At 42.0% G+C, this 144,179-nt stretch overlaps 2 protein-coding genes across 2 annotated transcripts; both read right to left on the bottom strand.

The window, feature by feature from the left end:
* Positions 1–33,780: 33,780 nt before the first annotated feature.
* On the bottom strand, positions 33,781–34,248 carry LOC137835583 (filament-like plant protein 1). Its single transcript, XM_068644161.1, has one exon. It carries the CDS (start codon positions 34,246–34,248, stop codon positions 33,781–33,783), a length of 468 nt encoding a protein of 155 aa, XP_068500262.1.
* Positions 34,249–34,258: 10 nt separating this feature from the next.
* On the bottom strand, positions 34,259–107,409 carry LOC137835577 (uncharacterized). The gene is made up of 2 exons (XM_068644148.1): positions 106,532–107,409; positions 34,259–34,742 (listed from the first exon to the last, which is right to left on the bottom strand). Exons 1-2 carry the CDS (start codon positions 107,407–107,409, stop codon positions 34,259–34,261), a joined length of 1,362 nt encoding a protein of 453 aa, XP_068500249.1.
* Between the last annotated feature and the right edge of the window lie 36,770 nt (positions 107,410–144,179).

Below are 144,179 nucleotides of genomic sequence, written 5' to 3'. Positions count from 1 at the left end.
CCCTGACCTCATCCAGCAGATCCAGGTTCAGCCTTCTCTCTTCATTCGATCTTCCTCTACGAAGTTCTGGAATCTCGGCGAGCTCTCCTGGATCTCCACTGGAATCATGGCGTCACACCCATAGACCAAGCTAAACGGGGTCTCACGGGTTCCTGACTGCTCGGTGGTGTGGTACGCCCAGACTATACGGGGCACCTCCTCAGCCCAACTTCCCTTGGCTTTCTCAAGCCTTCTCTTCAACCTCTCAACAACACCCGATTAGCTGATTCCACCTGGCCATTCGTCTGAGGGTGCTCGACGGATGCAAACACTTGTTGAATTCCAACCCCTTCACAAAGCTTCTTCAACAGGTGGCTTGCAAACTGAGTCCCATTATCCGACACAGGCGCTTAGGCACTCCAAACCGGCACACGATGTTCTTCCATACAAAACCTTCGATCTTGTGTGCGGTGATCTGGGCCACTGGTTCTGCTTCGATCCACTTGGTGAAATACTCAATCGCCCACCAAGTATTTCATCTGCCTGATCGCCAGCGGGAAAGGTCCCAGGATGTCGATTCAACTCCTCGGGAGGTGCCTTGTGCCATCGGCGTGCTGCTGGCATTGTTTGCAGCATTGGCATACTTCTTGCAATCTTCTCTCAGGGATGGCCATAGTAGCCTGCACGGAGAGTCCTCGCGGCCAGAGCTCGACCCCCGACGTGGCTTCCACATATTCCTTCGTGGAGCTCTGCCATAATTCTCGTGCACTTCTCGCCGTGTATACATTCCAGGAGTGGGTGAGTGAACCCAAATCTGTACAGATCGCCATTCAATCAATGTGTACTTGCTGGAATTTTTCCTTTACCTTCCTAGCTTCTGTTGGATCCAGCGGGAGGAGGCCATCTGCCAAGCACCGCTTGTACTGTGTTATCCAAGTGTCTGGCTCATGGGTGGCGCAGACCTGCATCACGTCCACCTTCTCTCCTCGACATGCTCTAATTCTCGGCCGATCTCAGAGTTTCTTGCGTCAAAGACTTATGGCTTCTCGCTGCTCTCTCCGTCGACTTGCTTATCTGAAGGACCAGGTGATCTGCTACAAATGCCCTCGGCGTCTTCAGAGTTTCTTGAATCACCGTCCTCTGCCTACCCCCTTGCCTGAACTGGCGAGCTTAGCAAGCAAGTCAGCTCGGGCATTCTGTTCTCGGGGCACATGTACTACTTCAAAAGAGGCAAAGGAACTCTTCAATTCCTGCACATACGCCAAGTAAGCCGCCATTTGTGGATCTTTAGCCTGGAACTCGCCTGTTAGCTGCTGGACTTCTTTCACCGTAGCCGGGCTTCTCATCGCCAAGATGGCGGCACACTTGTCCGGGTTAGCTTCTATTCCTCTTTCAGTCAAGAGAAAACCCAAAAATTTTCCCGCCTCCACGCCGAAAATGCATTTCTCCGGGTTGAGCTTTAACTTGAACTTGGCGATCGTCGTGAACAATTCTTCCAAGTCTGCAACATGCTTGCTTTTCTCCTGCGAGGTCACGACCATGTCATCGATGTAAGCTTGCACGTTCCTTCCCAGCATCGGCGCAAGTACTCGATCCATCAACCTCTGGTACGTGGCCCCCGCGTTCTTCAGCCCAAACGGCATCACCTTATAGCAGTAGCACGACCTCTCCGTCATGAAGGCTGTCTTTTCTTCATCCATGGGATGCATCTTGATCTGATTATAGCCCGAGAAGGCATCCAGGAAACTCAGCAGCTTGCACCCTGCAGCACTATCAACCAGGGCATCAATGCTTGGTAAAGGATACGAATCCTTTGGGCAAGCTTTATTCAAATCGGTGAAATCGACGCACATGCGCCATTTCCCGTTGCTCTTCTTCACCAGTACGACATTCGCCAACCATTCAGGGTACTGGACTTCCCTGATGTGGCCTGCAACGAGGAGTTTCTGGGTTTCGTCCCTGATCGCCTGCCTCCTCTCCTCGTTGAATTTTCTTCTCCTTTGTCGCACTGGTCTCACCATGTTGTCCATCGCCAGATGATGGCACAAGAAGTCGGATCGATCCCGGGCATGTCCGAAGCGGACCAAGCAAACGCGTCCAGATGCCGCTCAATCACCTTGGCGATCTGGTCCTGGAGATCGACCTCCAGGGATCTTCCGAGCTTGAAGATTTTCCCTCCGATCTCCTTCTCGAGCCACTGCTCAACAGGTTTGGGCCTGGATTCTCTGGCGATCACCGCCCTGGCGATTCCCTGTTCCCTTGCTTCCTCAGGGCGATTCCGTGCCTCTTCCTCCTCCAGGCCAGCATTCCTCTCCCCCAGCTCAGCATCCACCATTTGCACGTCTCTTCCAGCGGCCTCCTCTGTTACCGGCGGTCTGGGCTTCACACCGGGAGGTGGGGTGGTTGTTACATAACTCACTGATCTTTTGTTTTTCAGGCTATTCTCATAGCACCTTTTCGCTTCTTTCTGATCAGACTTAATCGTGATCACCACCCCTTCCATGGACGGCAACTTCACCTTCATGTGCCGAGTCGACAGAATGGCACCTATCCTGTTAAGAGTGGGCCTTCCCAACAGGATGTTATACGCTGAGGGGGCGTTTACGATGAGGTACTTGATTTTCTCCGTCCTCGACCCAGCCTCATCTGTAAACGTGGTTCTCAGCTCGATGTACCCCCTGACCTCCACCTGGTCGCCAGCGAACCCATATAAGCACCCTCCATAGGGCCTTAGCTGGTCAAGGGGCAATTCCAGCTGTGTGAAAGTCGGCCAGAACATCACGTCTGCCGAGCTTCCTTGGTCCACCAGAACTCTGTGGACCTTCCTTCCCGCCGTGATCAATGAAATAACTATGGGATCGTTGTCATGAGGCACAACGTCCCGAAGATCCTGCTTTGTGAACGTGATGTCCACTTCTGGCGAGTGATCTTCAAACATGTCACTGCCATCACCGATCGCGCGTACTTTTTCCTCTGCGATGCGGTGCATCCACCACCTGAGAAACCCCCCGCAATGGTGTGGATCTCCCCATGGATAGGCATCTCGTGTTGCTGGGCTTCCCCACCTGCTGGCTGGGAACTCGACGCTCCCCCTGATGGCATTTTCATGTGTTCTTCTTGAATCAAAGTAGAAAATAAGGTGCGGAAGCAATGGGTGAGATGATCAAGACCCTCCTAGGAGTTGTGTTGGTCTTGTAGGTGCATGATGAGTATGGTGTTTGAGTGGTTCGGCCAGCTCAAGGGAGAAGGTGAAAGGATTGAAGTTTAGAGCCTAGATTTCTAGGAGAAGTAAAGCTTGTGCACAAAAAATGGCAGCATAACTTTACTCAATTAAACTTGAAAATACAAGGTGTAGGCTCCTCCTTTTATAGGCTAAGGAGGACTATAATGCAACCCTAATGCTAGCCAAATGAAATGTAAATGTGAAGCACATGGGTGCACATGGCACATGGGTGCACAAATGAGCACATGGGAGGGGTGTGTCTAGTTTTTATGCTCACCCCCTCCATGGGCTTTCTAGACCGGCCTTGGTAAATTTAGAGGTTTTTTTAGAAACTCTAAGTTTACCTAGGTTGGTGTTTTAGGTGCCAAAATTAATTCTAAGAAATTACAAATAAAGTTCCTATGCTAATTTTGACAAGAAATTAAAGTCTACTCTACACTAGAGTTTATGGCATTTGAACATGTAAAAGAACGTCTTCTTGGATCCTCTTGGCCATAACTCTATGGTTGGCCCAAATCTACCCTTTGGTGGGCTTGCATGTGGGCTTGTGCTTGGGCCTCTTCCATCATCCCCTCCCTCTTGAAAATGATTTGTCCTCAAATCCATTGCTTCTTCTTCTTCATGGCTAGGGGAATGGATGTGGCTGGATGGTGTCCATCATCTCCTCCTTCTTGAGAAGATCTATCCTCAGATCCTCAGATCTCGGATAGCAACCTTTTGCTTCGCCAAAGCTTGTCCTCCTGGATCAAACGTCCACCTATAGAAATAATCAAATAAGGCATAGGTGTTAGTTTGCAAATTAATTTTATTAGGTTGCCATTTTTGTTTTTCTTTTGGTTTTGGCAACCTTGGACAAATTTTCTCTTTTAATGGTTGTGTGTGGTCTCTAATCATCTTATGTATTTTAAAATGTTCATTTGTGGTTACTTTCTCTTTAGGCATAAATCCTATAGAAGATGGTAACAACTTAAAAGGAGAAAGATGATTGAACCCACACATAACTTTAAAAGTAGAAATATAAGTAGTTTTGTGAACTACTTTATGGTATGTTTGCTCACCTCTAGAGTTGTGTGTGCACTTCATGATTATTCTAGGCATAGTAGAAAGAGCTAGATTTTCAAATATATTTTGACCATGCGTTTGAGGATGATAAGAATTTAAAGTGTGCATTTAGTTGCAAGTTTTCCAAAGGAAATCCTCAAATCATGGTTTGCGTAATTTGGAACTCTATTCAACACTATGCTTGAAGATAAACCATGAAGATGTATCACTTCTCTAGAGAAGAGTTTATCCATAACCATGAAGATTGAATCACAACCTTTTGTTGTCCTAGGGAGTTTTAATATGAAATTTATATCTTCCCAAGGATCATTTGCAAAAGGTGAAGGAGTATAGAGTTTATGAGACATTGCCTTGGGCGTAGTTTGAAAACAAGAATTGTACCTAAGGTAATGTCTTTGAACTTCTTTTCTCATGGGGGACAAAAGTTTTCCTTTTAAAAGCTCTAGAGTTTTATCAACTCTAATTTGTCCCATGAGTTCTCCTTCATGAAGACTTTTTCTCTTATGTGTAAGGATAGTCTCGTTGTGACAACCATTGTTTATAAGGATTTGTACACTTTGCAATGGTTGTCTCAATAAGACATGACAAGTTTCTTTAGGCACTACTTCACATAAAAAATTGTTTTTGTAGATGCTTATAAAAAACTTGACATTCACTTGGTGATATCCTAGCACATATGAGAAATAATCTATTTCATTTTTATCTATGCAAGCTTCTTTTAAAGACTCTTCTTTTTCACTTAGGCTTGCAAGTGTTCCTTTACAAAAGGTAAGGCTTTGAGGTTGTTCAACAAGACACATATTTTCAAAGGTATTTTTAAATCTTTGGTCTTGTTGAATGACCTTGTGGGAAGGAACACTCTTCTCCCACGCCTTTTGTTCTTCAAGGGTCTTCTCATGCTTTTCTTTTTCTTCTTTTTCTTTAGCTTCCCTTTCGACTTCCCCTCTCTTCTTTTGTATTTTTCTTTCCTTTCTTTCTTTATGGGAAGCAAACAATTTTTCTACCCTCATTTCCCAATCTAGGCAAGCTTCTATATTTTCTTTTCCATGGAAATGGGGTTGGTCTACCCTAACCTCTCTTGGGTTTTCTTGTTCTTTTCTATCTCCTCTATGTCTTCTAGGGGGTGCTTGATAATAATCATTTACTCTAATGCTTCCCTCCCCAAAAGAATCATGATCTTTAGAGATATATGCATGAGAAGGTAATTTTTTTAGAATGTGAGACTTCTCATCCTTTGCTTTAGTCAAAACATTAAGTTTAGTCTCACTCTCCAATTGTCTATATGCAATTGATTGCACAGTTTGTGAAACTTCTTTCAAAAGAGTTTTTAAAGATTTTAATTCACTTCCAATAGACTTTGTAGAATGAGAAGAAGAAGACATGGCTAGAGCTTTGTGTATATAGGTGTTTTACTTTGAGAAAGTTTAGGAAAGTTAAACAAGGTAGTTTTCCAGGTAAGGGAGGTGAGTCACAAAGGACTACTTAAATACCAAGCCTTTTCCTTGCCAAAAACTATCCCCCAATATCTTCACACAAGACTTTCTCTTAGTGAAACACTTAGAACACAAATAAGTTGAGAAATAAATGCAAGAAAACAATGCAAGCTAACTATGCAATCAAAGCTAGTCGGTTTAGCACACAAATTAAACAAAAATAAACATGCAAAACGTAGCTATGAAAGCAAAAGAAAAGCAATTACAAACAAGTAACAATTACTAATCAAGAATGCTATACTATTCGGCCCTAGGTGAGGCTTCTTGGACACTTTGAGCCCTTGAAGACACACTCACCGTCTAAACGTAATTAACAAGGTAATTAACAATAAACCAAGTTGCAAAGGAAATAAGAGAAAACTCCCTTTGTTGTTCCTCCTTTTGGTTAGTGCACTTCTTTGTTGTCTTGATTGTTGATCTCCTAAGTGTTTGTAGTGTTTGTTTCAAGAAAGCTTGTTTCGGCTTTGGCTTTGTCTCCTCCTTAGAATGTTGGCTTTAATTCTCCAATTTCCAGCACCTATTCACAAGGGCTAAACCTTAAACCAAGTCAAATTCCATGCACATAAGCACCAAGGGAGAAATTAAATTCCAGCACCCAAAAAGAGAGGTCAAGGAACAAAAGCAAGAAACAAATTTAATTGAATAAAACAGTACCACCAAAAGGATTTAGATTGTGACAACTAGAAAGAGAGTCAAGTAATTAAAGCAAACAAATAAAGGTACTCAATTAAAGGTTGGCACACAAAAGAATTCCTAAAGAAAAGCACTAGATTAGATGACCAAATAAAAAAAAAAAACAGCACCACTGGAAAATGTTGTGGGCCAGAAAACGTGTTTGTTCCCCGATTTATGCTGATCTGTATTTTTGGAATTTGGCTCTGAAATTTGTTATGCAAGATATTCAGGATCTTATCTAAAATCTGGCTTTGGATTCACTCAAAACGGATGCACCATTTTTTTTTAATAAATTTTGCAAAATTGGTGTTCGGTTATGCCAGCTGGAGCGCTTCAGATTTGCACTCTGATCTTAAAAGATTTATCATTTTTTTTCTGTTGCTTCTTTTGACCTAATTCTTTTTTTGTCTTTTCTATAACACTTTAAAGTTGCATTTTCCAGAAAATCAGAATTTTCCTATGGCTGGAAATATTTTTCTGGGTTAAAACAGCCAAAACAGAGAAGGTGTAAACAGGGGAAATCTGGAAAACTGGAAAAACAGCAAGATAACCAAAATTTAACACAATGGAATTGTAAGAACGGAAATTGTGTAAGAACTAAGACACAATTATGAACTCAAACTAAAAATAAAAAGGCACCAAAGGATCAAAGAACAGCAGATTCAAACAATTTAAAGAGACCCAAAATCAAGAAACAATTAAGCCAAATAAAAGGACTACTATGAATTGTTGACAATATGGATGAACATGACTTGACAAAACATGTATAGATTCAGAAAATTAAAGACTCAAAGCATAATATGAACCAAATAAGGAAAGCAATAAAGACTCAAAGCCTAAAAGAAAATAGCAACACAAAGGTGTATGGAATCCTATCACAAATTGCACAAGAACTTGTTCAAGATCAAATGAACAAGAGTGCTTCGGTTGGATCTTCCACAAAGCACACCAAGAACAAATTAAAATGTAAAAAACAGCAAGACAAGTAAGGAAAGTAAATGACAATATGAAATAAAGAAGAACTAAAATTTAAAAGACAAGGAGCTGCTCATCTTGAAGAACCAAAGCTCATGATACCAAATGATGGCATTTCATGTGTTCTTCTTGAATCAAAGTAGTAAAAGTGATGCGGAAGCAATGGGTGAGTGAAACAAAGCCCTCCTAGGAGTTGTGATGGCTTTGAAGGTGCATGATGAGTATGGGTTAGAGAGGTTCGGCCAGCTCTATGGAGAAAGGTGAAAGGAGTGAAGTTTATAGCCTAGATTTCTAGGAGAAGTAAAGCTAGTGCACAAAATGGGCAGCATAACAATACTCAATTAAACTTGTCAAATACAATGAGATAGCCTCCCTATTTATAGGCTATGTGGACGTAAATGTTAAGCCACATTTCTAAAGAAAATAAAACCAAAATTAAATCTAAATTCTAAGGTGCAATGACCGGCCATACACAACCCTAGATTCTAGAAGGTTTCCATCAAAAATGCTTCCTACACTATCCTATCTACTAAGTACCCCAATTGGCCTTTATGCAAACATATACAAAGCCTTCTCTCTTCCATCCGTGGCCTCATTTGCTTGTGTTTGAATATGTTTGGCCATTGATCTTGTAAGGGGTCCTAGACGGTCTAGCTCCATGGATAGCCTCCCTCCTTCACGGCCTAGACGCTCACCTTCACGTCCTAGACGCTTACTTTCACGTCCTAGACGCTCACCTTGGTCTTGGTCTTGGTCTAGACGCTCTCCTTGGCTTGTGCCTTGGCTTCCTTGGGTAGGTGTGCTTGGCCCTCCTCCATCATCCCCCGTCCTTCTATCCAGCAGATAGTCATTTAGGAACCCGCTCTTAACCAGATCGTCGAGCTGGTATCCTAAAGACAGACACGAGTCCAGGTTGTGGCCAAAACACTGGTGGAACTCGCACCAAGCATCCGGCTTTGACCCCAGCACCTTGCCGCCCACCTTCTCGAGCGCCTTCAACCTAGCAGATATGTTAGGGATAGCGATCAGGTCCACTAGTCCCATGACGAATTTGTGCTTAGGCGGGCGATTGTACTCCCGGCGTGCTGGTTGTTGGCGTGCTGGTTGTTGGCGCGCTTGGCTTCTTCCCTTATTTCTCCTATCGTAAGGATAGCGAGTCCTTTGGTCTTTTCTGGCCGCCGCCGCCGTTTCCAGCACCCTCTGTGGCTGGATCCTGGTCTGGGCGCGTGGCCTGGCGGGAGCCACGCTGCCTCTCTTCTCGGCGACTTCACTCTCGTCGGTGATGTGGGCCACCGCAAGTCGCCTGACTTCAGCAAACGTCGCTGGATGAGCCCTGATCAAGGCCTCGCAGAATGGCCCTGGCTGCACGCCCTTCTTGAAGGCATAGACCAGCATTTCTTCATCCTTGGCCGGCGATCTGACCATCTGCGCTCCGAAGCGATTGAGGTAGTCTCTGAGGGACTCCCCATGGTACTGCCTTATATCAAACAGATCATAGGACACCCTGGGCGGTGCCTTATTCACAATGTACTGCTCGACAAAGATTTTCGAGAATTGTTGAAAATTGGTTATGTGGCCATTAGGCAGGCTCACAAACCACTCCATCGCCGTTCCCTGGAGCGTGCTCACGAACATCTTGCAGTAGACGGCGTCTGACCCTCCCGACAGCATCATCTGCGTGTGGAACGTGGTCCGATGAGCCTCTGGATCCTCCACGCCGGTAAAAACAGCCTTAACCGGAACCACGCTCGTGGGAATTGGCGTGTCGGTAATCGCCTGAACGAAAGGCATTGGGAACACACGAGGTGGCGTCGACCGTGCCACCTCTTCAGCAGAAGAACGTCCCTGCTGCTCCTGAAGAGCTCGACGCAGCTCCTCAGCTACCTTGCTGAGCTCCTCGTTCCTGGCGCGAGAGGTGACCAGGTCCTCATGTATCCTTGCCTGCTCTACGCGCGAGGCTTCCACGGTTGCCTGCAACGAGCGCATCATCTCTGCCATCTGCGCCATGGTCATGGCGGCGTCGCCTTCAGCAGCGACAGGAGCCACGGGACTGGAACGATTGCTTCTCATCTTTCTCATTAACTTCAGCGAACCACAGGAATACAGCAAACAACACTTCAACCACGATCGAATCAGCGATCAATCGGAGAAAACTCAAGAAACTGCACAAGAACTCAAGAACACCGCAAACCTTCGCAGAACCACAATAGAACTCGAACTTCCACCAAACAGATTGCGCGCAAGCAACAAAAGACCTCACTCCACCGATTGAAAACCAAAGAGACGGTACAAAACGCAAACTCACCGAACGAAACTCAAAGAAACTGCGAACGACGGTTGCACCAGCACACAACCACGCCGAAAACCTCGAAAACTTCCACGAACTCACGCTGTGGATGGGAGCGAGTTTTACACAGCCCCACGGTGGGCGCCTGATGATCCTGCCTGTTGACCGGAGCGCTGGAGAATGCCTTGTCAAAGGATCGACGTGCGCACCGCTTATCACCTTCGTTCCTCCCCTGGATCTACTTCAAGAACCTGCAAAGAAACGACACGGCGCCGCTGCGGCCGATCGCACTCCGACGCTCAAGTCAGTGACGGTATCACCAAATACTAAGAACTAGAACCGTGCAAATCCTCTCTCACAATCAGCTCTATCACTCGCAAGCGTAAAGTGTATGAACTGAACGTGCGTACCTCAGAAAGTCTGTTAAGAACTCTTATATACCTGGTGGCTTTCTCTCTCCTGGCAGTTACAGACTTGGACACGTGGCTCGCATCCAACTGTACACGTGCCATCATCTGGAGGCTCTCTGACTTGGCGCTGCTTCTGCTCTCATTTTGGCTAAGTTACTTATGCATGGTACTGCCCAGTGCATAGCTAACTTTGGAGTGCGATCTCTACTGGAACTGGCGAGTTAGGGCCTTCATACACCTTCCCTGTGGTCTCGCCGGCCGCCTTCATAATCTGCTTCTCCTCCACCTTCGGCGATTTGCTTGTTCTGGCGATCTCCGACCGCTTGGTCGCCTGGGTCTGCATCTGGCGACTTGATCTTTAACCTGGCGATCGCCTATTCTGGTAAACTGGAAGTCGGAACACGCCAGCTTAACAACTGGCGACTACGCGTGCCCCCCGACTTCCTTCCCTTCTTGCCAACCTGGCGCCTTGTCAACACGCCTACACTGTAGCAGGACGCCACGTCATCATACCCGACTACCAGGGCGGTACAAATACAATCTTAGTCTATTAATTGATTGAAACACTTGTGAATATCTTTGAAAAACAATTTCATGTGTTAAAAGTGTGTTTTCATATGTTTAATACTTCTTTTACAATCTCAGGTCTATTAATTGATTCAAACTCTTATCATACCTTTGAAAAACCATTTCATGTGTTCAAATTGTATTTTGATATTTTCAATACTTCTTTTACAATCTAAGGTCTATTAATTGATTGAAACACTTATGATATATCTTTGAAAAACAATTTCATGTGTTAAAATTGTGTTTTGATATGTTGTTTAATACTTCTTTCATTTACAATCTAAGGTTTTATAGTTAACCTAGGAAACTATAAGAAAGTGAATGTTCTGTGTAATAATAGTTCAAAAGTATCTTAACTATTGAAAACAAGCGTATTACTTAACTAAATGTTTGCAACTTGTTCTTTTCGCTATTAATTGATTGAAAACACATATGATATCTTCGAAAACCAATTTCATGTGTTAAAATAGTGTTGTGATATGTTTAATACAATCTTAGTCTATTAATTGATTTAAACACTTGTGAATATCTTTGAAAAACAATTTCATGTGTTAAAATTGTGTTTTCATATGTTTAATACTTCTTTTACATTCTCAGGTCTATTAATTGATTCAAACACTTATGATACCTTTGAAAAACCATTTCATGTGTTCAAATTGTATTTTGATATGTTCAATACTTCTTTTACAATCTAAGGTCTATTAATTGATTGAAACACTTATGATATATCTTTGAAAAACAATTTCATGTGTTAAAATTGTGTTTTCATATGTTGTTTAATACTTCTTTCATTTACAATCTAAGGTTTTATAGTTAACCTAGGAAACTATAATAAAGTGAATGTTCTGTATAATAATTGTTTAAAAGTATCTTAACTATTGAAAACAAGCGTATTACTTAACTAAATGTTTGCAACTTGTTCTTTTCGCTATTAATTGATTGAAAACACTTATGATATCTTCGAAAACCAATTTCATGTGTTAAAATTGTGTTTTGATATGTTTAATACAGTCTTAGTCTATTAATTGATTGAAACACTTGTGAATATCTTTGAAAACCAATTTCATGTGTTAAAATTCTGTTTTCATATGTTTAATACTTCTTTTACAATCTAAGGTCTATTAATTGATTCAAACACTTATGATACCTTTGAAAAACCATTTCATAAGTGTTTGAAAAACCATTTGAAAACCAATTTCACGTGTTAAAATTCTGTTTTCATATGTTTAATATTTCTTTTACAATGTAAGGTCTATTAATTGATTCAAACACTTATGATACCTTTGAAAAGCCATTTCATGTGTTCAAATTGTATTTAGATATGTTCATTACTTCTTTTACAATCTAAGGTCTGTTAATTGATTGAAACACTTATTATATATCTTTGAAAAACAATTTCATGTGTTAAAATTGTGTTTTGATATGTTGTTTAATACTTCTTTCATTTACAATCTAAGGTTTTATAGTTAACCTAGGAAACTATAAGAAAGTGAATGGTCTGTATAATAATAGTTTAAAAGTATCTTAACTATTGAAAACAAGCGTATTACTTAACTAAATGTTTGCAACTTGTTCTTTTCGCTATTAATTGATTGAAAACACTTATGATATATTCGAAAACCAATTTCATGTATTAAAATTGTGTTTTGATATGTTTAATACATTCTTAGTCTAATAATTGATTGAAACACTTGTGAATATCTTTGAAAAACAATTTCATGTGTTAAAATTGGGTTTTGATATGTTGTTTAATACTTCTTTCATTTACAATCTAAGGTTTTATAGTTAACCTAGGAAACTATAAAAAAGTGAATGTTCTGTATAATAATAGTTTAAAAGTATCTTAACTATTGAAAACAAGCGTATTACTTAACTAAATGTTTGCAACTTGTTCTTTTCGCTATTAATTGATTGAAAACACTTATGATATCTTCGAAAACCAATTTCATGTGTTAAAATTGTCTTTTCATATGTTTAATACAATCTTAGTCTATTAATTCATTGAAACACTTGTGAATATCTTTGAAAAACAATTTCATGTGTTAAAATTGTGTTTTCATATGTTTAATACTTCTTTTACAAGCTAAGGTCTATTAATTGATTCAAACACTTATGATAACTTTTGTACCGCCCTGGTAGTCGGGAGAGATGACGTGGCATCCCGCTACAGTATTGGCGTGTTGGCAAGGCGCCAGGTTGGCAGAAGGGAAGGAAGTCGGGGGGCTCGTGAAGTCGCCAGTTATTAAGTTGGCGTGTTCCGATCTCCAGCATACCAGAAGCGGCGATCACCGGGTTAAAGATGAAGTCGCCAGGTGTAAACTCAGGCGACCAAGCGATTGGAGATCGCCAGAGAAAGCACATCGCCGAAGATGAAGGAGAAGCAGATTATGAAGGCGGCCGGCGAGACCACAGGGAAGGTGTATGAAGGCACCCTAACTCGCCAGTTCCAGTAGAGATCGCACTCCCAAGTTGGCTATGTACTAGGCAGTACCATGTATAGGTAACTTAGTAAAACAAGAGTAGAAGCAGCGCCCAAGTCAAGGAGGCTCCAGATGATGGCACGTGTACAGTTGGATACGAGCCACGTGTCCAAGTCTGTAACTGCCAGGAGAGAGAAAGTAACCAGGTATATAAGAGTTCTCAACGAACTTTCTAAGGTACGCACGTTCAGATTACACTCTTTACGCTTGCGAGTTATAGAGCTTACTGTGAGAGAGGATTTGCACGGTTCTTGTTCTCTTAGTATTTGGTGATTCGGTCACTGACTTGGGCGTTGGAGTGCGATCGGCCGCAGCGGCGCCGCTCTGTTTCTTTGCAGGTTCTTGAGGTGGATCTCGAAGAGGAACGGAGGTGTGAAGCGGTGCACACGTCGATCCTTTGACGAGGCAGTTTCCAGCGTTCTAGTCAACAGGCAGGATCATCAGGCGCCCACCGTGGGGCCGTGTAAAACTTGCTCCCATCCACAGCGTGAGTTCTTGGAGGTTTTCGAAGTTTTCTGCGTGGTTGTGTGCTGGTGCAACCATCGTTCGCTGTTTGCTTGAAATTTGTTCGGTGAATTCGCGTTTTACACCGTTCGCTCGGGTTTTCGATCGGTGAAGTGAGGTTTTCCTGCTGTTTTCGCGCGATTTGTTCGGTGGAGTTGAGTTCTTTCATCCGTTCGGTTGTCCGCGGGAAGAGCAGTGGTTGCTGGTGAAGTTACAAGTTTCTTTGAAGGTTTACGGTGTTCTTGAGTTTTCTCCCGGAGTTTCGCACAGTTTTTCCGATTGATCGCTGACTCAATCGTCGCTGAAGTAAGTGTTGTCCGCTGCATTCTGTGATTCGCTGAGTTTCATGAGAAAAATGAGAAGCAATCGCTCAAGTCCAGTTGCGCCCGTCGTTGCCGAAGGCGCCGCTGCCATGACCATGGCGCAGATGGCAGAGATGATGCGTTCGTTGCAGGCAACTGTGGAAGCCTCACGCATAGAGCAGGCGAGAATGCATGAGGACCTGGTCGCCTCTCGCGCCAGGAATGAGGAGCTCAGCAAGGTGACTGAGGAGCTGCGTCAAGCTCTTCAGGAGCAGCAAGGGCGTTCTTCAGGCGATTACTGACACGCCCATTCCTACGAGCGTGGTCCCTGTCAAGGCTGTCTTTACCGGCGTGGAGGATCCAGAGGCCCATCTGACCACGTTCCATACGCAGATGATGCTGTCGGGAGGGTCAGACGCCGTGTATTGCAAGATGTTCGTAAGCACGCTCCAGGGAACGACGTTGGAGTGGTTTGTGAGCCTACCTAACGGCCACATAACAAGTTTCCAGCAGTTCTCGAAGGTTTTTGTCGAACAATACATCGTGAACAAGGCACCGCCCAGGGTGTCTTATGATCTGTTTGATATAAGGCAGTACCAGGGAGAGTCCCTCAGAGACTACCTGAATCGCTTTGGAGCGCAGATGGTCAGATCGCCGGCCAAAGATGAAGAAATGCTGGTCTACGCATTCAAGAAGGGCGTGCTGCCGGGACCATTCTGCGAGGCCTTGATCAGGGCTCACCCTGCAACGTTTGCTGAAGTCAGGCGACTTGCGGTGGCTCACATCGCCGACGAAAGTGAGGTCGCTGAGAAGAGAGGGAGCGTGGCTCCCGCTAGGCCACGCGCCCAGACCAGAATCCAGCCGCAAAGGGTGCTGGAAACAGCGGCGACGGCCAGGAAGGACCAGAGGACTCGCCATCCTTACGATAGGAGGAACAAGGGGAGGAGCCAGGGGCGCCAGCAACCAGCACGCCGGGAATACAATCGCCCGCCTAAGCACAAGTTTGTTATGGGATTAGTGGATCTGATCGCCATTCCCAACATATCTGCCAGGTTGAAAGCGCCTGAGAAGGTGGGCGACAAGGTGCTGGGACCAAAGCCAGACGCCTGGTGTGAGTTTCACCAGGGCTTTGGCCACACTTTGGACTCGTGTTTGTCCTTAGGGTATCAGCTCGATGATCTGGTTAAGAGCGGATTCCTAAATGACTATCTGCTGGATAGGAGGACGGGGGGAGCGTCGAGTTCCCAGCCAACAGGTGGAGAAGCCCAGCAACACGAAATGCCTATCCACGGGGAAATCCACACCATCGCAGGAGGCTTCTCAGGTGGTGGATGCACCGCATCGCAGAGGAAGAAGTACGCGCGGTCGGTGATGACAGTGGATATGTTTGAAGATCACTCGCCGGAAGTGGACATTACGTTCACCAAGCAGGATCTTCGGGACGTTGTACCTCATGACAACGATCCCATAGTCATTTCGTTGGTTACGGCGGAAGGAAGGTCCACAGAGTTCTGGTGGACCAAGGAAGTTCGGCAGATGTGGTGTTCTGGCCGACTTTCACGCAGTTGGAGTTGCCCCTTGACCAGCTAAGGCCCTATGGAGGGTGCCTATATGGGTTCGCTGGTGACCAGGTGGAGGTCAGGGGGTATATTGAGTTGAGAACCACGTTTACAGATGAGGCTGGTTCGAGGACGGAGAAAATCAAGTACCTCATCGTAAACGCTCCTTCAGCATATAACATCCTGTTGGGAAGGCCCACGCTTAACAGGATAGGCGCCATTCCGTCGACTCGGCACATGAAGGTAAAGTTGCCGTCTATGGAGGGGGTGGTGATCACGATCAAGTCTGATCAGAAAGAAGCAAAAAAGTGCTATGAGAATAGCCTGAAAAACAAGAGATCAGTGAGTTATGTAACAACCACCCCACCTCCCGGTGTGAAGCCTAGATCGACGGTAGCGGACGAGACCGCCGGAAGGGACGTGGAGATGGTGGACGCTGAGCTAATGGAGGGAGACGCTGGTCTGGAGGAGGAAGAGGCGCGGAATCGCCCTGAGGAAGCGAGAGAACAGGGAATCGCCAGGGCGGTGATCGCCCGAGAATCTAGGCCAAAACCTGTCGAGCAGTGGCTCGAAAAAGAGATCGGGGGAAAAATCTTCAAGTTGGGAAGATCTCTGGAGGTCGAGCTCCAGGACCAGATCGCCAAGGTGATTGAGCGGCATCTGGACGCGTTTGCATGGTCTGCTTCGGACATGCCCGGGATTGATCCCGACTTCCTGTGCCATCATCTGGCGATGGACAGCTTGGTGAGACCAGTGCGACAAAGAAGAAGAAAATTCAACGAAGAAAGGAGGCAGGCGATTAGAGATGAAACTCAGAAGCTCCTCGCTGCAGGCCACATCAGGGAAGTCCAGTACCCTGAATGGCTGGCAAATGTCGTGCTGGTGAAGAAGAGTAACGGGAAACGGCGCATGTGCGTCGATTTCACCGACCTGAACAAAGCTTGCCCAAAGGATTCGTATCCTTTACCAAGCATAGACGCCCTGGTGGATATTGCTGCGGGGTGTAAGCTGTTGAGCTTCCTGGATGCCTTCTCGGGGTACAATCAGATTAAGATGCATCCCATGGACGAAGAGAAAACAGCCTTCATGACGGAGAGGTCGTGCTACTGCTACAAGGTGATGCCGTTTGGGCTGAAGAACGCGGGGGCCACGTACCAGAGGCTGATGGATCGAGTACTTGCACCGATGCTGGGAAGGAACGTGCAAGCGTACGTCGATGACATGGTCGTGACCTCGCCGGAAAAGAGCAAGCACGTTGCCGACTTGGAGGAATTGTTCACGATGATCGCCAAGTTCAGATTGAAGCTGAATCCAGAGAAATGTATTTTCGGCGTGGAGGCTGGGAAGTTTTTGGGTTTCCTCTTGACGGAAAGAGGCATAGAGGCCAACCCTGATAAGTGTGCTGCCATCTTGGCGATGAGGAGCCCAGCTACGGTGAAGGAGGTTCAGCAGCTAACAGGTCGGATGGCAGCCCTGTCCCGCTTCGTGTCCGCTAGCGGGGAGAAGGGCCATCCCTATTTTCAGTGCCTGAGGCGCAACAATAAGTTTGTTTGGACGAAAGAGTGCGAGGAAGCTTTCGTCAAGCTGAAGGAGTATTTGGCGAGCCCGCCGGTTCTGTGCAAACCGCTGGTGGGAACCCCTCTCAGGTTGTATTTTGCTGTAACCGAGAGAGCGGTGAGTGCGGTGCTCGCCCAGGATCAAGATCAGGCTCAGAAGCCTATCTATTTTGTGAGCAAGGTGTTGCAGGGCCCCGAAACGAGATATCAGGCCCTGGAGAAGGCTGCGCTGGCTGTGGTATTTTCGGCGAGGAGGTTGCGCCACTACTTCCATAGCTTCACAATACTGGTGATGACTGACCTGCCCATCCAGAAGGTCTTGAAGAAGCCTGACGTTGCAGGAAGGATGGTGAAGTGGGCAGTAGAATTGTCAGAGTTTGATATCAAATATGAGCCCCGAGGCCCGATTAAGGGGCAAATCTTTGCAGATTTCGTGGTCGAGCTCTCATCTGAGGCAACGCGAGTTGAAGGGGACGATTTCCGTTGGGTACTTTCGGTGGATGGATCGTCGAACCAGCAGGGCAGCGTTGCTGGAGTCATATTGGAAGGACCCAACGGCGTGCTGATCGAACAATCTCTGAGGTTTGCCTTCAAAGCCAGTAACAATCAAGCGGAGTATGAGGCGCTGATCGCCGGAATTTTGCTGGCCAAAGAGATGGGAGCTAGGGTGTTGATGGCTAAGAGTGACTCGCTGCTAGTCACAGGGCAAGTAACAGGCGAGTTCCAGGCTAAAGATCCACAAATGGCGGCCTATCTGGAATACGTGCAGGAGTTGAAGAGTTATTTTGCCTCCTTTGAAGTAGTGCATGTGCCCAGAGAGCAGAATGCCCGAGCTGACTTGCTAGCTAAGCTCGCCAGCTCAGGCAAGGGGGGTAGGCAGAGGACGGTGATTCAAGAAACTCTGAAGACGCCGAGAGCATTTGTGGCAGATCACCTGGTCCTTCAGATCAGCAAGTCGACGGAGAAAGCCGCGAGAAGCCATAAGTCCCTGACGCAAGAAACTCTGAGATCGCCGAGAATTAGAGCTTGCCGGGGAGAGAAGGTGAACGTGATGCAGGTCTGCGCTACCCATGAGCCAGACACTTGGATAACCCAGTACAAGCGGTGCCTGGCGGATGGCCTTCTCCCGCTGGATCCGACTGAGGCTAGGAAGGTAAAGAAGAATTCTAGCAAGTACACCCTGATTGATGGCGATCTGTACAGGTTTGGGTTCACTCACCCGCTCCTGGAGTGTATACATGGCGAGAAGTGCACGAGAATCATGGCGGAGCTCCACGAAGGTATATGCGGAAGCCACGTCGGGGGTCGAGCTCTGGCCGCGAGGACTCTCCGTGCAAGATACTACTGGCCATCCATGAGAGAAGATTGCAAGAAGTATGCCCAATGTTGCAAACAATGCCAGCAGCACGGCGATTGGCATAAGGCGCCTCCCGAGGAGTTGAAGTCGATTTATAGCCCTTGGCCGTTCCATACCTGGGGAATCGACATCCTGGGACCTTTCCCGCTGGCGATCAGGCAGATGAAGTACTTGGTGGTGGCGATTGAATATTTCACCAAGTGGATCGAAGCAGAACCAGTGGCCCAGATCACCGCACACAAGATCGAAGGTTTCGTGTGGAAGAACATCGTGTGCCGGTTTGGAGTGCCTAAATGCCTGGTGTCGGATAATGGGACTCAGTTTGCAAGCCACCTGTTGAAGAAGCTCTGCGAAGGGGTGGGAATTCAACAATTGTTTGCATCCGTCGAGCACCCTCAGACAAATGGCCAGGTGGAGTCAGCTAATCGGGTGTTGTTGAGAGGTTTGAAGAGAAGGCTAGAAAAAGCCAAGGGAAGCTGGGCTGAGGAGGTGCCCCGCATAGTCTGGGCATACCACACCACCGAGCAGTCAGGAACCCATGAGACCCCGTTCAGCCTAGTCTATGGGTGTGATGCGATGATTCCAGTAGAGATCCAGGAGAGCTCGCCGAGATTCCAGAACTTTGTAGAGGAAGACTCGAATGAAGAGAGAAGGCTGAACCTGGATCTATTGGACGAGGTCAGGGAAGGGGCGAGACTGAAAGCTGAGGCGGTGAAGAGAAGGATTGAACGAAGGTATAACTCGAAGGTGATGCCAAGGCAATTTAGAGAAGGCGACCTGGTGATGAGAAAAGCCCACCAGTACGAGATGGAGAATAAGTTGTCGCCTAAGTGGACGGGACCGTTCAGAATAACCGAGGCGCTCGGGAACGGCGCCTACCGCTTAGAGACACTGGAAGGGGGGGCGATCCCTCGCACTTGGAACACCACGCACTTGAAGTTGTATTACAGTTGAGAACTTTTGTAAGTAAAGACGAACACAAAAGTTATTTACGATGTTTCTGATAAAACAGTTTGAAGGGGGCACTCTTTTTTCCCTAAGGAGGGTTTTTAACGAGGCCACCCAATAAAAGAAGAGTTTACGAAGTATAAGGCGTTTTCAGATTGCATGCTTGCTGTTTTCCAGAAAAGTTTTGAAGAAGACCTTGTCACTTATACGTGATTTAAGGCGTGTTAAAGATATTTTGCATGCTTTCTAAGAAGTTTTTAAGTCCTCATCGTTCTTCGGCGATTGGAGGCATCAGTTAAAGTTTTTAAGTCCTCATCGTTTTTCGGCGATTGGAGGCATCAGTTAAAGTTTTTAAGTCCTCATCGTTTTTCGGCAATTGGAGGCATCAGTTAAAGTTTTTAAGTCCTCATCGTTTTTCGGCGATTGGAGGCATCAGTTAAAGTTTTTTAAGTCCTCATCGTCTTTCGGCGATCGGAGGCACCAGTTAAAAGACCTCAACGCCCGCACGCGTCCCGAGGCATGTAAAAGACCTCCTCGCCGTCGAGGGAGTGCAGGCGAGAAAGAGAAAAAGTCCTCAGTGTTTCTGGGGGCGAGAAGATGTAACCCCTGGGGCAATGTAGAGGCAAGAAAAAGTGCTCAGTGTTTCTGGGGGCGAGAAGATGTAACCCCTGGGGCAATGTAGAGGCAAGAAAAAGTCCTCAGTGTTTCTGGGGGCGAGAAGATGTAACCCCTGGGGCAATGTAGAGGCAAGTAAAAGTCCTCAGTGTTTCTGGGGGCGAGAAGATGTAACCCCTGGGGCAATGTAGAGGCAAGTAAAAGTCCTCAGTGTTTCTGGGGGCGAGAAGATGTAACCCCTGGGGCAATGTAGAGGCACGATTTAAAGACCTTCTCGCCTGTGAGCGAGTTCAGGCGAGTAAAAGACCTTCTCGTCTTTGAGCGAGTTCAAGCGAGTTAAAGACCTTCTCGCCTATGAGCGAGTTCAGGCAAGATAAAATCCTTCTCGTCTCGAACGAGTTCAGGTACGGTGTAGAGGGTGGAAGAAGTTCTGGAGGTGGCTAAGGTAGGTTCGAAGAGAACGCCTAGCCACCCGGTCTCTCGCTCTGAAGCACAAGGAGGCAGAGAAGGATCCGAAAGGCATCTCTACCCCCAGATCAAAGAGCAAGGGCCAAGGCGTGAAGCCAGAGAGAAGCTGATCGCCAAGAGTTTCTGGTGACCAGGAAAAGTTCAAACGATGGCGAGAATGTTAAAGGACCCGTTTTGGTGGAGCAGATCGGGTGAAGCAGTGTTTAAACCAGCAGCTGAGTCAAAGTTTGTTGCTTAAGGAATGTTTTTACGATAAGGTTAATTGCCTTAAGTTTACGAATCGATAAAGTGATTGTTGCTTAAAGGTTGAAGTGGTTCGAAGCAGTTAAGTCAAAGATCGTGCCTACGGTTCTGCTAAGACATTTTCTTTGAGATTAAACATGCAAGGAAAGTTGAAGCGATTGAAAGAGTCAAAGGAGGAAAAAAACGTAGACTTTGTCATTAACAGTGAATAGCAGTTCAAAACATATATACAAAAGGACATAAAGTCTATTACAAGTTATAATGCAAGGGAGAGTATGAAAGCGATGGATGAATTGAATTGATCAGTCTTCGGCGGGCACCACTTTTCCATCCACCACTTCATTATCCAGCGACACCATGCTGAGATCCAGGTCGGGGAACAAGCAGGCAAATTGTTCCCGTGCAGCTTCGAATCCAGCAACCAGAATTTGAGCAGAGTTTAGCTTGAGATCTTCAGTTTGCTTATGAAGTTCCTCAATCCGCTTCTTGAGATCTTCAGTCTGCTCTTTCAGCTCCTTATTCTGTTGCTCCAGCTCTTCAACCTGCTTCTTGAGTTGTTCGTTGGTCTCTTGAGCCTGGAGAAGGTCTTCAGCAACCTTCTTGGATTCCGCTTGCACTTGGGACAATTCAGCAGCTGCCTTTCCCTTCTCTTCGTTGGCTTTAGCGAGATCAGCTATGGCGTCGTCCCTTGCCTTTTCCACCTGCCCAAGGAGGGTCTCTCGGTCGGCTGACCTTTTCTCTAGTTTTTGCACCTTGACGGCGTCGGCCTTCATGAGAGCCTCCAGGTCAGCCACCTTGACGCGGTAAGGCACAATCTTGCTCTCTAGTTCAATCTTTTCTTGAGCAAGCTGTTGCACTTTGTGGCGGAGATCAGTGGCCTCTTTGCGCGCCAACCTGAGCTCGGTGTTCATTGCGTCCTCCACTCGGGAGTGTTCAATCTCCGCCAGCGTCAAGCTGAAAGACAACTTCTCCACCTCGACCCTCATGGTGCTGTTCTCGGTCTTGAGGTTGAAGAGGTCGTCTTGGAGCCTCCTGGTAGAGCTTTCCACAGCTCTGGTGATGATGGCTGGGATATCTTCTGCTATCGTCTTTAGCTTAGCAGATAGAGGCTCCCACATCCTCGTGACCTCAAGGGGGAGGTTTGCTGCTTGTAGAGGCACCAGAGGCGTTGTGGGGGCCTGTTGTGGGTTCTCGTCGCCACCTTCCTTAGCAGGTTCTTCAGTGGGCGCTTGTTGGCGTGGCGACGGAATCGGGGATTCAGTGATCAGAATCGGAGAGGTATGAGCAACCTCATCCCCGATTGGAGCAACCTCTGCGGCTGAGGCATTTGAAGGGGGACCCCCTCCCGCTGATATGTGTGGCGTGGAGGCACTCGGGGGGTCCTCCATGAAGTTTGGCTCTTGGGCCTCAATCGCAGGCAGCACAGTGGCTAGCGGGATTGCTTGGACTGGTGAAACAGGAGCTTGTGGGGGTGGCGAAGATGGAGGAGGAGCAGGTGTGGATGGTGGCGTTGATGAGGGAAGAGGGGGTGGTGCAGGTGGTGAAGAAGGTGCCACCATCTTCCTCTTTGTAACGAGGCCATCCTCAGTGACCTCGTCATCTTCTTCCTCATCCTCTTGGACTACCTGGGGAGCCTTCCTCTTGGGCCTCTTGAGGACCAGTTTCTTGCGTTGGGCAGGTTCCTTAGGTGGCGATCGCCCGTGGACGATGGCTGTCTCCACCACCGAGTTGGGCACCGTTTGAGAACCCGTCGCCAACCCGTGGGTTCGGGCGAGCGCCCTCAGTTCAGCAAGCATGCCTTTGCCCAACATGTTATCTGCATGAAACGAAAATGCATGGGTTAACTCAAGGAGAAAATAAGTGCACAAGGCAGTATGCAGCATAGCAGATAATCGGTGCAGGAAAAATAAAACCAAAGTCTTGCGCATAACGCACAAGACGCCCAGAAACAGTCAAATAGAAGCAGTATTAAAACAACAGTTTAAATGTTCTAACCTATTCGAATTTCGAGTTGGTCCTCGTAGAATTCGAAGCAGATCAGGGTGGTGGTAAGGAAGGTGATGTTGGCATCCGCGACCCTTTTCCAGAAAAGGTAGAGATCTCGGTCCAACGCTCCCATGCTGTCAGGACTCCTGGGTCTCCTGAAGCAGCTTTTGGACTCTTTCTTCCCCTTGTCCACCCAGTACAAGGGGAAGCCGTCGAGTAGGGAGTCGTCCTTGTCGTTGGGGCGCACTTGGACGAACTTCCCCTTCCAGTCCTTGTAGGATTGCTGGAAGATAGCAAAGATGGACCTCCCAGCAATCGCGTTCAAGCTAACCCACAGACGATCTCCTGGGTGCTTGGCTTCGAAGAGAAATAAAAAAACGTCCACGGATGCGGGCAACCCCAGATGGTCGCACATCACTTGGAAAGCTCGAACAAACGCCCAGCTGTTGGGGTGAAGCTGGGCGGCAGCAATGTTGAGCTCGGTAAGGAGTTCCCTCTCGAATCGGGTGAAAGGGAACTTGAGCTTCACCTTCTTGAATAAGGTCGTGTAGACGAAGCAGAATGGCCCGTCGGCGCTCACTTTGTCATCAGCACAAACAGGCAGGATCACCTTTGAAAAACCATTTCATGTGTTCAAATTGTATTTTGATATGTCAATACTTCTTTTACAATCTAAGGTCTGTTAATTGATTAAAACACTTATGATATATCTTTGAAAAACAATTTCATGTGTTAAAATTGTGTTTTGATATGTTGTTTAATACTTCTTTCATTTACAATCTAAGGTTTTATAGTTAACCTAGGAAACTATAAGAAAGTGAATGTTCTGTGTAATAATAGTTCAAAAGTATCTTAACTATTGAAAACAAGTGTATTACTTAACTAAATGTTTGCAACTTGTTCTTTTCGCAATTAATTGATTGAAAACACTTATGATATATTCGAAAACCAATTTCATGTGTTAAAATTGTGTTTTGATATGTTTAATACAATCTTAGTCTATTAATTGATTGAAACACTTGTGAATATCTTTGAAAAACAATTTCAAGTGTTAAAATTGTGTTTTCATATGTTTAATACTTCTTTTACAATCAAAGGTCTATTAATTGAATCAAACACTTATGATACCTTCGAAAAACCATTTCATGTGTTCAAATTGTATTTTGATATGTTCAATACTTCTTTTACAATCTAAGGTCTATTAATTGATTGAAACACTTATGATATATCTTTGAAAAACAATTTCATGTGTTAAAATTGTGTTTTGATATGTTGTTTAATACTTCTTTCATTTACAATCTAAGGTTTTATAGTTAACCTAGGAAACTATAAGAAAGTGAATGTTCTGTATAATAATAGTTTAAAAGTATCTTAACTATTGAAAACAAGCGTATTACTTGACTAAATGTTTGCAACTTGTTCTTTTCGCTATTAATTGATTGAAAACACTTATGATATCTTCGAAAACCAATTTCATGTGTTAAAATTGTGTTTTGATATGTTTAATACAATCTTAGTCTACTAATTGATTGAAACACTTGTGAATATCTTTGAAAAACAATTTCATGTGTTAAACTTGTGTTTTCATATGTTTAATACTTCTTTTACAATCTAAGGTCTATTAATTGATTCAAATACTTATGATACCTTCGAAAAACCATTTCATGTGTTCAAATTGTATTTTGATATGTTCAATACTTCTTTTACAATCTAAGGTCTATTAATTGATTGAAACACTTATGATATATCTTTGAAAAACAATTTCATGTGTTAAAATTGTGTTTTGATATGTTGTTTAATACGTCTTTAATTTACAATCTAAGGTTTTATAGTTAACCTAGGAAACTATAAGAAAGTGAATGGTCTGTATAATAATAGTTTAAAAGTATCTTAACTATTGAAAACAAGCGTATTACTTAACTAAATGTTTGCAACTTGTTCTTTTCGCTATTAATTGATTGAAAACACTTATGATATATTCGAAAACATATTTCATGTATTAAAATTGTGTTTTGATATGTTTAATACAATCTTAGTCTAATAATTGATTGAAACACTTGTGAATATCTTTGAAAAACAATTTCATGTGTTAAAATTGGGTTTTGATATGTTGTTTAATACTTCTTTCATTTACAATCTAAGGTTTTATAGTTAACCTAGGAAACTATAAGAAAGTGAATGTTCTGTATAATAATAGTTTAAAAGTATCTTAACTATTGAAAACAAGCGTATTACTTAACTAAATGTTTGCAACTTGTTCTTTTCGCTATTAATTGATTGAAAACACTTATGATATCTTCGAAAACCAATTTCATGTGTTAAAATTGTGTTTTGATATGTTTAATACAATCTTAGTCTATTAATTGATTGAAACACTTGTGAATATCTTTGAAAAACAATTTCATGTGTTAAACTTTTGTTTTCATATGTTTAATACTTCTTTTACAATCTAAGGTCTATTAATTGATTCAAACACTTATGATACCTTTGAAAAACCATTTCATGTGTTCAAATTGTATTTTGATATGTTCAATACTTCTTTTACAATCTAAGGTCTATTAATTGATTGAAACACTTATGATATATCTTTGAAAAACAATTTCATGTGTTAAAATTGTGTTTTGATATGTTGTTTAATACTTCTTTCATTTACAATCTAAGGTTTTATAGTTAACCTAGGAAACTATAAGAAAGTGAATGTTCTGTATAATAATAGTTTAAAAGTATCTTAACTATTGAAAACAAGCGTATTACTTAACTAAATGTTTGCAACTTGTTCTTTTCGCTATTAATTGATTGAAAACACTTATGACATCTTCGAAAACCAATTTCATGTGTTAAAATTGTGTTTTGATATGTTTAATACAATCTTAGTCTAATAATTGATTGAAACACTTGTGAATATCTTTGAAAAACAATTTCATGTGTTAAAATTGTCTTTTCATATGTTTAATACTTCTTTTACAATCTAAGGTCTATTAATTGAATCAAACACTTATGATACCTTTGAAAAACCATTTCATGTGTTCAAATTGTATTTTGATATGTTCAATACTTCTTTAACAATCTAAGGTCTATTAATTGATTGAAACACTTATGATATATCTTTGAAAAACAATTTCATGTGTTAAAATTGTGTTTTGATATGTTGTTTAATACTTCTTTCATTTACAATCTAAGGTTTTATAGTTAACCTAGGAAACTATAAGAAAGTGAATGTTCTATATAATAATAGTTTAAAAGTATCTTAACTATTGAAAACAAGCGTATTACTTAACTAAATGTTTGCAACTTGTTCTTTTCGCTATTAATTGATTGAAAACACTTATGATATCTTCGAAAACCAATTTCATGTGTTAAAATTGTGTTTTGATATGTTTAATAAAATCTTAGTCTAATAATTGATTGAAACACTTGTGAATATCTTTGAAAAACAATTTCATGTGTTAAAATTGTCTTTTCATATGTTTAATACTTCTTTTACAATTTAAGGTCTATTAATTGAATCAAAACACTTATGATACCTTTGAAAAACCATTTTATGTGTTCAAATTGTATTTTGATATGTTCAATACTTCTTTTACAATCTAAGGTCTATTAATTGATTGAAACACTTATGATATATCTTTGAAAAACAATTTCATGTGTTAAAATTGTGTTTTGATATGTGTTAAAGCAAGTGAAGTAGATCATGATGGCGGCCGGCAAGACCACAGGGAAGGTGTGTATGATGACACCCGTACTCGCCACGCAGAAGAGATCACGCTCCAAGGCAGTTATGCGCTGAGTTGTTTCCTGCATAAGTAACTTAGCCGAAAGCCTGAAGAGTAAGAGGTGACGCTCAAGTCAAGGATGCTCAAGTCAAGGATGCTCCAGATGGTGACGCGTGTACAGTTGGATACGAGCCACGTGTCCAGATGTGTAACTGTCAGGAGAGAGAAAATGCACAGGTATATAAGGAATCCTAACGAACTTCTGAGGTACGCACGATTTAGAATACTTCTTTTACGCTTGCGAGAACTTGAGTACGCTGAGAGAGAATTTTGCACGGTTCCTGAAGTTCTTAGTTTTCACTTAGTATTTTGGTGGTTCGATCGCTGACTTGGGCGTCGGAGTGTGATCGGCCGCAGCGGCGCCGTTCTGTCTTTTGCAGGTTCTTGAGGTGAATCAAGGCGAAGGACGGAAGCTAACACGGTGCAAAGTCGATCCAGAGTTGACGAGGCAAGGCTCTTGCGTCCTGGTCAACAGGCAGGATCATCAGGCGCCCACCGTGGGGCCGTGTAAAACATGTCCCCATCCACAACGTGAGTTCTTGGAGTTGCTGCAGTTTCTGTGTGGTTGTGTGCTGGTGCAACCATTTTCCGCCGTTCATTCAAGCTTTGTTCGGTAGATTCGTGTTTTCCACCGTTCGTTCGAAGTTTTGTTCGGAGAATTGAGGTTTTTCCCCGTTTGTTTGAGTTCTTGTTCGGTGAGGTGAAGTTTTTCGCCGTTTACGCGAGTTTCAATCGGTGAGATCGAAGCTTCGCCGTTCATTCGGATTTTTGACTGGTGAATCAGAGGTTTTGGTGGAGGAGTGGTAGGTTCGTGCTGAGATTGCAAGTTTCTGCGAAGTTTTGCTAATTGAGATTGCGTTCTTGGAAGTTCTTTGGAGTTTACGAAGTTCTAACCGGTTGATTGTTGGATCGATCGTTGCTGAAGGAGATTTTGTTCGTCGCTCGTTGTGGTCTGCTAAGTTTTCATGAGAAAGATGAGAAGCAACCGTTCAAGTCCAGTTGTGCCAGTTGCTGCTGAAGGCGCCATGACTATGGCACAGATGATGGAGATCATGCGTGCGCTGCAGCGAATGTGGAGGCCTCGCGCATAGAGCAGGCAAAGATGCATGAGGACCTAGTCGCCTCTCAGGCCAGGAATGAAGAGCTCAGCAAAGTGACCGAGGAGTTGCGCCAAGCTCTTCAGGAGCAGAGAGGGCGCCCAGTCGCTGAAGAGGTCGCACCGTCGTCGCCACCTCGCGTTTTCCCCATGCCATTTGCACAGGCGATCACAGACACGCCTATCCCTGCGAGTGTGGTACCCGTGAAGGCTACTTTCACCGGCGTGGAGGATCCTGAGGCACATCTCACCATGTTCCACACGCAGATGATGCTGTCAGGAGGCTCGGATGCTGTGTATTGCAAAATGTTTGTTAGCACGCTCCAGGGAACAGCGCTGGAATGGTTTGTGAGCCTGCCTACAGGTCACATAACCAATTTCCAGCAGTTTTCGAAGCTTTTCGTCAAACAGTACATAGTGAACAAGGCGCCACCTAGGGTGTCTTATGACCTGTTCGACATGAGGCAGTACCAGGGAGAGTCCCTCAGGGACTACTTGAATCGCTTTGGGGCGCAGATGGTCCGCTCGCCGGCCAAGGACGAAGAGATGCTGGTATACGCCTTCAAAAAGGGCGTGCTGCCGGGACCTTTCTGCGAGGCCAAGGAAGCTCGGCAGATGTGATGTTCTGGCCAACTTTCACACAGCTGCAATTGCCCCTTGACCAGCTGAGGCCCTATGGAGGGTGCTTGTATGGGTTCGCTGGCGATCAGGTGGAGGTCAGGGGGTACATAGAATTAAGAACTACATTCACGGATGAGGCGGGCTCGAGGACGGAGAAAATCAAGTACCTCGTCGTGAATGCTCCCTCAGCATATAACATTCTGTTGGGAAGACCAACACTCAACAGAATAGGAGCTGTGCCTTCAACCAGGCACATGAAGGTGAAGTTGTCGTCGATGGAGGGGGTGGTGATCACCATCAAATCTGACCAGAAGGAAGCGAAGAAATACTATGAGAATAGCCTCAAGAATAAGAGGTCAGTAAGTTACATCACAACGACGCCGCCTCCCGGTGTGAAGCCCAAGCCAACAAAATGGCGAGTTATTGATGCGGCGATGGAGGTGGCCGCCGGAGGCGATGTCACCATGCTAGATGCTGAGGCTGAGGGAGAGAACGCCGATCGGGAAGAAGAGGCGAGGAACAGCCCAGAGGAAGCGAGGGAACTGGGAATCGCCAGGGCGGTGATCGCCAGGGCGGTGATCGCCAGGGCGGTGATCGCCAGGGAAGCTAGACCCAAACCCGGCGAGGAGTGGCTCGAAAGGGAGATCGGGGAAAAGGTCTTCAAGCTGGGAAGATCCTTGGAGGCTGAGCTCCAAGACCAGATCGCCGAGGTGATAGAGCGGCATCTGGATGCTTTTGCATGGTCTGCTTCAGACATGCCGGGAATCGACCCCGACTTCTTGTGCCACCATCTAGCAATGGACAACCAGGTCAGACCAGTGTGACAGAGAAGAAGGAAGTTTAACGAGGAGAGAAGGCAGGCGATCAGGGATGAAACACAGAAGCTCCTCGCCGCAGGCCATATCAGGGAAGTCCCGTACCCTGAGTGGTTGGCCAATGTCGTGCTGGTGAAGAAAAGTAATGGGAAGTGGCGCATGTGCGTCGATTTCACTGACCTGAACAAGGCTTGCCCAAAGGATTCGTATCCTTTGCCAAGCATAGACACCCTGGTCGATAGTGCTGCGGGGTGCAAGTTGCTTAGTTTCCTGGACGCCTTCTCGGGGTACAACCAGATAAAGATGCATCCCATGGATGAAGAGAAGACCGCCTTCATGACCGAGAGATCGTGCTACTGCTACAAAGTGATGCCCTTCGGGCTGAAGAACGCGGGGGCCACGTACCAAAGATTGATGGACAGGGTACTTGCACCACTGCTGGGAAAGAATGTGCAAGCGTACGTGGATGATATGGTCGTGACCTCGCCGAAGAAGAGCAAGCACGTTGCGGACTTGGAGGAGTTGTTCACCACAATCGCCAAGTTTAGGCTAAAGCTGAACCCCGAGAAGTGCATTTTTGGCGTGGAGGCAGGGAAGTTCTTGGGATTCCTCTTAACTGAAAGAGGAATAGAGGCCAATCCTGATAAGTGTGCTACCATCTTGGCGATGAGGAGCCCGGCTACCGTGAAGGAGGTGCAGCAACTTACAGGTCGGATGGCCGCCCTGTCTCGTTTCGTATCGGCTAGCGGAGAGAAAGGCCATCCGTACTTTCAGTGTTTAAGGCGGAATAATAAGTTTGCCTGGACGAAGGAGTGTGAAGAGGCCTTCGTCAAACTTAAAGAGCACCTAGCGAGCCCGCCGGTTTTGTGCAAACCGTTGGTGGGAACCCCTCTCAGGTTGTATTTTGCTGTGACTGAGAGGGCGGTGAGTGCGGTGCTCGCCCAAGACCAAGACCAGGCTCAGAAGCCTATTTACTTCGTCAGCAAGGTGCTGCAGGGCCCGGAGGTGAAATATCAGGCCTTGGAGAAAGCTGCACTGGCTGTGGTATTCTCGGCGAGAAGGTTGCGCCACTATTTCCACAGTTTTACAATATTGGTGATGACCGACTTGCCCATCCAGAAAATCCTGAAGAAGCCTGAAGTAGCTGGGAGGATGGTGAAGTGGGCAGTGGAGCTGTCGGAGTTCGATATCAAGTATGAGCCCCGAGGTCCGATCAAGGGGCAGATTTTCGCCGATTTTGTGGTCGAGCTCTCGTCAGAAGCAGCACGAGTTAAGGGGGACGATTTTCGTTGGGTGCTCTCGGTGGACGGATCGTCGAACCAGCAGGGTAGCGGTGCCGGAGTCATCCTGGAAGGGCCCAACGGTGTGCTGATTGAACAGTCCCTGAGGTTTGCCTTCAAAGCCAGCAACAATCAAGCAGAATATGAGGCGCTGATCGCCGGAATCTTGCTGGCCAAGGAGATGGGAGCTAGGGTGCTGATGGCTAAGAGTGACTCGCTGTTGGTCACGGGACAAGTAACAGGCGAGTTCCTGGCCAAGAATCCACAAATGGCGGCTTACTTAGCGTACGTGCAGGAATTGAAGGTTTCTTTTGTCTCCTTTGAAGTGGTACATGTGCCCAGAGAGCAGAATGCCCGAGCAGACTTGCTAGCTAAGCTCGCCAGTTCGGGCAAGGGGGGTAGGCAGAGGACGGTGATCCAAGAAACTCTGAAGACGCCTAGGGCATTTGTGGCAGACCACCTGGTTCTTCAAATAAGCAAGTCGACGGAGAAAGCGGCGAGGAGTCACAGGTCTTTGACTCAGGAAACCTTGAGATCGCCGAGAATAAGAGCATGTCGGGGGGAGAGGGTGAACATGACGCAGGTCTGCGCTACCCATGAGCCAGACACGTGGATAACACAGTACAAGCGATGCTTGGCAGATAGCCTTCTCCCGCTGGATCCGACGGAGGCCAGGAAGATAAAGAAGAACTTCAGCAAGTTCACAATGATTGATGGCGAGTTGTATAGGTTTGGGTTCACACACCCACTCCTGGAATGTGTGCACGGAGAGAAATGTACAAGAATTATGGCCGAGCTCCATGAAGGGATATTCGGAAGTCACGTCGGGGGTCGAGCTCTGGCCGCAAGAACCCTCCGTGCAGGTTACTACTGGCCAACAATGAGGGAGGACTGCAAGAAGTAAGCACAGTGTTGCAAGCAATGTCAGCAGCATGTCGATTGGCACAAAGCGCCTCTAGAAGAGTTAAAGTCGATTTACAGCCCTTGGCCGTTTCATACATTGGGGATCGACATTCTGGGACCTTTCCCATTGGCGATCAGGCAGATGAAGTACTTGGTGGTGGCAATTGAATATTTCACCAAGTGGATCGAAGCAGAGCCCGTAGCCCAGATCACCGCACACAAGATCGAGAGCTTTGTGTGGAAGAACATCGTGTGCCGGTTTGGTGTGCCTAAGTGCCTGGTGTCAGACAACGGGACTCAGTTTGCAAGTCACTTGTTGAGGAAGCTGTGCGAAGAGGTTGGAATTCAACAAGTATTTGCATCCGTCGAGCACCCCCAGACAAATGGCCAAGTAGAGTCCGCCAATCGGGTATTGCTAAGAGGCTTGAAGAGAAGGCTAGAGAAAGCCAAGGGATCGTGGGCTGAGGAGGTACCCCGCATAGTTTGGGCGTACCACACCACCGAGCAGTCAGGAACCCATGAGACCCTGTTTAGCTTGGTCTATGGATGCGACGCAATGATTCCAGTAGAAATCCAAGAGAGCTCGCCGAGATTCCAAAACTTTGTAGCGGAAGACTCGAATGAGGAAAGAAGGTTGAATCTAGATTTGCTGGATGAGGTCAGGGAGGAGGCGAGAGTAAAAGCCGAGGCAGTGAAAAGAAGGATTGAACGAAGGTATAACTCGAAGGTGATGCCAAGGCAGTTTAAAGAAGGCGACCTGGTGATGAGGAAGGCCCACCAGTACGAGATGGAGAACAAGTTGTCGCCTAAGTGGACGGGACCGTTCAGAATAACCGAGGCGCTCGGGAACGGCGCTTACCGCTTAGAAACATTGGAAGGAGGGGCGATTCCTCGCACTTGGAACGCCACGCACCTCAAGTTATATTACAGTTGAAGCTTTGTAAGTAAAAACAAACACGAAGAGTTTTGAAAGCTTTCTGTTAAAACAGTTTGAAGGGGGCACTCTTTTTTCCCTAAGGAGGGTTTTTAATGAGGCCACCCAATAAAGAAGAGTTTTTTAAGATTAAAGTTTCTAAGATTGCATGCTCGTTGTTTCGAAAGTTTTAGAAAAGACCTTGTCACTCGTATGTGATTTAAGGCAAGTTTGAAGATATGCTGCATGCTTTCTAAAAAGTTTTTAAGTCCCCATCGCTTTTCGGCGATCGGCGGCACAGTTAAAGATAAAAGTCTTCATCGTCTTTCGGCGATCGGAGGCACCAGCAACGTTTAAAAGACCTCAACGCCCTCGCGCGTCCTGAGGCGAGAAAGAGATTAAAGTCCTCCTCGACTTTGTGCGAGTGCAGGCGAGAACAAGTTAAAAGTCCTCAGTGCATCCAGGGAAGAGGAGATGTAATCCCTGGGCAAAGTAGAGGCATCAGATAAAGACCTTCTCGCCGTCGAGCGAGTTCAGGCAAGATAAAGACCTTCTCGCCGTCGAGCGAGTTCAGGCAAGATAAAGACCTTCTCGCCGTCGAGTGAGTTCAGACAAGATAAAGACCTTCTCGCCGTCGAGCGAGTTCAGGCAAGATAAAGACCTTCTCGCCGTCGAGCGAGTTCAGGCAAGATAAAGACCTTTTCGTCGTCGAGCGAGTTCAGGCAAGATAAAGACCTTCTCGCCGTCCAGCGAGTTCAGGCAAGATAAAATCCTTCTCATCTCGAACGAGTTCAGGTACGGTGTGGAGGGTGGAAGAAGTTTAAAGGATGGCTAAGGTAGGTTCGAAGAGAACGCCTTGCTATCCGGCTTATTGTTCTGAAACTCAGGGAGGTAGAGAAGGATCCGAAAGGCGCCTCTACCCCCTAGATGAGGGGACAATAGCCAAGTTATGAAGGCGAAATGGGGCTTACGTCGCCGGGTCCCTATGGCGATCAGAAGAAGTTCGGGCGATGGCCAGAGTAAGGGCCCATTTTGATGGAGAAGATCAGGTGAACTATATCTTAAACTATCAGTTGGATTGAAACTTGCTGTTTAGTAAGTAGTTTCACGCTGAAGTTCGTTGCCTTAAGTTCACAAGTTATTAAAATGCCATCGTTTGAAAGTTGATAGTTTGCTCGAGTTTGAAGCAGTAAGTAAACGATTGAGCCCGCAGAATCGCTAAGTTAATTTGTTTAAGCGGTTTCTACTAGGAGAAGCAAAGTAAACAGAGAGACCATATGCGGAAGCGGAAAAATTTATAATAAAGGTGGTATCAATTCGAAATGCATAAGAAGAAAAGAAAAAGTTATCACAGGAAAGGTTTGTACAAAAGGGAACAAGCATTGGGTCCCAGGGAATAAGGGATGGAGGGAGACGACTAATCTTCAGAAGGCACGATCTTCCCATCCATCACTTCGTTACATATCGACACCATGGAGAGGTCGAGCTCGGGGTACTGGCAGGCAACTTGCTCCAGGGCGACGTCGAATCCGGCGACAAGGACTTGGGCGGAGCTCAGTTCAAGCTCTTCGTTTTGTTGTTTGAGCCCCTCGGTTTGCTGCTTCAGCTCGTCAGCTCGCTTCTTCAGTTCTTCAGTTTCCCCACGAGCCTGAGCAAGGTCGTGACCAACCTTCTTGCCTTCGCCCCGCGCCTAGGCCAGCTCTGCAGCAATCTTCTCGTTTTCCTCTCGAGCCTTGGCGAGCTCGTCCACGGCGTCGTCCCTCTCCCTCTCGACCTTTCCAAGGAGAACCTCCCGATCAGCCGATCTCTTCTCAAGGTTCTCCACCTTGGCTGCATCCGCTTTCATCGATGCCTCCAAGTTGGCCACCTTAAGCCTGTAAGGAACCAACTTGCTCTCCAGCTCGATTTTCTCTTGAGCTAGGAGGTGCAGCTTCTGGCGCAGATCGGAGGCCTCCTTGCGCGCAACCCTCAACTCGGCACTCATGGCGTCCTCCACCCTTGAGTGATCAATCTCCGCCATCATCAGGTTGCAAGACAGCTTTTTCGCCTCGATCCTTATCAGGTGATTCTCCTCTTGGAGTGTGGAGATCTCGTCCTGGAGTTTTTTGTTGGAGCTCTTCACAGCCTTTGTTATGATTGAGCGGAGGTCCTCTGCCATCATTTTGAGTTTAGCTATGAAGGGCCCCCAGATTTCTTTGACCACGAGGGGCAGGTGGAGGTGGAGGTGCTGAAGGAGCCTGGTGCTGACTCTCACCACCACCCTCTTGAATTGGTTGATGAAGTTGGGCTTCCTGGCGTGGTGGTGAAGTGGGGGACTCGGTTATGAGTATTGGTGAGTTGTGAGCGCCTTCATCCCCACCTGGTGCAGCTTCAGCGATTGAGGCAGTTGAAGGAGGACCCTCTCCAGCAGATACGAATGGCGTTGAGGCACTAAGAGGGTTCTCCATGAAGTTGGGCTCGTTGCCTTCAACCGCAGGAAGCGCAGCTGCCAAAGGTATTGCTTGGACCGGCGGTGTTGGAGCTGGGGGAGAGGGCGGTGTTGGAGCTGGGGGAGAGGGCGGTGTTGGTGTTGGGAGAGCGGGTGGTGAAGAAGGTGCCTCAGTCGCCTCATCATCCTCTTCTTCATCTTCTTGAACCACTTGAGGAGTTTTCCTTTTTGGTTTCGTTAAGATGAGCTTCTTTCGTTGAGGGGCGGGCAGTGTCTCTGGAGGAGCTGGGCCTTGAGGGGGAGATCTGCCCTGGGCAGCGGCGATCTCCACCACCGAGTTGGGCACGGTTTGAGAACCCGACGCCAACTTGTGGGTTCGGGCGAGCGCCCTCAGTTCAGCTAATTTGCCTTTGCCCAACATGAGATCTGCACAGTGCAAAAATATACAAGTAAGCGCGAAGGCAAAAGTGAAATATACGAGTACGTGTGCGAATGATACAAACAAATGGTGCATGAAATAAAAACCAAGTCCAGTGCGCAACAAGCAGGACGCCCAATAATAGATAACAGAGATGCGCAATCAATTCCAACACAAGACGAAAACCTAAATGTCGAGGTAAGTGCTAACCTATGTGAGCTTCGAGTTGGCCCTCGAGGAACTCGAAGGAGATTATTGCGGAGGTGGGAATGGTGATGTTAGCAGCTGCTACCCTCTTCCAGAAAAGGCAGAGGTCCTTGTCCAACTCGCCCATGTTGTCAGGACTTCTTGGCCTTCTGAAGTTTTCTTTGGAGTCCTTACTTCCCTTGTTTACCCAGTACAAGGGAAAGCCATCGAGCAGCGAAGGGTCTTGATCGTTCTGGCGCACTTGGACGAACTTTCCTTTCCAATCTTTGTAAGATTGCTGGAAGATAGAGAGGATCGACCTCCCAGCAATCCCGTTTAAGCTCACCCAGGGGCGGTCTCCAGGATTCTTGGCCTCGAACAAGAAAAGGAAGATGTCTACCGAGGCCGGTAGTCCCAAGTGCGCGCACATGATTTGAAATGCCCGCACGAATGCCCAGCTGTTGGGATGGAGCTGGGCAGCGGCAATGTTAAGCTCGGTTAATAACTCCCGTTCAAAACGGGTGAAGGGAAGCCTGAGTTTCACCTTCTTGAAAAGGGTAGTGTAAACGAAGCAGAACGACTCGCCGTTGTTCCCCTTGTCATCCGCGCAGATTGGCACGTCAGGAGGGCAAGGCAGCACCATTAGTTTGTCGTCATGCTCCTTGTGGAACGAGAGGTTGGGTTCGTCCCCTTTCTTCAACCGTAGCACCGCCAATGCAGAGTTTACTGAAGAGGTCTCCTTCAGCAAAGTTGGGGTAGCCCACGGGTAGAGTTTCTTGTAGTCTGGTGTGGGAATGGAGGCTCCTCCGGCGACTGGTGGAGTTGCCTGAGCGAGGTTGGGACGAGAGGTTGTGATGGCATTTTCATGTGTTCTTCTTGAATCAAAGTAGAAAATAAGGTGCGGAAGCAATGGGTGAGATGATCAAGACCCTCCTAGGAGTTGTGTTGGCCTTGTAGGTGCATGATGAGTATGGTGTTTGAGTGGTTCGGCCAGCTCAAGGGAGAAGGTGAAAGGATTGAAGTTTAGAGCCTAGATTTCTAGGAGAAGTAAAGCTTGTGCACAAAAATGGCAGCATAACCTTACTCAATTAAACTTGAAAAATACAATGAGATAGCCTTCCTATTTATAGGCTATCTTGGACGTAAATGTTAAGTTGAATTCTAAGGAAAAGAAAACCAAAATTAAATCTAAATTCTAAGCCATGTGCCTTGTGCAATGACCGGCCACACAACCCTAGATTCTAAAATGTTTCCATCCAAAAGTGCTTTCTACACTATCCTATCTACTAAGTACCCCTAATGGGCCTTTATGCAAACATATACAAAGCCTTCTCTCTTCCATCCGTGGCTTCATTTACTTGTGTTTGAGCATGTTTGGCCATTGATCTTGTAAGGGGGCCTAGACGGTCTAGCTCCATGGATAGCCTCCCTCCTTCACGTCCTAGACGCTCACCTTGGTCTTGGTCTAGACGCTCTCCTTAACTTGGGCCTTGGCTTCCTTGGGTAGGTGTGCTTGGCCCTCCTCCATCATCCCCTCCCCCTTGGAAAGGATTTGTCCTCAAATCCAGGTCGTCATCGTCATTGGTACCTACAAATGGAGAAAGATCAATTACATTAAAAGTGTCATGTACTCCATATTCAAGAGGTAGGTCCAACTTATATGCATTGTTGTTGACTCGCTTGAGAACTTGGAAAGGTCCATCACCTCGGGGACTTACTTTGGACTTCCTTTGATTTGGAAATCTATCTTTGCGAAGGTGAAGCCAAACTAAGTCTCCTTCCTCAAAAATTATTTCTCTCTTCCCTTTGTTGTTGTATTTTGTGTACTTCTCATTTTGTTGTTGTATTTGAATTTTAATCTTCTCATGCATTTTCTTGACAAAATCAGCTTTGAGTACTCCTTCCTTATGCACAAAATCTTGTGGATTAGGAAGGGGTATCAAATCCATGGGCGTGAGAGGATTAAAACCATATATTACCTCAAAAGGAGAAGCATTAGTAGTCTTGTGAACTACTCTATTGTAAGCAAATTCAATGTGGGGAAGGTACTCATCCCAAGATTTGCGGCTGCCCTTCATGATAGCCCTAAGCATAGTTCCAAGAGATCTATTGACTACTTCGGTTTGCCCATCCGTTTGAGGATGACAAGAAGTTGAAAATTGTAGTCTTGTTCGAAGTTTACCCCAAAGAGTTTTCCAGAAGTGGCTTATAAACTTGGGATCTCTATCGGACACTATACTTCTAGGGAGACCATGGAGTCTCACCACTTCTCTAAAGAAGAGTTTAGAAATATTTTGAGCATCATCTACTTTGTGGCATGGAATAAAGTGGGACATTTTGCTAAAACGGTCCACTACCACAAAGATAGAGTCATGGCCTCTTGCAGTCCTAGGAAGTCCTAAAATGAAGTCCATGCTAATGTCTTCCCAAGGAGCATTTGCAATCGGCAAAGGGGTGTAGAGTCCATGCGGCATTGTTCTAGACTTTGCTTTTAAACATGAGATACATCTAGAACAATGTCGTTGGACATCTTTCCTCATGTGTGGCCAACAAAATTTTGCTTTTAAAACATCTAGAGTCTTATCAACTCCAAAATGGCCCATGAGTCCCCCTTCATGTGATTCTTTGACAAGGAGTTTTCTATGTGTTCCTTGGGGAATGCAAAGTTTTCCTTATTTAAAAAGATATCCCTCGGACACATAGTAACCTCCTTGTGCTCTATGTAGACATTGGGCATAGATGGATGAGAGTTCGTGATCTTCTTGGTAAAGCTCTCTTATGTGGTCAAATCCAAGAATTTGGGCACCTAGTTTTGAAAAGAGTGTGTGTCGTCTTAAAAGAGCATCGGCCACTATATTGGTGCTCCCTTTCTTGTATTTGATTACATAAGGAAATTGTTCAAGAAATTCCATCCATTTAGCATGTCTCTTATTGAGCTTGTGTTGGCCCTTTAAATATTTTAAAGACTCGTGATCACTATGGATAACAAATTCTTTGGACACAAGGTAGTGTTCCCAAGTCTTTAGGGCTCGCACAAGAGCATAGAGCTCTTTGTCATAGGTGGGGTAGTTGAGGGTGGCACCATGGAGTTTTTCACTAAAATAAGCAATGGGGTGTCCACCTTGCAACAAAACCGCACCTATGCCTACCCCCGATGCATCACACTCTATCTCAAAATTTTTGGAAAAATTTGGGAGAGATAGGATGGGTGCATTGGTGAGTTGAGCTTTTAGCCTTTGAAAGGCTTGCTCATGCTTTTCATTCCAACAAAATGCAACATCTTTTTTTACAAGTTCATTCAAAGGAGAAGCTAGGCTAGAAAAATTAGGCACAAACCTTCTATAGAAGCTAGCTAACCCATGAAAACTTCTTACATCACTTACATTTTGTGGAGTTGGCCACTCGCGGATGGCTTTGATTTTCTCGGGATCTACATGCACCCCCTTTTTGTTTACTATAAAGCCTAAGAAGACTACACTATCTACACAAAAGGTACACTTATCCCTATTGGCAAAAAGACTATTTTTCCTAAGGACTAGAAGAACTTCCCTAAGGTGGCTTAGATGGTCTTCTAGGGTTTTACTATATACTAAGATATCATCAAAGTAAACTACTACATATTTACCTATACAATCCCTCAAGGTGTGATTCATAAGCCTCATGAATGTGCTTGGAGCGTTAGTAAGCCCAAAGGGCATCACCAACCACTCATATAATCCAAATTTGGTCTTAAAAGCGGTTTTCCACTCATCACCCTCCTTGATTCGAATTTGGTGATATCCACTTTTAAGGTCAATCTTGGAGAATAGAGTTGACCCATGCAATTCATCAAGCATATCATCAAGCCTCGGGATTGGATGCCTATACTTGATGGTGATGTTGTTGATTGCTCTACAATCACAACACATACGCCATTTTCCATCTTTTTTTGGCACCAACAAGACAGGTACAGCACAAGGGCTTAGGCTCTTTTGAACCCAACCCTTCTCCAACAAGTCTTGAACTTGTGATTCTATCTCCTTAGTTTCCTCGGGGTTGGTTCTATAAGCAGGCCTATTTGGTAGGCTTGCCCCCGGGATAAAGTCAATTTGATGTTCTATTCCCCTTAGAGGAGGAAGCCAAATGGGTCCTTCTTGTGAGAATAGATCTTCAAATTCACTCAAAAGATTTTCGATTTGAGGAGGTAAATTCATAAGTTCACTACTTGTGGCAGTGCATGTAAGTGCTCCTTTACACAAGATAAGGCTTTGTTGTTCAACAAGAAGCAAGTTTTCAAAGACGTTTTCAAGAGGCTTTGCTTGTTGACCAACCTTGTGGGAAGGAACACTCTTCTCCCACGCCTTCCTATCCCTAAGGATTTTCTCTTTTTCTAGCGCTCTTTTTTTTTGTTTTCCTCATCCCTCTTTTGCTTCATTTGTATTTGGTCTTTTACCACTTGAGAATGTGGTAAAGGACTAAGTACAAACTTTTTATACTTATGGGTGAAGGAAATTTCGTTAGTGAGACCATCATGCAAGGTTTTCTTATCAAATTGCCATGGTCTCCCTAATAAAATATGACAAGCTTCCATAGGCACTACATCACATAAAACTTTGTCTTTGTAGTTCCCTATGGAAAACTTGATTTCCACTTGCTTGTCTACATGTAGTTCCCCATTTTCATTAAGCCATTGAAGTTTGTAAGGTTTTGGGTGGGGAACCACTTGTAGCTTAAGCTTTTCAACCATCCTAGCACTACAACAATTACAACTAGAACCACTATCCACAATGAGAGAGCATATGTTTTCTAAAACATTGCATCTTGTATGAAATATGTTCTCTCTTTGTGTTTCAATGGATGTGCTAGGGTGATTGTTGAGGGTTCTCCTAATCATAAGCAATTCTCCCTCTAGTGGAGCTACCCTCTCATCCTCTCCCCCTTCCTCTCTCTCACTAGGCTCATCCTCGCCACTAGTGTACTCATCTACACCTTTAAGAAACAAAGTCCTTTGGTTTGGACATTGTGCTTGCACATGCCCCCTACCATAGCACTTAAAACATTTAACATCTCTAGCTCGGATGGGTGGGGTTGAGGTTTCTTTGGTGAAGGGCTTGGTAGGCTCTTTTGGTTTTTCCTTGGATGTACTACCCTCCCTTCTAAACTCTTTCTTGGGATAAAAGCTAGAATAGGGGCTCACCTTTTGACTTGAGGTTTTGCGCAAATTTTGTTGCTCAACTTTAATGCAAAGTTGAACCAAATCATTCAAGTCTTGATAAGGTAAGAGCTCTACTCTATCTCTTATCTCAAGTGATAGGCCACTAAGGAACCTAGCTATGGTGGTTTCCTCCTCTTCTCTAATGGATGCTCTCATCATGTAGAGCTCCATTTTTTGCCTATACTCTTCCACACTCATGTTCTTTTGTTGGAGTCTTTGGAGCTTGTCCATCAACTCCCTATGGTAGTAGGAAGGTATATGTCGACGTCTTAGGGCTCCCCTAAGGTCATTCCAATATGTAATGGAAGGTTCCCTATGAAGACGTCTATCTCTTTCGAGAGAGGTCCACCAATACATGGCATTCCCTTGGAAACTAAGGGTGGCTAAGGGTACTTTTCGTTCCTCACTTACCCTATGGCAAGCAAAGAGTTGCTCTACCTTCATCTCCCAATCTAGATATACTTCTACATTTTCCTTTCCATGAAAATGAGGTAGGTCTACTCTTGTTTCCCTTGGCACCTCTTGTTCCCTTTGCCTAGTTCTTCTAGGGGGTGGTTGGTAATAATCATTGATTCTACGGCTTCCCTCCCCTAGAGACTCAATACTTTGAGAATGGGATGCATGAGTTTTTTTTTATTTTTGTGATTTTTGTGATTTCTCTTCTTGAGCTTTAGCCAACTCATTGATTTTGTTCTCATTCTCCAATTGTCTAAAAGATATCAATTGTACCGCTTGGGATACTTCTTTCAAAAGAGTTTTCAAAGATTTTACTTCACTTTCTATAGACTTCGGAGAGTGAGGAGAAGAAGACATGGCTAAAACTTTGTGTATATAGGTGTTTTACTTTGAGAAAATTTAGGAAAGTTAAAGAAGGTAGTTTTCCAGGTAAGGGAGGTGAGTCACAAAGGACTACTTAAGTACCAAGCCTTTTCCTTGCCAAAAACTATCCCCCAATATCTTCAGACAAGACTTTCTCTTAGTGAAACACTTAGAACACAAATAAGTTGAGAAATAAATGCAAGAAAACAATGCAAGCTAACTATGCAACAAAGCTAGTCGGTTTAGCACAAAATTTAAACAAAATTAAACATGCAAAGCGTAGCTATGAAAGCAAGAAAAGCAATTACAAACAAGTAACAATTACTAAGCAAAAAATGCTATACTATTCGGCCCTAGGTGAGGCTTCTTGGACACTTTGAGCCCTTGAAGACACACTCACCGTCTAAACGTAATTAACAAGGTAATTAACAATAAACCAAGTTGCAAAGGAAATAAGAGAAACTCCCTTTGTTGTTCCTCCTTTTGGTTAGTGCACTTCTTTGTTGTCTTGATTGTTGATCTCCTAAGTGTTTGTAGTGTTTGTTTCAAGAAAGCTTGTTTCGGCTTTGGCTTTGTCTCCTCCTTAGAATGTTGGCTTTAATTCTCCAATTTCCAGCACCTATTCACAAGGGCTAAACCTTAAACCAAGTCAAATTCCATGCACATAAGCACCAAGGGAGAAATTAAATTCCAGCACCCAAAAAGAGAGGTCAAGGAACAAAAGCAAGAAACAAATTTAATTCAAAGAAAACAGTACCACCAAAAGGATTTATAATATGACAACTTAGAAAGAGATTCAAGAAATTAAAGCAAACAATTAAAGGTACTCAATAAAAGGTTGGCACACAAAAGAATTCCTAAAGAAAAGCACTAGATTAGATGACCAAATAAAAAAACAGCACCACTGGAAAATGTTGTGGGCCAGAAAACGTGTTTGTTCCCCGATTTATGCTGATCTGTATTTTTCGAATTTGGCTCTGAAATTTGTTATGCAAGATATTCAGGATCTTATCTAAAATCTGGCTTTGGATTCACTCAAAACGGATGCACCATTTTTTTTTAATAAATTTTGCAAAATTGGTGTTCGGTTATGCCAGCTGGAGCGCTTCAGATTTGCACTCTGATCTTAAAAGATTTATCATTTTTTTTCTGTTGCTTCTTTTGACCTAATTCTTTTTTTGTCTTTTCTATAACACTTTAAACTTGCATTTTCCAGAAAATCAGAATTTTCCTATGGGTGGAAATATTTTTCTGGGTTAAAACAGCCAAAACAGAGAAGGTGTAAACAGGGGAATCTGAAAACTGGAAACAAAAACAGCAAGATACCAAAGTTTAGACACAATGGAAATTTGTGAAATAGAATTGTGTATGATCTAAACACAATATGAACTCAAACTAAAAATAAAAAAAGGCACCAAAGGATCAAAGAACAGCAGATTCAAACAAATTAAAAAGACCCAAAAGCAAGAAACAATCAAGCCAATAATAGGACTACTAAGAATTGTTGACAAATATGGATTCACATGACTTGACACAACATTTATAGATTCAGAAAATAAAGACTCAAAGCATAAAATGAAGCAAAATTAAGAAAGCAATAAGGACTCAAATTCCTAAAAGAAAACAGCCACTCAATGGTGTAAGGAATCCTATCACAAGCTGCACAGAATTTGTTCAAGATCAATTGAACAATTGTGCTTCGGTTGGATCTTCCATAAGCACACCAAGAACAATTTAAAAAGTAAAAAACAGCAAGACAGGTATGGAATTTAAATGACAATATGAAATAAAGAAGAACTGAACATTTAAAAGACCAAGCTACTCATCTTGAAGAACCAAAAGCTCATGATACCAAATGATGGCATTTTCATGTGTTCTTCTTGAATCAAAGTAGAAAATAAGGTGCGGAAGCAATGGGTGAGATGATCAAGACCCTCCTAGGAGTTGTGTTGGCCTTGTAGGTGCATGATGAGTATGGTGTTTGAGTGGTTCGGCCAGCTCAAGGGAGAAGGTGAAAGGATTGAAGTTTAGAGCCTAGATTTCTAGGAGAAGTAAAGCTTGTGCACAAAAATGGCAGCATAACCTTACTCAATTAAACTTGAAAAATACAATGAGATAGCCTTCCTATTTATAGGCTATCTTGGACGTAAATGTTAAGCTGAATTCTAAGGAAAAGAAAACCAAAATTAAATCTAAATTCTAAGCCATGTGCCTTGTGCAATGACCGGCCACACAACCCTAGATTCTAGAATGTTTCCATCCAAAAGTGCTTTCTACACTATCCTATCTACTAAGTACCCCTAATGGGCCTTTATGCAAACATATACAAAGCCTTCTCTCTTCCATCTGTGGCTTCATTTACTTGTGTTTGAGCATGTTTGGCCATTGATCTTGTAAGGGGGCCTAGACGGTCTAGCTCCATGGATAGCCTCCCTCCTTCACGTCCTAGACGCTCACCTTCACGTCCTAGACGCTCACCTTGGTCTTGGTCTAGACGCTCTCCTTGACTTGGGCCTTGGCTTCCTTGGGTAGGTGTGCTTGGCCCTCCTCCATCAGGTTGCAGGCCTCTCAGCCTGGGAAGAAGGAGCACCAGATGCTCGTGGTAGGTTATGCGCTTGGGATGGAGGGTTTCGTGATGAAGGAGGAGGATTCGCGGTGGTTTTCGTACGAGCCATCGCGGGAACTGCAAAGGAAAAAGGGAAAAGGATGAACAAAGGTTACAGAGATCGACTCGATTGTGGATGAAGGATGGAAAACGAACGAACGGGAGTTCGTTGTGATGAATGTAATGGAAGACGAAGCCCTAAGTTACGAAAAGGAAGAAGAAGAGGAAACAACCCACAGCGTATGCACCAGGCAGATAATGGATGATGCAAATCGGTTAAAATGCAGCAAGTATCAACAGAAGAAGTAAAAGAGGTACCTTTCGATGATCAGATGAGCGTTGAAGGGAGTTGGAGATTGAGGGAGCTGAGAAGCGTTGTGGGTTTGCAGAGAAAACTCAAAACGTTTTGAGAAACCAGGGAGATGATGAAACAGTAGAAATGAAAGGGTTTAAGGGTTTTTCAAATGTTTTTGGAAGCGCAAACGACAGCTGAAGATGACCGTTGATGAAGCCACGTGTCGAGCGATTGGAAAAAGGGGTTTGGTGGAGCGTCAGAAAAGCAGAGGGTACGAACGTTTTGGAATTCTGTGCCAGCGCCACGTAGATCGGCAGTGACGTGACCTCTTAGTCTTTTCGCTGGACAAGTCTTCGCTTAAGACTGGGGGGCTTGTGTACCGCCCAGGTAGTCGGAAGTGATGACGTGGCAGTAAGCTATTATATAGGCGTGTTGAACGGGCCACCTGGCTGGCAGAAGGGAAGGAAGTCGGGGGGCTAGTGTAGTCGCCAGTCATTAAGTTGGCGTGCTTCGATCTCTAGCATACTTAAACCGGCGGTCACCAGGTTTGTGATGAAGTCGCCAGATGCGAACCCAGACGACCAAGTGATCAGAGATCACCGAGAGAATGACATCGCCGAAGGATCAGGAAAGTTTGTTCCAGGCTTTCGAAGCAAAGGATGAAGTCGTCAGATGGTCATTCCCTAGCTAGCCAGAGGTCGAGGTCGGGGAACAGCTTACCCGGGCATGTACGATGAAGCAAGTGAAGTAGATCATGATGGCGGCCGGCGAGACCACAGGGAAGGTGTGTATGATGACACCCGTACTCGCCACGCAGAAGAGATCACGCTCCAAGGCAGTTATGCGCTGAATTGTTTCCTGCATAAGTAACTTAGCCGAAAGCCTGAAGAGTAAGAGGTGACGCCCAAGTCAAGGATGCTCCAGATGGTGACGCGTGTACAGCTAGATACGAGCCACGTGTCCAGATGTGTAACTGTCAGGAGAGAGAAAATGCACAGGTATATAAGGAATCCTAACGAACTTCTGAGGTACGCGCGTTTTACAATACTTCTTTTACGCTTGCGAGAACTTGAGTACGCTGAGCGAGAATTTTGCACGGTTCCTAAAGTTCTTAGTTTTCACTTAGTATTTTGGTGGTTCGGTCGCTGACTTGGGCGTCGGAGCGTGATCAGCCGCAGCGGCGCCGTTCTGTCTTTTGCAGGTTCTTGAGGTGAATCAAGGCGAAGGACGGAAGCTAACACGGTGCAAAGTCGATCCAGAGTTGACGAAGCAAGGCTCTTGCGTCCTGATCAACAGGCAGGATCAGTTAACCTAGGAAACTATAAGAAAGTGAATGTTCTGTATAATAATAGTTTAAAAGTATCTTAACTATTGAAAACAAGCGTATTACTTAACTAAATGTTTGCAACTTGTTCTTTTCGCTATTAATTGATTGAAAACACTTATGATATCTTTGAAAACCAATTTCATGTGTTAAAATTGTGTTTTGATATGTTTAATACAATCTTAGTCTATTAATTCATTGAAACACTTGTGAATATCTTTGAAAAACAATTTCAAGTGTTAAAATTGTGTTTTCATATGTTTAATACTTTTTTTACAATCTAAGGTCTATTAATTGATTCAAACACTTTTGATACCTTTCTTAAACCATTTCATGTGTTCAAATTGTATTTTGATATGTTCAATACTTCTTTTACAATCTAAGGTCTATTAATTGATTGAAACACTTATGATATATCTTTGAAAAACAATTTCATGTGTTAAAATTGTGTTTTGATATGTTGTTTAATACTTCTTTCATTTACATTCTAAGGTTTTATAGTTAACCTAGGAAACTATAAGAAAGTGAATGTTCTGTATAATAATAGTTTAAAAGTATCTTAACTATTGAAAACAAGCGTATTACTAGACTAAATATTTGCAACTTGTTCTTTTCCCTATTAATTGATTGAAAACACTTATGATATCTTCGAAAACCAATTTCATGTGTTAAAATTGTCTTTTCATATGTTTAATACAATCTTAGTCTATTAATTCATTGAAACACTTGTGAATATCTTTGAAAAACAATTTCATGTGTTAAAATTGTGTTTTCATATGTTTAATACTTCTTTTACAATCTAAGGTCTATTAATTGATTCAAACACTTATGATACCTTTGTTAAACCATTTCATGTGTTCAAATTGTATTTTGATATGTTCAATACTTGTTTTACAATTTAAGGTCTATTAATTGATTGAAACACTTATGATATATCTTTGAAAAACAATTTCATGTGTTAAAATTGTGTTTTGATATGTTGTTTAATACTTCTTTCATTTACATTCTAAGGTTTTATAGTTAACCTAGGAAACTATAAGAAAGTGAATGTTCTGTATAATAATAGTTTAAAAGTATCTTAACTATTGAAAACAAGCGTATTACTTGACTAAATATTTGCAACTTGTTCTTTTCCCTATTAATTGATTGAAAACACTTATGATATCTTCGAAAACCAATTTCATGTGTTAAAATTGTCTTTTCATATGTTTAATACAATCTTAGTCTATTAATTCATTGAAACACTTGTGAATATCTTTGAAAAGCAATTTCATGTGTTAAAATTTTGTTTTCATATGTTTAATACTTCTTTTACAATCTAAGGTCTATTAATTGATTCAAACACTTATGATACCTTTGTTAAACCATTTCATGTGTTCAAATTGTATTTTGATATGTTCAATACTTGTTTTACAATTTAAGGTCTATTAATTGATTGAAACACTTATGATATATCTTTGAAAAACAATTTCATGTGTTAAAATTGTATTTTGATATGTTCTTTAATACTTCTTTCATTTACATTCTAAGGTTTTATAGTTAACCTAGGAAACTATAAGAAAGTGAATGTTCTGTATAATAATAGTTTAAAAGTATCTTAACTATTGAAAACAAGCGTATTACTTAACTAAATGTTTTCAACTTGTTCTTTTCGCTATTAATTGATTGAAAACACTTATGATATCTTCGAAAACCAATTTCATGTGTTAAAATTGTGTTTTGATCTGTTTAATACAATCTTAGTCTATTAATTGATTGAAACACTTGTGAATATCTTCGAAAAACAATTTCATGTGTTAAAATTGTGTTTTCATATGTTTAATACTTCTTTTACAATCTAAGGTCTATTAATTGATTCAAACACTTATGATACCTTTGAAAAACCATTTCATGTGTTCAAATTGTATTTTGATATGTTCAATACTTCTTTTACAATCTAAGGTCTCTTAATTGATTGAAACACTTATGATATATCTTTGAAAAACAATTTCATGTGTTAAAATTGTGTTTTGATATGTTGTTAAATACTTCTTTCATTTACATTCTAAGGTTTTATAGTTAACCTAGGAAACTATAAGAAAGTGAATGTTCTGTATAATAATAGTTTAAAAGTATCTTAACTATTGAAAACAAGCGTATTACTTAACTAAATGTTTGCAACTTGTTCTTTTCGCTATTAATTGATTGAAAACACTTATGATATCTTTGAAAACCAATTTCATGTGTTAAAATTGTGTTTTGATATGTTTAATACAATCTTAGTCTATTAATTCATTGAAACACTTGTGAATATCTTTGAAAAACAATTTCATGTGTTAAAATTGTGTTTTCATATGTTTAATACTTCTTTTACAATCTAAGGTCTATTAATTGATTCAAACACTTTTGATACCTTTCTTAAACCATTTCATGTGTTCAAATTGTATTTTGATATGTTCAATACTTCTTTTACAATCTAAGGTCTCTGAATTGATTGAAACACTTATGATATATCTTTGAAAAACAATTTCATGTGTTAAAATTGTGTTTTGATATGTTGTTTAATACTTCTTTCATTTACATTCTAAGGTTTTATAGTTAACCTAGGAAACTATAAGAAAGTGAATGTTCTGTATAATAATAGTTTAAAAGTATCTTAACTATTGAAAACAAGCGTATTACTTGACTAAATATTTGCAACTTGTTCTTTTCCCTATTAATTGATTGAAAACACTTATGATATCTTCGAAAACCAATTTCATGTGTTAAAATTGTCTTTTCATATGTTTAATACAATCTTAGTCTATTAATTCATTGAAACACTTGTGAATATCTTTGAAAAACAATTTCATGTGTTAAAATTGTGTTTTCATATGTTTAATACTTCTTTTACAATCTAAGGTCTATTAATTGATTCAAACACTTTTGATACCTTTGTTAAACCATTTCATGTGTTCAAATTGTATTTTGATATGTTCAATACTTGTTTTACAATCTAAGGTCTATTAATTGATTGAAACACTTATGATATATCTTTGAAAAACAATTTCATGTGTTAAAATTGTGATTTGATATGTTGTTTAATACTTCTTTCATTTACATTCTAAGGTTTTATAGTTAACCTAGGAAACTATAAGAAAGTGAATGTTCTGTATAATAATAGTTTAAAAGTATCTTAACTATTGAAATCAAGCGTATTAGTTGACTAAATATTTGCAACTTGTTCTTTTCCCTATTAATTGATTGAAAACACTTATGATATCTTCGAAAACCAATTTCATGTGTTAAAATTGTCTTTTCATATGTTTAATACAATCTTAGTCTATTAATTCATTGAAACACTTGTGAATATCTTTGAAAAACAATTTCATGTGTTAAAATTGTGTTTTCATATGTTTAATACTTCTTTTACAATCTAAGGTCTATTAATTGATTCAAACACTTATGATACCTTTGAAAAACCATTTCATGTGTTCAAATTGTATTTTGATATGTTCAATACTTCTTTTACAATCTAAGGTCTCTTAATTGATTGAAACACTTATGATATATCTTTGAAAAACAATTTCATGTGTTAAAATTGTGTTTTCATATGTTGTTTAATACTTCTTTCATTTACATTCTAAGGTTTTATAGTTAACCTAGGAAACTATAAGAAAGTGAATGTTCTGTATAATAATAGTTTAAAAGTATCTTAACTATTGAAATCAAGCGTATTAGTTGACTACATATTTGCAACTTGTTCTTTTCCCTATTAATTGATTGAAAACACTTATGATATCTTCGAATACCAATTTCATGTGTTAAAATTTTCTTTTCATATGTTTAATACAATCTTAGTCTATTAATTCATTGAAACACTTGTGAATATCTTTGAAAAACAATTTCATGTTTTAAAATATTAATTGATTCAAACACTTATGATACCTTTGTTAAACCATTTCATGTGTTCAAATTGTATTTTGATATGTTCAATACTTGTTTTACAGTCTAAGGTCTATTAATTGATTGAAACACTTATGATATATCTTTGAAAAACAATTTCATGTGTTAAAATTGTGTTTTGATATGTTGTTTAATACTTCTTTCATTTACATTCTAAGGTTTTATAGTTAACCTAGGAAACTATAAGAAAGTGAATGTTCTGTATAATAATAGTTTAAAAGTATCTTAACTATTGAAATCAAGCGTATTAGTTGACTAAATATTTGCAACTTGTTCTTTTCTCTATTAATTGATTGAAAACACTTATGATATCTTCGAAAACCAATTTCATGTGTTAAAATTGTGTTTTCATATGTTTAATACAATCTTAGTCTATTAATTGATTGAAACACTTGTGAATATCTTTGAAAAACAATTTCATGTTTTAAAATATTAATTGATTCAAACACTTATGATACCTTTGTTAAACCATTTCATGTGTTCAAATTGTATTTTGATATGTTCAATACTTGTTTTACAGTCTAAGGTCTATTAATTGATTGAAACACTTATGATATATCTTTGAAATACAATTTCATGTGTTAAAATTGTGTTTTGATATGTTGTTTAATACTTCTTTCATTTACATTCTAAGGTTTTATAGTTAACCTAGGAAACTATAAGAAAGTGAATATTCTGTATAATAATAGTTTAAAAGTATCTTAACTATTGAAATCAAGCGTATTAGTTGACTAAATATTTGCAACTTGTTCTTTTCCCTATTAATTGATTGAAAACACTTATGATATCTTCGAAAACCAATTTCATGTGTTAAAATTGTCTTTTCATATGTTTAATACAATCTTAGTCTATTAATTGATTGAAACACTTGTGAATATCTTCGAAAAACAATTTCATATGTTAAAATTGTGTTTTCATATGTTTAATACTTCTTTTACAATCTAAGGTCTATTAATTGATTCAAACACTTATGATACCTTTGAAAAACCATTTCATGTGTTCAAATTGTATTTTGATATGTTCAATACTTCTTTTACAATCTAAGGTCTCTGAATTGATTGAAACACCTATGATATATATTTGAAAAACAATTTCATGTGTTAAAATTGTGTTTTGATATGTTCTTTAATACTTCTTTCATTTACATTCTAAGGTTTTATAGTTAACCTAGGAAACTATAAGAAAGTGAATGTTCTGTATAATAATAGTTTAAAAGTATCTTAACTATTGAAAACAAGCGTATTAGTTGACTAAATATTTGCAACTTGTTCTTTTCCCTATTAATTGATTGAAAACACTTATGATATCTTCAAAAACCAATTTCATGTGTTAAAATTGTCTTTTCATATGTTTAATACAATCTTAGTCTATTAATTCATTGAAACACTTGTGAATATCTTTGAAAAACAATTTCATGGGTTAAAATTGTGTTTTCATATGTTTAATACTTCTTTTACAATCTAAGGTCTATTAATTGATTCAAACACTTATGATACCTTTGAAAAACCATTTCATGTGTTCAAATTGTATTTTGATATGTTCAATACTTCTTTTACAATCTAAGGTCTCTTAATTGATTGAAACACTTATGATATATCTTTGAAAAACAATTTCATGTGTTAAAATTGTGTTTTCATATGTTGTTTAATACTTCTTTCATTTACATTCTAAGGTTTTATAGTTAACCTAGGAAACTATAAGGAAGTGAATGTTCTGTATAATAATAGTTTAAAAGTATCTTAACTTTTGAAATCAAGCGTATTAGTTGACTACATATTTGCAACTTGTTCTTTTCCCTATTAATTGATTGAAAACACTTATGATATCTTCGAATACCAATTTCATGTGTTAAAATTTTCTTTTCATATGTTTAATACAATCTTAGTCTATTAATTCATTGAAACACTTGTGAATATCTTTGAAAAACAATTTCATGTTTTAAAATATTAATTGATTCAAACACTTATGATACCTTTGTTAAACCATTTCATGTGTTCAAATTGTATTTTGATATGTTCAATACTTGTTTTACAGTCTAAGGTCTATTAATTGATTGAAACACTTATGATATATCTTTGAAAAACAATTTCATGTGTTAAAATTGTGTTTTGATATGTTGTTTAATACTTCTTTCATTTACATTCTAAGGTTTTATAGTTAACCTAGGAAACTATAAGAAAGTGAATGTTCTGTATAATAATAGTTTAAAAGTATCTTAACTATTGAAATCAAGCGTATTAGTTGACTAAATATTTGCAACTTGTTCTTTTCTCTATTAATTGATTGAAAACACTTATGATATCTTCGAAAACCAATTTCATGTGTTAAAATTGTGTTTTCATATGTTTAATACAATCTTAGTCTATTAATTGATTGAAACACTTGTGAATATCTTTGAAAAACAATTTCATGTTTTAAAATATTAATTGATTCAAACACTTATGATACCTTTGTTAAACCATTTCATGTGTTCAAATTGTATTTTGATATGTTCAATACTTGTTTTACAGTCTAAGGTCTATTAATTGATTGAAACACTTATGATATATCTTTGAAATACAATTTCATGTGTTAAAATTGTGTTTTGATATGTTGTTTAATACTTCTTTCATTTACATTCTAAGGTTTTATAGTTAACCTCGGAAACTATAAGAAAGTGAATATTCTGTATAATAATAGTTTAAAAGTATCTTAACTATTGAAATCAAGCGTATTAGTTGACTAAATATTTGCAACTTGTTCTTTTCCCTATTAATTGATTGAAAACACTTATGATATCTTCGAAAACCAATTTCATGTGTTAAAATTGTCTTTTCATATGTTTAATACAATCTTAGTCTATTAATTGATTGAAACACTTGTGAATATCTTCGAAAAACAATTTCATATGTTAAAATTGTGTTTTCATATGTTTAATACTTCTTTTACAATCTAAGGTCTATTAATTGATTCAAACACTTATGATACCTTTGAAAAACCATTTCATGTGTTCAAATTGTATTTTGATATGTTCAATACTTCTTTTACAATCTAAGGTCTCTGAATTGATTGAAACACTTATGATATATATTTGAAAAACAATTTCATGTGTTAAAATTGTGTTTTGATATGTTCTTTAATACTTCTTTCATTTACATTCTAAGGTTTTATAGTTAACCTAGGAAACTATAAGAAAGTGAATGTTCTGTATAATAATAGTTTAAAAGTATCTTAACTATTGAAAACAAGCGTATTAGTTGACTAAATATTTGCAACTTGTTCTTTTCCCTATTAATTGATTGAAAACACTTATGATATCTTCAAAAACCAATTTCATGTGTTAAAATTGTCTTTTCATATGTTTAATACAATCTTAGTCTATTAATTCATTGAAACACTTGTGAATATCTTTGAAAAACAATTTCATGTGTTAAAATTGTGTTTTCATATGTTTAATACTTCTTTTACAATCTAAGGTCTATTAATTGATTCAAACACTTTTGATACCTTTGTTAAACCATTTCATGTGTTCAAATTGTATTTTGATATGTTCAATACTTGTTTTACAATCTAAGGTCTATTAATTGATTGAAACACTTATGATATATCTTTGAAAAACAATTTCATGTGTTAAAATTGTGTTTTGATATGTTGTTTAATACTTCTTTCATTTACATTCTAAGGTTTTATAGTTAACCTAGGAAACTATAAGAAAGTGAATGTTCTGTATAATAATAGTTTAAAAGTATCTTAACTATTGAAATCAAGCGTATTAGTTGACTAAATATTTGCAACTTGTTCTTTTCCCTATTAATTGATTGAAAACACTTATGATATCTTCGAAAACCAATTTCATGTGTTAAAATTGTGTTTTGATCTGTTTAATACAATCTTAGTCTATTAATTGATTGAAACACTTGTGAATATCTTCGAAAAACAATTTCATATGTTAAAATTGTGTTTTCATATGTTTAATACTTCTTTTACAATCTAAGGTCTATTAATTGATTCAAACACTTATGATACCTTTGAAAAATCATTTCATGTGTTCAAATTGTATTTTGATATGTTCAATACTTCTTTTACAATCTAAGGTCTCTGAATTGATTGAAACACTTATGATATATCTTTGAAAAACAATTTCATGTGTTAAAATTGTGTTTTGATATGTTGTTTAATACTTCTTTCATTTACATTCTAAGGTTTTATAGTTAACCTAGGAAACTATAAGAAAGTGAATGTTCTGTATAATAATAGTTTAAAAGTATCTTAACTATTGAAAACAAGCGTATTACTTGACTAAATATTTGCAACTTGTTCTTTTCCCTATTAATTGATTGAAAACACTTATGATATCTTCAAAAACCAATTTCATGTGTTAAAATTGTCTTTTCATATGTTTAATACAATCTTAGTCTATTAATTCATTGAAACACTTGTGAATATCTTTGAAAAACAATTTCATGTGTTAAAATTGTGTTTTCATATGTTTAATACTTCTTTTACAATCTAAGGTCTATTAATTGATTCAAACACTTTTGATACCTTTGTTAAACCATTTCATGTGTTCAAATTGTATTTTGATATGTTCAATACTTGTTTTACAATCTAAGGTCTATTAATTGATTGAAACACTTATGATATATCTTTGAAAAACAATTTCATGTGTTAAAATTGTGTTTTGATATGTTGTTTAATACTTCTTTCATTTACATTCTAAGGTTTTATAGTTAACCTAGGAAACTATAAGAAAGTGAATGTTCTGTATAATAATAGTTTAAAAGTATCTTAACTATTGAAATCAAGCGTATTAGTTGACTAAATATTTGCAACTTGTTCTTTTCCCTATTAATTGATTGAAAACACTTATGATATCTTCGAAAACCAATTTCATGTGTTAAAATTGTCTTTTCATATGTTTAATACAATCTTAGTCTATTAATTCATTGAAACACTTGTGAATATCTTTGAAAAACAATTTCATGTGTTAAAATTGTGTTTTCATATGTTTAATACTTCTTTTACAATCTAAGGTCTATTAATTGATTCAAACACTTATGATACCTTTGAAAAACCATTTCATGTGTTCAAATTGTATTTTGATATGTTCAATACTTCTTTTACAATCTAAGGTCTCTTAATTGATTGAAACACTTATGATATATCTTTGAAAAACAATTTCATGTGTTAAAATTGTGTTTTGATATGTTGTTTAATACTTCTTTCATTTACATTCTAAGGTTTTATAGTTAACCTAGGAAACTATAAGAAAGTGAATGTTCTGTATAATAATAGTTTAAAAGTATCTTAACTATTGAAATCAAGCGTATTAGTTGACTACATATTTGCAACTTGTTCTTTTCCCTATTAATTGATTGAAAACACTTATGATATCTTCGAAAACCAATTTCATGTGTTAAAATTGTCTTTTCATATGTTTAATACAATCTTAGTCTATTAATTCATTGAAACACTTGTGAATATCTTTGAAAAACAATTTCATGTTTTAAAATATTAATTGATTCAAACACTTATGATACCTTTGTTAAACCATTTCATGTGTTCAAATTGTATTTTGATATGTTCAATACTTGTTTTACAGTCTAAGGTCTATTAATTGATTGAAACACTTATGATATATCTTTGAAAAACAATTTCATGTGTTAAAATTGTGTTTTGATATGTTGTTTAATACTTCTTTCATTTACATTCTAAGGTTTTATAGTTAACCTAGGAAACTATAAGAAAGTGAATGTTCTGTATAATAATAGTTTAAAAGTATCTTAACTATTGAAATCAAGCGTATTAGTTGACTAAATATTTGCAACTTGTTCTTTTCTCTATTAATTGATTGAAAACACTTATGATATCTTCGAAAACCAATTTCATGTGTTAAAATTGTGTTTTCATATGTTTAATACAATCTTAGTCTATTAATTGATTGAAACACTTGTGAATATCTTTGAAAAACAATTTCATGTTTTAAAATATTAATTGATTCAAACACTTATGATACCTTTGTTAAACCATTTCATGTGTTCAAATTGTATTTTGATATGTTCAATACTTGTTTTACAGTCTAAGGTCTATTAATTGATTGAAACACTTATGATATATCTTTGAAATACAATTTCATGTGTTAAAATTGTGTTTTGATATGTTGTTTAATACTTCTTTCATTTACATTCTAAGGTTTTATAGTTAACCTAGGAAACTATAAGAAAGTGAATATTCTGTATAATAATAGTTTAAAAGTATCTTAACTATTGAAATCAAGCGTATTAGTTGACTAAATATTTGCAACTTGTTCTTTTCCCTATTAATTGATTGAAAACACTTATGATATCTTCGAAAACCAATTTCATGTGTTAAAATTGTCTTTTCATATGTTTAATACAATCTTAGTCTATTAATTGATTGAAACACTTGTGAATATCTTCGAAAAACAATTTCATATGTTAAAATTGTGTTTTCATATGTTTAATACTTCTTTTACAATCTAAGGTCTATTAATTGATTCAAACACTTATGATACCTTTGAAAAACCATTTCATGTGTTCAAATTGTATTTTGATATGTTCAATACTTCTTTTACAATCTAAGGTCTCTGAATTGATTGAAACACTTATGATATATATTTGAAAAACAATTTCATGTGTTAAAATTGTGTTTTGATATGTTCTTTAATACTTATTTCATTTACATTCTAAGGTTTTATAGTTAACCTAGGAAACTATAAGAAAGTGAATGTTCTGTATAATAATAGTTTAAAAGTATCTTAACTATTGAAAACAAGCGTATTAGTTGACTAAATATTTGCAACTTGTTCTTTTCCCTATTAATTGATTGAAAACACTTATGATATCTTCAAAAACCAATTTCATGTGTTAAAATTGTCTTTTCATATGTTTAATACAATCTTAGTCTATTAATTCATTGAAACACTTGTGAATATCTTTGAAAAACAATTTCATGTGTTAAAATTGTGTTTTCATATGTTTAATACTTCTTTTACAATCTAAGGTCTATTAATTGATTCAAACACTTTTGATACCTTTGTTAAACCATTTCATGTGTTCAAATTGTATTTTGATATGTTCAATACTTGTTTTACAATCTAAGGTCTATTAATTGATTGAAACACTTATGATATATCTTTGAAAAACAATTTCATGTGTTAAAATTGTGTTTTGATATGTTGTTTAATACTTCTTTCATTTACATTCTAAGGTTTTATAGTTAACCTAGGAAACTATAAGAAAGTGAATGTTCTGTATAATAATAGTTTAAAAGTATCTTAACTATTGAAATCAAGCGTATTAGTTGACTAAATATTTGCAACTTGTTCTTTTCCCTATTAATTGATTGAAAACACTTATGATATCTTCGAAAACCAATTTCATGTGTTAAAATTGTGTTTTGATCTGTTTAATACAATCTTAGTCTATTAATTGATTGAAACACTTGTGAATATCTTCGAAAAACAATTTCATATGTTAAAATTGTGTTTTCATATGTTTAATACTTCTTTTACAATCTAAGGTCTATTAATTGATTCAAACACTTATGATACCTTTGAAAAATCATTTCATGTGTTCAAATTGTATTTTGATATGTTCAATACTTCTTTTACAATCTAAGGTCTCTGAATTGATTGAAACACTTATGATATATCTTTGAAAAACAATTTCATGTGTTAAAATTGTGTTTTGATATGTTGTTTAATACTTCTTTCATTTACATTCTAAGGTTTTATAGTTAACCTAGGAAACTATAAGAAAGTGAATGTTCTGTATAATAATAGTTTAAAAGTATCTTAACTATTGAAAACAAGCGTATTACTTGACTAAATATTTGCAACTTGTTCTTTTCCCTATTAATTGATTGAAAACACTTATGATATCTTCAAAAACCAATTTCATGTGTTAAAATTGTCTTTTCATATGTTTAATACAATCTTAGTCTATTAATTCATTGAAACACTTGTGAATATCTTTGAAAAACAATTTCATGTGTTAAAATTGTGTTTTCATATGTTTAATACTTCTTTTACAATCTAAGGTCTATTAATTGATTCAAACACTTTTGATACCTTTGTTAAACCATTTCATGTGTTCAAATTGTATTTTGATATGTTCAATACTTGTTTTACAATCTAAGGTCTATTAATTGATTGAAACACTTATGATATATCTTTGAAAAATAATTTCATGTGTTAAAATTGTGTTTTGATATGTTGTTTAATACTTCTTTCATTTACATTCTAAGGTTTTATAGTTAACCTAGGAAACTATAAGAAAGTGAATGTTCTGTATAATAATAGTTTAAAAGTATCTTAACTATTGAAATCAAGCGTATTAGTTGACTAAATATTTGCAACTTGTTCTTTTCCCTATTAATTGATTGAAAACACTTATGATATCTTCGAAAACCAATTTCATGTGTTAAAATTGTCTTTTCATATGTTTAATACAATCTTAGTCTATTAATTCATTGAAACACTTGTGAATATCTTTGAAAAACAATTTCATGTGTTAAAATTGTGTTTTCATATGTTTAATACTTCTTTTACAATCTAAGGTCTATTAATTGATTCAAACACTTATGATACCTTTGAAAAACCATTTCATGTGTTCAAATTGTATTTTGATATGTTCAATACTTCTTTTACAATCTAAGGTCTCTTAATTGATTGAAACACTTATGATATATCTTTGAAAAACAATTTCATGTGTTAAAATTGTGTTTTGATATGTTGTTTAATACTTCTTTCATTTACATTCTAAGGTTTTATAGTTAACCTAGGAAACTATAAGAAAGTGAATGTTCTGTATAATAATAGTTTAAAAGTATCTTAACTATTGAAATCAAACGTATTAGTTGACTACATATTTGCAACTTGTTCTTTTCCCTATTAATTGATTGAAAACACTTATGATATCTTCGAAAACCAATTTCATGTGTTAAAATTGTCTTTTCATATGTTTAATACAATCTTAGTCTATTAATTCATTGAAACACTTGTGAATATCTTTGAAAAACAATTTCATGTTTTAAAATATTAATTGATTCAAACACTTATGATACCTTTGTTAAACCATTTCATGTGTTCAAATTGTATTTTGATATGTTCAATACTTGTTTTACAGTCTAAGGTCTATTAATTGATTGAAACACTTATGATATATCTTTGAAAAACAATTTCATGTGTTAAAATTGTGTTTTGATATGTTGTTTAATACTTCTTTCATTTACATTCTAAGGTTTTATAGTTAACCTAGGAAACTATAAGAAAGTGAATGTTCTGTATAATAATAGTTTAAAAGTATCTTAACTATTGAAATCAAGCGTATTAGTTGACTAAATATTTGCAACTTGTTCTTTTCCCTATTAATTGATTGAAAACACTTATGATATCTTCGAAAACCAATTTCATGTGTTAAAATTGTGTTTTCATATGTTTAATACAATCTTAGTCTATTAATTGATTGAAACACTTGTGAATATCTTTGAAAAACAATTTCATGTTTTAAAATATTAATTGATTCAAACACTTATGATACCTTTGTTAAACCATTTCATGTGTTCAAATTGTATTTTGATATGTTCAATACTTGTTTTACAGTCTAAGGTCTATTAATTGATTGAAACACTTATGATATATCTTTGAAATACAATTTCATGTGTTAAAATTGTGTTTTGATATGTTGTTTACTACTTCTTTCATTTACATTCTAAGGTTTTATAGTTAACCTAGGAAACTATAAGAAAGTGAATGTTCTGTATAATAATAGTTTAAAAGTATCTTAACTATTGAAATCAAGCGTATTAGTTGACTAAATATTTGCAACTTGTTCTTTTCCCTATTAATTGATTGAAAACACTTATGATATCTTCGAAAACCAATTTCATGTGTTAAAATTGTCTTTTCATATGTTTAATATAATCTTAGTCTATTAATTCATTGAAACACTTGTGAATATCTTTGAAAAACAATTTCATGTTTTAAAATTGTGTTTTCATATGTTTAATACTTCTTTTACAATCTAAGGTCTATTAATTGATTCAAACACTTATGATACCTTTGTTAAACCATTTCATGTGTTCAAATTGTATTTTGATATGTTCAATACTTGTTTTACAATTTAAGGTCTATTAATTGATTGAAACACTTATGATATATCTTTGAAAAACAATTTCATGTGTTAAAATTGTATTTTGATATGTTCTTTAATACTTCTTTCATTTACATTCTAAGGTTTTATAGTTAACCTAGGAAACTATAAGAAAGTGAATGTTCTGTATAATAATAGTTTAAAAGTATCTTAACTATTGAAAACAAGCGTATTACTTAACTAAATGTTTTCAACTTGTTCTGTTCGCTATTAATTGATTGAAAACACTTATGATATCTTCGAAAACCAATTTCATGTGTTAAAATTGTCTTTTCATATGTTTAATACAATCTTAGTCTATTAATTGATTGAAACACTTGTGAATATCTTCGAAAAACAATTTCATATGTTAAAATTGTGTTTTCATATGTTTAATACTTCTTTTACAATCTAAGGTCTATTAATTGATTCAAACACTTATGATACCTTTGAAAAACCATTTCATGTGTTCAAATTGTATTTTGATATGTTCAATACTTCTTTTACAATCTAAGGTCTCTGAATTGATTGAAACACTTATGATATATCTTTGAAAAACAATTTCATGTGTTAAAATTGTGTTTTGATATGTTCTTTAATACTTCTTTCATTTACATTCTAAGGTTTTATAGTTAACCTAGGAAACTATAAGAAAGTGAATGTTCTGTATAATAATAGTTTAAAAGTATCTTAACTATTGAAAACAAGCGTATTAGTTGACTAAATATTTGCAACTTGTTCTTTTCCCTATTAATTGATTGAAAACACTTATGATATCTTCAAAAACCAATTTCATGTGTTAAAATTGTCTTTTCATATGTTTAATACAATCTTAGTCTATTAATTCATTGAAACACTTGTGAATATCTTTGAAAAACAATTTCATGTGTTAAAATTGTGTTTTCATATGTTTAATACTTCTTTTACAATCTAAGGTCTATTAATTGATTCAAACACTTTTGATACCTTTGTTAAACCATTTCATGTGTTCAAATTGTATTTTGATATGTTCAATACTTGTTTTACAATCTAAGGTCTATTAATTGATTGAAACACTTATGATATATCTTTGAAAAACAATTTCATGTGTTAAAATTGTGTTTTGATATGTTGTTTAATACTTCTTTCATTTACATTCTAAGGTTTTATAGTTAACCTAGGAAACTATAAGAAAGTGAATGTTCTGTATAATAATAGTTTAAAAGTATCTTAACTATTGAAATCAAGCGTATTAGTTGACTAAATATTTGCAACTTGTTCTTTTCCCTATTAATTGATTGAAAACACTTATGATATCTTCGAAAACCAATTTCATGTGTTAAAATTGTGTTTTGATCTGTTTAATACAATCTTAGTCTATTAATTGATTGAAACACTTGTGAATATCTTCGAAAAACAATTTCATATGTTAAAATTGTGTTTTCATATGTTTAATACTTCTTTTACAATCTAAGGTCTATTAATTGATTCAAACACTTATGATACCTTTGAAAAATCATTTCATGTGTTCAAATTGTATTTTGATATGTTCAATACTTCTTTTACAATCTAAGGTCTCTGAATTGATTAAAACACTTATGATATATCTTTGAAAAACAATTTCATGTGTTAAAATTGTGTTTTGATATGTTGTTTAATACTTCTTTCATTTACATTCTAAGGTTTTATAGTTAACCTAGGAAACTATAAGAAAGTGAATGTTCTGTATAATAATAGTTTAAAAGTATCTTAACTATTGAAAACAAGCGTATTACTTGACTAAATATTTGCAACTTGTTCTTTTCCCTATTAATTGATTGAAAACACTTATGATATCTTCAAAAACCAATTTCATGTGTTAAAATTGTCTTTTCATATGTTTAATACAATCTTAGTCTATTAATTCATTGAAACACTTGTGAATATCTTTGAAAAACAATTTCATGTGTTAAAATTGTGTTTTCATATGTTTAATACTTCTTTTACAATCTAAGGTCTATTAATTGATTCAAACACTTTTGATACCTTTGTTAAACCATTTCATGTGTTCAAATTGTATTTTGATATGTTCAATACTTGTTTTACAATCTAAGGTCTATTAATTGATTGAAACAGTTATGATATATCTTTGAAAAACAATTTCATGTGTTAAAATTGTGTTTTGATATGTTGTTTAATACTTCTTTCATTTACATTCTAAGGTTTTATAGTTAACCTAGGAAACTATAAGAAAGTGAATGTTCTGTATAATAATAGTTTAAAAGTATCTTAACTATTGAAATCAAGCGTATTAGTTGACTAAATATTTGCAACTTGTTCTTTTCCCTATTAATTGATTGAAAACACTTATGATATCTTCGAAAACCAATTTCATGTGTTAAAATTGTCTTTTCATATGTTTAATACAATCTTAGTCTATTAATTCATTGAAACACTTGTGAATATCTTTGAAAAACAATTTCATGTGTTAAAATTGTGTTTTCATATGTTTAATACTTCTTTTACAATCTAAGGTCTATTAATTGATTCAAACACTTATGATACCTTTGTTAAACCATTTCATGTGTTCAAATTGTATTTTGATATGTTCAATACTTGTTTTACAATTTAAGGTCTATTAATTGATTGAAACACTTATGATATATCTTTGAAAAACAATTTCATGTGTTAAAATTGTATTTTGATATGTTCTTTAATACTTCTTTCATTTACATTCTAAGGTTTTATAGTTAACCTAGGAAACTATAAGAAAGTGAATGTTCTGTATAATAATAGTTTAAAAGTATCTTAACTATTGAAATCAAGCGTATTAGTTGACTAAATATTTGCAACTTGTTCTTTTCCCTATTAATTGATTGAAAACACTTATGATATCTTCGAAAACCAATTTCATGTGTTAAAATTGTCTTTTCATATGTTTAATACAATCTTAGTCTATTAATTCATTGAAACAGTTGTGAATATCTTTGAAAAACAATTTCATGTGTTAAAATTGTGTTTTCATATGTTTAATACTTCTTTTACAATCTAAGGTCTATTAATTGATTCAAACACTTATGATACCTTTGTTAAACCATTTCATGTGTTCAAATTGTATTTTGATATGTTCAATACTTGTTTTACAATTTAAGGTCTATTAATTGATTGAAACACTTATGATATATCTTTGAAAAACAATTTCATGTGTTAAAATTGTATTTTGATATGTTCTTTAATACTTCTTTCATTTACATTCTAAGGTTTTATAGTTAACCTAGGAAACTATAAGAAAGTGAATGTTCTGTATAATAATAGTTTAAAAGTATCTTAATTATTGAAAACAAGCGTATTACTTAACTAAATGTTTTCAACTTGTTCTTTTCGCTATTAATTGATTGAAAACACTTATGATATCTTCGAAAACCAATTTCATGTGTTAAAATTGTGTTTTGATCTGTTTAATACAATCTTAGTCTATTAATTGATTGAAACACTTGTGAATATCTTTGAAAAACATTTTCATGTGTTAAAATTGTGTTTTCATATGTTTAATACTTCTTTTACAATCTAAGGTCTATTAATTGATTCAAACACTTATGATACCTTTGAAAAACCATTTCATGTGTTCAAATTGTATTTTGATATGTTCAATACTACTTTTACAATCTAAGGTCTCTTAATTGATTGAAACACTTATGATATATCTTTGAAAAACAATTTCATGTGTTAAAATTGTGTTTTGATATGTTGTTTAATACTTCTTTCATTTACAATCTAAGATTTTATAGCTAACCTAGGAAACTATAAGAAACTGAATGTTCTGTATAATAATAGTTTAAAAGTATCTTAACTATTGAAAACAAGCGTATTACTTAACTAAATATTTTCAACTTGTTCTTTTCGCTATTAATTGATTGAAAACACTTATGATATCTTCGAAAACCAATTTCATGTGTTAAAATTGTGTTTTCATATGTTTAATACAATCTTAGTCTATTAATTGATTGAAACACTTGTGAATATCTTTGAAAAACAATTTCATGTGTTAAAATTGTGTTTTCATATGTTTAATACTTCTTTTACAATCTAAGGTCTATTAATTGATTCAAACACTTATGATACCTTTGAAAAACCATCTCATGTGTTCAAATTCTATTTGGATATGTTCAATACTTCTTTTACAATCTAAGGTCTATTAATGGATTGAAACACTTATGATATATCTTTGAAAAACAATTTCATGTGTTAAAATTGTGTTTTGATATGTTGTTTAATACTTCTTTCATTTACAATCTAAGGTTTTATAGTTAACCTAGGAAACTATAAGAAAGTGAATGTTCTGTATAATAATAGTTTAAAAGTATCTTAACTATTGAAAACAAGCGTATTACTTAACTAAATGTTTGCAACTTGTTCTTTTCGCTATTAATTGATTGAAAACACTTACGATATATCTTTGAAAACCAATTTCATGTGTTAAAATTGTGTTTTGATATGTTTATTACAATCTTAGTCTATTAATAATTGATTGAAACACTTATGAATATCTTTGAAAAACAATTTCATGTGTTAAAATTGTGTTTTCGTATGTTTAATACTTCTTTTACAATCTAAGTTCTATTAATTGATTCAAACACTTATGATACCTTTGAAAAACCATTTCATGTGTTCAAATTGTATTTTGATATGTTCAATACTTCTTTTACAATCTAAGGTCTATTAATTGATTGAAACACTTATGATATATCTTTGAAAAACAATTTCATGTGTTAAAATTGTGTTTTGATATGTGGTTTAATACTTCTTTCATTTACAATCTAAGGTTTTTATAGTTAACCTAGGAAACTATAAGAAAGTGAATCTTCTATATAATAATAGTTTAAAAGTTTCTTAACTATTGAAAACAAGCGTATTACTTAACTAAATGTTTGCAACTTGTTCTTTTCGCTATTAATTGATTGAAAACACTTATGATATCTTCGAAAACCAATTTCATGTGTTAAAATTGTCTTTTCATATGTTTAATACAATCTTAGTCTATTAATTCATTGAAACACTTGTGAATATCTTTGAAAAACAATTTCATGTGTTAAAATTGTGTTTTCATATGTTTAATACTTCTTTTACAATCTAAGGTCTATTAATTGATTCAAACACTTATGATACCTTTGAAAAACCATCTCATGTGTTCAAATTGTATTTGGATATGTTCAATACTTCTTTTACAATCTAAGGTCTATTAATGGATTGAAACACTTATGATATATCTTTGAAAAACAATTTCATGTGTTAAAATTGTGTTTTGATATGTTGTTTAATACTTCTTTCATTTACAATCTAAGGTTTTATAGTTAACCTAGGAAACTATAAGAAAGTGAATGTTCTGTATAATAATAGTTTAAAAGTATCTTAACTATTGAAAACAAGCGTATTACTTGACTAAATATTTGCAACTTGTTCTTTTCCCTATTAATTGATTGAAAACACTTATGATATCTTCGAAAACCAATTTCATGTGTTAAAATTGTCTTTTCATATGTTTAATACAATCTTAGTCTATTAATTCATTGAAACACTTGTGAATATCTTTGAAAAACAATTTCATGTGTTAAAATTGTGTTTTCATATGTTTAATACTTCTTTTACAATCTAAGGTCTATTAATTGATTCAAACACTTATGATAACTTTGAAAAACCATTTCATGTGTTCAAATTGTATTTTGATATGTTCAATACTTCTTTTACAATCTAAGGTCTATTAATTGATTGAAACACTTATGATATATCTTTGAAAAACAATTTCATGTGTTAAAATTGTGTTTTGATATGTGGTTTAATACTTCTTTCATTTACAATCTAAGGTTTTTATAGTTAACCTAGGAAACTATAAGAAAGTGAATCTTCTATATAATAATAGTTTAAAAGTTTCTTAACTATTGAAAACAAGCGTATTACTTAACTAAATGTTTGCAACTTGTTCTTTTCGCTATTAATTGATTGAAAACACTTATGATATCTTCGAAAACCAATTTCATGTGTTAAAATTGTCTTTTCATATGTTTAATACAATCTTAGTCTATTAATTCATTGAAACACTTGTGAATATCTTTGAAAAACAATTTCATGTGTTAAAATTGTGTTTTCATATGTTTAATACTTCTTTTACAATCTAAGGTCTATTAATTGATTCAAACACTTATGATACCTTTGAAAAACCATCTCATGTGTTCAAATTGTATTTGGATATGTTCAATACTTCTTTTACAATCTAAGGTCTATTAATGGATTGAAACACTTATGATATATCTTTGAAAAACAATTTCATGTGTTAAAATTGTGTTTTGATATGTTGTTTAATACTTCTTTCATTTACAATCTAAGGTTTTATAGTTAACCTAGGAAACTATAAGAAAGTGAATGTTCTGTATAATAATAGTTTAAAAGTATCTTAACTATTGAAAACAAGCGTATTACTTGACTAAATATTTGCAACTTGTTCTTTTCCCTATTAATTGATTGAAAACACTTATGATATCTTCGAAAACCAATTTCATGTGTTAAAATTGTGTTTTCATATCTTTAATACAATCTTAGTCTATTAATTCATTGAAACACTTGTGAATATCTTTGAAAAACAATTTCATGTGTTAAAATTGTGTTTTCATATGTTTAATACTTGTACCGTCCCGTATCCGGATGTTGACTAAGTCAAGGTTAAAGTCAACACCAGGAGTCAAGGTCAACACAAGGCGTCGCCTGGGTAAAGAGGCGCCACGTACTAGTGATGCCAAGAGGAAGCATCGCCAAGGCAAGACGTTGCCTAGGTGAAGGCGTCGCCCAACCAGGGCGTCGCCCAGATCAAATATTACTAAGGCAAGGCAATCGCAGTGTAGTTCCCTGATATCCATGGGTAGGAAAGACCATGGAGGGAGCGACGCCGTGGGAAGGCCTCAGGCCCCGATGATTCGGGAGAGTGATAAAGAGAAGAGAAAGGTGGCTTCAAGGCCATAGTAACAACACCAGTGTAGGGCAGCCTGACTCGTGAAGTACCCCTGCCGCCCCGGAGACGCCTTCGGGACAGATACGACTCAAGAGGAAGGTCACGCCCAGGGTAGCCGGGTGCAGGGTACGAGAGGAAGGCAGATACGCTCTCAAAGTGAGTGACTAGATGATTGGGGGCATGAGTTGGCACCCAAAAAGTCACCCCTTGCGCAGTAGCACTCCCAGGCAGGAGGACTCACACGTAGAAACGTCCCCAGATGGGCAGAAACCCCCCCAGATGGGGTCATGGCGTCGTGAGGCCCTCCACGCGTACGACAGCCAGGGCAGAATATAAACACCCTTTAGTCAGGTACCAGGTAATTAAAGTCATTCAATACAGTTTCTGTTTCGAACGTTCAGGTACTATAATGGCTCCCAAGCGTTTCAACGTCTTAAATGCGCTACGTTTTCTAATTAGACGCCTTAATTGAGTGCGTTACATTTGTGATTAAAAGCGCTTTAAGGCGCTTTAAATGCTTGGGTAGTTTAAATAGCGCTGAGAATGTTGGGAACGGGGTTCGAAGTTTTGGCAAATTTTCCCAGAATACACTCCAGTTGCTTGCTCGAAGTCGTGAGGCTACGCACAAGGGACTGGAAAAGAGGTTGTTTGCCAGAGCGAGAATATACACACAATACACATTTCTTTTTACCACCTTCAGAGTGCCATACGCGGTGCTCAGATACGGAGGTGCACAGTTTTGGTGTTTCTTGCTGGCTGACTTGAGCGTCGGAGTGCAAACAGCCTCTAGGGCGCCCTTTTGTCCTCTTTTTGCAGGAATCCACAGGTAACCAGTGGGAAGGAGTCCCTAGCTGACGGTTGAGGTCGCGCACAAAGACGTCACAGGTCAACCGGACGGAACATTTGGCGCCCACCGTGGGGCCGATATAAAACATCAGTCCCATCACATGTTCGAAAAGATCTACCAAGTTACAGTAATGTTTGAGGAAGTTGGAAGAGACCGTGACAATGGCCCCCACCAGACGAAGTACAGCACGCGCAGCCCCAGCAGAACTATCCATGCAACAGGTCCTGGAGATAATGCGGGGGCTGCAGGAGGATATGGCGGAGTCGAAGCTGGAACAGGAACGCATGCAGGCAGATCTCGAAGCCTCGCATGAGAGGAATGAAGAGCTCCGTCGCGTAAACGAGGAGTTGCGCCGAGGTCTGAGAAATAATCGGGGGCAACGTGAACATGACGAGATGGATAACCACTCCCCGCCAAGGGAGTTTTCCACTCCCTTCTCGCAGGAGATTCTGGATGCAGTGATCCCGAACACGTTCGCGGGGCCCAAGGTGATCTTCACCGGGATGGAGGACCCTGAGACGCACCTCACTGCATTTCACACACAGATGGTCCTGGTAGGCAGTTCTGACGCTGCCAAGTGCAAGCTCTTTATGAGCACCTTGACTGGGATGGCTATGGACTGGTTCATCAGCCTCCCGGACGGTCATATCACATCTTTCCGACAACTGTCACGATTGTTCAGGGAGCAATACCTAGTAAACAAAGCCCCGCCGCCGGTCTCCTACGATTTGTTTGACGTGAAACAGTATCAAGGGGAGACCCTCAAGGAATACATCAACCGCTTCGGGGCCCAGGTGGTCAAGGTTGGTACGACAGAGGAACCTATGATTGTTTACGCGTTCGTGAAAGGCGTATGCCCCGGTCCTTTCGGAGAATCCATCATTCGCAACCGCCCTAAGACTTTTGCAGAACTACGGCGTCGGGAGGTAGAGCATATCGCTTCTGACGAAGAGGTGTGCGTGAAGCGCACCAGCGTCGTACCCTCACGCCCGAGGGGACCGGCGCGAGCTCAACCCGCCAGGGTCAATGAGACCACGACGGGAAGGAAGAAGCCCGAGGGGAGACGCCCCTACGAGGCCAGAAAGCCCCAGCCCCGGGGTCCAGCAGGAGGCGATCGCCCGGCCAGAGAAAGAACAAGGCCGGCGAGATACAATTTTGTGGTGGAATTGAAGGACCTGATCGCCGTGCCTAATATAGCTGAGAGATTGAGGCGACCAGCGAAGTCCGATAAGGTGTTGGGGCCTCGGAAAGACTCTTGGTGTGAGTTCCACGAGGCTTTCGGTCACCACATTGATAACTGCCTGTCGTTGGGTTACCAGCTGGATGAGCTGGTGAGAACCGGGTTTTTGAAGGATTATGATGGCATTTCATGAAGGTCTTCTTGAATCATGTGAGAAAAAGTGGTGCGGAAGCTATGAAGGTGTGTGAGCAAGATCCTCCTAAGAGTGGTGTTGATCTTGAAGGTGCATGATGTGTATAAAGCTAGGGAGGTTCGGCCAACCCAAGGAGAGGTGAAGGAGATGAAGTTTAGAGCCTAGAATTCTAGGGAGAAGCAAAGCTTGGCACAAAATGGCAGCATAACTTTACTCACAATAAACTTGGAAAATACAAGAGATAGCCTTCCTATTTATAGGCTATAAAACTGTAAAAGCTAAGCTAAGTGTAAATGAAATGAGAGCCAAATGAAATGCAAGTATGACAAGGCACATGGCACATGCTCATGACCGGCCACACAACATTAAATTTTAGAATGTTCACTCATTTATGCTTTCTACACTACTCTAATTACTAAGCACCCCTAATGGGCCTCCATGTAACAATTACAAGGCTTTCCAAAACCGTAGCTTGATCCATGTGTGGTGAGCTTAGACGGTCTAGGATTCCTTCTAGATGCTCCTTATGTAGCCACTCCTCATCATGGCCTAGACGCTCCTCATCATAGGCTAGACGCTCCATTTGAGACTAGACGCTCCTCATGGGTGTAGAAGGTCTAGCCTTGGAAGCTTTGGCTTTCATAGTGTGGTGAGCTTGGGCCCTCCTCCATCATCCCCTCCCTCTTGAAAAGGATTTGTCCTCAAATCCAAGGCTTTTGCTCAGGGGATGGTTGTGGCTGGATGGTGTCCATCATCTCCTCCTTCTTGAGAAGATCTATCCTCAGATGTGCATTCTTGATCTCGGATAGCAGCCGCTTGCTTCGTCAAGGTGTGTTGATGGCATTTTCATGTGTTCTTCTTGAATCAAAGTAGAAAATAAGGTGCGGAAGCAATGGGTGAGATGATCAAGACTGATGGAGGAGGGCCAAGCACACCTACCCAAGGAAGCCAAGGCACAAGCCAAGGAGAGCGTCTAGGACGTGAGAGTAAGCGTCTAGGACGTGAAGGTGAGCGTCTAGGCCGTGAAGGAGGGAGGCTATCCATGGAGCTAGACCGTCTAGGACCCCTTACAAGATCAATGGCCAAACATTTTCAAACACAAGCAAATGAGGCCACGGATGGAAGAGAGAAGGCTTTGTATATGTTTGCATAAAGGCCCATTGGGGGTACTTAGTAGATAGGATAGTGTAGGAAGCATTTTTGATAGAAACCTTCTAGAATCTAGGGTTGTGTATGGCCGGTCATTGCACCTTAGAATTTAGATTTATTTTTGGTTTTATTTTCTTTAGAAATGTGGCTTAACATTTACGTCCACATAGCCTATAAATAGGGAGGCTATCTCATTGTATTTGACAAAGTTTAATTGAGTATTGTTATGCTGCCCATTTTGTGCACTAGCTTTACTTCTCCTAGAAATCTAGGCTATAAACTTCACTCCTTTCACCTTTCTCCATAGAGCTGGCCGAACCTCTCTAACCCATACTCATCATGCACCTTCAAAGCCATCACAACTCCTAGGAGGGCTTTGTTTCACTCACCCATTGCTTCCGCATCACTTTTACTACTTTGATTCAAGAAGAACACATGAAATGCCATCATTTGGTATCATGAGCTTTTGGTTCTTCAAGATGAGTAGCTTGGTCTTTTAATTTCAGTTCTTCTTTATTTCATCTTTGTCATTTCAATTCCTTACTTGTCTTGCTGTTTTTATATTTTAAATTGTTCTTGGTGTGCTTATGGAAGATCCAACCAAAGCACAATTGTTCAATTGATCTTGAACAAATTCTGTGCAGCTTGTGATAGGATTCCTTACACCATTGTGTGGCTGTTTTTCTTTTAGGAAATTGAGTCCTTATTGCTTTCTTATAATTGCTTCATTTTATGCTTTGAGTCTTTATTTTTCTGAATCTATAAATGTTGTGTCAAGTCATGTGAATCCATAATTGTCATCAATTCTTAGTAGTCCTATTTTTTGGCTTGATTGTTTCTTGTTTTGGGTCTCTTTATATTGCTTTAATCTGCTGTTATTTTGATCCTTTGGTGCTTTTTATTTTTAGTTTGAGTTCATAATTGTGTCTTAGTTCTTACACAATTTCCATTCTCACATTTCCATTGTGTTAATTTTGGTTATCTTGCTGTTTTCTTCCAGTTTTCCAGATTTCCCCTGTATCATCTCTCTGTTCTGGGCTGTTTTGTTTAACAAAATTTTTCCACCCATAGGAAAATTCTGAATTTCTGGAAAATGCAAGTTTAAGGTGTTATAGAAAAGACAAAAAAAGAATGAGGTCAAAAGAAGCAACAGAAAAAAAATGATAAATCTTACAAAATCAGAGTGCAGATCTTGAGCGCTCCAGCTGGCCTAACTGCACACCAAATTTGCAAAAATTATTAAAAAAAAATGGTGCATGCGTTTTAGGTGATTCCAAAGCCAAAATTTAGATAAGATCCTGAATTTTCTTGCATCCAAATTTCAGAAACAAATTTTACAATTACAGCTCACCATAAATCGGGGAACAAACACGTTTTCTGGCCCACAACATTTTCCAGTGGTGCTGTTTTTTTTTATTTGGTCATCTAATCTAGTGCTTTTCTTTAGGAATTCCTTTTGTGTGCCAACTTTTATTGAGTACCTTTAATTGTTTGCTTTAATTTCTTGAATCTCTTTCTAAGTTGTCATATTATAAATCCTTTTGGTGGTACTGTTTTCTTTCAATTAAATTTGTTTCTTGCTTTTGTTTCTTGACCTCTCTTTTGTGGGTGCTGGAAATTAATTCTCTCTTGGTGCTTATGTGCATGGAAATTGACTTGGTTTAAGGTTAAGCCCTTGTGAATAGGTGCTGGAAATTGGAGAATTAAAGCCAACTTTCTAAGGAGGAGTCAAAGCTAAGGCGAAACAAGCTTTCTTGAAACAAACACTACAAACACCTAGAAGATCAACAATCAAGACAACAAAGAAAGTGCACTAACCAAAAAGAGGAACAACAAAGGGGGTTTTCTTATCTCCTTTACAACTTGGATTATTGTTAATTACCTCTTTTAAATTACGTTTTAGACGGTGAGTGTGTCTTCAAGGGCTCAAAGTGTCCAAGAAGCCTCACCTAGGGCCGAATAGCATAGTCATTTTGCTTAGTAATTTGTTGCTTGTTTGAACTTGTATTTCTTTTGTTTTGGTAGAAACGTTTTGCATGTTTAGTATTGTTTAATTTTGTGCTATACCGACTAGTTTGCTGCATATCTAGCTTACATAGTTTTCTTGCTTTTTGATTTCTCAACTTCTTGTGTTCTAAGTGTTCTACTAAGAGAAAATTTTGTGTGAAGTCATTGGAGGAAAAGTTTTTGGCAAGGAAAAGGCTTGGTACTTAAGTAGTCCATTGTGACTCACCTCCCTTACCTGGAAAACTCCCTTCTCTAACTTTCCTAAACTTTCTCCAAGTAAAACACCTATATACACAAAGTTTTAGCCTTGTCTTCTTCTTCTCACTCTCCAAAGTCTATAGAAAGTGAAGTAAAATCTTTGAAAACTCTTTTAAAAGAAGTATCCCAAGCGGTACAATTGATCTCTTTTAGACAATTGGAGAATGAGAACAAAATCAATGAGTTGGCTAAAGCTCAAGAAGAGAAGTCACAAAAATCACAAAAATAAAAAAAAACTCATGCATCCCATTCTCAAAGTATTGAGTCTCTAGGGGAGGGAAGTCGTAGAATCAATGATTATTACCAACCACCCCCTAGAAGAACTAGGCAAAGGGAACAAGAGGTGCAAAGGGAAACAAGAGTAGACCTACCTCATTTTCATGGAAAGGAAAATGTAGAAGTATATCTAGATTGGGAGATGAAGGTAGAGCAACTTTTTGCTTGCCATAGGGTAAGTGAGGAACGAAAAGTACCCTTAGCCACCCTTAGTTTCCAAGGGAATGCCATGTACCGGTGGACCTCTCTCGAAAGAGATAGACGTCTTCATAGGGAACCTTCCATTACATATTGGAATGACCTTAGGGGAGCCCTAAGACGTCGACATATACCCTCTTACTACCATAGGGAGTTGATGGACAAGCTCCAAAGACTCCAACAAAGAAATATGAGCGTAGAGGAGTATAGACAAAAGATGGAGCTCTATATGATGAGAGCCTCTATTAGAGAGGAAGAGGAAACCACCATTGCTAGGTTCCTTAGTGGCCTATCACTTGAGATAAGAGATAGAGTAGAGCTCTTACCTTATCAAGACTTGAATGATTTGGTTCAACTTTGCATTAAAGTTGAGCAACAAAATTTGCGCAAAACCTCAAGTCAAAAGGTGAGGCCCTATTCTAGCTTTTATCCCAAAAAAGAGTTTAGAAGGGAGGGTAGTACATCCAAGGAAAAACCAAAAGAGCCTACCAAGCCCTTCACCAAAGAAACCTCAACCCCACCCATCCGAGCTAGAGATGTCAAGTGTTTTAAGTGCTATGGTAGGGGGCATGTGCAAGCACAATGTCCAAACCAAAGGACTTTGTTTTTAAAAGGTGTAGACGAGTACACTAGTGGCGAGGATGAGCCTAGTGAGAAAGAGGAAGGGGGAGAGGATGAGAGGGTAGCTCCACTAGAGGGAGAATTGCTTATGATTAGGAGAACCCTCAACAATCACCCTAGCACATCCATGGAAACACAAAGGGAGAACATCTTTCATACAAGATGCAATGTTTTAGAAAATATATGTTCTCTCATTGTGGATAGTGGATCTAGTTGTAATCGTTGTAGTGCTAGGATGGTTGAAAAGCTTAAGCTACAAGTAGTTCCTCACCCAAAACCTTACAAACTTCAATGGCTTAATGAAAATGGGGAACTACATGTAGACAAGCAAGTGGAAATCAAGTTTTCCATAGGGAACTACAAAGACAAAGTTTTATGTGATGTAGTGCCTATGGAAGCTTGCCATATCTTATTAGGGAGGCCATGGCAATTTGATAAGAAAACCTTGCATGATGGTCTCACTAACGAGATTTCCTTCACCCATAAATATAAGAAGTTTGTACTTAGTCCTTTACCACATTCTCAAGTGGTGAAAGACCAAATACAAATGAAACAAAAGAGGGATGAGGAAAACAAAAAAAAAAAGAGAGCTAGAAAAAGAGAAAATCCTTAGGGATAGAAAGGCGTGGGAGAAGAGTGTTCCTTCCCACAAGGTTGGTCAACAAGAAAAACCTCTTGAAAATGTTTTTGAAAACTTGCTTCTTGTTGAACAACCAAGCCTTATCTTTTGTAAAGGAGCACTTACATGCACTGCCACAAGTAGTGAACTCATGGTTTTACCTCCTCAAGTAGAAAACCTTTTGAGTGAATTTGAAGATCTATTCTCCCAAGAAGGACCCATTGGGCTTCCTCCTCTTAGGGGGATAGAACATCAAATTGACTTTATACCGGGGGCAAGCCTACCAAATAGGCCTGCTTATAGAACCAACCCCGAGGAAACAAAGGAGATAGAATCACAAGTTCAAGACTTGTTGGAGAAGGGTTGGGTTCAAAAGAGCCTAAGCCCTTGTGCTGTACCTGTCTTGTTGGTGCCAAAAAAAGATGGAAAATGGCGTATGTGTTGTGATTGTAGAGCAATCAACAACATCACCATCAAGTATAGGCATCCAATCCCGAGGCTTGATGATATGCTTGATGAATTGCATGGGTCAACTCTATTCTCCAAGATTGACCTTAAAAGTGGATATCACCAAATTCGAATCAAGGAGGGTGATGAGTGGAAAACCGCTTTTAAGACCAAATTTGGATTATACGAGTGGTTGGTGATGCCCTTTGGGCTTACTAATGCTCCAAGCACATTCATGAGGCTTATGAATCACACCTTGAGAGATTGTATAGGTAAATATGTAGTAGTTTACTTTGATGATATCTTAGTCTATAGTAAAAGCCTAGAAGACCATCTAAGTCACCTTAGGGAAGTTCTTCTAGTTCTTAGGAAAAATAGTCTTTTTGCCAATAGGGATAAGTGTACCTTTTGTGTAGATAGTGTAGTTTTCTTAGGTTTCATAGTTAACAAAAAGGGGGTGCATGTAGATCCCGAGAAAATCAAAGCCATCCGCGAGTGGCCAACTCCACAAAATGTAAGTGATGTAAGAAGTTTTCATGGGTTAGCTAGCTTCTATAGAAGGTTTGTACCTAATTTTTCTAGCCTAGCTTCTCCTTTGAATGAACTTGTGAAAAAAGATGTTGCATTTTGTTGGAATGAAAAGCATGAGCAAGCCTTTCAAAGGCTCAAAGCTCAACTCACCAATGCACCCATTCTATCTCTTCCAAATTTTTCCAAAACTTTTGAGATAGAGTGTGATGCATCGGGGGTAGGCATAGGTGCGGTTTTGTTGCAAGGTGGACACCCCATTGCTTATTTTAGTGAAAAACTCCATGGTGCCACCCTCAACTACCCCACCTATGACAAAGAGCTCTATGCTCTTGTGCGAGCCCTAAAGACTTGGGAACACTACCTTGTGTCCAAAGAATTTGTTATCCATAGTGATCATGAGTCTTTAAAATATTTAAAGGGCCAACACAAGCTCAACAAAAGACATGCTAAATGGATGGAGTTTCTTGAACAATTTCCTTATGTAATCAAATACAAGAAAGGGAGCACCAATATAGTGGCCGATGCTCTTTCAAGACGGCACACACTCTTTTCAAAACTAGGTGCCCAAATTCTTGGATTTGATCACATAAGAGAGCTTTACCAAGAAGACCAAGAACTCTCATCCATCTATGCTCAATGTCTACATAGAGCACAAGGAGGTTACTATGTGTCCGAGGGATATCTTTTTAAAGAAGGAAAACTTTGCATTCCCCAAGGAACACATAGAAAACTCCTTGTCAAAGAATCACATGAAGGGGGACTCATGGGCCATTTTGGAGTTGATAAGACTCTAGATCTTTTAAAAGCAAAATTTTGTTGGCCACACATGAGGAAAGATGTCCAACGACATTGTTCTAGATGTATCTCATGTTTAAAAGCAAAGTCTAGAACAATGCCGCATGGACTTTACACCCCTTTGCCGATTGCAAATGCTCCTTGGGAAGACATTAGCATGGATTTCATTTTAGGACTTCCTAGGACTGCAAGAGGCCATGACTCTATTTTTGTGGTAGTGGACCGTTTTAGCAAAATGTCCCACTTTATTCCATGCCACAAAGTAGATGATGCTCAAAATATTTCTAAACTCTTCTTTAGAGAAGTGGTGAGACTCCATGGTCTCCCTAGAAGTATAGTGTCCGATAGAGATCCCAAGTTTATAAGCCACTTTTGGAAAACTCTTTGGGGTAAACTTGGAACAAGACTACAATTTTCAACTTCTTGTCATCCTCAAACGGATGGGCAAACCGAAGTAGTCAATAGATCTCTCGGAACTATGCTTAGGGCTATCATGAAGGGCAGCCACAAATCTTGGGATGAGTACCTTCCCCACATTGAATTTGCTTATAATAGGGTAGTTCACAAGACTACTAATGCTTCTCCTTTTGAGGTAGTATATGGTTTCAATCCTCTCACGCCCATGGACTTGATACCCCTTCCTAATCCACAAGATTTTGTGCATAAGGAAGGAGTACTCAAAGCTGATTTTGTCAAGAAAATGCATGAGAAGATTAAAATCCAAATACAACAACAAAATGAGAAGTACACAAAATACAACAACAAAGGGAAGAGAGAAATAATTTTTGAGGAAGGAGACTTAGTTTGGCTTCACCTTCGCAAAGATAGATTTCCAACTCAAAGGAAGTCCAAACTAAGTCCCCGAGGTGATGGACCTTTCCAAGTTCTCAAGCGAGTCAACAACAATGCTTATAAATTGGACCTACCTCTTGAATATGGAGTACATGACACTTTTAATGTAATTGATCTTTCTCCATATGTAGGTACCAATGACGATGACGAGCTGGATTTGAGGAGAAATCCTTTCCAAGGGGGAGGGGATGATGGAGGAGGGCCAAGCACACCTACCCAAGGAAGCCAAGGCACAAGCCAAGGAGAGCGTCTAGACCAAGACCAAGACCAAGGTGAGCGTCTAGGACGTGAGAGTAAGCGTCTAGGACGTGAAGGTGAGCGTCTAGGCCGTGAAGGAGGGAGGCTATCCATGGAGCTAGACCGTCTAGGACCCCTTACAAGATCAATGGCCAAACATTTTCAAACACAAGCAAATGAGGCCACGGATGGAAGAGAGAAGGCTTTGTATATGTTTGCATAAAGGCCCATTGGGGGTACTTAGTAGATAGGATAGTGTAGGAAGCATTTTTGATAGAAACCTTCTAGAATCTAGGGTTGTGTATGGCCGGTCATTGCACCTTAGAATTTAGATTTATTTTTGGTTTTATTTTCTTTAGAAATGTGGCTTAACATTTACGTCCACATAGCCTATAAATAGGGAGGCTATCTCATTGTATTTGACAAAGTTTAATTGAGTATTGTTATGCTGCCCATTTTGTGCACTAGCTTTACTTCTCCTAGAAATCTAGGCTATAAACTTCACTCCTTTCACCTTTCTCCATAGAGATGGCCGAACCTCTCTAACCCATACTCATCATGCACCTTCAAAGCCATCACAACTCCTAGGACAATGTTTAAATGTGTGAAGTTGCCATTTTTGTTTTTCTCTTGTTTTGGCCAACTTCTCACAATACCTCCCTTTTAAGGGTTGTAGGTGCCCTCTAATCCTCTTATGTTTTCGAAAATTTTCAAAAGTAGTTACTTTTCCCTTAGGCATAATCCCTTTAAGAAATGGTAACAACTTAAAATAGGTAAGAGGACATTGGGCACATACAACTTCATTTGGAGAAATATGAGTAATCTCGTGGACTACTCCATTGTATGTATGCTTATAAGGAAAAGGATTCTTATCCCAAGGTTTGTGAGTGTCCTTCATGATTTCATGAAGCATAGAAGAAAGAGCTATGTTTTCAAGTTTTGAAGCTCTATCATTTGACAATAAATCATGGAGGTTTGTCACGTTTCTCAGGACGAGTTTATCCATATCCATGAAGAATGAAGCAAGACCTTTTGTCGTCCTAGGAAGCTCTAATTTGAAATGTGTGTCTTCCCAAGGATCTTTTACAAAAGGTGAAGGAGTATAGAGTTCTTGGGACTTTGCTTTAGGTGTAGTTTGAAAACAAGAGTTATACCTAAAGTAATGTCTCTGAACTTCTTTTCTCATGGGTGACAAAAGTTTTCCTCTTAAAAGCTCTAGAGTTTCATCAACTCTCATTTGTCCCATGAGTTCTCCTTCCTGTAGACTTTTTCTCTTATGTGCAAAGAGAGTCTCGTTGGTACAACCATTGTTTATGAAAATTTGTACATGTTGCAATGGTTGTCTCAATAAGACATGGCAAGTTGTTCTAGGCATTACTTCATAAAAAAATTGGTAGGTGCTTATAGATAACTTGTCATTCTTTTGGGGATATCTTAACACATTTGAGAAATAGTCTTGATCTATGCAAGCTTCTTTTAAAGACTCTTCTTTTGTGCTCATGCTTGCAAGTGTTCCTTTACAAAAGGAAAGGCTAGGTAGTTCAACAAGAAGCATGTTTGTAAAGGTATTTTCAATGTGCTTGACTTGTTGAATGACCTTGTGGGAAGGAACACTAGTCTCCCACGCCTTTTGTTTCCCAAAATTTTTCTCTTTTTCTATTTTTTCTTCATCCCTTTTGTGTTTCATTTGTATTTGGTCTTTTACCACTTGGGAATGTGGTAAAGGGCTAAGTACAAACTTTTTGTGCTTGTGGATGAAAGAAATCTCGTTAGTTAGACCATTATGCAAGGTTTTCTTATCAAATTGCCATGGTCTACCTAATAAGATGTGGCAAGCTTCCATAGGTACTACATCACATAAAACATTGTCTTTGTAGTTACCTATAGAAAACTCGATTTCCACTTGTTTGTCTACACGTAGTTCTCCATCCTCATTGATCCATTGTAAATTGTACGGTTTTGGACGAGGAACTACTTGTAGTTTTAGTTTTTCAATTAATCTAGTGCTACAGCAATTGCAGCATGATCCACCATCCACAATAAGAGAGCATATATTTTCGAAAACATTGCATCTAGTATGAAAAATGTTCTCTCGTTGTGTCTCAGTGGATGCACTAGGTTGATTGTGGAGGATTCTTTGAATCATCAATAAGTCCCCCTCCAAAGGATTTATTCTCTCTCCTTCCCCCTTTTCTTGTGTACTAGGTTCATCCTCACCACTTGTGTACTCATCTTTTCCCTTTAAAAACAAAACCCTTTGGTTTGGACATTGCGTTTGCACATGCCCTCTTCCAAAACATTTAAAACACTTGGTGTCCCTAGCACGGATGTATGGGGTGGAGGCATCTTTCACTAAGGGTTTGGTAGTTTCTTTGGATTCGTCTCTAGGTGTACTACCCTCCCTTTTAAAGTCTTTCTTGGGATAAGAGTTGGAGTAAGAACCCACCCTTTGACTTGAAGTTTTGCGCAAATTTTGTTGTTCAACTTTAATGCAAAGTTGAACCAAATCATTCAAGTCTTGATAGGGTAATAGTTCTACTCTATCTCTTATCTCAAGGTTGAGCCCACTTAGAAACCTAGATATGGTGGTGGTTTCTTCCTCTCTAATGGAGGCTCTCATCATGTAGAGCTCCATTTTTTGTCTATAGTCTTCCACACTTAAGTTCTTTTGTTGAAGTCTTTGGAGCTTGTCCATCAACTCCCTATGGTAGTAGGAAGGTATGTGGCGACGTCTTAGGGCTCCCCTAAGGTCATTCCAATATTCTATGGGAGGCTCCCTATGAAGACGTCGGTCTCTCTCTAGAGAGGTCCACCAATACATGGCATTGCTTTGGAAACTAAGGGTTGCTAAGGGTACCTTCCTCTCTTCACTCACCCTATGGCAAGCAAAGAGTTGCTCTACTTTCATCTCCCAATCTAGGTAGGCTTCTACATCTTCCTTACCATAGAAATGGGGTAGGTCTACCCTTACTTCCCTTGGGCTCTCTTGCTCCCTTGGTCTAGTTCTTCTAGGGGGTGGTTGGTAATAGTCATTAATTCTAAGGCTTCCCTCCCCTAGAGTCTCATTACTTTTAGAATGGGATGCATGAGTTTTTTTTTTAATTTTTGTGAGTTTTGTGATTTCTCTTCTTGAGCTTTAGCCAACACATTGATTTTGTTCTCATTGTCCAATTGTCTAAAAGAAATTAATTGCACCGCTTGTGAAACTTCTTTCAAAAGAGTTTTCAAAGATTTGACTTCACTTTCAATAGACTTTGGAGAGTGAGGAGAAGAAGACATGGCTAAAACTTTGTGTATATAGGTGTTTTACCTTGAGAAAGTTTAGGAAAGTTAAAGAAGGTAGTTTTCCAGGTAAGGGAGGTGAGTCACAAAGGACTACTTAAGTACCAAGCCTTTTCCTTGCCAAAAACTATCCCCCAATGCCTTTACACAAAACTTTCTCTTAATAAAGCACTTAGAACACAAGTAAGTTGAGAAAACAAATGTAATAAGAAAACAAATGTATGCTACTAATTTAACAAAGCTAGTCGGTTTAACACAAAAATAAGCATGCAAAGCGTCACTACTAAGCAAAAAGAAAGACAATCACCAACAATCAACAATTGCTAATTAAGAATTCTATACTAGTCGGCCCTAGGTGAGGCTTCTTGGACACTTTGAGCCCTTGAAGACACACTCACCGTCTAAAACGTAATTAAGAGGTAATTAACAAAAATTAAGTTGTAAGGAAAGTAAGAAAAACTCCCTTTGTTGATCCTCTTTTTGCTAAGTGCACTTCCTTGTTGTCTTTGCTTGTTAGCCCTCCAAATGTGTGTAGTGTTTTGAGAAAGTTTGCTTCGGCTTTGTCTTTGTCTTCTCCTTAGAATATAGGTCTTGATTCTCCAATTTCCAGCACCTATCAAAGGGCTAAACCTTAACCAAGTCAAGTTTCCATTCACATAAGCACCAAAGGAGAATAAATTCCAGCACCCAAATTAGAGGTCAAAGAACAAAAGCAAGAAACAATTTAATTGAATAAAACAGTACCACCAAAAGGAGTTAGATTATGACAACTAGAAAGAGGTTCAAGAAATATTAAGCAAGCAAATAAAAGGTACCAAAACAAAGGTAGGCACACAAAAGAATCCTAAGAATGGCACTAGATTTAGATGACCAAATAAAAAAACAGCACCACTGGAAAATGTTGTGGGCCAGAAACGTGTTTTTTCCCCAATTTATACTGAGCTGTGTTTTTAAGATACGATTCTGAAATTTGATATGCAAGATATTCAAGATATTAGCTAAAATCTGGCTTTGGAATCACTCAAAACGCATGCACCAAGTTTTTTTAATAAATTTTACAATTTTGGTGTTCAGTTACGCCAGCTGTAGCGCCTCAGATTTGCACACGGATTTTAAAAGATTTATCATTTTTTTTCTGTTGCTTCTTTTGGACTAATTCTCTTTTTTTACTTTCTATAACACTTCAAACTTGCAAATTCCAGAGACTCAAAATTTTCCTATGAGTGTAAATATTTTTCTGGATCAAAACAGTCAGCACAGAAAATCTGAAACAGGGGATTCTGAAAACTGGAAACAAAAACAGCAAGATACCAAAGTTTAGACACAATGGAAATTTGTGAAATAGAATTGTGTAGGATCTAAACACAATATGAACTCCAACTAAAATTAAAAAGGCACCAAAAGATCAAAGAACAGCAGATTCAAGCAATTAAAGAGACCCAAACTCAAGAAACAATCAAGCCAAATAAAAGGACTACTATGAATTGTTGACAATATGGATGAACATGACTTGACAAAACATATAAGATTCAGAAATTAAAGACTCAAAAGCATAATATGAACCAAATAATGAAAGCAATAAAGACTCAAAAGCCTAAAAGAAAATAGCAACTCAAAGGTGTATGGAATCCTATCACAATTTGTACAAGAACTTGTTCAAGATCAATTGAACAAAAGTGCTTCGGTTGGATCTTCCACAAAGCACACCAAAAAAATTAAAATGTAAAAAACAGCAAGACAATTATGGAAAATAAGATGAACAACATGAAAGTAAAGAAGAACTAAAAATGAAAAACCAAAAGCAACTCATCTTGAAGAACCATAGCTCATGATACCAAATGATGGCATTTCATGAAGGTCTTCTTGAATCATGTGAGAAAAAGTGGTGCGGAAGCTATGAAGGTGTGTGAGCAAGATCCTCCTAAGAGTGGTGTTGATCTTGAAGGTGCATGATGTGTATGAAGCTAGGGAGGTTCGGCCAACCCAAGGAGAGGTGAAGGAGATGAAGTTTAGAGCCTAGAATTCTAGGGAGAAGCAAAGCTTGGCATAAAATGGCAGCATAACTTTACTCACAATAAACTTGGAAAATACAAGAGATAGCCTTCCTATTTATAGGCTATAAAACCGTAAAAGCTAAGCTAAGTGTAAATGAAATGAGAGCCAAATGAAATGCAAGTATGACAAGGCACATGGCACATGCTCATGACCGGCCACACAACATTAGATTCTAGAATGTTCACTCATTTATGCTTTCTACACTACTCTAATTACTAAGCACCCCTAATGGGCCTCCATGTAACAATTACAAGGCTTTCCAAAACCGTAGCTTGATCCATGTGTGGTGAGCTTAGACGGTCTAGGATTCCTTCTAGATGCTCCTTATGTAGCCACTCCTCATCATGGCCTAGACGCTCCTCATCATAGGCTAGACGCTCCTCATGGGTGTAGAAGGTCTAGCCTTGGAAGCTTTGGCTTTCATAGTGTGGTGAGCTTGGGCCCTCCTCCATCAGATTATGTCGCGGAGCCCACAACAGCCGCCACCTTGCCGCCGCCGGTGGAAGAACCAGCACACGAGACGCCGGTTCTCGGCGAGGTCCATACCATAGCTGGAGGATTTTCCGGCGGAGGTCCCACCGCCTCCCAGCGGAAGAAATACGCGAGGGGGGTTAACTCGATCGAAGATAGACTCTCGGGTGCGGCGTGGGAGTCGGACATCGTATTCACGATAGGGGTTCTCAGAGACGTGGTGCCGCACGACAATGACCCCGTGGTCATCTCAATCGTCACGACGGGAAGAAAGGTGCACAGAGTACTTGTCGACCAGGGGAGTTCAGCAGACGTCATGTTCTGGTCGACATTCAATAAGTTGCGATTATCCCCGGACCTACTTAGGCCCTACACAGGGTGCCTGTATGGGTTTGCGGACAACCAGGTGGAAGTCCGAGGCTACCTGGAATTGAGGACTACGTTCACGGACGGAGAGGCCTCGCGTACCGAAAGTATCCGGTACTTGGTCGTGAACGCCAGCTCCGCTTACAACATCTTGTTGGGCAGGCCGACGTTGAACCGGTTGAACGCAGTGGCCTCCACACGCCAGATGAAGATGAAGCTTCCAGACCTCAGTGGCAAGGTGATAGTCATCAAGTCAGATCAGGAGGAAGCAAGAAAATGCTATGAGAACAGCCTGAAAACGAAGAGAGGCGTGTTCATGGTGTACGAACGTCCGTCGTGTGCAGATACGACGATGATTGAGGCGACGCCCGCTGCGCCGACGCCTGGCGAGGCCGCACCCGCGAAGGCGACGCCAGAGACAGATGCACACATGGAGGAAGGCCCTGACGACGCAGCGCCCGTGGAAGAGGCGGCGCCCATCGAGGAGGATAGCAGGGAACAACCGGCGGCCAACGCCGTAGAAAGGGAGATTGGCGGCAAGACATTCAAGTTAGGAAGTTTGCTGAGCCCAAAGGAACAGGAAGGGGTGGCATAAGTGATTTCGCGCCACCTGGATGCCTTCGCATGGTCCGCCTCGGATATGCCCGGTATCGACCCTGATTTCCTATGTCACCACCTCAGCATGGACGCCACGGTCCGCCTCGTGTGCCAAAGAAGGAGAAAGTTTAATGAGGAGCGACAGCAGGTGGTGAAGGACGAAACGCAGAAGGTGTTGAGTGCTGGCCACATCAGGGAGATTCAATACCTTGAGTGGCTGGCCAATGTCGTCTTGGTGAAAAAGGCGAATGGAAAGTGGAGGATGTGCGTGGACTTCACGGACTTGAATAAGGCGTGCCCAAAGGACTCGTACCCGCTGCCCAGCATCAACGCCTTGGTGGATAGTGCGTCCGGCAGCAAGGTGCTGAGTTTCCTGGACGCCTTCTCAAGGTACAACCAGATCAAGATGCACCCGAGGGATGAGAATAAAACTGCATTCATGACTTAGACTTGCAGTTACTGCTATAAGGTGATGCCTTTTGGGCTGAAAAACGCGGGCGCCACATACCAAAGGTTAATGGACAAGGTCCTGGCGCCCATGCTCGGGAGGAATGTGTACGCCTATGTAGACGACATGGTGGTGGCGTCGCAGGATAGGTTACAGCACATGGCGGACCTGGAGGAGTTGTTTGTCACAATATCCAAGTACCGCCTCAAGTTAAACCCTGAGAAGTGTGTCTTCAGGGTAGAGGCCGGTAAGTTCTTGGGTTTTATGCTCACAGAGAAGGGGATAGAAGCAAACCCCGACAAATGCGCAGCGATTATCGCCATGCGAAGCCCGACGTCGGTGAAGGAAGTGCAGCAGCTGACAGGGCGGATGGCCGCACTCTCGAGGTTTGTCTCTGCCGGGGGAGAGAAGGGGCACCCATATTTCCAGTGCCTCAAGAGAAATAGTCGTTTCGCATGGACTGACGAATGCGAAGCGGCTTTCATTAAGTTGAAAGAATACCTGGCGACGCCACCAGTCCTCTGCAAACCGGTAACAGGCGTGCCCCTCCGGCTGTACTTCGCAGTAACGGAACGAGCTATCAGCTCAGTGCTGGTCCAGGAGCAGGACCATATTCAAAAGCCCATCTATTTTGTAAGCAAGGCCTTACAAGGCGCGGAAACCAGATACCAGGAGTTGGAGAAGGCAGCGCTGGCGGTGGTATATTGTGATGCTTTACGGTGGTAGTGATGACAAACCTCCCTATACAGAAGGTGCTGCAGAAGCCTGACGTGGCTGGGAGAATGGTACGCTGGGCGGTGGAGCTGTCAGAATTCGACATCCAATACGAGCCTCGAGGATCCATCAAAGGGCAAGTGTATGCAGATTTTGTAGCAGAACTCTCGCCCGGAGGGGAACAGGAGGTGGAGGTGGGCTCGCAGTGGTTGCTCTCGGTTGATGGCTCTTCCAACCAGCAAGGGAGTGGTGCGGGAATAGTCTTGCAGGGACCCAACGGCGTGCTGATTGAGCAGGCCCTGCGCTTCGCCTTCAAGGCAAGTAACAATCAGGCAGAATATGAAGCCCTGATAGCAGGAATGCTCCTGGCCAAGGAGATGGGCGCGCAGAACCTCCTGGTGAAAAGCGATTCCCAGCTTATTACGGGGCAGGTGTCAGGTGAGTTCCAGGCGAAGGACCCGCAGATGGCGGCGTACTTAAGATACGTCCAACTATTGAAGGGAGCATTTAACGCTCTTGAGCTGATACATGTCCCAAGGGAGCAGAATGCCAGAGCCGACCTGCTTGCCAAGCTGGCCAGCTCAGGCAAGGGGGGTAGGCAGAGGACAGTGATCCAGGAGACGCTCAAAGCTCCGCGGAAGTTCGTGGAAGATATCAGGGTGAATGTCCTCCAGATCTGTACATCAAGAGTGAGTCCAAGGAATCATCGCTCTCTAATCCAAGATACGCTGAAGACGCCCCGCATCAGCACATACGCGGACACGCCTGAAGAAGAAAGGCAAATGCAGGTATGTGTCCTAGCCGAGGGAGACACCTGGATACGCCATACAAACGGTACCTGGCGGATGGGACTCTCCCAGTGGAGCCGGAAGAGGGTAAGAAGGTCAAAAGAAATGCCGCAAGATATACTCTGGTGGATGGGGTGTTGTTCAGACACGGGTTCACACACCCTATCCTAACGTGCGTAAGTGGCGACGAGTGTACCAGGATAATGGCAGAGCTCCACGAAGGCATTTGCGGGAGCCACGTGGGGGGAAGGTCTTTAGCCTCCAAGGTGATACGCGCCGGTTTCTTCTGGCCAACAGTAAAAGAGGACTGCGCGCGACACGCCCAGCGCTGCAGGCAATGCCAAAAGCACGCCGACTAGAACAAGGCGCCGCCAGAAGAATTACGATCCATATACAGCCCGTGGCCTTTCCATACATAGGGAATCGACATCCTGGGCCCTTTCCCACTGGCAATCAGGCAGATGAAGTACTTGATCGTTGCCATCGAATACTTCACCAAATGGATAGAGGCAGAGCCCGTGGCACAGATCACCGCGCACAAGGTCCAACATTTTGTGTGGAAGAACATTGTGTGCCGCTTTGGCGTACCTAGGCGCTTGATATCCGATAACGGGACCCAGTTTGCCAGTCAGCAGTTGAGAAATCTGTGCGCTGAGATAGGTATCAAGCAAGTGTTCGCATCAGTCGAACACCCCCAGACCAACGGGCAAGTGGAGTCAGCAAACAGAGTTCTGCTGAGGGGGCTAAAGAGAAGGTTAGAGAAGGCCAAAGGGGCGTGGGCGGAGGATGTTCCAAGGATCATATAGGCATACCACACCACGCCCCAATCTTCTACCATGGAGACGCCTTTCAGTTTGGTGTACGGGTCGGACGCGATGATCCCGGTAGAAATACATGAAAGCTCACCACGTTTTCAAAACTTTGTGCCGGAGGAATCCAACGAAGAAAGGCGGGTAAACCTGGATCTACTAGACGAAGCCAGGGAAGAAGCCAGAATAAAAGCCGAAGCAGTGAAGAGAAGGGCAGAGCGGCAATATAGCTTTAAGGTAAAGCCACGACAGTTTCAGATCGACAACCTAGTGATGAGGAAAGCCCACCCATACGAGCTGGAGAATAAGCTGTCTCCCAAGTGGACCAGACCCTTCAGAGTTACTGAGGCTAAGGGCAACGGTTCGTACAGCCTAGAGACCTTGGATGGAGGTCCTATCCCGCGCAGTTGGAATGCAGCCAATCTGAAGTTTTATTTTAGTTGACTTATGTAAAGCAGCTATGTAACAGTCTTGATAAAGGGGACGCTTTTTTTCCCCTTCCGGGGTTTTTTAATGAGGTCACCCAAATAAAAGAAAAAACAAGTTTGAGAAAAAGCCGTGCCTTGGTTTTCAGCTTTTATCTTTCTCCGTTTGAAGTAATGTGAGGCGTCGCCAAGAAAGAAGGCGTCGCCTAGGTGAAGGCGTCACCAATAGAGAAGGCGTCGCCTAGGAGAAGGCGTCGCCTAGGTGAAGGCGTCGCCAAGAGAGAAGGCGTCGCCTAGGTGAAGGCGTCGCCAAGAGAGAAGGTGTCGCCTGAGTGCAGGCACCGTTGAGGAACATGACGAAGGAAAAGCGCACAATATGCGAAACGTATGCAAAGTAAAGCGGCGTTGCAAAAAATCAAGTATGGTATAGAAAAGTTGATGTTACAAGCAATGTTCGATACAATGGGAGTAGCGCGAATGGGGAAAATATTACAAATCATGCAAAAACACGAACGAGCCACTTCTCAGTGGCCATCGGAGTCAGCACTGGAGGAAGACGAAGCCCCGATCCCAGCCCGCAGAGCTCGAGTAAGTCGTGTCCTCCTCTCTTGGTTTATTTTCGAACCTGCACCAAGGGAGATGAATGTGTCAGAGGCACCATGAAGCAAAACATGCACAGATAGAAAGCAATAAAGGCGGAAGTTTCTAGGGCAGTGACTCATACACATATACTTTTCGAGAGTTCCAGCGTTGAACTCCAAGCTGATCAAGGTGGCGGAGTCAAAACTTCCCGCCTCAGCAAGAATCCGGCAAGCCACTTGGTCACTCGGAGCCAGCTTCTTGAAGGGTTTGGTTTTGAGGGCCCTCGCCTCTCTCACCCAGTACAGTGGAAAACCATCCAGAGCGGTGGGAACGAGGTCAGTGCAGCAGATCTTGAAGAACCGGCCTTTCCACCCGGTGAATGAGTTATGGAAGGGGGTTAGGAGAACTCTCCCAGGAACGTTACTGAGAGTTACCCAGAGGTTGTGCCTTTGCCTCTTCACCTCAAAGAAGTGAAGAAAGAGGTCAACCGAAGGTGCACAACCCAGAAACCCGAAGAGGATGTCAAAGGCTTTGACAAAGGCCCAGCTGTTGGGGTATAACTTGGCCGGAGCGGCATTGATCTCCGTCAGCAGTTCCTTCTCGAACCGGGAGAAGGGCAGGCGCACGCCGATGGTCTTGAAAACCACCTGGTAGAAGTAAAAGAAGGGGACCCCGTCGTTGGCCCGTTCATCTCCGCATACTGGCTCCCCTAGAGTGCAAGGGAGCACAGCAATGTCGTCGTCGTGCCTCCTCGCGAAGGCACGGTGATCATAGGAGCATGAATCCCCTTTGTGTTCCCTTATGGCCCTGGTGGAGAGTAAGCAGGAGCATTCGTCAAGGAGCTCCCTCGAAGCCCACGGATACAGGTCCTTGGGGTCAACCTTGGGGGGAGTAGCACAAGACGACATTCTTGAACAGACTCAGGGAGGTTTGAAGTTTTGGCAAAGGTAAAACGCCGGTGGGAACAAACACTGGAAGAACTCTTCGCGAGAGGAGAAAGGGTGCAGTTAGGTTACGAAAGGCGCAGAAATGATGAGTGCAGTTTCAAAGTCTTGAAGAATTAAATATAGCGGTTAGAGCGCCAAACGACGCACATGGAAGTATTGCAGTTAGAGCGCTAAACGACGCGAATGGATGCACCGCACGATCGAGCCACGTGGCAGAAGATGGAAGGATGGCCCTGGCACCCCTGGTTAAACTCAGAACACGTCGTATCGACAGAATGCCCAGTGGTACGATGCGCCGTCGAAAGTGGGTCAGGGGCATAGTAGGAGTCAGGACCAAGTCGAATGACTGAACGTCCCATCAGCCATACAAGAAGCGCCACGTGGATCAAGTCGAATGACTGAACGTCCCATCAACCATACAAGAAGCGCCACGTGGATGGCACGGGCAAAACCTTGATGATGGCATTTTCATGAAGGTCTTCTTGAATCATGTAAGAAAATGGTGCGAAAGCTATGAAGGTGTGTGAGCAAGATCCTCCTAAGAGTGGTGTTGATCTTGAAGGTGCATGATAGGTATGATCATAGGGAGGTTCGGCCAGCCCAAGGAGATGTGAAGGAAGTGAAGTTTAGAGCCTAGAATTCTAGGAGAAGCAAAGCTTGGCACAAAATGGCAGCATAACTTTACTCACAATAAACTTGAAAATACAAGGTGTAGGCTCCTCCTTTTATAGGCTAAGGAGGACCATAATGCAACCCTAATGCTAGCCAAATGAAATGTAAATGTGAAGCACATGGGTGCACATGGCACATGGGTGCACAAATGAGCACATGGGGAGGGGTGTGTCTAGTTTTTATGCTCACCCCCTCCATGGGCTTTCTAGACCGGCCTTGGTAAATTTAGTGGTTTTTTTAGAAACTCTATGTTTACCTAGGTTGGTGTTTTAGGTGCCAAAATTAATTCTAAGAAAATTACAAATAAAGTTCCTATGCTAATTTTGACAAGAAATTAAAGTCTACTCTACACTAGAGTTTATGGCATTTGAACATGTAAAAGAACGTCTTCTTGGATCCTCTTGGCCATAACTCTATGGTTGGCCCAAATCTACCCTTTGGTGGGCTTGCAAATGGGCTTGTGCTTGGGCCTCTTCCATCATCCCCTCCCTCTTGAAAAGGATTTGTCCTCAAATCCATTGCTTCTTCTTCTTCATGGCTAGGGGATGGTTGTGGCTGGATGGTGTCCATCATCTCCTCCTTCTTTGAGAAGATCAATCCTCAGATTTTCAGACTTGATCTCGGATAGCAGCCTCTTGCTTCACCAAAGCTTGTCCTCCTGGGTCAAACGTCCACCTATAGAAATAATCAAATAAGGCATAGGTGTTAGTTTGCAAATTAATTTTACTAGGTTGCCAATTTTGTTTTTCTTTTGGTTTTGGCAACCTTGTACAAAGTTTCTCTTTTAATGGTTGTGTGTGGTCTCTAATCATCTTATGTATTTTAAAAGGTTCGTTTGTGGTTACTTTCTCTTTAGGCATAAATCCTATAGAAGATGGTAACAACTTAAAAGGAGGAAGATGATTGAACCCACACATAACTTTAAAAGTAGAAATATAAGTAGTTTTGTGAACTACTTTATGGTATGTTTGCTCACCTCTAGAGTTGTGTGTGCACTTCATGTTTATTCTAGGCATAGTAGAAAGAGCTAGATTTTCAAATATATTTTGACCATGCGTTTGAGGATGATAAGAATTTAAAGTGTGCAATTTAGTTGCAAGTTTTCCAAAGGAAATCCTCAAATCATGGTTTGCGAAATTTGGAACTCTATTCAACACTATGCTTGAAGATAAACCATGAAGATGTATGACTTCTCTAGAGAAGAGTTTATCCATAACCATGAAGATTGAATCACAACCTTTTGTTGTCCTAGGGAGTTTTAATATGTAATTTATATCTTCCCAAGGATCATTTGCAAAAGGTGAAGGAGTATAGAGTTCATGAGACATTGCCTTGGGTGTAGTTTGAAAACAAGAATTGTACCTAAGGTAATGTCTGTGAACTTCTTTTCTCACGGGGGACAAAAGTTTTCCTTTTGAAAGCTCTAGAGTTTTATCAACTCTAATTTGTCCCATGAGTTCTCCTTCATGAAGACTCTTTCTCTTATGTGTAAGGATAGTCTCGTTGTGACAACCATTGTTTATAAGGATTTGTACACTTTGCAATGGTTGTCTCAATAAGACATGACAAGTTTCTTTAGGCCTTACTTCACATAAAAATTTGTTTTTGTAGATGCTTATAAAAAACTTGACATTCACTTGGTGATATCCTAGCACATATGAGAAATAATCTATTTCATTTTTATCTATGCAAGCTTCTTTTAAAGACTCTTCTTTTTCAATTAGGCTTGCAAGTGTTCCTTTACAAAAGGTAAGGCTTTGAGGTTGTTCAGCAAGACACATATTTTCAAAGGTATTTTTAAATCTTTGGTCTTGTTGAATGACCTTGTGGGAAGGAACACTCTTCTCCCACGCCTTTTGTTCTTCAAGGGTCTTCTCATGCTTTTCTTTTTCTTCTTTTTCTTTAGCTTCCCTTTTGACTTCCCCTCTCTTCTTTTGTATTTTTCTTTCCTTCCTTTCTTTATGGGGAGCAAACAATTTTTCTACCCTCATTTCCCAATCTAGGCAAGCTTCTATATTTTCTCTTCCATGGAAATGGGTTGTTCTACCCTAACCTCTCTTGGGTTTTCTTGTTCTTTTCTATCTCTTTTATGTCTTCTAGGGGGTGCTTGATAATAATCATTTACTCTAATGCTTCCCTCCCCAAAAGAATCATGATCTTTAGAGATATATGCATGAGAAGGTAATTTTTTTAGAATGTGAGACTTCTCATCCTTTGCTTTAGTCAAAACATTAAGTTTAGTCTCACTCTCCAATTGTCTATATGCAATTGATTGCACAGTTTGTGAAACTTCTTTCAAAAGAGTTTTTACAGATTTTAATTCACTTCCAATAGACTTTGTAGAATGAGAAGAAGAAGACATGGCTAAAGCTTTGTGTATACAAGTATTTTACCTTGAGAAAACTTAGGAAAGTCAAAGAAGGTAGTTTTCCAGGTAAGGGAGGTGAGTCACAAAGGACTACTTAAATACCAAGCCTTTGCCTTAGCCAAAAACTATCCCCCAATGTCTTCACACAAAGCTTTCTCTTAGTAAACTACTTAGAACACAATTAAGTTGAGAAATCAATTTTTTTTTTTCAATGCAGGAAAACAATGTATGCTAACTAATTAACAAAGCTAGACGGTTTTAACAAAGCTTAAAACAACCACACATACAAAGCGTTACTAATTAAGAAATATAGAAACAACTAAAAACAATTAACAATTGCTAATTAAAGAGTTCTACACTAGTCGGCCCTAGGTGAGGCTTCTTGGACACTTGGAGCCCTTGAAGACACACTCACCGTCTAATAACGTAATTAAGAGGTAATTAACACAAATTAAGTTGCAAGGAAATTAAGAAAACTCCCTTTGTTGATCCTCTTTTTGCTAAATGCATTTCCTTGTTGTCTTTGCTTGTTGGCCCTCTCTAGCCATGTCTTCTTCTTCTCATTCTACAAAGTCTATTGGAAGTGAATTAAAATCTGTAAAAACTCTTTTGAAAGAAGTTTCACAAACTGTGCAATCAATTGCATATAGACAATTGGAGAGTGAGACTAAACTTAATGTTTTGACTAAAGCAAAGGATGAGAAGTCTCACATTCTAAAAAAATTACCTTCTCATGCATATATCTCTAAAGATCATGATTCTTTTGGGGAGGGAAGCATTAGAGTAAATGATTATTATCAAGCACCCCCTAGAAGACATAGAAGAGATAGAAAAGAACAAGAAAACCCAAGAGAGGTTAGGGTAGAACAACCCCATTTCCATGGAAAAGAAAATATAGAAGCTTGCCTAGATTGGGAAATGAGGGTAGAAAAATTGTTTGCTTCCCATAAAGAAAGAAAGGAAAGAAAAATACAAAAGAAGAGAGGGGAAGTCGAAAGGGAAGCTAAAGAAAAAGAAGAAAAAGGAAAGCATGAGAAGACCCTTGAAGAACAAAAGGCGTGGGAGAAGAGTGTTCCTTCCCACAAGGTCATTCAACAAGACCAAAGATTTAAAAATACCTTTGAAAATATGTGTCTTGCTGAACAACCTCAAAGCCTTACCTTTTGTAAAGGAACACTTGCAAGCCTAAGTGAAAAAGAAGAGTCTTTAAAAGAAGTTTGCATAGATAAAAATGAAATAGATTATTTCTCATATGTGCTAGGATATCACCAAGTGAATGTCAAGTTTTTTATAAGCATCTACAAAAACAAATTTTTATGTGAAGTAAGGCCTAAAGAAACTTGTCATGTCTTATTGAGACAACCATTGCAAAGTGTACAAATCCTTATAAACAATGGTTGTCACAACGAGACTATCCTTACACATAAGAGAAAGAGTCTTCATGAAGGAGAACTCATGGGACAAATTAGAGTTGATAAAACTCTAGAGCTTTTAAAAGGAAAACTTTTGTCCCCCGTGAGAAAAGAAGTTCAAAGACATTACCTTAGGTACAATTCTTGTTTTCAAACTACACCCAAGGCAATGTCTCATGAACTCTATACTCCTTCACCTTTTGCAAATGATCCTTGGGAAGATATAAATTACATATTAAAACTCCCTAGGACAACAAAAGGTTGTGATTCAATCTTCATGGTTATGGATAAACTCTTCTCTAGAGAAGTCATACATCTTCATGGTTTATCTTCAAGCATAGTGTTGAATAGAGTTCCAAATTTCGCAAACCATGATTTGAGGATTTCCTTTGGAAAACTTGCAACTAAATTGCACACTTTAAATTCTTATCATCCTCAAACGCATGGTCAAAATATATTTGAAAATCTAGCTCTTTCTACTATGCCTAGAATAAACATGAAGTGCACACACAACTCTAGAGGTGAGCAAACATACCATAAAGTAGTTCACAAAACTACTTTATGGAGAAAGCTGCACTGGCTGTGGTATTTTCGGCGAGGAGGTTGCGCCACTATTTCCACAGTTTTACAATATTGGTGATGACCGACTTGCCCATCCAGAAAGTCCTGAAGAAGCCTGATGTAGCTGGGAGGATGGTGAAGTGGGCGGTGGAGCTGTCGGAGTTCGATATCAAGTATGAGCCCCGAGGTCCGATGAAGGGGCAGATTTTCGCCGATTTTGTGTTCGAGCTCTCGTCAGAAGCAGCACGAGTTGAGCGGGATGATTTTCGTTGGGTGCTCTCGGTGGACGGATCGTCGAACCAGCAGGGTAGCGGTGCCGGAGTCATCCTGGAAGGGCCCAACGGTGTGCTGATTGAACAGTCCCTGAGGTTTGCCTTCACAGCCAGCAACAACCAAGCAGAATATGAGGCGCTGATCGTCGGGATCTTGCTGGCCAAGGAGATAGGAGCTAGGGTGCTGATGGCTAAGAGTGACTCGCTGTTGGTCACGAGACAAGTAACAGGCGAGTTCCAGGCCAAGGATCCACAAATGGCGGCTTACCTGGAGTATGTGCAGGAGTTGAAGAGTTCCTTTGTCTCCTTTGAAGTGGTGCATGTGCCCAGAGAGCAGAATGCCCGAGCTGACTTGCTAGCTAAGCTCGCCAGTTCGTGCAAGGGGGGTAGGCAGAGGACGGTGATCCAAGAAACTCTGAAGACGCCTAGGGCATTTGTGGCAGACCACCTGGTTCTTCAAATAACCAAGTCGACGGAGAAAGCGGCGAGGAGTCACAGGTCTTTGACCCAGGAGACCTTGAGATCGCCAAGAATAAGAGCATGTCAGGGGGAGAGGATGAACATGACGCAGGTCTGCGCTACGCATGAGCCAGCCACGTGGATAACACAGTACCAGCGATGCCTGGCAGATGGCCTTCTCCCGCTGGATCCGACGGAGGCTAGGAAGATAAAGAAGAACTCCAGCAAGTTCACAATGATTGATGGCGAGTTGTATAGGTTTGGGTTCACACACCCACTCCTGGAATGTGTGCACGGAGAGAAGTGTACAAGAATTATGGCCGAGCTCCATGAAGGGATATGCGGAAGTCACGTCGGGGGTCGAGCTCTGGCCGCAAGAACCCTCCGTGCAGGTTACTACTGGCCAACAATGAGGGAGGACTGCAAGAAGTATGCACAGTGTTGCAAACAATGTCAGCAGCACGCCGATTGGCACAAAGCGCCTCCAGAAGAGTTAAAGTCGATTTACAGCCCTTGGCCGTTTCATAAGTGGGGGATCGACATTCTGGGACCTTTCCTGATATGATTCCAATAGCAAAGAAGAGATGATTCTTTGACATTCTATGGAATCAACTTGAGTTGGAGATAGCTTAGGCACTTTTAATAGAATTGGATCAATGTTCTATGTTTCAAGAACTCACCAAAACTTGCACCAAACACCAAACTCACATGGAAGACCCATTTCTTGCCAATTGAACCGATTAAAAAATGTAAAAATGCAAATGAACCGATTAACTTGCATAACAAATGAAATGAACCGATTAAAATGCTTCAAAACTGAAATGCACCGAACAAATCCAAGGAGAAAGAAGATGAACCGATTGAAACATGAAAATAAGCAAGAACACCGAATAGAAAGCAAGAAAGGAACCTAAGACATGTTTAGGAATTCAAATAGGCACGGAAATGGAATGAGAAGATGGAGAAGAAAGAGGACTTATGTGGTTGTAGTTCTTGGTTGATGAACACGCCACTTGAAGTGTGAATGCTCCAAGATAAGTGTGCAATGCCGCCACTTGAGAGAACCAAGGCACTCAAGATGAGACTAGGAAGAGGAGAAGACAAGTTCTCACTACACTCAATCACCAATTTGGGAGTTTTGATACTACAAATTCCAAATCTGCATTATGAAGGACCTAAGCCCTCCTTTTATAGGAGCAAGGGCTGGTCATGAAGCTTACAAAACAAGCTAACCAAAAGTTCCTTGCATGCTACTCACTTCTAGCACCTAAAGTGAAGCATGAAGAGTCACCTTCTAGAAAATTCTAAACTAATGCCTAAAGATGCTTTTACAAAAGAGGTATCTAAGGTTTCCCTCTAAGCACCTTTCCTAAAAACTATGTATTTAAACATTCTATATTATTTACAAATTTATAAAAGAAACTATAAAGAGAGATATTTAAATGAAGCCTATTCTTGAAAGCTTGTAGACTTCTTTGGCTTTATGGCTTGATCCTCTCTTTATTTTATGTCTTCTTTTTAATTTTGAAAAGACTAGAAGGAAGAACTTCAAATATGTAGGTGAATGACCTCTCCCTTCATTAATAAAAGCCTCATTTATTTGATTCTCATCATTTCCCATTGGCGATCAGGCAGATGAAGTACTTGGTGGTGGCAATTGAATATTTCACCAAGTGAATCGAAGCAGAGCCCGTAGCCCAGATCACCGCACACAAGATCGAGAGCTTTGTGTGGAAGAACATCGTGTGCCGGTTTGGTGTGCCTAAGCGCCTGGTGTCAGACAACGGGACTCAGTTTGCAAGTCACTTGTTGAGGAAGCTGTGCGAGGAGGTGGGAATTCAACAAGTATTTGCATCCATCGAGCACCCCCAGACAAATGGCCAAGTGGAGTCCGCTAATCGGGTATTCCTAAGAGGCTTGAAGAGAAGGCTAGAGAAAGCCAAGGGATCGTGGGCTGAGAAGGTACCCCGCATAGTTTGGGCGTACCACACCACCGAGCAGTCAGGAACCCATGAGACCCCGTTTAGCTTGGTCTATGGATGCGACGCAATGATTCCAGTAGAAATCCAGGAGAGCTCGCCGAGATTCCAGAACTTTGTAGCGGAAGACTCGAATGAGGAAAGAAGGTTGAATCTGGATTTGCTGGATGAGGTCAGGGAGGAGGCGAGAGTAAAAGCCGAGGCAGTGAAAAGAAGGATTGAACAAAGGTATAACTCGAAGGTGATGCCAAGGCAATTTAAAGAAGGCGACTTGGTGATGAGGAAGGCCCACCAGTACGAGATGGAGAACAAGTTGTCGCCTAAGTGGACGGGACCGTTCAGAATAACCGAGGCGCTCGGGAACAGCGCCTACCGCTTAGAAACATTTGAAGGAGGGGCGTTTCCTCGCACTTGGAACGCCACGCACCTCAAGTTATATTACAGTTAAAGCTTTGTAAGTAAAAATAAACACGAAGAGTTTTGCAAGCTTTCTGTTAAAACAGTTTGAAGGGGGCACTCTTTTTTCCCTAAGGAGGGTTTTTAATGAGGTCACCCAATAAAGAAGAGTTTTCAAAGTTTAAAGTGTTTTAGATTGCATGCTTGTTGTTACGAAAGTTTTAGAAACAGACCTTGTCCCTCGTATGTGATTTAAGGCAAGTTTGAAGATATGCTGCATGCTTTCTAAAAAGTTTTTAAGTCCCCATCGCTTTTCGGCGATCGGTGGCACAGTTAAAGATAAAAGTCCTCATCGTCTTTCGGCGATCGGAGGTGATGGCATTTTCATGAAGTTCTTCTTGAATCAAAGTAGAGTATGGGGCGGAAGCAATGTATGAGATTGAGCAAGATCCTCCTAAGAGTGGTGTTGATCTTGTAGGTGCATGATGAGTATGGTGTTTGAGTGGTTCGGCCAGCTTAAGGGAGAAGGTGAAAGGATTGAAGTTTAGAGCCTAGATGTCTAGGAGAAGTAAAGCTTGTGCACAAAAATGGCAGCATAACCTTACTCAATTAAACTTGAAAAATACAATGAGATAGCCTTCCTATTTGTAGGCTATCTTGGACGTAAATGTTAAGCTGAATTCTAAGGAAAAGAAAACCAAAATTAAATCTAAATTCTAAGCCATGTGCCATGTGCAATGACCGGCCACACAACCCTAGATTCTAGAATGTTTCCATCCAAAAGTGCTTTCTACACTATCCTATCTACTAAGTACCCCTAATGGGCCTTCATGTACCAATTACAAGGCTTTCCCAAACCGTAGCTTGATCCATGTGTGGTGAGCTAGACGGTCCTTCTAGATGCTCCTTATGTAGCCACTCCTTATCATGGTCTAGACGCTCCATATCTTAGGCTAGACGCTCCTCTTTGAGTCTAGACGCTCCGCTTCATAAGCTAGACGGTCTTAGCCTTGGAAGCTTGGCTTTCATAGTGTGGTGAGCTTGGGCCCTCCTCCATCATCCCCTCCCTCTTGAAAAGGATTTGTCCTCAAATCCAAGGCTTTTGCTTGGGGGATGGTTGTGGCTGGATGGTGTCCATCATCTCCTCCTTCATGAGAAGATCTATCCTCAGATGTGCATTCTTGATCTCGGATAGCAGCCTCTTGCTTCGTCAAGATGTATCCTCCCGGATCAAATGTCAATCTATGTGAATCCTGAAACAAAGCAAAGGAGTTAGGGTAAGCCTTTGGAAAACAGATAATTGTGTGAAGTTGCCATTCTTGTTTTTCTCTTGTGTTGGCCAACTTCTCACAATATCTCCCTTTTGAGGGTTGTAGGTGCCTTCTAATCCTCTTATGTTTTCTAAAATTTCCAAAAGTAGTTACCTTTTCCTTAGGCATAATCCCTTTAGGAAATGGTGACAACTTTAAAATGGTAAGAGGACTATGTTCACATACAACTTCAAATGGAGAGGTATGAGTAATCTTGTGGACTACTCCATTGTATGCATGTATAAAAGGAAAAGGATTCTTATCCCAAGAATCGTGAATGTCCCTCATGATTTCGTGAAGCATAGAAGGAAGAGCTATGTTTTCAAATTTTGGAGCTCTATCCCTTATTTTTGAAAATAAATCATGGAGGCTTGTCACTTTTCTTAAGAAGAGTTTATCCACTTCCATGGAGAAAGAATCCAGACCTTTTGTTGTCCTAGGAAGCTCTAATATGAAATGTGTGTCTTCCCAAGTATTTTTGACAAAAGGTGAAGGAGGATAGAGTTCTTGAGACTTCGTTTTAGGTGTAGTTTGAAAACAAAAGTTGTACCTAAAGTAATGTCTTTGGACCTCTTTTCTCATGGGTGACAAAAGTTTTCCTCTTAAAAGCTCTAGAGTTTCATCAATTCTCATTTGCCCCATGAGTTCTCCTTCTTGTAGACTTTTTCTCTTATGTGCAAAGAGAGTCTCGTTGGTACAACCATTGTTTATGAAAATTTGTACATTTTGCAATGGTTGTCTCAATAAGACATGGCAAGTTGTTCTAGGCACTACTTCATACAAAAATTGGTAGTTGCTTATAGATAACTTGTCATTCTTTTGGGGATATCTTAACACATTTGAGAAATAGTCTTGATCTATGCAAGCTTCTTTTAAAGACTTTTCTTTTGTGCTCATGCTTGCAAGTGTTCCTTTACAATAGAAAAGGCTAGGTTGTTCAACAAGAAGCATATTTGTAAAGGTAGTTTCATTGTGCTTGACTTGTTGAATGACCTTGTGGGAAGGAACACTATTCTCCCACGCCTTTTGTTTCCCAAAATTTTTCTCTTTTTCTATTTTTTCTTCATCCCTCTTGTGTTTCATTTGTATTTGGTCTTTTACCACTTGGGAATGTGGTAAAGGGCTAAGTACAAATCTTTTGTGCTTGTGGATGAAAGAAATCTCGTTAGTTAGACCATTATGCGAGGTTTTCTTATCAAATTGCCATGGTCTACCTAATAAGATGTGGCAAGCTTCCATAGGTACTACATCACATAAAACATTGTCTTTGTAGTTACCTATAGAAAACTCGATTTCCACTTGTTTGTCTACACGTAGTTCTCCATCCTCATTGATCCATTGTAAATTGTACGGTTTTGGATGAGGAACTACTTGTAGTTTTAATTTTTCAATCAATCTAGTGCTACAGCAATTGCAGCATGACCCACCATCCACAATAAGAGAGCATATATTTTCTAAAACATTGCATCTAGTATGAAAAATGTTCTCTCGTTGTGTCTCGTTGGATGCACTAGGTTGATTGTGGAGGATTCTTTGAATCATCAATAAGTCCCCCTCCAAAGGATTTATCCTTTCTCCTTCCCCTTTTTCTTGAGTACTAGGTTCATCCTCACCACTTGTCTACTCATCTTTTCCTTTTAAAAACAAAACCCTTTGGTTTGGACATTGCGCTTGCACATGCCCTCTTCCAAAACATTTAAAGCACTTGGTGTCCCTAGCACGGATGTATGGGGTGGAGGCATCTTTCACTAAGGGTTTGGTAGTTTCTTTGGATTCGTCTCTAGCTGTACTACCCTCCCTTTTTAAGTCTTTCTTGGGATAAGAGTTGGAGTAAGAACCCACCCTTAGACTTGAAGTTTTGCGCAAATTTTGTTGTTCAACTTTAATGCAAAGTTGAACCAAATCATTCAAGTCTTGGTAGGGTAATAGTTCTACTCTATCCCTTATCTCAAGGTTGAGCCCACTTAGAAACCTAGATATGGTGGTGGTTTCTTCCTCTCTAATGGATGCTCTCATCATGTAGAGCTCCATTTTCTGCCTATACTCTTCCACACTTAAGTTCTTTTGTTGGAGTCTTTGGAGCTTGTCCATCAACTCCCTATGGTAGTAGGAAGGTATGTGGCGACGTCTTAGGGCTCCCCTAAGGTCATTTTAATATTCTATGGAAGGCTCCCTATGAAGACGTCGGTCTCTCTCTAAAGAGGTCCACCAATACATGGCATTGCTTTGGAAACTAAGGGTTGCTAAGGGTACCTTCCTCTCTTCACTCACCCTATGGCAAGCAAAGAGTTGCTCTACTTTCATCTCCCAATCTAGGTAGGCCTCTACGTCTTCCTTACCATAGAAATGGCGTAGGTCTACCCTTACTTCCTTTGGGCTCTCTTGCTCCCTTTGTCTAGTTCTTCTAGGGGGTGGTTGGTAATAGTCATTAATTCTAAGGCTTCCCTCCCCTAGAGTCTCATTACTTTTAGAATGGGATGCATGAGTTTTTTTTGATTTTTGTGAGTTTTGTGATTTCTCTTCTTGAGCTTTAGCCAACTCATTGATTTTGTTCTCATTCTCCAATTGTCTAAAAGATATCAATTGTACCGCTTGGGATACTTCTTTTAAAAGAGTTTTCAAAGATTTTACTTCACTTTCTATAGACTTTGGAGAATGAGAAGAAGAAGACATGGCTAAAACTTTGTGTATATAGGTGTTTTACTTTGAGAAAGTTTAGGAAAGTTAAAGAAGGTAGTTTTCCAGGTAAGGGAGGTGAGTCACAAAGGACTACTTAAGTACCAAGCCTTTTCCTTGCCAAAAACTATCCCCCAATATCTTCACACAAGACTTTCTCTTAGTGAAACACTTAGAACACAAATAAGTTGAGAAATAAATGCAAGAAAACAATGCAAGCTAACTATGCAATCAAAGCTAGTCGGTTTAGCACACAAGTTAAACAAAAATAAACATGCAAAACGTAGCTATGAAAGCAAAAGAAAAGCAATTACAAACAAGTAACAATTACTAATCAAGAATGCTATACTATTCGGCCCTAGGTGAGGCTTCTTGGACACTTTGAGCCCTTGAAGACACACTCACCGTCTAAACGTAATTAACAAGGTAATTAACAATAAACCAAGTTGCAAAGGAAATAAGAGAACTCCCTTTGTTGATCCTCTTTTGGTTAGTGCACTTCCTTGTTGTCTTTGCTTGTTGATCTTCCAAGTGTTTGTAGTGTTTTCTCAAGAATGCTTGTTTCGGATTTGGCCTTGTCTTCTCCTTAGAATGATGGCTTTAATTCTCCAATTTCCAGCACCTATTCACAAGGGCTAAACCTTAAACCAAGTCAAATTCCATGCACATAAGCACCAAGGGAGAAATTAAATTCCAGCACCCAAAAAGAGAGGTCAAGGAACAAAGCAAGAAACAAATTTAATTGAAAGAAAACAGTACCACCAAAAGGATTTATAATATGACAACTGATCCTGCCTGTTGACCAGAACGCTGGAAACTGCCTCGTCAAAGGATCGACGTGTGCACCGCTTCGAACCTCCGTTCCTCTTCGAGATCCACCTCAAGAACCTGCAAAGAAACAGAGCGGCGCCGCTGCGGCCGATCGCACTCCAACGCTCAAGTCAGTGACCGAATCACCAAATACTAAGAGAACAAGAACCGTGCAAATCCTCTCTCACAGTCAGCTCTACAACTCGCAAGCGTAAAGAGTATAAACTGAACGTGCGTACCTCAGAAAGTTTGTTGAGAACTCTTATATACCTGGTTGTTTTCTCTCTCCTGGCAGTTACAGACCTGGACACGTGGCTCGCATCCAGTCGTACACGTGCCATCCTCTGGAGCCTCCTTGACTTGGCGCTGCTTCTACTCTCATTTTGGCTAAGTTACTTATGCATGGTACTGCCCAGTGCATAGCTAACTTGGGAGTGCGATCTCTACTGGAACTGGCGAGTTAGGGGCCTTCATACACCTTCCCTGTGGTCTCGCCGGCCGCCTTCATAATCTGCTTCTCCTTCATCTTTGGCGATGTGCTTGCTCTGGCGATCTCCAATGATTAGGTCGCCTGAAACTACATCTGGCGACTTCATCTTTAACCTGGTGATCGCCGATTCTGGTAAGCTGGGGATCGGAACACGCCAATTTAACAACTGGCGACTACACGAGCCCCCCGACTTCCTTCCCTTTTGCCAACCTGGCGCCTTGCCAACACGCCTATACTGTAGCAGGGTGCCACGTCATCACTCCCGACCACCAGGGCGGTACAACAACTTAGAAAGAGATTCAAGAAATTAAAGCAAACAATTAAAGGTACTCAATAAAAGGTTGGCACACAAAAGAATTCCTAAAGAAAAGCACTAGATTAGATGACCAAATAAAAAAAACAGCACCACTGGAAAATGTTGTGGGCCAGAAAACGTGTTTGTTCCCCGATTTATGCTGATCTGTATTTTTTGAATTTGGCTCTGAAATTTGTTATGCAAGATATTCAGGATCTTATCTAAAATCTGGCTTTGGATTCACTCAAAACGGATGCACCATTTTTTTTTAATAAATTTTGCAAAATTGGTGTTCGGTTATGCCAGCTGGAGCGCTTCAGATTTGCACTCTGATCTTAAAAGATTTATCATTTTTTTTCTGTTGCTTCTTTTGACCTAATTCTTTTTTTGTCTTTTCTATAACACTTTAAAATTGCATTTTCCAGAAAATCAGAATTTTCCTATGGGTGGAAATATTTTTCTGGGTTAAAACAGCCAAAACAGAGAAGGTGTAAACAGGGGAATCTGAAAACTGGAAACAAAAACAGCAAGATACCAAAGTTTAGACACAATGGAAATTTGTGAAATAGAATTGTGTATGATCTAAACACAATATGAACTCAAACTAAAAATAAAAAAGGCACCAAAGGATCAAAGAACAGCAGATTCAAACAAATTAAAGAGACCCAAAAGCAAGAAACAATCAAGCCAATAATAGGACTACTAAGAATTGTTGACAAATATGGATTCACATGACTTGACACAACATTTATAGATTCAGAAAATAAAGACTCAAAGCATAAAATGAAGCAAAATTAAGAAAGCAATAAGGACTCAAATTCCTAAAAGAAAACAGCAACACAAAGGTGTATGGAATCCTATCACAAATTGCACAAGAACTTGTTCAAGATCAAATGAACAAGAGTGCTTCGGTTGGATCTTCCACAAAGCACACCAAGAACAAATTAAAATGTAAAAAACAGCAAGACAAGTAAGGAAAGTAAATGAGAATATGAAATAAAGAAGAACTAAAATTTAAAAGACAAGGAGCTACTCATCTTGAAGAACCAAAGCTCTGATACCAAATGATGGCATTTTCATGAAGTTCTTCTTGAATCAAAGTAGAGTATGGGGCGGAAGCAATGTATGAGAGTGAGCAAGATCCTCCTAAGAGTGGTGTTGATCTTGTAGGTGCATGATGAGTATGGTGTTTGAGTGGTTCGGCCAGCTCAAGGGAGAAGGTGAAAGGATTGAAGTTTAGAGCCTAGATGTCTAGGAGAAGTAAAGCTTGTGCACAAAAATGGCAGCATAACCTTACTCAATTAAACTTGAAAAATACAATGAGATAGCCTTCCTATTTATAGGCTATCTTGGACGTAAATGTTAAGCTGAATTCTAAGGAAGAGAAAACCAAAATTAAATCTAAATTCTAAGCCATGTGCCATGTGCAATGACCGGCCACACAACCCTAGATTCTAGAATGTTTCCATCCAAAAGTGCTTTCTACACTATCCTATCTACTAAGTACCCGTAATGGGCCTTCATGTACCAATTACAAGGCTTTCCCAAACCGTAGCTTGATCCATGTGTGGTGAGCTAGACGGTCCTTCTAGATGCTCCTTATGTAGCCACTCCTTATCATGGTCTAGACGCTCCATATCTTAGGCTAGACGCTCCTCTTTGAGTCTAGACGCTCCGCTTCATAAGCTAGACGGTCTTAGCCTTGGAAGCTTGGCTTTCATAGTGTGGTGAGCTTGGGCCCTCCTCCATCAGGAGGCACCAGCAACGTTTAAAAGACCTCAACGCCCTCGCGCGTCCTGAGGCGAGAAAGAGATTAAAAGTCCTCCTCGACTTTGTGCGAGTGCAGGCAAGAACAAGTTAAAAGTCCTCAGTGCATCCAGGGGGGAGGAGATGTACACCCTGGGCAAGTTGAGGCACCAGATGAAGACCTCCTCGCCGTCGAGCGAGTGCAGGCGAGAAAGAGATAAAGTCCTCAGTGCATCCAGGGGGGAGGAGATGTACACCCTGGGCAAGTTGAGGCACCAGATAAAGTCCTTCTCACCGTCGAGCGAGTTCAGGCGAGATAAAGTCCTTCTCGCCGTCGAGCGAGTTCAGGCCAGATAAAGTCCTTCTCGCCGTCGAGCGAGTTCAGGCAAGATAAAGACCTTCTCGCCGTCGAGCGAGTTCAGGCAAGATAAAGACCTTCTTGCCGTCGAGCGAGTTCAGGCAAGATAAAGACCTTCTCGCCATCGAGCGAGTTCAGGCAAGATAAAATCCTTCTCGTCTCGAACGAGTTCAGGTACGGTGTGGAGGGTGGAAGAAGTTTAAAGGATGGCTAAGGTAGGTTCGAAGAGAACGCCTAGCTATCCGGCTTATTGTTCTGAAACTCAGGGAGGTAGAGAAGGATCCGAAAGGCGCCTCTACCCCCCAGATGAGGGAACAATAGCCAAGTTATGAAGGAAAAAGGAGGCTTACATCGCCGGGACCCTATGGCGATCAGAAGAAATTCAGGCGATGGCAAGAGTAAGGGCCCATTTCTGATGGAGGAGGGCCAAGCACATCTAGCCATGGGAGCCAAAGACTACACCATGAAGAGCGTCTAGACCAAGGAGAGCGTCTAGCTCCAAGGAATGAGCGTCTAGACCGTGAAGAAGGAAAGCGTCTACCCATGGAGCGTCTAGGTGTGCCATTAGACCGTCTAGGTCCTCTCACAAGATCAATGGCCAAGCATGTACAAGCAGAAGTGGAAGAAGCCACGGATGGAAGAGAGAAAGCCTTGTATATGTTGCATCAAGGCCCAATAGGGGTATTTAGTAGATAAGGTAGTGTAGAAAGTATTTTGAAATGAAACCTTCTAGAACTTTGCTAGGTGTGACCGGTCATGGCACATGGCATAGCTTTGCATTTCATTTGGTTTACATTTCATTAAGCATTAGCTTATGATTTACGTCCCAAATAGCCTATAAATAGGGAGGCTATCTCATGTATTTGGCAAGTTTATTGTGAGTAAAGTTATGCTGCCCATTTGTGCTCAACTTTGCTTCTCCCTAGAATCCTAGGCTCTAAAATTCAATTCCTTCATCTTTTCCCTTGAGCTGGCCGAACCACTCAATACCCATACTTATCATGCACCTACAAGATCAACACCACTCTTAGGAGGATCTTGCTCACTCTCATTCATTGCTTCCGCCCCATACTCTACATTGATTCAAGAAGAACTTCATGAAAATGCCATCAATTTCGATGGAGCAGATCAGGTGAACTATATCTTAAACTATCAGTTGGATTGAAAACTTGTTGTTTAGTAAGTAGTTTCACGCTGAAGTTCGTTGCCTTAAGTTCACAAGTTATTAAAATGCCATCGTTTGAAAGTTGATAGTTTGCTCGAGTTTGAAGCAGTGAGTAAACGATTGAGCCCGCAGAATCGCTAAGATAATTTGTTTAAGCGGTTTCTACAAGGAGAATCAAAGGAGATCATATGCGGAAGCAGAAAAATTTATAATAAAAGTTGTGCCAGTTCGAATACAAAGGAAAGAAAATTACAAGTAAAGATTGCGCAAAAGGAAATAGGCAGATAAGTCTCAGGAAATAAGTGATGGAGGGAAGCGGTTAATCTTCAGAAGGCACGATCTTCCCATCCACCACTTCGTTACAAATCGACACCATGGAGAGGTTGAGCGCGGTGATGAGAATCAAATAAAGGAGGCTTTTATTCATGGAGGAAGAGGACATCCACCCTCACATTTGAAGTTCTTCCTTCTAGTCTTCTCAAAATTAAAAGAAGACATAAAATAAAGATGAGGCCCAAGCCCAAAGCCCAAGCCCAAGTCCAAGAAGGCCAAAGCCCAAAGAGCCCAAGTCCATCCCATGAGGGGCAATGCCAAGCTTTGAAATACTCTTGTATAGTTTTAGGAGGTGCGGTTATTAAATAAAGGAGTGTGAAAATGTAAAATAAAGTCACATTACCCATGTGACTTAGGAGAGTGGTGTAGGTGTAGTTTTTGGGAGGTGTCATAGTAGAAAAAGGTCACACCTCCCATGTGACTTGTTTTTGGTGGGAATTTCAAATGAGTTTATTTGAAATTTCCCACCTATTTTTCAGCACCTTAGGCTATAAATAGAGGTGCTTCCTTTGTAAAATTCAGATTGGAATTAATCTAAGAAAACTCTACTCAAATTTTGAGTGACCTTTGGAGAGCTTTTGGAGCCTTCTTCTCTAGTCTTATCTTGATGGATCAATGGAGTCCTCAAGTGGCGGCATCACTCTCATCTAGGAGCATTCCACACTTCTAGTGGCGAGATCATCCATCCTCCTTCCATCTTCATAAGCATTCTCTTCTCCTTCCTTTCTTTTTCTTCAATTGTTCATTTTGCTTTATGTTCTTGAGTTTTTCAGTTTCGGTTTTTCTATTTTCCAGCACTATGTTCTGTTTTGTTTTTAATTCTGTTCGGTTCTTATGTTTAGTTGTTTAATTCTGTTCGGTCATTCCAGCTTTCATTCTCTTTGTTGATTCAATTTGACAATATTTGGTTCATCCAAATGAGTTTGGGATTTGGTACTAGTTTTTGGTGAGTTCTTGTCTTAGAACAATGATCCAACTCTAAGAAAAGTGCCTCTATATTTTCCAGCTCAAGGTGATTCCTAAGAATGTCAAGAATCTTATTCTATGTGGCTAGTGGAATCACATCACTCGGGGTACTGGCAGACGACTTGCTCCAGGGCGGCGTCGAATCCGGCGGCAAGGACTTGGGCGGAGCTCAGTTCAAGCTCTTCGTTTTGTTGCTTGAGCCCCTCGGTTTGCTGCTTCAGCTCGTCAGCTCGCTTCTTCAGTTCTTCAGTTTCCCCACGAGCCTGAGCAAGGTCGTCAGCAACCTTCTTGCCTTCGCCCCGCGCCTGGGCTAGCTCTGCAGCAATCTTCTCGTTTTCCTCTCGAGCCTTGGCGAGCTCGTCCACGGCGTCGTCCCTCTCCCTCTCGACCCTTCCAAGGAGAACCTCCCGATCAACCGATCTCTTCTCAAGGTTCTCCACCTTGGTTGCATCCGCTTTCATCGATGCCTCCAAGTTGGCCACCTTAAGTCTGTAAGGAACCAGCTTGCTCTCCAGCTCGATTTTCTCTTGAGCTAGGAGGTGCAGCTTCTGGCGCAGATCGGAGGCCTCCTTGCGCGCAACCCTCAGCTCGGCACTCATGGCGTCCTCCACCCTTGAGTGATCAATCTCCGCCATCATGAGGTTGCAGGACAGCTTTTCCGCCTCGATCCTTATCAGGCGATTCTCCTCTTGGAGTGTGCAGATATCGTCCTGAAGTTTTTTGTTGGAGCTCTCCACAGCTTTTGTTATGATTGAGGGGAGGTCCTCTGCCATCATTTTGAGTTTAGCTGTGAAGGGCCCCCAGATTTCTTTGACCACGGGGGGAGGGTTTGCAGCTGCTGTTGGTGGAGGTGCTGAAGGAGCCTGGTGCTGACTCTCACCACCACCCTCTTGAATTGGTTGATGAAGTTGGGCTTCCTGGCGTGGTGGTGAAGTGGGGGACTCGGTTATGAGTATTGGTGAGTCGTGAGCGCATTCATCCCCACCTGGTGCAGCTTCAGCAATTGAGGCAGTTGAAGGAGGACCCTCTCCAACAGATAGGAATGGCGTGGAGGCACTAGGAGGGTTCTCCATGAAGTTGGGCTCATTGCCTTCAACCGCAGGAAGCGCAGCTGCCAAGGGTATTGCTTGGACCGGCGGTGTTGGAGCTGGGGGAGAGGGCGGTGTTGGCGTTGGGAGAGTGGGTGGTGAAGAAGGTGCCACCCTTTTCCTTTTGGTAACGAGGTCGTCCTCAGTCGCCTGATCATCCTCATCCTCGTCTTCTTGAACCACTTGAGGAGTTTTCCTCTTTGGTTTCCTTAAGACGAGCTTCTTTCGTTGAGGGGCGGGCAGTGCCTCTGGAGGAGCTGGGCCTTGAGGGGGCGATCTGCCCTGGGCAGCGGCGATCTCCACCACCGAGTTGGGCACGGTTTGAGAACCCGACGCCAATTTGTGGGTTCGGTCGAGCGCCCTCAGTTAAGCTAATTTACCTTTGCCCAACATGAGATCTGCACAGTGCAAAAATATACAAGTAAGCGCGAAGGTAAAAGTGAAATATACGAGTACGTGTGCGAATGATACAAACAAATGGCGCATGAAATAAAAACTAAGTCCAGTGCGCAACAAGCAGGACGCCCAATAAACACAAGACGAAAACCTAAATGTCGAGGTAAGTGCTAACCTATGTGAGCTTCGAGTTGGCCCTCGAGGAACTCGAAGGAGATTATTGCGGAGGTAGGAAAGGTGATGTTAGCAGCTGCTACCCTCTTCCAGAAAAGGCAGAGGTCCTTGTCCAACTCGCCCATGTTGTCAGGACTTCTCGGCCTTCTGAAGTTTTCTTTGGAGTCCTTACTTCCCTTATTTACCCAGTACAAGGGAAAGCCATCGAGCAGCGAGGGGTCTTGATCGTTTTGGCGCACTTGGACGAACTTTCCCTTCCAATATTTGTAAGATTGTTGGAAGATGGAGAGGATCGATCTCCCAGCAATCCCGTTTAAGCTCACCCAGGGGCGGTCTCCAGGATTCTTAGCCTCGAACAAGAAAAGGAAGACGTCTACCGAGGCCGGTAGTCCCAAGTGCGCGCACATGATTTGAAATGCCCGCACAAATGCCCAGCTGTTGGGATGGAGCTGGGCAGCAGCGATGTTGAGCTCGGTTAATAGTTCCCGTTCAAAACGGGTGAAGGGAAGCCTGAGTTTCACCTTCTTGAAAAGGGTAGTGTAAACGAAGCAGAACAACTCGCCGTTGTTCCCCTTGTCATCCGCGCAGATTGGCACGTCAGGAGGGCAAGGCAGCACCATTAGTTTGTCGTCGTGCTCCTTGTGGAACGAGAGGTTGGGTTCGTCCCCTTTCTTCAACTGTAGCACCGCCAACGCAGAGTTTACTGAAGAGGTCTCCTTCAGCAAAGTTGGGGTGGCCCACGGGTAGAGTTTCTTGTAGTCTGGTGTGGGAATGGAGGCTCCTCCGGCGACTGGTGGAGTTGCCTGAGCGAGGTTGGGACGAGAGGTTGCAGGCTTCTAAGCCTGGGAAGAAGGAGCACTAGATGCTCGTGGTAGGTCATGCGCTTGGGATGGAGGGTTTGGTGATGAAGGAGGAGGATTCGCGGTGGTTTTTGTACGAGCCATCGCGGGAACTGCAGAGGAAAAAGAAAAAAGGATGAACAAGGGTTGTTGGACCGTCCCCTATCCGGGCGTTGACTAAGTCAAGGTCAAAGTCAACACCAGGAGTCAAGGTCAACACAAGGCGTTGCCTAGGTGAAGAGACGCCAAGTGCCAGCGTTGTCAAGAAGAAGCGTCGCCAAGGCAAGGCGTCGCCCAACCAGGGCGTCGCCAGATCAAACATTACTAAAGCAAGGCAATCACAGTGTGGTTCCCCGATACCCATGGGTAGGAAAGACCATGGAGGGAGCGACGCCGTGGGAAGGCCTCAGGTCCCGATGATCCGGGAGAGTGATAAAGAGTAACAACACCAGTGTAGGGCAGCCTGACTCGTGAAGTACCCCTGCTGCCCCAGAGACGCCTTTGGGACAGATACGACTCAAGAGGAAGGTCACGCCCAGGGTAGCCGGGTGCAGGGTACGAGAGGAAGGCAGATACGCTCTCAAAGTGAGTGACTAGATGATTGGGGGCATGAGTTGGCACCCAAAAAAGTCACCCCTTGCGCAGTAGCACTCCCAGGCAGGAGTGCGTTACGTTTGTGATTAGACGCCTTAATTGAGTGCGTTACGTTTGTGATTAAAAGTGCTTTAAGGCGCTTTAAATGCTTGGGTAGTTTAAATAGCGCTGGGAATGTTGGGAACGGGGTTGGAAGTTTTGGCAAATTTTCCCAGAATACACTCCAGTTGCTTGCTCGAAGTCGTGAGGCTACGCACAGGGGACTGGAAAAGAGGTTGTTTGCCAGAGCGAGAATATACACACAATACACAGTTCTTTTTACCACCTTCAGAGTGCCATACGCGGTGCTCAGATACGGAGGTGCACAATTTTGGTGTTTCTTGTTGGCTGACTTGAGCGTCGGAGTGCAAACGGCCGCTAGGGCGCCCTTTTGTCCTCTTTTTGCAGGAATCCATAGGTAACCAGTGGGAAGGAATCCCTAGCTAACGGTTGAGGTCGCGCACCAAGACGTCACAGGTCAACCGGACGGAACATTTGGCGCCCACCGTGGGACCGATATAAAACATCAGTCCCATCACAAGTTCGAAAAGATCTACCAAGTTACAGTAACGTTTGAGGAAGTTGGAAGAGACCGTGACAATGGCCCCCACCAGACGAAGTACGGCACGCGCAGCCCCAGCAGAACTATCCATGCAACAGGTCCTGGAGATAATGCGGGGGCTGCAGGAGGATATGGCGGAGTCGAAGTTGGAACAGGAACGCATGCAGGCAGATCTCGAAGCCTCGCATGAGAGGAATGAAGAGCTCCGCCGCATAAACGAGGAGTTACGCCGGGGTCTGAGAAATAATTGGGGGAAACGTGAACATGACGAGATGGAGAACCACTCCCCGCCAAGGGAGTTTTCCACTCCCTTCTCGCAGGAGATTCTGGATGCAGTGATCCCGAACACTTTCGCGGGGCCCAAGGTGATCTTCACCGGGATGGAGGACCCTGAGACGCACCTCGCTGCATTTCACACTCAGATGGTCCTGGTAGGCGGTTTTGACGCTGCCAAGTGCAAGCTCTTTATGAGCACCTTGACTGGGATGGCTATGGACTGGTTCATCATCCTCCCGGACGGTCATATCACATCTTTCCAACAACTGTCACGATTGTTCAGGGAGCAATACCTAGCAAACAAAGCCCCACCGCCCGTCTCCTACGATTTGTTTGATGTGAAACAGTATCAAGGGGAGACCCTCAAGGAATACATCAACCGCTTCGGGGCCCAGGTGGTCAAGGTTGGTACGACAGAGGAACCTATGATTGTGTACGCGTTCGTGAAAGGCGTATGCCCCGGTCCTTTCGGAGAATCCATCATTCGCAACCGCCCTAGGACTTTTGCAGAACTACGGCGTCGGGCGGTAGAGCATATCGCTTCTGAGGGAGAGGTGTGCGTGAAGCGCACCAGCGTCGTACCCTCACGCCCGAGGGGACCGACGCGAGCTCAACCCGCCAGGGTCAATGAGACCACGACGGGAAGGAAGAAGCCCGAGGGGAGACGCCCCTACGAGGCCAGAAAGCCCCAGCCCCGGGGTCCAGCAGGAGGCGATCACCCGGCCAGAGAAAGAACAAGGCCGGCGAGTTACAATTTTGTGGTGGAATTGAAGGACCTGATCGCCGTGCCTAATATAGCTGAGAGATTGAGGCGACCAGCGAAGTCCGATAAGGTGTTGGGGCCTCGGAAAGACTCTTGGTGTGAGTTGCACGAGGATTTCGGTCACCACATTGATAACTGCCTTTCGTTGGGTTACCAGCTGGATGAGCTGGTGAGAACCGGGTTTTTGAAGGATTATGTCGTGGAGCCCACAACGACCGCCACCTTGCCGCCGCCGGCGGAAGAACCAGCACACGAGACGCCGGTTCTCGGCGAGGTTCATACCATAGCTGGAGGTTTCTCCGGCGGAGGTCCCACCGCCTCCCAGCGGAAGAAATACGCGAGGGGGGTTAACTCGATCGAAGAAAGACTCTCGGGTGCGCCGTGGGAGTCGGACATCGTATTCACGAGAGGGGATCTCAGAGACGTGGTGCCGCACGACAATGACCCCGTGGTCATCTCAGTCGTCATGGCGGGAAGAAAGGTGCACAGAGTACTTGTCGACCAGGGGAGTTCAGCAGACGTCATGTTCTGGTCGACATTCAATAAGTTGCGATTATCCCCCGACCTACTGAGGCCCTACACAGGGTGCCTGTACGGGTTTGCGGACAACCAGGTGGAAGTCCGAGGCTATCTGGAATTGAGGACTACGTTCACGGACGGAGAGGCCTCGCGTACCGAAAATATCCGGTACTTGGTCGTGAACGTCAGCTCCGCTTACAACATCTTGTTGGGCAGGCTGGCGTTGAACCGGTTGAACGCAGTGGCCTCCACACGCCACATGAAGATGAAGCTTCCAGACCTCAGTGGCAAGGTGATAGTCATCAAGTCAGATCAGGAGGAAGCAAGAAAATGCTATGAGAACAGCCTGAAAACGAAGAGAGGCGTGTTCATGGTGTACGAACGTCCGTCGTGTGCAGATACGACGATGATGGAGGCGACGCCCGCTGCGCCGACGCCTGGCGAGGCCGCACCCGCGAGGGCGACGCCAGAAACAGATGCACACATGGAGGAAGGCCCTAACGACGCGGCGCCCGTGGAAGAGGCGGCGCCCGTCGAGGAGGATAGTAGGGAACAACCGGCGGCCAACGCCGTACAGAGGGAGATTGGCGGCAAGACATTCAAGTTAGGAAGTTTGCTGAGCCCAGAAGAACAGGAAGGGGTGGCAGAAGTGATTTCGCACCACCTGGATGCCTTTGCATGGTCCGCCTCGGATATGCCCGGTATCGACCCTGATTTCCTGTGTCACCACCTCAGCATGGACGCCACGGTCTGCCCCGTGCGCCAGAAAAGGAGAAAGTTTAATGAGGAGCGACAACAGGTGGTGAAGGACGAAACGCAGAAGCTGTTGAGTGCTGGCCACATCAGGGAGATTCAATACCCTGAGTGGCTAGCCAATGTCGTCTTGGTGAAAAAGGCGAATGGAAAGTGGAGGATGTGCGTGGACTTCACGGACTTGAATAAGGCGTGCCCAAAGGACTCGTACCCGCTGCCCAGCATCGACGCCTTGGTGGATAGTGCGTCCGACAGCAAGGTGCTGAGTTTCTTGGACGCCTGCTCAGGGTACAACGAGATCAAGATGCACTCGAGAGATGAGAATAAAACTGCATTCATGACTGAGACTTGCAGTTATTGCTATAAGGTGATGCCTTTTGGGCTGAAAAACGCGGGCGCCACATACCAAAGGTTAATGGACAAGGTCCTGGCGCCCATGCTCGGGAGGAATGTGTACGCCTATGTAGACGACATGGTGGTGGCGTCGCAGGATAGGGCACAGCACATGGCGGACCTGGAGGAGTTGTTCGTCACAATATCCAAGTACCGCCTCAAGTTAAACCCTGAGAAGTGTGTCTTCGGGGTAGAGGCCGGTAAGTTCTTGGGTTTTATGCTCACAGAGAAGGGGATAGAAGCGAACCCCGACAAATGCGCAGCGATTATCGCCATGCGAAGTCCGACGTCGGTGAAGGAAGTGCAGCAGCTGACAGGGTGGATGGCCGCACTCTCGAGGTTTGTCTCTGCCGGGGGAGAGAAGGGGCACCCATATTTCCAGTGCCTCAAGAGAAATAGTCGTTTCGCATGGACTGACGAATGCGAAGCGGCTTTCATTAAGTTGAAAGAATACCTGGCGACGCCACCGGTCCTCTGCAAACCGGTAACAGGCGTGCCCCTCCGGCTGTACTTCGCAGTGACAGAGCGAGCTATCAGCTCAGTGCTGGTCCAGGAGCAGGACCAGATTCAAAAGCCCATCTATTTTTTAAGCAAGGCCTTACAAGGCGCGGAAACCAGATACCAGGCGTTGGAGAAGGCAGCGCTGGCGGTGGTATTTTCAGCCAGGAGGCTCCGTCATTACTTCCACAGCTTTACGGTGGTAGTGATGACAAACCTCCCTATATAGAAGGTGCTGCAGAAGCCTGGCGTGGCTGGGAGAATGGTACGCTGGGCGGTGGAGCTGTCAGAATTCGACATCCAATACGAGCCTCGAGGATCCATCAAAGGGCAAGTGTATGCAGATTTTGTAGCAGAACTCTCGCCCGGAGGGGAACAGGAGGTGGAGGTGGGCTCGCAGTGGTTGCTCTCGGTTGATGGCTCTTCCAACCAGCAAGGGAGCGGAGCGGGAATAGTCTTGGAGGGACCCAACGGCGTGCTGATTGAGCAAGCCCTGCGCTTCGCCTTCAAGGCAAGTAACAATCAGGCAGAATATGAAGCCCTGATAGCAGGAATGCTCCTGGCCAAGGAGATGGGCGCGCAGAACCTCCTGGTGAAAAGCGATTCCCAGCTTATTACGGGGCAGGTGTCGGGTGAGTTCCAGGCGAAGGACCCACAGATGGCGGCATACTTAAGATACGTCCAACTATTGAAGGGAGCATTTAACGCTCTTGAGCTGATACATGTCCCAAGGGAGCAGAATGCCAGAGCCGACCTGCTTGCCAAGCTGGCCAGCTCAGGCAAGGGGGGTAGGCAGAGGACAGTGATCTAGGAGACGCTCAAAGCTCCGCGTAAGTTCGTGGAAGATGACAGGGTGAATTTCCTCCAGATCTGTACATCAAGAGAAAGTCCAAGGAATCATCGCTCTCTAACCCAAGATACGCTGAAGACGCCCCGCATCAGCACATACGCGGACACGCCTGAAGAAGAAAGGCAAATGCAGGTGTGTGTCCTAACTGAGGGAGACACCTGGATGACGCCATACAAACGGTACCTAGCGGATGGGACTCTCCCAGTGGAGCCGGAAGAGGGTAAGAAGGTCAAAAGAAATGCCGCAAGATATACTCTGGTGGATGGGGTGTTGTTCAGAAACGGGTTCGCACACCCTATCCTAACGTGCGTAAGTAGCGACGAGTGTACCAGGATAATGGCGGAGCTCCACGAAGGCATTTGCGGGAGCCACGTAGGGGGAAGGTCTCTAGCCTCCAAGGTGATACGCGCAGGTTTCTTCTGGCCAACAGTAAAAGAGGACTGCGCGCGACACGCCCAGCGGTGCAGGCAATGCCAAAAGCACGCCGACTGGCACAAGGCGCCGCCAGAAGAATTGCGATCCATATACAGCCCGTGGCCTTTCCATACATGGGGAATCGACATCCTGGGCCCGATCCCACTGGCAATCAGGCAGATGAAGTATTTGATCATTGCCATCGAATACTTCACCAAATGGATAGAGGCAGAGCCCGTGGCACAGATCACCGCGCACAAGGTCCAGCTTTGGCGTACCTAGGCGCTTGATATCCGATAACGGGACCCAGTTTGCCAGTCAGTAGTTGAGAAATCTGTGCGCTGAGATAGGTATCAAGCAAGTGTTTGCATCAGTCGAACACCCCCAGACCAACGGGCAAGTGGAGTCAGCAAACAGAGTTCTGCTGAGGGGGCTGAAGAGAAGGTTAGAGAAGGCCAAAGGAGCGTGGGCGGAGGAAGTTCCAAGGATCGTATGGGCATACCACACCACGCCCCAATCTTCTACCATGGAGACGCCTTTCAGTCTGGTGTACGGGTCGGACGCGATGATCCCAGTAGAAATACATGAAAGCTCACCACGTTTTCAAAACTTTGTGGTGGAGGAATCCAACGAAGAAAGGCGGGTAAACCTGGATCTACTAGACGAAGCCAGGGAAGAAGCCAGAATAAAAGCTGAAGCAGTGAAGAGAAGGGTAGAGCGGCAATATAGCTCTAAGGTAAAGCCACGACAGTTTCAGATCGGCGACCTAGTGATGAGGAAAGCCCACCCATACGAGCTGGAGAATAAGCTGTCTCCCAAGTGGACCGGACCCTTCAGAATTACTGAGGCTAAGGGCAACGGTTCGTACAGCCTAGAGACCTTGGATGGAGGTCCTATCCCGCGCAGTTGGAATGCAGCCAATCTGAAGTTTTATTTTAGTTGACTTATGTAAAGCAGCTATGTAACAGTCTTGTTAAAGGGGACGCTCTTTTTCCCCTTCCGGGGTTTTTTAACGAGGTCACCCAAATAAAAGAAAAAACAAGTTTGAGAAAAAGCCGTGCCTTGGTTTTTAGCCTTTATCTTTCTCCGTTTGAAGTAATGTGAGGCGTCGCCAAGAAAGAAGGCGTCGCCTAGGTGAAGGCGTCGCCCAGGGGAAGGCGTCGCCAAGAGCGAAGGCGTCGCCTAGGTGAAGGCGTCGCCAAGAAAGAAGTTGTCGCCTGAGTGCAGGCGCCGTTGAGGAACATGACGAAGGAAAAGCGCGCAATATGCGAAACGTATGCAAAGTAAAGCGGCGTTGCAAAAAATCAAGTATGGTATAGAAAAGTTGATGTTACAAGCAATGTTCGATACAATGGGAGTAGCGCGAATGGGGCAAATATTACAAATCATGCAAAAACACGAACGAGCCACTTCTCAGTGGCCATCGGAGTCAGCACTGGAGGAAGACGAAGCCCCGATCCCAGCCCGCAGAGCTCGGGTAAGTCGTGTCCTCCTCTCTTGGTTTATTTTCGAACCTGCACCAAGGGCGATGAATGTGTCAGAGGCACCATGAAGCAAAACATGCACAGATAGAAAACAATAAAGGCGGAAGTTTCTAGGGCAGTGACTCATACATATATACTTTTCGAGAGTTCCAGCGTTGAACTCCAAGCTGATCAAGGTGGCAGAGTCAAATCTCCCGCCTCAGCAAGAATCCGGCAAGCCACTTGGTCACTCGGAGCCAGCATCTTGAAGGGTTTGGTTTTGAGGGCCCTCGCCTCTCTCACCCAGTACAGTGGAAAACCATCCAAAGCGGTGGGAACGAGGTCAGTGCAGCAGATCTTGAAGAACCGGCCTTTCCACCCGGTGAATGAGTTTTGGAAGGGGGTGAGGAGAACTCTCCCAGGAACGTTACTGAGAGTTACCCAGAGGTTGTGCCTTTGCCACTTCACCTCAAAGAAGTGAAGAAAGAGGTCAACCGAGGGAGCACAACCCAGAAACCCGAAAAGAATGTCAAAGGCTTTGACAAAGGCCCAGCTGTTGGGGTATAACTGGGCCGGAGCGGCATTGATCTCCGTCAGCAGTTCCTTCTCGAACCGGGAGAAGGGCAGGCGCACACCGATGATCTTGAAAACCACCTGGTAGAAGTAAAAGAAGGGGACCCCATCGCTGGCCATTTCATCTCCGCATACTGGCTCCCCTAGAGTGCAAGGGAGCACAGCAATGTCGTCGTCGTGCCTCCTCGCGAAGGCACGGTGATCATAGGAGCATGAATCCCCTTTGTGTTCCCTTATGGCCTTGGTGGAGAGTAAGCAGGAGCATTCGTCAAGGAGCTCCCTCGAAGCCCACAGATACAGGTCCTTGGGGTCGACCCTGGGGGGAGTAGCACAAGATGACATTCTTGAGTAGACTTAGGGAGTTTTGAAGTTTTGGCAAAGGTAAAACGCCGGTGGGAACAGACACTGGAAGAACTCTTCGCGAGAGGAGAAAGGGTGCAGTTAGGTTACGAAAGGCGCATAAATGATGAGTGCAGTTTCAAAGTCTTGAAGAATTAAATATAGCGGTTAGAGCGCCAAACGACGCACATGGAGGTATTGCAGTTAGAGCGCTAAACGACGCGAATGGATGCACCGCACGATCGAGCCACGTGGCAGAAGATGGAAGGATGGCCCTGGCATCCCTGGTTAAACTCAGGACACGTCGTATCGACAGAATGCCCAGTGGTACGATGCGCCGACGAAAGTGGGTCAGGGGCACAGTAGGAGTCAGGACCAAGTCTAATGACTGAACGTCCCATCAGCCATACAAGAAGCGCCACGTGGATGGCACGGGCAAAACCTTGAGCTCTTCGCTATCCTCAGGTGTCGACCAAGGCCAAGGTCAAAGTCAATGTCAAGGTAAAGATGACGCCCAAGGCGACGCCAGCATGAGACGCCCGAGGCGTCGCCTGGAAGGACGCAAAGGGCGACGCCAGCGTGAGACGTCGCGGGCGTCGCCAACCAAAATATCAGCAGGGTCGCCTCCGCGATACCCACAGGTAGGAAAGACTGTGGAGGGAGACGAAATCGAAGAGGGAAAAGTTAGTTACTGGTGTCGCCTCCCCGATACCCACAGGTAGGAAAGACTGTGGAGGGAGACGAGACCGCCAAATGCCAGCGAATCACTGGCAGGGTGTTCCCCGATACCTATGGTGATGGAAGAGGGCCCAAGCTCACCACACTATGAAAGCCAAGCTTCCAAGACTAAGACCGTCTAGCCATGATGGGAGCGTCTAGCCTCAAAAAGGAGCGTCTAGCCATGATGAGGAGCGTCTAGGCCATGAAGAGGAGCGGCTACATAAGGAGCATCTATGAAGAGTCCTAGACCGTCTAGCTTCACGTATACATGGGCCAAGCTACGGTTTGTGAAAAGAAGGCTTTGTTGCATAAAGGCCCATTAGGGGTACTTAGTAAATAGAGTAGTGCTAGAAAGTAAAAGAGAGTGAACATTCTAGAATGGTACTTACTTGGCCGGACATGAAGCATGTGCCATGTGCCTTGTCATTGTTGCATTTCATTTGGCTCTCATTTCATTTACACTTAGCTTAGCTCTTATGGTTTTATAGCCTATAAATAGGAAGGCTATCTCTTGTATTTTCCAAGTTTATTGTGAGTAAAGTTATGCTGCCCATTTGTGCTCAACTTTGCTTCTCCCTAGAATCCTAGGCTCTAAACTTCAATTCCTTCATCTTTTCCCTTGGGCTGGCCGAACCACCCAATAACCACACATAGCATGCACCTACAAGATCAACACCACTCCTAGGAGGATCTTGCTCACCTTCATTCATTGCTTCCGCCCCATTACTCTACATTGATTCAAGAAGAACTTCATGAAAATATCATCATTTGGTATCATGAGCTTTGGTTCTTCAAGATGAGTAGCTCTTAGTCTTTTCAATTTTAGTTCTTCTTTATTTCATATTGTTATTTAATTTCCATACTTGTCTTGCTGTTTTTTACATTTTAATTTGTTTGGTGTGCTTTGTGGAAGATCCAACCGAAGCACTCTTGTTCAATTGATCTTGAACAAGTTCTTGTGCAATTTGTGATAAGATTCCATACACCTTGAGTTGCTATTTTCTTTTAGGCTTTTGAGTTTTTATTGCTTTCATTATTTGGTTCATATTATGCTTTGAGTCTTTAATTTTCTGAATCTATACATGTTTTGTCAAGTCATGTTTATCCATATTGTCAACAATTCATAGTAGTCCTTTTATTTGGCTTGATTGTTTCTTGATTTTGGGTCTCTTTAATTGCTTGAATCTGCTGTTCTTTGCTCTTTTGGTGCCTTTTTAATTTTAGTTTGAGTTCCATTTGTGTTTAGATCATACACAAATTCTATTTCACAAATTTCCATTGTGTCTAAACTTTGGTATCTTGCTGTTTTTGTTTCCAGTTTTCAGTTTCCCCTGTTTTCACCTTCTCTGTTTTGGCTGTTTTGATCCATAAAAATATTTCCACTCATAGGAAAATTTTGATTCTCTGGAATATGCAAGTTTAAAGTGTTATAGAAAGGACAAAAAAAGAATTAGGTCAAAAGAAGCAACAAAAAAAAAATGATAAATCTTTTAAAATCAGAGTGCAAATTTGAGGCGTTCCAGCTGGCCTAACTGAACACCAAAATTGCAAAATTTATTAAAAAAAATGGTGCTTGCGTTTTGAGTGATTCCAAAGCCAGATTTTAGATAAGATCCTGAATATCTTGCATATCAAATTTCAGAGTCAAATTTTAAAAATACAGCTCAGCATAAATTGGGGAACAAACACGTTTTCTGGCCCACAACATTTTCCAGTGGTGCTGTTTTTTTTTATTTGGTCATCTAATCTAGTGCTTTTCTTTAGGAATTCTTTTGTGTGCCAACCTTTAATTGAGTACCTTTTATTTGTTGCTTTAATTTCTTGACTCTCTTTCTAGTTGTCATAATCTAAATCCTTTTGGTGGTACTGTTTTATTCAATTTAATTGTTTCTTGCTTTTGTTCTTTGACCTCTAATTTGGGTGCTGGAATTTCTTCTCTTCTTTGGTGCTTATGTGGATTGAAACTTGACTTGGTTAAGGTTTAGCCCTTTGATAGGTGCTGGAACTTGGAGAATTAAGACCATCATTCTAAGGAGAAGACAAAGCCAAAGCCGAAACAAGCATTCTTGAAAAAGAAAACACTACAAACACTTGGAGGATCAAACAAGCATAGACAACAAGGAAGTGCACTAACCAAAAAGAGGATCAACAAAGGGAGTTTTCTTAATTCCTTTGCAACTTGGTTTATTGTTAATTACCCTTTTAATTACGTTTTAGACGGTGAGTGTGTCTTCAAGGGCTCCAAGTGTCCAAGAAGCCTCACCTAGGGCCGAATAGTATAGCATTCTTGTTTAGTAATTGTTACTTGTTTGAATTTGCTTTTCTTTTGCTTTGGTATTGACGCTTTGCATGGTTAGTTTTTAAATTTGTGTTAAACCGACTAGCTTTGTTGAATAGATAGTTTACATTGTTTTCTTGCATTTATTTCTCAACTTATTGGTGTTCTAAGTGTTTCACTAAGAGAAAGTCTTGTGTGAAGATTTTGGAGGATAGTTTTTGGCAAGGAAAAGGCTTGGTACTTAAGTAGTCCTTTGTGACTCACCTCCCTTACCTGGAAAACTACCTTCTTTAACTTTCCTAAACTTTCTCAAAGTAAAACACCTATATACACCAAGTTTTAGCCATGTCTTCTTCTCCTCACTCTCCAAAGTCTATTGAAAGTGAAGTAAAATCTTTGAAAACTCTTTTAAAAGAAGTTTCACAAGCGGTACAATTAATCTCTTTTAGACAATTGGAGAATGAGAACAAAATCAATGAGTTGGCTAGAGCTCAAGAAGAGAAATCACAAAACTCACAAAAATAAAAAAAAACTCATGCATCCCATTCTAAAAGTAATGAGACTCTAGGGGAGGGAAGCCTTAGAATTAATGACTATTACCAACCACCTCCTAGAAGAACTAGACAAAGGGAGCAAGAGAGCCCAAGGGAAGTAAGGGTAGACCTACCCCATTTCTATGGTAAGGAAGATGTAGAAGCCTACCTAGATTGGGAGATGAAAGTAGAGCAACTCTTTGCTTGCCATAGGGTGAGTGAGGAGAGGAAGGTACCCTTAGCAACCCTTAGTTTCCAAAGCAATGCCATGTATTGGTGGACCTCTCTAGAGAGAGACCGACGTCTTCATAGGGAGCCTCCCATAGAATATTGGAATGACCTTAGGGGAGCCCTAAGACGTCGCCACATACCTTCCTACTACCATAGGGAGTTGATGGACAAGCTCCAAAGACTCCAACAAAAGAACTTAAGTGTGGAAGAGTATAGGCAGAAAATGGAGCTCTACATGATGAGAGCATCCATTAGAGAGGAAGAAACCACCACCATAGCTAGGTTTCTAAGTGGGCTCAACCTTGAGATAAGAGATAGAGTAGAACTATTACCCTATCAAGACTTGAATGATTTGGTTCAACTTTGCATTAAAGTTGAACAACAAAATTTGCGCAAAACTTCAAGTCAAAGGGTGGGTTCTTACTCCAACTCTTATCCCAAGAAAGACTTTAAAAGGGAGGGTAGTACACCTAGAGACGAATCCAAAGAAACTACCAAACCCTTAGTGAAAGATGCCTCCACCCCATACATCCGTGCTAGGGACACCAAGTGTTTTAAATGTTTTGGAAGAGGGCATGTGCAAGCACAATGTCCAAACCAAAGGGTTTTGTTTTTTAAAGGAAAAGAGGAGTACACAAGTGGTGAGGATGAACCTAGTACACAAGAAAAGGGGGAAGGAGAGAGGATAAATCCTTTGGAGGGGGACTTATTGATGATTCAAAGAATCCTCCACAATCAACCTAGTGCATCCATTGAGACACAACGAGAGAACATTTTTCATACTAGATGCAAAGTTTTAGAAAATATATGCTCTCTTATTGTGGATGGTGGATCATGCTGCAATTGCTGTAGCACTAGATTGATTGAGAAACTAAATCTACAGGTAGTTCCTCATCCAAAACCTTACAATTTACAATGGATCAATGAGGATGGAGAACTACGTGTAGACAAACAAGTGGAAATCGAGTTTTCTATAGGTAACTACAAAGACAATGTTTTGTGTGATGTAGTACCTATGGAAGCTTGCCACATCTTATTAGGTAGACCATGGCAATTTGATAAGAAAACCTCGCATAATGGTCTAACTAACGAGATTTCTTCATCCACAAGCACAAGAAGTTTGTACTTAGCCCTTTACCACATTCCCAGGTGGTAAAAGACCAAATACAAATGAAACACAAAAGGGATGAAGAAAAAATAGAAAAAGAGAAAAATTTTGGGAAACAAAAGGCGTGGGAGAATAGTGTTCCTTCCCACAAGGTCATTCAACAAGCCAAGCACAATGAAAATACCTTTACAAACATGCTTCTTGTTGAACAACCTAGCCTTTCCTATTATAAAGGAACACTTGCAAGCATAAGCACAAAAGAAAAGTCTTTAAAAGAAGCTTGCATAGATCAAGACTATTTCTCAAATGTGTTAAGATATCCCCAAAAGAATGACAAGTTATCTATAAGCACCTACCAATTTTTGTATGAAGTAGTGCCTAGAACAACTTGCCATGTCTTATTGAGACAACCATTGCAAAATGTACAAATTTTCATAAACCATGGTTGTACCAACAAGACTCTCTTTGCACATAAGAGAAAAAGTCTACAAGAAGGAGAACTCATGGGACAAATGAGAGTTGATAAAACTCTGGAGCTTTTAAGAGGAAAACTTTTGTCACCCATGAGAAAAGAAGTTCAAAGACATTACTTTAGGTATACCTCTTGTTTTCAAACTACACCTAAAGCAAAGTCCCAAGAACTCTATCTTCCTTCACCTTTTGTAAAAGATCCTTGGGAAGACACACATTTCAAATTAGAACTTCCTAGGACGACAAAAGGTCTTATTTCATTTTTCATGGATGTGGATAAACTCATCCCAAGAAACGTGACAAGCTTCCATGATTTATTTTCAAATGAAAGAGCTTCAACATTTGCAAACATAGCTCTTCCTTTTATGCTTCACGACATCATGAAAGACACTCACAAATCTTGGGATAAGAATCCTTTTCCTTATAAGCATGCATACAATGGAGTAGTCCACAAGATTACTCATATTTCTCCATTTGAAGTTGTATGTGCCCAATGTCCTCTTGCCTTTTTAAAGTTGTTACCATCTCTTAAAAGGCTTATGCCTAAGGGAAAAGTAACTACTTTTGGAAATTTTAGAAAATATAAAAGGATTAGAGGGCACCTACAACCCTCAAAAGGGAGGTATTGTGAGAAGTTGGCCAAAACAAGAGAAAAATGGCAACTTCATACATTTATTTGTTCTCCAAAGGCTCACCCTAACTCCTTTGCTTTGTTTCAAGATTCACATAGATTGATATTTGATCCGGGAGGACACACCTTGACGAAGCAAGAGGCTGCTATCCGAGTTCAAGAATGCACATCTGAGGATAGATCTTCTCAAGAAGGAGGAGATGATGGACACCACCCAGCCACAACCATCCCCTTAGCAAAAGCCTTGGATTTGAGAACAAATCCTTTTCAAGAGGGAGGGGATGATGGAAGAGGGCCCAAGCTCACCACACTATGAAAGCCAAGCTTCCAAGACTAAGACCGTCTAACCATGATGGGAGCGTCTAGCCTAAAAAAGGAGCGTCTAGCCATGATGAGGAGCGTCTAGGCCATGAAGAGGAGCGGCTACATAAGGAGCATCTATGAAGAGTCCTACACCGTCTAGCTTCACATATACATGGGCCAAGCTACGGTTTGTGAAAAGAAGGCTTTGTTGCATAAAGGCCCATTAGGGGTACTTAGTAAATAGAGTAGTGCTAGAAAGTAAAAGAGAGTGAACATTCTAGAATGGTGCTTACTTGGCCGGACATGAAGCATGTGCCATGTGCCTTGTCATTGTTGCATTTCATTTGGCTCTCATTTCATTTACACTTAGCTTAGCTCTTACGGTTTTATAGCCTATAAATAGGAAGGCTATCTCTTGTATTTTCCAAGTTTATTGTGAGTAAAGTTATGCTGCCCATTTGTGCTCAACTTTGCTTCTCCCTAGAATCCTAGGCTCTAAACTTCAATTCCTTCATCTTTTCCCTTGGGCTGGCCGAACCACCCAATAACCACACATAGCATGCACCTACAAGATCAACACCACTCCTAGGAGGATCTTGCTCACCTTCATTCATTGCTTCCGCCCCATTACTCTACATTGATTCAAGAAGAACTTCATGAAAATGCCATCATATGGGAAGGAAAGACCATGGAGGGAACGACCCCCCCCCCCCAAGAGCACTCGGCGTTTTAGACACCCGGGGACGATACGGCGCTGCTGTAGCAGGCCTCTCCTTAGGCGTGGGCGCCGGGCGTTAAGGATCAAGGAAAGGACCGTTTCGGTGTTAGAAACACCCCGTGGACGATACGGCTCCACTAGGTGAGCCTCTCCATGGGCGTGGGCATTGGCGCGTGACCTTTCCCGGGCATACAAGGCCGCCCAACGAAGTGAAAGAAACGGGTATAATACAAGCAAAACAACCGAAGCACGCGAAGGCAAAGAATGAGAATAAGATCACACAGGCAGAATTCTATGTTGCGAGGACACGAAAGTAATCATACAAAATCCCAGAGTTGTAGCAAGAGTGCAGACGATTCAAAGAATTACAAGTTTATCAAAGAAGGTTAAAATCAAGTATAAAGGAATGGGCTGATGATCGAGGGTGGCGGCTCAATCGTCTATCTCCAGAGGCACGACCTTTCCATCAACAATGTGGTGAGTGGAATCGCAGCTGGAAATGTCGATCCCCGGGTTCATGCAGACTGCTTGGGCCAGAGCTTCCTGGAATCCCTCCTCGAAAGTGCCTGCCATGTCCTGGATGAGGGCCTTTTTGTCCTTCTCTAGGTCCTCAATGGCGGCGTCCCCAGAAGCTACCTGCTTCTCCAAAGCCTCCTTTTCCACACGAAGCCGACTGACCTCGACCTGTAGTTTGTTGTAGTCAACCTGGAGAAGGCCCATAGCTTTGGCCTGGGTAGCCATTTCCCCCTCCATCCGCTCCATCTCGTCAGCCTGCTCACAACAACGGTCCTTCAAGTCCTTTTGAACTTCTGCGTCAGCTTCGACTAAGTCTTGAAGGCCCGTTAACTGAACTTGGAGGGCGACTTCCCGAGTATAAATGTCAGCCTGGAACCCCATCGCCTCTTCCAGTTGCTTTTCAGCCTTTTCCTTGGCCTCTTGAGCCTGCTTCAGAGTGCTTTGGTAGGCCTTGTTTTGGCATTCCAGGGTTTTCTTTTCCTCCTCCAGGGCAGTTACCCTTGTTTCCAAGGCCTGGAGGGTTTGAGCTTGCAGGACAACATTTCTGGCCTGGGCGCGCCATTCAAGGGCCACCGCCAAGAAGGCCCCCAAGTAGAAAGGCATGCCCTCCTTCCTGTCGGTGCCCTCTAGCATAGTTCCGCCACTGAAGCCCCTCATCGGATTCATGATTGGAGGAGGGATGGCGATGAGATCGGGGGCGGCAGCGACGGGAGCAGGGGAAGCAGAGACTTCTGCCGGTGGCGGAGGCGGGGCAGACTCGGCGCCTTCGCCCCCTTCCTCTTGGACTGTTGTGGGGGGAAGTGAGGTCGCACTTGGAGGGTTGTCCATGAAGGAATTCCCTCCCTGGGGCGACGCCTCTGGCAAAAGAGGAACCCGCGCAGATTTCCTCCTCTTGAAGGGTACCACACCTTCCGAGTCCTCATCATCCGATAAAATCTCCAAGACCCGTTTCCCTTGGTCAAGGGGGGTTGGAGCCGGCGACGAGGCCACGGCTAGAGGAACGGCGGCGATGGGCAGAGGAGAGCCGGGAGTCTGAAGCGCCTCGGAGCTATGTGGAGATGACGGAGATGAGCCTAGGGGGGCTTCGGTGGTGATCGGTGGTGGCGGTGGCAAAGTTGGTGGGGGGATCGGATCAGCAGCAGGGGCGGAGGAGGCGCCCGCCTTGGCAGCACGAGCCTCCTTCATCGCTTTCGCCAGCATCATCCTTTTGGAGGCGTCCATCACCGATCCTACATCAAAATAGACCAAGCAGCAGAAATCAAGGCCAAAGCAACTATACAAAATTACAAAGCGCATAGATGCGTGAGATGCAAGTAACATGGCACCATGGAAAACAGGGGGAAGAGGCTGTGGGAACAAACATCTGGTAGAAAGGTGTTCACAACAAAAAGGATGAGGGGAGAGTCTCCTTACCAAAGTATGTGGTCAGGGCGTGAACATTGTATTCACTAGCAACAAGCTTCAATGTATCAAAAACGATCCCCAGCCCAGCCAAGGCCTTGCTTACCTCCCTGTTAGCAGGAGATAGCTCCTCCAGGGCTTTGGCCCTAAGCAGCTTAGGGCGCTCCGTCCAATAAAGGGGGAAGCCGTCCAAGGCCGTGGGGTCATGTTTGGCGCTGCACACTCTAAAGAATTTCCCTTTCCAGTTTTTGTAAGAGTTTTGGAAGAGGGAGAGGAGGATCCTGCCCGCGATCCCGGAAAAGCATACCCAGAAGCTTTTCCCCTGCTTCTTCACTTCGAAGAAATGCAGGAAAACGTCTACGGAGGGAAGGATGCCCAGATGCCCGCAGAGAATTTGAGAACCCCTTACAAATGCCCAGCTGTTGGGGTGGAGCTGGGCGGGGGCGGGTATTAATTTCGGTGAGGAGTTCCCTTTCAAAGGGGGTGAATGGGAGACGCACCCCTACGCGTTTAAACACCGTTTGGTACATAAAGAAGAAAGGGTTCCCCTTTCTAGGTCTGTCGTCCACGCAGACAGGTTCCCCAGGCCTGCCGGGACGGACGGATATGTGAGCGTCGTGAGTACGGCAGAAAGCGTTAAAGTTATACAAGTGGGGGATCCCCACGATGAGCTTCCAGGTCCTAGAAGGTAGTCAGGCTGGTACACTCGTTCAAGAGCTCGTCGGGGGCCCATGGGTAGTAGGCTTTGTAGTTGGACTTGGGGGTCTTGGGGGAGGAATCGGACTCCGCGTTCGTGCGCGTCATGGTGTGAATAAATAGTTGGAGAAAGAAGAGAGGAAAAAGGTTTTAACAAGTGTAGCCATGACAGGAAGGGGAGTGAACCCGAGGAAACACCACCCACGCGAGAAAACCCAGAAAGAAGGAGAAGGGAACAGAGAAGGAGTGAATAAATAGCTGGAGAAAGAAGAGAGGAAAAAGGTTTTAACAAGTGTAGCCATGACAGGAAGGGGAGTGAACCCCAGGAAACACCACCCACGCGAGAAAACCCATAAAGAAGGAGAAGGGAACAGAGAAGGAAGGAGAAGCGGAAGAACGCAGTAATGCATAAATATCAACAGTCCCAGGCAGTTCAATAAATCATGCAATGCGACGAAAGGGAAGAGTCGTGGATATGCGAAAATCATACCTTTGCTGTCAAAGTGAAGGCGGAAGAAGAGCACAGGAGGGAAAGAGCAGAAATTGCAGAGAAAAGGGGTTGAAGGCGATGAACAGTGCAGAGACGCAGAGGGAATGAATGTAACAGTGGGGTGAGCGCGGGGTTTGGGGGTAACTTGAACGTTACATTTGCAACCCAAGAGGCGCTAACTAGGAGCCGTGAGATCGTGCCACGTGTCAAAGGATCAATCGCCCAGGGGAAACGCAAGGGTCTCTAAAGGCTGGCTGTACGATGGGCCACGTGGCGCGTGATCAAGGGTAGCCCCAAAAGGTGTTATTTTCCCCATTTCAGAGGATGTCCAATCAGTCATTAAGAGCGCTCCTATGGTTCAGAGAGTGTCACGTCAATAATTCGAGAATTGTTGAGTCAGCAGGGAGTAACACGTCATCAGGGTGGCACGTGGACGGCGTGGGCGAGGCCTTAGACTTTGCGCTGAAGACAAGTCTTCGGCTTAAGACTGGGGGACTTGTGTACCGTCCCGTATCCGGGCGTTGACTAAGTCAAGGTCAAAGTCAACACCAGGAGTCAAAGTCAACACCAGGAGTCAAAGTCAACACCAGGAGTCAAGGTCAACACAAGGCGTTGCCTAGGTGAAGAGACGCCAAGTGCCAGCGTCGTCAAGAAGAAGCGTCGCCAAGGCAAGGCGTCGCCCAACCAGGGCGTCGCCAGATCAAACATTACTAAAGCAAGGCAATCACAGTGTGGTTCCCCGATACCCATGGGTAGGAAAGACCATGGAGGGAGCGACACCGTGGGAAGGCCTCAGGTCCCGATGATCCGGGAGAGTGATAAAGAGAAGAGAAATGATGGCATTTCATGTGTTCTTCTTGAATCAAAGTAGTGAAAAATGGGGCGGAAGCAATGGGTGAGTGAAACAAAGCCCTCCTAGGAGTTGTGATGGCTTTGAAGGTGCATGATGAGTATGGATTAGAGAGGTTCGGCCAGCTCTATGAAGAAAGGTGAATGGAGTGAAGTTTATAGCCTAGATTTCTAGGAGAAGTAAAGCTAGTGCACAAAATGGGCAGCATAACAATACTCAAATAAACTTGTCAAATACAAAGAGATAGCCTTCCTATTTATAGGCTATTTGGGCTTAAATGTTAAGCTACATTTCTAAGGAAAAGAAAACCAAAATTAAATCTAAATTCTAAGCCATGTGCCATGCAATGACCGACCACACAACCATAGGTTCTAGAAGGTTTCCTTCACAAAGTTCTTTCTACACTACCTATCTTACTAAGTACCCCTAATGGGCCTTTTATGCAACAAAGCCTCTTCTCTCCCAAACCGTAGCTTTGGCCCTTGTGTGTGTGAAGCTAGACGGTCTAGGACTCTTCATAGATGCTCCTAATGTAGCCTTGGCCTAGACGCTCCTCATCATGGCTAGACGCTCCTCATCATGGCTAGACGCTCCCTTTGGGAGGCTAGACGCTCCTTGTGAGGCTAGACGCTCCTTTTGGAAGGCTAGACGGTCTTGGTCTTGGAAGCTTGGCTTTCATAGTGTGGTGAGCTTGGGCCTTCCTCCATCATCCCCTCCCTCTTGAAAAGGATTTGTCCTCAAATCCAAGGCTTTGCTTAGGGGGTGGTTGTGGCTGGATGGTGTCCATCATCTCCTCCGGCTTGAGAAGATCTATCCTCAGATTTGCATTCTTGATCTCGGATAGCAGCCTCTTGCTTCGTCAAGGTGTGTCCTCCCGGATCAAATGTCAATCTATGTGACCCTTAAAACAAAGCAAAGGAGTGAGGGTGATCTTTTGAAAAACAAATAAATGTGGGAAGTTGCCATTTTTGTTTTTCTCTTGTTGTGGCCAACTTCTCACAATACCTCCCTTTTGAGGGTTGTAGGTGCCCTCTAATCCTCTTATGTTTTCTAAAATTTTCAAAAGGAGTTACTTTTCCCTTAGGCATAATCTTTTTAAGACAGAGTAACAACTTTATAAAGGCAAGAGGACATAGAACACATACAACTTCGAATGGAGAAATATGAGTAATTTTGTGGATTACTCCTTTGTATGCATGCTTATAAGGGAAAGGATTCTTATCCCAAGATTTGTGAGTGTCTCTCATGATTTCGTGAAACATAGAAGAAAGAGCTATGTTTTCAAATTTTGGAGCTCTATCTATTATGTTGGAAAATAAATCATGGAGGCTTGTCACATTTCTTAGGAAGAGGTTATCCACATCCTTAAAGAAAGAAAAACCCTTTGTTGTCCTAGGAAGCGCCAAAATGGAATGTGTGTCTTCCCAAAGATCTTTTACAAAAGGTGAAGGAGGATAGACTTCGTGGGACGTTGCTTTAGGTGTAGTTTGAAAACAAGGGTTGTACCTAAAGTAATGTCTTTGAACTTTGTTGCTCATGGGTGACAAAAGTTTTCCTCTTAAAAGCTCTAGATTTTGGTCAACTCTCTTTTGCCCCATGAGTTCTCCTTCTTGATCTATGCAAGCTTCTTTTAAAGACTTTTCTTTTGTGCTCATGCTTGCAGGTGTTCCTTTACAAAAAGGAAGGCTAGGTTGTTCAACAAGAAGCATGTTTGTAATGGTATTTTCAAGGTGCTTTTCTTGTTGGATGACCTTGTGGGAAGGAACACTATTCTCCCACGCCTTTTGTTTCCCAAAATTTTGTTCTTTTTGTATTTTTTCTTCATCCCTTTTGTGTTTCATTTGCATTTGGTCTTTTACCACTTGGGAATGTGGTAAAGGGCTAAGTACAAACCTTTTATGCTTGTGGATGAAAGAAATCTCGTTAGTTAGACCATTATGCGTGGTTTTCTTATCAAATTGCCATGGTCTACCTAATAAGATGTGGCAAGCTTCCATAGGTACTACATCACATAAAACATTGTCTTTGTAGTTGCCTATAGAAAACTCGATCTCCACTTGTTTGTCTACACGTAGTTCTCCATCCTCATTGATCCATTGTAAATTGTAAGGTTTTGGATGAGGAACTACTTGTAGTTTTAATTTTTCAATCAATCTAGTGCTACAACAATTGCAACATGACCCACCATCCACAATAAGAGAGCATGTATTTTCTAAAACATTGCATCTAGTATGAAAAATGTTCTCTCGTTGTGTTTCAATGGATGCACTAGGTTGATTGTGGAGGATTCTTTGAATCATCAATAAGTCCCCCTCCAAAGGATTTATCCTTTCTCCTTCCCCTTTTTCTTGGGTACTAGGTTCATCTTCACCACTTGTGTATTCATTTTCTCCTTTTAAAAACAAAACTCTTTGGTTTGGACATTGTGCTTGCACATGCCCTCTTCCAAAACATTTAAAACATTTGGTGTCCCTAGTACGGATGTATGGGGTGGAGGCATCTTTCACTAAGGGTTTGGTAGTCTCTTTGGATTCGTCTCTAGGTGTACTACCCTCCCTTTTAAAGTCTTTCTTTGGATAAGAGTTGGAGTAAGAACCCACCCTTTGACTTGAAGTTTTGCGAAAATTTTGTTGTTCAACTTTAATGCAAAGTTGAACCAAATCATTCAAGTCTTGGTAGGGTAATAGTTCTACTCGATCCCTTATCTCAAGGTTGAGCCCACTTAGAAACCTAGATATGGTGGTGGTTTCTTCCTCTCTAATGGATGCTCTCATCATGTACAGCTCCATTTTCTGCCTATACTCTTCCACACTTAAGTTCTTTTGTTGGAGTCTTTGGAGCTTGTCCATCAACTCCCTATGGTAGTAGGAAGGTATGTGACGACGTCTTAGGGCTCCCCTAAGGTCATTCCAATATTCTATGGAAGGCTCCCTATGAAGACGTCGGTCTCTCTCTAGAGAGGTCCACCAATACATGGCATTGCTTTGGAAACTAAGGGTTGCTAAAGGTACCTTCCTCTCTTCACTCACCCTATGGCAAGCAAAGAGTTGCTCTACTTTCATCTCCCAATCTAGGTAGGCCTCTACGTCTTCCTTACCATAGAAATGGGGTAGGTCTACCCTTACTTCCTTTGGACTCTCTTGCTCCCTTTGTCTAGTTCTTCTAGGGGGTGGTTGGTAATAATCATTGATTCTACGGCTGCCCTCCCCTAGAGACTCAATACTTTGAGATGCATGAGTAAGCGTTTTTTTGGATTTTTGAGATTTTTGGGATTTCTCTTCTTGAGCTCTAGCCAACTCATTAATTTTGTTTTCATTCTCCAATTGTCTAAAAGAGATTAATTGTACCGCTTGGGATACCTCTTTTAAAAGGGTTTTCAAAGATTTTACTTCACTTTCTATAGACTTTGGAGAGTGAGAAGAAGAAGACATGGCTAAAACTTTGTGTATATAGGTGTTTTACTTGGAGAAAGTTTAGGAAAGTTAGAGAAGGGAGTTTTCCAGGTAAGGGAGGTGAGTCACAATGGACTACTTAAGTACCAAGCCTTTTCCTTGCCAAAAACTTTTCCTCCAATGACTTCACACAAAATTTTCTCTTAGTAGAACACTTAGAACACAAGAAGTTGAGAAATCAAAAAGCAAGAAAACTATGTAAGCTAGATATGCAGCAAAACTAGTCGGTATAGCACAAAATTAAACACTATTAAACATGCAAAACGTTTCTACCAAAACAAAAGAAATACAAGTTCAAACAAGCAACAAATTACTAAGCAAAATGACTATGCTATTCGGCCCTAGGTGAGGCTTCTTGGACACTTTGAGCCCTTGAAGACACACTCACCGTCTAAAACGTAATTTGAAAGAGGTAATTAACAATAATCCAAGTTGTAAAGGAGATAAGAAAACCCCCTTTGTTGTTCCTCTTTTTGGTTAGTGCACTTTCTTTGTTGTCTTGATTGTTGATCTTCTAGGTGTTTGTAGTGTTTGTTTCAAGAAGCTTGTTTCGCCTTAGCTGTGACTCCTCCTTAGAAAGTTGGCTTTAATTCTCCAATTTCCAGCACCTATTCACAAGGGCTTAACCTTAAACCAAGTCAAATTCCATGCACATAAGCACCAAGAGAGAATTAAATTCCAGCACCCAAATTTAGAGGTCAAGAAACAAAAGCAAGAAACAAATTTAATTGAAAAAGAGATTCAAGAAATTAAAGCAAACAATTAAAGGTACTCAATAAAAGTTGGCACACAAAAGGAATTCCTAAAGAAAAGCACTAGATTAGATGACCAAATAAAAAAACAGCACCACTGGAAAATGTTGTGGGCCAGAAAACGGTTTTGTTCCCCGATTTATGCTGAGCTGTAATTGTAAAATTTGTTTCTGAAATTTGGATGCAAGAAAATTCAGGATCTTATCTAAATTTTGGCTTTGGAATCACCTAAAACGCATGCACCATTTTTTTTTAATAATTTTTGCAAATTTGGTGTGCAGTTAGGCCAGCTGGAACGCTCAAGATTTGCACTCTGATTTTGTGAGATTTATCATTTTTTTTCTGTTGCTCCTTTTGACCTCATTCTTTTTTGTCTTTTCTATAACACCTTAAACTTGCATTTTCCAGAAATTCAGAATTTTCCTATGGGTGGAAAAATTTTGTTAAACAAAACAGCCCAGAACAGAGAGATGATACAGGGGAAATCTGGAAAACTGGAAGAAAACAGCAAGATAACCAAAATTAACACAATGGAAATGTGAGAATGGAAATTGTGTATGAACTAAGACACAATTATGAACTCAAACTAAAAATAAAAAGCACCAAAGGATCAAAATAACAGCAGATTAAAGCAATATAAAGAGACCCAAAACAAGAAACAATCAAGCCAAAAAAATAGGACTACTAAGAATTGATGACAATATGGATGAACATGACTTGACAAAACATGTATAGATTCAGAAAATTAAAGACTCAAAGCATAATATGAAGCAAAATAATGAAAGCAATAAAGACTCAAAGCCTAAAACAAAATAGCAACACAAAGGTGTATGGAATCCTATCACAAATTGCACAAGAACTTGTTCAAGATCAAATGAACAAGAGTGCTTGGGTTGGATCTTCCACAAAGCACACCAAGAACAAATTAAAATATAAAAACAGCAAGACAAGTAAGGAATTGAAATGACAAAGATGAAATAAAGAAGAACTGAAATTAAAAAGACAAGCTACTCATCTTGAAGAACCAAAAGCTCATGATACCAAATGATGGCATTTCATGTGTTCTTCTTGAATCAAAGTAGTGAAAAATGGGGCGGAAGCAATGGGTGAGTGAAACAAAGCCCTCCTAGGAGTTGTGATGGCTTTGAAGGTGCATGATGAGTATGGATTAGAGAGGTTCGGCCAGCTCTATGAAGAAAGGTGAAGGGAGTGAAGTTTATAGCCTAGATTTCTAGGAGAAGTAAAGCTAGTGCACAAAATGGGCAGCATAACAATACTCAAATAAACTTGTCAAATACAAAGAGATAGCCTTCCTATTTATAGGCTATTTGGGTTTAAATGTTAAGCTACATTTCTAAGGAAAAGAAAACCAAAATTAAATCTAAATTCTAAGCCATGTGCCATGCAATGACCGGCCACACAACCCTAGGTTCTAGAAGGTTTCCTTCACAAAGTTCTTTCTACACTACCTATCTTACTAAGTACCCCTAATGGGCCTTTTATGCAACAAAGCCTCTTCTCTCCCAAACCGTAGCTTTGGCCCTTGTGTGTGTGAAGCTAGACGGTCTAGGACTCTTCATAGATGCTCCTCATGTAGTCTTGGCCTAGACGCTCCTCATCATGGCTAGACGCTCCCTTTGTGAGGCTAGACGCTCCTTGTGAGGCTAGACGCTCCTTTTGGAAGGCTAGACGGTCTTGGTCTTGGAAGCTTGGCTTTCATAGTGTGATGAGCTTGGGCCTTCCTCCATCAAGAAAGGTGGCTTCAAGGCCATAGTAACAACACCAGTGTAGGGCAGCCTGACTCGTGAAGTACCCCTGCCGCCCCAGAGACGCCTTTGGGACAGATACGACTCAAGAGGAAGGTCACGCCCAGGGTAGCCGGGTGCAGGGTACGAGAGGAAGGCAGATACGCTCTCAAAGTGAGTGACTAGATGATTGGGGGCATGAGTTGGCACCCAAAAAAGTCACCCCTTGCGCAGTAGCACTCCCAGGCAGGAGGACTCACACGTAGAAACGTCCCCAGATGGGCAGAAACGCCCCCAGATGGGGTCATGGCGTCGTGAGGCCCTCCACGTGTACGACAGCCAGGTCAGAATAGAAACACCCTTTAGTCAGGTACCAGGTAATTAAAGTCATTCAATACAGTTTCTGTTTCGAGCGTTCAGGTACTATAATGGCTCCCAAGCGTTTCAACGTCTTAAATGCGCTACGTTTTCTAATTAGACGCCTTAATTGAGTGCGTTACGTTTGTGATTAAAAGCGCTTTAAGGCGCTTTAAATTCTTGGGTAGTTTAAATAGCGCTGAGAATGTTGGGAACGGGGTTGGAAGTTTTGGCAAATTTTCCCAGAATACACTCCAGTTGCTTGCTCGAAGTCATGAGGCTACGCACAGGGGACTGGAAAAGAGGTTGTTTGCCAGAGCGAGAATATACACACAATACACAGTTCTTTTTACCACCTTCAGAGTGCCATACGCAGTGCTCAGATACGGAGGTGCACAGTTTTGGTGTTTCTTGTTGGCTGACTTGAGCGTCGGAGTGCAAACGGCCGCTAGGGCGCCCTTTTGTCCTCTTTTTGCAGGAATCCATAGGTAACCAGTGGGAAGGAATCCCTAGCTGACGGTTGAGGTCGCGCACAAAGACGTCACAGGTCAACCGGACGGAACAGTTGTAGAGATCGACTCGATTGTGGACGCAGAATGAAGAACGAACGAACGAGAGTTCGTTGTGATGAATGTAATGGAAGACGAAGCCCTAAGTTACGAGAAGGAAGAAGAAGAGGAAACAACCCACAGCGTATGCACCAGACAGATAATGGATGATGCGAATCGGTTAAAATGCAGCAAGTATCAACAGAAGAAGTAAAAGAGGTACCTTTCGATGATCAGATGAGCGTTGAAGGGAGTTGGAGATTGAGGGAGCTGAGAAGCGTTGTGGGTTTGCAGAGAAAACTCAAAGCGTTTTGAGAAGGCAGAGAGATGATGAAACAGTAAAAATGAAAGGGTTTAAGGGTTTTTCAAACGTTTTTGGAAGCGCAAACGACAGCTGAAGATGACCGTTGATGAAGCCACGTGTCGAGCGATTGGAAAAAGGTGTTTGGTGGAGCGTCAGAAAAGCAGAGGGTACGAATGTTTGGAATTCTGTGCCAGGGCCACGTAGATCGGCAGTGACGTAACCTCTTAGTCTTTTCGCTGGACAAGTCTTCGCTTAAGACTGGGGGGCTTGTGTACCGCCCAGGTGGTCGGAAGTGATGACGTGGCAGCAAGCTATTATATAGGCGTGTTGAACGGGGCACCTGGCTGGCAGAAGGGAAGGAAGTCGGGGGGCTCGTGTAGTCGCCAGTCATTAAGTTGGCGTGCTCCGATCTCTAGCATACCTAAACCGGCGGTCACCAGGTTTGTGATGAAGTCGCCGGATGCGAACCCAGACGACCAAGTGATCAGAGATCGCCGAGAGGAGGACATCGCCGAAGGATCAGGGAAGCTTGTTCTAGGCTTTCGAAGCAGAGGATGAAGTCGTCAGATGGTCATTCCCTAGCTAGCCAGAGGTTGAGGTCGAGGAACAGCTTACCCGAGCATGCACGATGAAGCAAGTGAAGTAGATCATGATGGCGGCCGGCGAGACCACAGGGAACGTGTGTATGAAGACACCCGTACTCGCCACGCAGAAGAGATCACGCTCCAAGGCAGTTATGCGCTGAGTTGTTTCCTGCATAAGTAACTTAGCCGAAAGCCTGAAGAGTAAGAAGTGACGCCCAAGTCAAGGATGCTCCAGATGGTGACACATGTACAGCTGGATACGAGCCACGTGTCCAGATGTGTAACTGTCAGGAGAGAGAAAATGCACAGGTATATAAGGAATCCTAACGAACTTCTGAGGTACGCGCGTTTTAGAATACTTCTTTTACGCTTGCGAGAACTTAAGTACGCTGAGAGAGAATTTTGCACGGTTCCTGAAGTTCTTAGTTTTCTCTTAGTATTTTGGTGGTTCAGTCGCTGACTTGGGCGTCGGAGCGTGATCGGCCGCAGCGGCGCCGTTCTGTCTTTTGCAGGTTCTTGAGGTGAATCGAGGCGAAGGACGGAAGCTAACACGGCGCAAAGTCGATCCAGATTTGACGAGGCAAGGCTCTTGCGTCCTGGTCAACAGGCAGGATCAATATGTTTAATACTTCTTTCATTTACAATCTAAGGTTTTATAGTTAACCTAGGAAACTATAAGAAAGTAAATGTTCTGTGTAATAATAGTTTAAAAGTATCTTAACTATTTGTTCCATCCGGTTGACCGGGACGTCTTCGTGCGCGACCTCAACCGTCAGCTAGGGACTCCTTCCCACTGGTTACCTGTGGTTTCCTACAAAAAAGAGGACAAAGAGGCGCCCTAGCGGCCGTTTGCACTCCGACGCTCAAGTCAGCCAGCAAGAAACACCAAAACTGTTCACCTCCGTCTCTGAGCACCGCGTATGGTACTCTGAAGGTGGTAAAAAGAACTGTGTATTGTGTGTGTCTTTTCTCCCTCAGGCAAAGATCTTTTCCCAGTCCCTTGTTCGTAACCTCAAAGCACGAGCAAGCAACTAGAGAGTTCTGGTAAATTTGCCAAAAGTTCGAACCCCGTTTCCAACATTCTCAGCGCTATTTAAACTACCCAAGCATTTAAAGCGCCTTAAAGTGCCTTTAATTACAAATGTAACGCACTCAATCAGCGTATCTAATTAGAAAACGTAGCGCATTTAAGACGTCGAAACGCTTGGGAGCCATTATAGTACCTGAACGCTCGAAACGGAAACTGTATTGAATGACTTTAATTACCTGGCACCTGACTAAAGGGTGTTTCTATTCTGACATGGTTGTCGTACACGTGGAGGGCCTCACGACGCCATGACCCCATCTAGGGGCGTTTCTGCCCATCTGGGGACGTTTCTATGTGTGAGTCCTCCTGCTTGGGAGTGCTACTGCGCTAGGGGTGACTTTTTGGGTGCCAACTCATGCCCCCAATCATCTAGTCACTTACTTTGAGAGCGTATCTGCCTTCCTCTCGTACCCTGCACCCGGCTACCCTGGGCGTGACCTTCCTCTTGAGTCGTATCTGTCCCAAAGGCGTCTCTGGGGCGGCAGGGGTACTTCGCGAGTCAGGCTGCCCTACACTGGTGCTATCACTATGGCCTTGAAGCCACCTTTGCCTTCTCTTTATCGCTGCCCCGGGCTATCGGGACCTGAGGCCTTCCCACGACGTCGCTCCCTCCATGGTCTTTCCTACCCATAGGTATCGGGGAGCCGCACCGTGATTGCCTTGACTTAATGATATTTGATCTTGGCGACGCCCTGGTTGGGCGACGCCTTCACCTAGGCGACGCCTTGCCTTGGCGACGCTTCCTCTTGGCGATGCTGGCACTTGGCGTCTCTCCACCTAGGCGACGCCTTGTGTTGAATTGGACTCCAGGTGTTGACTTTGACCTTGACTTAATCAACGCCCGGATACGGGACGGTACACAAGCACCCCAGTCTTAAGCCGAAGACTTGTCTTCAGCGCAAAGACTAAGGCCTCGCCCACACCGTCCACGTGCCATCCTGATGACGTGTCATTCCCTGCTGACTCATTAATTCTCGAATTACTGACGTGACACTCTCTGACCCATAGGGGCGTTCTTAATGGCTGATTGGACATCCTCTGAAGAGGGGAAAATAATGCCTTTTCGGGCTACGCTTAATCGCGTGCCACGTGGTTCATCACGCGGTCATCTTTAAGAACCTCTTGCGCTCCCCTTGAGCGCTTAATCCTGCAACACGTGGCATCATCACACGGTCATCATTTGTTGTCCCTCGCGCTTCTCGTAACGTTTAAGTTACCCAAACCCCGCGCTTGCAACCACTGTTACATCCACTTTCTCTGCCCTTCCTCACTGTTCATCTTCTTTGAATCCCTTCTCTCGCGACCCCTGCTCATTCGTGCTTCCGCTCTCCACGCCCTTCAATCCCCAAAGGTACGGTTTTCCCTCTCCTTGATGATTCCCTTCACTGCATGAACTGCCTGGGACTGTCCATGTTACTGCATTCCTTTGGATATCGTTTGTATGCTTCTTCGTTCCTCTCGTTCCCCTTTTCCCTCGTGTAGGTAGGGCTCTCCTAGGATTCTTCCATTTTTTCCCCTTTTCTTCTCCCAACCCCTTTTCTCTGAACCCTTTCTTTTTCCTTTGATCTTCAGCTCTGGCATCGATGGCGAAAACTAAGACCGCCGCGCCTCCCCCGCTCCCTAAGTCTTACTATAAAGGCGAATACGACTGGGCCCCCGACGATCTCCTCGACGAATGTTCCCTCCTAAACTCTGTTGAGGACGTGGAGGCTCACAGGGGGGACCCTGCGCTTTATAATTTCAACGCCTTCCATAAAAATCACGACTCCCAAGTCCTGGTATGCCGGGTGAGACCTGGAATGCCCGTTTGTGCGGACTCAAGAGACACTGGGGGAAGTCCCTTCTTCTTCCTTTATCAAATGGTACTCAAGAGAGTGGGTCTGCGTCTGCCTCTTACTTCCTTCGAGAAGGAACTGCTTACAGAAATAAACACCGCCCCAGCCCAGCTCCATCCCAACAGGTGGGCTTTCGTGAGGGGGTTTCAGATTCTCTGCTGATATCTAGGTGTCCCCTCTTCCGTAGACGTTTTTCTTCACTTTTTCGAGGTAAAGAAACAGGGGAAGAGCCTTTGGATGAGCTTTTCTGGCATCGCCGGGCGCATTATCCTTACGCTCTTCCAAAATTCGTTCAAAGGATGGAAAGGGAAATTCTTCAAAGTACATGCGACCAAGCGCGATCCTACCATCCTAGAGGGCTTTCCCCTATACTGGACGGATAAGCCCATAACCATGAAGGCCCTGGCTTTGGATGAGCTTACCCCCTCCGATCGGGACGTGTGCAAAGCCTTGGCGGGACTGGGGGTAGTTTTTGATACCGCCAAACTCATCGCGAACGAATTCAACGCCCATGGGCTCTCTACCTACTTTGGTATCTGCCCTTGATTGTTTATAATGCATTAGCTGTTGTGGTTATCTGCGTGTGTCTGGCCATAGAATTTCCCTTCTGCTTTATCTGAATTAACCTTTACTCTACTATTCTTCGCTGCTGCAGGTTCAGTGATGACTTCCTCGAGGCGGCTTGCTCTTGCCAAATTTTTGAAGAAGGCAAAATCTGCAAAAGAGGGTGGGGACGCCGTCGCCTCTGACGTGCCCACCGTCACTTCCCCGTCGATTCCTCCACCGTCTGCTTCTCCTCCTCCCATTGCCGCGGTTCCATTAGCCATGGCGTCGACCCCTGCTCCAGCACGCCCCAACAAAGGAAAAAGGGTGCTGATAGTAGATTCTGACAGCGAAGACTCGGGTACTGCCCTGGTTTCCCATAAGAGGAGGGCTACGGGCCTTCCTGTCTCATCAGCCGCGTCTCCCGGTGATGGGAGTTCTCTCAAGGATGATCCTCCTAGTGCTACATCACCTCCACCTCCACCAGCCCACGAGGAGCAAGAAGAGAGGATTAACTCGGTTCCCGCTCTCTCGCCGTTGCATCGTGATGCCGCTGAGGCCTCGGGCTCCGCCCCTCCTGCACCAGTCCCTGCTTCGACTTCCCGCAAACCACGTATTCCTCGCTCTGTCCACAGGGAGTTGACGCAGGGTTTCACCGAAGGAATGTCGCCAATTGATCCTCAAAAGGGGGGAGGCATGCCTTATTACATGGGGGCATTTCTGGCGGTGGCCCTCAAGTGGCGCACCCAGGCTCAGAACGCGATCAAAGGGAGGGAGGCTCTCCGCAAACTTAGTCAAGAGGTGGGGGCGTTGAAGGAGGAGAAACAAAACTGGGGGCTCAAGGAGGAAGCTTCCCAATCTTTGCTAAAACTGGCCCACGAGGGTAGGGAGGGAGCTGAGGCGTACGCGCGAGAACTGGAACAAGTGCATGCCGATCAACTTGCCCAGCTCACCTCCTACCAAATTCAAAACATTGGCCTCCAAGAGGCGGCTCTTGCCTCCGAAGTGCAGCGAAGAAAACTTGAAGAGCTGGATGCTGCTTGGAGGCAGAAGCTAGGTGAGAGAGAGGACGCCTTGGCCACGAAGGTCGAAGCCTTGAGCCTTCTCCAAGTGGAGGCTAACAAGCTCCGCGTGGAGAAGGAATTTCGGGAGAAGCAATTGACATCCAAGAATTGATTGGGGAGATGGCGGGCGCGTTTGAAGAGGGCTTCCAAGAGGCTCTGACTCAGGCGTCCTGCGAGAACCCTGGCATCAACATTTCAAACTGCGACCCCACACACCATGTCGTCGACGGGAAAGTCGTGCCTATGGACTTGGATGACTGAACCGCTGTCTCTCACCCGCCACCTTTACCTTTCAAGCTTTTACTCCTTTTACACTTTACCTTCGTTTCCGACTTTCTCTGTTAAACTTGTAATTCTTTGCACTGTCTGCACACTCGCTACAATTCTGGGATTTTGTTATGATTTCTTTCGTGTCCTCGCGACATAGAATTCTGCCTGTGTGATTTTATTCTCATCCTTTGCCTTCTTGTGCCTTGGCTGTTTCGCCTGCATTATACTCGCTTCTTTCACTTCGTTGGGCGGCCTTGTATGCCCGGGAAAGGTCACGCGTCAACGCCCACGCCCATGGAGAGGCTCATCTAATGGAGCCGTATCGTCCACGGGGTGCTTCTAACACCCAGACGGTCCTTCCCTTGATCCCTAACGCCCGACGCCCACGCTTAAGGAGAGGCCTGCTACAGCAGCGCCGTATCGTCCTCAGGTGTCTGAAACGCCGAGTGTTTTGAGAGGGGGTCGTTCCCTCCATGGTCTTTCCTTCCCATAGGTATCGAGGAACGCCCTGCCAGTGATTCGCTGGCGTTTTGGCTGTCCCGCCTCCCTCCACAGTCTTTCCTACCTGTGGGTCTCGGGGATGCGACGCCAGTAACTAACTTCGCCTTCTTCGACTTCGTCTCCCTCCACAGTCTTTCCTACCTGTGGGTATCTGGGAGGCAAACTCGCTGATATTTTGGTGGGCAACGCCCGCGACGTCTCACGCTGGCGTCGTCCTTTATGTCATTCCAGGTGACGCCTCGGGCGTGATGGCATTTCATGAAGGTCTTCTTGAATCATGTAAGGAAAAGTGGTGCGGAAGCTATGAAGGTGTGTGAGCAAGATCCTCCTAAGAGTGGTGTTGATCTTGAAGGTGCATGATATGTATGAAGCTATGGAGGTTCGGCCAACCCAAGGAGAGGTGAAGGAGATGAAGTTTAGAGCCTAGAATTCTAGGGAGAAGCAAAGCTTGGCACAAAATGGCAGCATAACTTTACTCACAATAAACTTGAAAATACAAGGTGTAGGCTCCTCCTTTTATAGGCTAAGGAGGACCATAATGCAACCCTAATGCTAGCCAAATGAAATGTAAATGTGAAGCACATGGGTGCACATGGCACATGGGTGCACAAATGAGCACATGGGGAGGGGTGTGTCTAGTTTTTATGTTCACCCCCTCCATGGGCTTTCTAGACCGGCCTTGGTAAATTTAGAGGTTTTTTTAGAAACTCTAAGTTTACCTAGGTTGGTGTTTTAGGTGCCAAAATTAATTCTAAGAAAATTACAAATAAAGTTCCTATGCTAATTTTGACAAGAAATTAAAGTCTACTCTACACTAGAGTTTATGGCATTTGAACATGTAAAAGAACGTCTTCATGGATCCTCTTGGCCATAACTCTATGGTTGGCCCAAATCTACCCTTTGGTGGGCTTGCATGCGGGCTTGTGCTTGGGCCTCTTCCATCATCCCCTCCCTCTTGAAAAGGATTTGTCCTCAAATCCATTGCTTCTTCTTCTTCATGGCTAGGGGATGGTTGTGGCTGGATGGTGTCCATCATCTCCTCCTTCTTTGAGAAGATCTGTCCTCAGATCTTCAGACTTGATCTCGGATAGCAGCCTCTTGCTTCGCCAAAGCTTGTCCTCCTGGGTCAAACGTCCACCTATAGAAATAATCAAATAAGGCATAGGTGTTAGTTTGCAAATTAATTTTACTAGGTTGCCATTTTTGTTTTTCTTTTGGTTTTGGCAACCTTGGACAAAGTTTCTCTTTTAATGGTTGTGTGTGGTCTCTAATCATCTTATGTATTTTAAAAGGTTCATTTGTGGTTACTTTCTCTTTAGGCATAAATCCTATAGAAGATGGTAACAACTTAAAAGGAGAAAGATGATTGAACCCACACATAACTTTAAAAGTAGAAATATAAGTAGTTTTGTGAACTACTTTATGGTATGTTTGCTCACCTCTAGAGTTGTGTGTGCACTTCATGATTATTCTAGGCATAGTAGAAAGAGCTAGATTTTCAAATATATTTTGACCATGCGTTTGAGGATGATAAGAATTTAAAGTGTGCAATTTAGTTGCAAGTTTTCCAAAGGAAATCCTCAAATCATGGTTTGCGAAATTTGGAACTCTATTCAACACTATGCTTAAAGATAAACCATGAAGATGTATCACTTCTCTAGAGAAGAGTTTATCCATAACCATGAAGATTGAATCACAACCTTTTGTTGTCCTAGGGAGTTTTAATAGGAAATTTATATCTTCCCAAGGATCATTTGCAAAAGGTGAAGGAGTATAGAGTTTATGAGACATTGCCTTGGGCGTATTTTGAAAACAAGAATTGTACCTAAGGTAATGTCTTTGAACTTCTTTTCTCATGGGGGACAAAAGTTTTCCTTTTAAAAGCTCTAGAGTTTTATCAACTCTAATTTGTCCCATGAGTTCTCCTTCATGAAGACTTTTTCTCTTATGTGTAAGGATAGTCTCGTTGTGACAACCATTGTTTATAAGGATTTGTACACTTTGCAATGGTTGTCTCAATAAGACATGACAAGTTTCTTTAGGCACTACTTCACATAAAAAATTGTTTTTGTAGATGCTTATAAAAAACTTGACATTCACTTGGTGATATCCTAGCACATATGAGAAATAATCTATTTCATTTTTATCTATGCAAGCTTCTTTTAAAGACTCTTCTTTTTCACTTAGGCTTGCAAGTGTTCCTTTACAAAAGGTAAGGCTAGGTTGTTCAACAAGAGGTATATTTTCAAATGTATTTTCAACTTTTCCTTCTTGTTGAATGACCTTGTGGGAAGGAACACTCTTCTCCCACGCCTTTTGTTCTTCAAGGGTCTTCTCATGCTTTTCTTTTTCTTCTTTTTCTTTAGCTTCTCTTTCGACTTCCCCTCTCTTCTTTTGTATTTTTCTTTCCTTTCTTTCTTTATGGGAAGCAAACAATTTTTCTACCCTCATTTCCCAATCTAGGCAAGCTTCTATATTTTCTTTTCCATGGAAATGGGGTTGGTCTACCCTAACCTCTCTTGGGTTTTCTTGTTCTTTTCTATCTCCTCTATGTCTTCTAGGGGGTGCTTGATAATAATCATTTACTCTAATGCTTCCCTCCCCAAAAGAATCATGATCTTTAGAGATATATGCATGAGAAGGTAATTTTTTTAGAATGTGAGACTTCTCATCCTTTGCTTTAGTCAAAACATTAAGTTTAGTCTCACTCTCCAATTGTCTATATGCAATTGATTGCACAGTTTGTGAAACTTCTTTCAAAAGAGTTTTTAAAGATTTTAATTCACTTCCAATAGACTTTGTAGAATGAGAAGAAGAAGACATGGCTAAAGCTTTGTGTATATAGGTGTTTTACTTTGAGAAAGTTTAGGAAAGTTAAAGAAGGTAGTTTTCCAGGTAAGGGAGGTGAGTCACAAAGGACTACTTAAATACCAAGCCTTTTCCTTGCCAAAAACTATCCTCCAATATCTTCACCCAAGACTTTCTCTTAGTGAAACACTTAGAACACAAATAAGTTGAGAAATCAATTTTTTTTTTCAATGCAAGAAAACAATGTATGCTAACTAATTTAACAAAGCTAGTCGGTTTAACACAAAATAAGCATGCAAAGCGTTACTACTAAGCAAAAAGAAAGACAATCACCAACAATTAACAAAATTAAACATGCAAAACGTAGCTATGAAAGCAAAAGAAAAGCAATTACAAACAAGTAACAATTACTAATCAAGAATGCTATACTATTCGGCCCTAGGTGAGGCTTCTTGGACACTTTGAGCCCTTGAAGACACACTCACCGTCTAAACGTAATTAACAAGGTAATTAA

The sequence above is a fragment of the Phaseolus vulgaris genome, chromosome 11 (assembly GCF_000499845.2).
Source record: "Phaseolus vulgaris cultivar G19833 chromosome 11, P. vulgaris v2.0, whole genome shotgun sequence".
Classification (NCBI taxonomy): domain Eukaryota; kingdom Viridiplantae; phylum Streptophyta; class Magnoliopsida; order Fabales; family Fabaceae; genus Phaseolus; species Phaseolus vulgaris.
Note: the sequence above shows the minus strand (reverse complement) of the source record. Positions and strands in the feature narration are given on the sequence as shown.

Bases quoted from the DNA above. Each gene is read 5' to 3' on its own strand.
- LOC137835583 (XM_068644161.1), bottom strand. From the start codon at position 34,248: ATGGCAGAGGACCTCCGCTCAATCATAACAAAGGCTGTGAAGAGCTCC.
- LOC137835577 (XM_068644148.1), bottom strand. From the start codon at position 107,409: ATGGAGAACCCTCCTAGTGCCTCCACGCCATTCCTATCTGTTGGAGAG. The intron at 34,743-106,531 runs GCAACAAAACGA...GAAACCAAAAAG, and splicing joins CAGCAAACCGAGGGGCTCAA to GAAAACTCCTCAAGTGGTTC.